This window comes from Thunnus thynnus, chromosome 12, assembly GCF_963924715.1.
Source record: "Thunnus thynnus chromosome 12, fThuThy2.1, whole genome shotgun sequence".
Taxonomy (NCBI): domain Eukaryota; kingdom Metazoa; phylum Chordata; class Actinopteri; order Scombriformes; family Scombridae; genus Thunnus; species Thunnus thynnus.
Genome location: NC_089528.1, coordinates 12,403,055 through 12,545,530, shown reverse-complemented (window position 1 = coordinate 12,545,530; position 142,476 = coordinate 12,403,055). Strand labels below are relative to the sequence as shown.

General features: G+C 40.1%; 10 protein-coding genes and 1 non-coding gene across 16 annotated transcripts in view; 3 read left to right on the top strand and 8 right to left on the bottom strand.

Annotated features, from left to right (window-relative positions):
• Nucleotides 1–862, bottom strand: part of metap1d (methionyl aminopeptidase type 1D (mitochondrial)) — a 7,204-nt gene extending 6,342 nt beyond the window's left edge. The window contains exon 1 of the mRNA XM_067605538.1: nt 758–862. Within this exon, the coding sequence (XP_067461639.1) occupies nt 758–800 (43 nt within the window). The 5' untranslated portion in view covers nt 801–862. The remainder of the gene's footprint in view (nt 1–757) is intronic.
• A 42,293-nt stretch (nt 863–43,155) lies between these two features.
• On the top strand, nt 43,156–53,268 carry LOC137194021 (electrogenic aspartate/glutamate antiporter SLC25A12, mitochondrial-like). 2 transcript variants are annotated; one of them, XM_067605530.1, is made up of 18 exons: nt 43,156–43,241; nt 44,009–44,062; nt 45,489–45,634; nt 46,157–46,272; nt 46,867–47,006; nt 47,160–47,306; nt 48,168–48,306; nt 48,407–48,500; nt 48,585–48,669; nt 48,852–48,933; nt 49,062–49,220; nt 49,944–49,996; nt 50,124–50,204; nt 50,697–50,837; nt 51,083–51,221; nt 51,424–51,582; nt 51,671–51,761; nt 52,229–53,268. In XM_067605530.1, exons 1-18 carry the CDS (start codon nt 43,230–43,232, stop codon nt 52,440–52,442), a joined length of 2,052 nt encoding a protein of 683 aa, XP_067461631.1. In that variant the 5' UTR covers nt 43,156–43,229; the 3' UTR covers nt 52,443–53,268. The 2 variants fall into 2 exon arrangements, with proteins under 2 accessions (XP_067461631.1, XP_067461632.1); XM_067605531.1 differs by lacking the exon at nt 43,156–43,241 and adding an exon at nt 43,262–43,619.
• Nucleotides 44,583–44,655, top strand: trnan-auu (transfer RNA asparagine (anticodon AUU)). Its single transcript has one exon. It is a non-coding gene; the product is annotated as a tRNA-Asn (tRNA).
• Nucleotides 53,214–61,259, bottom strand: LOC137194022 (dynein, cytoplasmic 1, intermediate chain 2a-like). 4 transcript variants are annotated; one of them, XM_067605533.1, is made up of 17 exons: nt 61,100–61,259; nt 59,390–59,498; nt 59,170–59,302; nt 58,598–58,733; nt 58,045–58,107; nt 57,706–57,833; nt 57,500–57,589; nt 56,942–57,104; nt 56,760–56,859; nt 56,500–56,625; nt 56,225–56,371; nt 55,926–56,039; nt 55,695–55,828; nt 55,374–55,518; nt 55,143–55,283; nt 54,822–54,947; nt 53,214–54,660 (listed from the first exon to the last, which is right to left on the bottom strand). In XM_067605533.1, the coding sequence occupies exons 2-17, from the start codon at nt 59,495–59,497 to the stop codon at nt 54,559–54,561; spliced, it is 1,956 nt and encodes a 651-aa protein (XP_067461634.1). In that variant the 5' UTR covers nt 59,498; nt 61,100–61,259; the 3' UTR covers nt 53,214–54,558. The 4 variants fall into 4 exon arrangements, with proteins under 4 accessions (XP_067461634.1, XP_067461635.1, XP_067461636.1 ...); XM_067605534.1 differs by having other exon boundaries at nt 58,598–58,682; XM_067605535.1 differs by lacking the exon at nt 58,045–58,107.
• Nucleotides 61,260–64,136: 2,877 nt separating this feature from the next.
• and3 (actinodin3) lies at nt 64,137–66,542 on the bottom strand. Its single transcript, XM_067605537.1, has 5 exons — nt 66,489–66,542; nt 65,902–65,965; nt 65,607–65,651; nt 65,199–65,347; nt 64,137–65,036 (listed from the first exon to the last, which is right to left on the bottom strand). The coding sequence occupies exons 1-5, from the start codon at nt 66,498–66,500 to the stop codon at nt 64,356–64,358; spliced, it is 951 nt and encodes a 316-aa protein (XP_067461638.1). The 5' UTR covers nt 66,501–66,542; the 3' UTR covers nt 64,137–64,355.
• A 3,775-nt stretch (nt 66,543–70,317) lies between these two features.
• Nucleotides 70,318–81,369, top strand: pcyt1aa (phosphate cytidylyltransferase 1A, choline a). Of its 2 annotated transcripts, XM_067605528.1 has the most exons (10): nt 70,318–70,690; nt 70,770–70,795; nt 73,237–73,350; nt 73,838–73,937; nt 74,144–74,260; nt 74,825–74,976; nt 75,231–75,309; nt 76,764–76,906; nt 77,105–77,293; nt 78,402–81,369. In XM_067605528.1, exons 3-10 carry the CDS (start codon nt 73,237–73,239, stop codon nt 78,618–78,620), a joined length of 1,113 nt encoding a protein of 370 aa, XP_067461629.1. In that variant the 5' UTR covers nt 70,318–70,690; nt 70,770–70,795; the 3' UTR covers nt 78,621–81,369. The 2 variants fall into 2 exon arrangements, with proteins under 2 accessions (XP_067461629.1, XP_067461628.1); XM_067605527.1 differs by lacking the exon at nt 70,770–70,795 and having other exon boundaries at nt 70,319–70,690.
• LOC137194020 (AP-2 complex subunit mu-A-like) lies at nt 81,132–94,367 on the bottom strand. The gene is made up of 13 exons (XM_067605529.1): nt 94,180–94,367; nt 92,604–92,725; nt 87,516–87,781; nt 87,040–87,122; nt 86,074–86,079; nt 85,753–85,888; nt 84,895–85,039; nt 84,551–84,568; nt 83,866–83,985; nt 83,626–83,761; nt 83,413–83,510; nt 83,111–83,222; nt 81,132–82,386 (listed from the first exon to the last, which is right to left on the bottom strand). Exons 2-13 carry the CDS (start codon nt 92,675–92,677, stop codon nt 82,252–82,254), a joined length of 1,329 nt encoding a protein of 442 aa, XP_067461630.1. The 5' UTR covers nt 92,678–92,725; nt 94,180–94,367; the 3' UTR covers nt 81,132–82,251.
• Nucleotides 94,368–95,132: 765 nt separating this feature from the next.
• Nucleotides 95,133–111,295, bottom strand: LOC137194017 (segment polarity protein dishevelled homolog DVL-3-like). The gene is made up of 15 exons (XM_067605526.1): nt 110,723–111,295; nt 108,659–108,728; nt 105,061–105,176; nt 104,116–104,228; nt 103,439–103,574; nt 102,614–102,704; nt 102,374–102,443; nt 101,950–102,089; nt 101,166–101,242; nt 100,907–100,974; nt 100,626–100,775; nt 98,854–98,985; nt 98,299–98,466; nt 97,890–98,093; nt 95,133–96,439 (listed from the first exon to the last, which is right to left on the bottom strand). The coding sequence occupies exons 1-15, from the start codon at nt 110,881–110,883 to the stop codon at nt 96,081–96,083; spliced, it is 2,055 nt and encodes a 684-aa protein (XP_067461627.1). The 5' UTR covers nt 110,884–111,295; the 3' UTR covers nt 95,133–96,080.
• A 2,313-nt stretch (nt 111,296–113,608) lies between these two features.
• copb2 (COPI coat complex subunit beta 2) lies at nt 113,609–122,037 on the bottom strand. Its single transcript, XM_067605525.1, has 22 exons — nt 121,890–122,037; nt 121,326–121,463; nt 120,544–120,630; nt 120,047–120,173; nt 119,741–119,889; nt 119,441–119,587; nt 118,877–118,976; nt 118,610–118,752; nt 118,134–118,333; nt 117,926–118,036; nt 117,678–117,766; nt 117,479–117,585; nt 117,182–117,325; nt 116,855–116,985; nt 116,393–116,600; nt 116,113–116,223; nt 115,762–115,976; nt 115,520–115,658; nt 115,075–115,212; nt 114,805–114,882; nt 114,458–114,619; nt 113,609–114,094 (listed from the first exon to the last, which is right to left on the bottom strand). The coding sequence occupies exons 1-22, from the start codon at nt 121,890–121,892 to the stop codon at nt 113,999–114,001; spliced, it is 2,823 nt and encodes a 940-aa protein (XP_067461626.1). The 5' UTR covers nt 121,893–122,037; the 3' UTR covers nt 113,609–113,998.
• Nucleotides 122,038–123,059: 1,022 nt separating this feature from the next.
• Nucleotides 123,060–141,934, bottom strand: nmnat3 (nicotinamide nucleotide adenylyltransferase 3). Its single transcript, XM_067604714.1, has 9 exons — nt 141,828–141,934; nt 140,131–140,275; nt 138,309–138,492; nt 136,502–136,587; nt 134,005–134,417; nt 125,711–125,816; nt 125,041–125,219; nt 123,972–124,073; nt 123,060–123,783 (listed from the first exon to the last, which is right to left on the bottom strand). The coding sequence occupies exons 2-9, from the start codon at nt 140,240–140,242 to the stop codon at nt 123,730–123,732; spliced, it is 1,236 nt and encodes a 411-aa protein (XP_067460815.1). The 5' UTR covers nt 140,243–140,275; nt 141,828–141,934; the 3' UTR covers nt 123,060–123,729.
• Nucleotides 127,834–131,589, bottom strand: rbp1.1 (retinol binding protein 1, cellular, tandem duplicate 1). The gene is made up of 4 exons (XM_067605524.1): nt 131,419–131,589; nt 130,793–130,971; nt 129,933–130,034; nt 127,834–128,485 (listed from the first exon to the last, which is right to left on the bottom strand). The coding sequence occupies exons 1-4, from the start codon at nt 131,489–131,491 to the stop codon at nt 128,435–128,437; spliced, it is 405 nt and encodes a 134-aa protein (XP_067461625.1). The 5' UTR covers nt 131,492–131,589; the 3' UTR covers nt 127,834–128,434.
• Nucleotides 141,935–142,476: the final 542 nt, after the last annotated feature.

Here is a 142,476-nt window from a genome sequence, read left to right as displayed (position 1 = left end):
TTTTTTTTGACACTGTCATAAAGATGCCAATTAAATGATATTTTAGCTTGAGGTCATTGTTAGAGATAGTGTATGAAAACAGGGAGGACAAAACAAAAAAAATAGAGACACCTCTCAATATAATGTATTCCAGTAAATCACAACCTTTTAATATGATCTAAAAAATAAACATATGATAGAATTTCTACATTTCAGACAATGTCAACAAAAACTGAACATTATAATTCTTTTGAAGGCAGAATTTATGGCAGATCAGATGGATTGCATTGAATATCAACAGATTGCATAGTTGTGCCTAATTAAGTAGCGACAACTTAGTGTATGTATATAATTTTATCCGTATCAAGAGGTATTATTGTTATTTAGTAGAAGTAAGTTAGTAGAAGTATTGTAGTACAAGATTTAAGCGTTTTTAATAAGTGAAGTGCACAGCTGACTCATGTGAACTTGTGGAAAGCTAACTGTGTGTGTGAGTGTATTTTGGGGGCAGACTGACACCATCTCCACTCATTTTAAAGTCCATTTAGTTCATAAACTCCCCCCGGCATGGACAGGTGAACTCAATGACAACATAAGTTAACAGTAACTAGCAAGTCAACCTTTGCTGACATGAACATCGCCACTTTACTTCCACATGTCACCGCTGCTGTCATGTTTTAATGCATGTGGTAAATAAATAATTGTTTTTTTTACGTTACGCGAGGAGCAACTGTTTATGCTAGCTCTCTCTCGGGGGAGCCTGTAAATGAAAAGGTACCTGATGTCCTGGATACAAGTCCTGCAGAACAAGGAGCCGCCATCAATATCTGTTAGTCACGTGGTGCGGAAGCATGCGTCTTTTTTCTTTGTTCTTCTTCTTCTAATGAATTTCCGGCAGATTGTACACTGAACAGCGTAATGCTGCCCTCCACAGAAAGGGGATAGCTATTTATCCTATATTTTTGAATACAGGCTAGTTGCATGGAGATATCTTAAGATTGCTCTACCAATAGGTTGAAAATTCATTTCAGATGCAAAAAACAACTCCCTGAATAACTGTGGCCTTTCACTTCTGTATTTATTACATGATAACATAACATGTTGGACTGTTTCCAAATCTCCATACTGACACAGACCGTCTGGATGTTTGCCTATGACTTTCAAGTAGCTGGCTAGACCACAATGCCCTGGTCTCAGCCTAGCTAGAACAACATCCTCCCTTCTTCCAGAGTTTATCATCCACCTCTTACTTTTAACAGATGACTGCAGAGAGAAATTTGCCTACCCCTTCTTTCTTCTGTCCACTCTTTTTGTGACTGAAGCTCTAATTTTTCTTTACAAAAGCCAAAGCATTCACATTTTCCCAACTGAACAATAGTTTCCCTTAAGGGGATTCCTTAGCCAATTTGTCAGAGATTTAATTTCCCTCAAACCCTGAGTGCCTAGGTAGCCTATCCACAAAAAGCCCACATGGCAGTCTATATTCATGATCCTAAACAAGCAGTCCTGGGCCCTTGATGTCCCATCTCTCAAAGCCAACAAGGCAGCTGCAGAATCCGAGCAGATGATACTTTTAGGGGGTTTGACCAGGTCTACCCACCATATAGTCCATAAAATTGCCAGTAGCAGTATTATCAGATATGTGGATGCTCTGCTGGATCTGAAGATTAGCCACATACATCTCAAACCCAGTTAGATCCATCAGTAAAATCTATACTCTTTCTTAAATTGATTTTAATACTTGTAAACATGACTACATGGAAGATTTCTATTCTGATCAAGCAAAGATGTACCTCAGGTTCATGGAGAAACTGGCAAGGAACAGGAGACCAGACAGACCCAATCACACTGTCTTGCTCAAGCCCAATGTTTATTGCAAGCTGTTTTATGAGGTGAAGGAAATCTGACTACCTCTCCTTACCTATAAACTCCCAAACATCCTTCAAAAGATGTTTTGCTGTAGAGCTATATTTAAGGCCACTAAACATAACCCAATAGTGATGCCCCAGTTTGTTGGAAGCATGCTTACCCTTCAAAACATCTTTATTTACAACAGAGGGTGAACAAGAGTCATATAAAACCAGTAACAAATAAATAAATAAATATTTAAACTATTGAAAGTCTTCTTTCATATCTTCTTCACATCTTTGATTAAAGTTGCCATACTGAGATAAATAAATTGATGAAAGCAAGGTTTAGAGCCAGACCATTTAGATTTGTGGATATGAAAATTAAATTAAAATAATTATTATATAGGCAGAGGTAATGTCTAGCTACTTTCCATTCAAATAGTTATAACTTCACATCGAATACACATCTAATACCAGTTTTCATTTTGATACAATTCTGTATATTTCCCAAATAAATTTGTATAAACACAGTGAAAAAACAAATGAAAATATCTGAATATCTATCTGAATTACAAAACACACAAACATAATCTATGTTTAGACTAAATCTTTCCAAAATTTCTTTTACAGGGTGAATGCAATGTACCAAAACCCCGAAGGATAACTTTATTACTAATGCAATATTTATACACAACTATTCTTTTGTTCAATTTTAATGACATTATGAGTTATGGAGGCCTTTTGTACATCACAATCGAATCTGGCTTGCTTTCACTTTTCTCAAAGATCACAGGAACAGCCGTAGCTTTTTTTCCCCTCTCTGTCAAGCACTGACAACTTCTTTAAGCAACATGCCCATCCTGGCTCTGGGTGGGATTCTGGGCAATTTGGTCACTAAATTTGTTAGGAGACTCCTGGAGCCTTTCCTGCACAGGGGGAGAGAGAGAGGGTGACAGAGATGATGAGAACACTTCATTCTTTGTCAGACCCTTTGACCAAAATCCACCTTATTCAACAACCAGCACCATGTACATCAGATCAGATAAGCACATAAGGACTACGTTACCTTTGAGGTGGGCTACGTCCCACTATGCAGTCTTGATGAGTGAAGGAAATGGGCAGAACATAACCAACCTGTTGTATTCTCAGTCTCACACCATTCAACAGAAGGCTACAAAGAATAGTATCGACAGGTATTTAAAAGGGCTGTATTCATTTATTTATGGAACTAGTACAGCTCAGGTGGAGTGTTTTTGACATGCAGATTTCTACACTGAAAATATGAATAAAACCCAATATAAATTGTAGTAATATAATTTTGACTCAAGTAGGGGGACCAGCATGTGTCTGCAACCAGTGGTGTGGCACAAAGCTCTGACTAGGACCCTTGCATATGCATCCTCACTGGGGTCCCATCCCAATTTTACTACATGCAATGCATTATGCCTGTAAACACATAACTGAACCAACAAGTAAACACATGCTTCTGTAGTGATGATTATTACTACAAAGAGTACATCTTTCTGATAAGGCACTCTTTATAAAGGGTTTATACCTTGTAAAATGGCTTTAATTGATTAATAAACAAAAAAAGCATTAACTGATGCTGTAAATGAGGTTCAAGGCTTGTGTACATTTGTTGTTTTCAAGTGGCTTCCCTTCTTTACTTTATTATATTTATGTTATATTTAGCATATATACACTATATTCCAATGCATATATGTAATCTAAATGCAATGACAATTATTCTCTTTTACTCATACAATTGTTACATGTTACCAATATTGTAAAATATGTTCTGCATCGAAGGAATACAGACATGAATTAGTAAGTAAACGATGATAATACACGTTACTAATAATAAAATAGCAACACCAACAGCACCCTAACAAAAGAAAACAAAATACAATTAAAATAAATAAATAAATAGTTTCTGCTTCTCAACAACACGACTCCCCACCACCCCAGACAAACAATGATCCACTCTCTCTGGATCATTCATTAGGGTCATCCTCCGGATCCATTAGATTATCAATATCAAAATATTTAAGATAGGAAATAAAGGGGCTCCATACTTCTTCAAAAGCTTTGTATTTACCTTTTGCAACAAATGTCCTTGGTTTACTAATATTCTTCCATTGTAAGGCAATGAGACATTTTGTGAAACACACATACCTATAAATTTGTATTCCTTTTGTTTCAAGCGTATGTTGCATGAGTGTAACTGCAAAATGAATGTCTTTATTTTGAGAGGAAGCTAAACCTTGAGGATATCTTATGGTTCACCTCTTTCCAGAATTCCCTTATCTCCTTACACTCCCACACACAGCGAAACAATGTTCCTTTCAGTTCATTACATTTAATGCAAGTATCATTATTGAATCGGTGTAGTTTAGCTGGAGTGATGTAGGTGTACATTAGCCGGTTATATTATGGCAGTTTTAACCATGTTTTCATTGTTCGCTGCTGAGCATCCCTACATGCCTCCATCCAGTCGCTCATTGAAATATCCTCTTTAAATCCTCTCTCCAAGCCTCTGTCTAATCTAGGCTCTGAGGATTCCTGTGAACCCGATTCAAGCATAGAGTATAGTAACAAAATCAAGCCCTTACCATAGCAATCTCTTGTTACTTCTTTTTCCAAGGAGGAAAGAGGAGGCATTCTGAGAGAGTGGTACTGAGAGGATGACATAAAGCCTCTTACTTGTAAGTATTTGAAGAAGTGTTTTCTAGGGATATCATATTTAATTACTAGTTCTTCAAATGACATAAGTTTATCATTCATGTATAGATCTTCAGTTTTTCTAACCCCTTTACCGGTCCATGAGGTAGTTATCCATTTACTGGGTTTTTTTGTATCTGTCTCATTCTGTGACATAATGGAAGACTTAGAGTTGTTAATCGTAACCTGATATCAGATATGGTTGTATGTCTCCTTACTGCTATTGCAAATGGTTCTATAGCAATGATAAAGAGGAGAGGAGACAACAGGCACCCCTGACAGCAAACCCTAAAGACTGGGAATGGCTTTGATACCACATTGTTGGACAAAACTTTAGCCATTGGGTTACTATAGTGTAAAGATACCCATTTGCAGAAATTCTTGGCCAAATCTGGTTACCTGACATGCCAGATGGTTTGTTACACAGAACCATCTGAGAAGTTGCCCTTGAAAACAGTTTGGAAAAGGGCAGGCACACAAAATACTTGGCAGGTGATTGGAAGAACCATCTGTCTATCACCGTCTACCACTATCTTACCTTTGCAAGGCAACTGGATTCACAAGATCAACTGAGACCTGAACCATGACAGAATCTGCTACTCTGATCACCTATTGTCAGACCACCACTGACCTTGTCAAACCACTGATTCCTTGGACTTCTGATATTTTAATTCTTCTATTTGAAATTTTTATCCAATTAGCAGTGAAAAGTGTCCCCTAGAAATCAGCCACTGCTTATAAAAATAACACAACAAACTAAAATGACTGTTTCAGAACTGTCTCTGTTTTCTCTGTAATAGATTTGAATTTTCTCTATAATTTTCTTTTGCACAAAATTTGGCCGTGACTGATATATTAAATACATCTGATAAAGTACGTTTTTACAGTCAAACAACAGCAAAATACTGCATACACATACATCATACAATAATGTGGGTGTGTGTGTGTGAGAGAGAGCTCTGTGTAGCTTATAAGAAAATGAATGAATATTTCACAGCACTAGTTGCAGCATATGAATATTACTGAAACATTTTCATGACAAGTTTGACAAATAACGTGTCATATTTTAACAGCTAAGAGATCTGGACAGTTCAAGTGCACACTCAACACAGTATGAGTGCGCTGTTGTTTCTTTGAGTGAAACTTCCCACAATGCTCACAGGTGTAAGGCTTTTCTCCAGTGTGAGTGTGCTGATGAATCTTTAAACTTCCAGACTGGGTGAAACTCTTCCCACACTGGTCACAGGTGTAAAGCTTTTCTCCAGTGTGAGAGTGCTGATGAAGTTTCAGACACACTGAGAAAGAGAAGCTCTTCTGACACTGGTCAGAGTGATGTAGTTTCTCCACAGTGTCGGCACGCTGATGCAGATTTATTTGTCCTCCCATGAAACTCTCCCCACCCTCATTGTGAGGTCCAGATACTTTTTCCCCCAACTGTTTCTATTATGCAAAAAGAGAGGAGGAGACAGACACAAGAGTGTAAGAGGATATCAAATAGTAGAGCTCACTAATAACACAAGAACAGGTGTCCTGATACATGAAAAATTGACGATGTAGAGGTAAAGAAGGTATTTCCTTTGCCAAGTGAATAGTTTTCACACATGTGAGTGCAGTATACCATGGTCACTTACCAAAGCAACAGGGTGACACTGTGTTTAAATCATCCTGTATGTGTTGAAATGTGCTTGTTGTCAGTTTAACTCTTGGTTAGGTTAGTTTCACCTGTAAGTTAACTGGTAACACAGCCTAAAGCATCAGGGCTGTTGCTATGGTTACAGACAATTTAGCCTTGAGCAGTGCAGTGACAACAATGCACTGCTAGAAATGATTGTCAACCACGGACAAACTCATATTATGATCACTGATAAGTGGTCATTAGTGAGAAAAGACACATGCAACTATAAACAGAAACACACATTCATTTTGAATTCAACAGTGTTTCACAAGTGAGTATCAGGAACACTGACAACAGGACCAGCTACAATTTATAAAATGTAGCTGGTCATTTGACTTGACCAAATAACAGAAGTTTTCACAGAGTAGTTGTAAGTATATCTGTCAGTCAGTGTCCAGCAGCCACAGTTTGTTTGTCTTGATTAAATTTCCTTGTTGATCCTCTAACCTGCAGACCATCAACCACAACACAGCTGGACAAAGTATGTTTGTTCTTGCCGTTTCTGTGCTGATGTAGTTTAATAGACTCCTGCAGGTGAACTGCGTCTTCACGGAGTTGCAGGTTTGACAAATACTAAATTAAAAAAAGCTTTGAAAATAAACGCGAAACATTCGAGTCATGCGCAGTTTTAATTTGAGTTACACTGATAAACGAAATAATGTCTGCAGTTATCAAATGTGTTTCAATAAATGATGTAAAAATCTAGCGTTTCGCAGACTCGAGTGTTTCGTGGTTTATTTTTCAAAGGCTTTTGGATACCAGTTTTTATTTTTGGATCGGAATAAATCGTCGTTGCCGTGAAAACGTAAGCTTATCTGTCAAACCTGCAACTCCGTGAAGACGCAGCTCACCTGCAGGAGTCTATTAAACCACATCTTTTGTTGTATAATGGACACTGTACTGTACAAAACACTCAACACAGAACACTTCATGAGGAGGAAGACTGGGCAAATTATCTAAAATTAAAAACCAGATTTTTATCTATTTGAGTGTCCTACACCATATGGGGTTACACACAAGACTACACTGTGTAGTCTTGTGTGTAACCCCATATGTGTAGTCTGCAAGATGTCCACACAATGAATCAAAATGTACAGTTCCACAAATTAGAAAACTGTACATTCAAAGTGCATCCAATTTACATGACAGTAATGTCCTATTATAATGAAGACAGTGCTCTCTGTCTTAATTACCACACATTTTCTATAAACATTCCACATATCTACATTAAAGGATAGGTTCACAATCTTTCAAGTCTATGTTAATGCAATACTGAAACAGGTTTTTCTCTGTCATCATTCCTCCTGTTCATATTGGACATTTAAAGATTGCTTCCTAATGAGTCTACAGCCCTCCTTCTGCACAAAAATGTATTCAAAAGTTTATCTGAAGCTAATGTGAAGCTTTAGCTATTCTCATTAGTCATGTCAAGTGGATATTTTCCCAATTTAAAGTCTTTTTAGTACAAAATTCCATGTAATTGTTAAGATCCTTAGTAAAATGTCTGGTATTCTCTACTGCAGAGAGCAGCCATAAGACTGGACCAATATGTTGGCGGCTGAGATGCATCCCACAGCCCAGAATGTGGCATCCACATATGTATGAGCCCGTTCTCGAGAGCCCGGTGCATCTTGCACAGACACTAAAGTCTACCTTGTGCGTTGGTATCAGACGCCAAGGGGTGTGACAAAGTGTCGGTATTTGATGCCCAGGGATGAGAACATGTTGGTTTTGTGATAGGAAACTGTTCACTTGGTAAACTCTACTTGAGTTGCCAAGATGAAGCCAATGCTGAAGTGCCAAAAACTGCAGTTCCTCAAATGGCCACTTAATGTTGGATCCAAAAGCGAGTCAATCCAAAACGGCAACCTCCGAGGCTGAAAAATTAAGCCAATGCCAAAGTGCCAAAAACCTGCATTCTATCTAATGGCCATCAGGGGGTGAGTCCACTGGCTGCAAAAAGAAGTCCGATTGTATGGAAGTCTATGAGAAAATGACCCTACTTCTCTCTTGATTTATTAACTCAGTAAACTGTTTCCTAATGAGTTTATGACGACAACGTTACTTACATAATGTAACCATGGCGTTTACAAGTGGCTGCTATTTCACAGTGTGTTTTCAGTTCACTAAAGTTAATTGTAACAATTTGGTCGCATTAAAAAAAGTCTTGGTCAGCATTTGGTTGTAATAAAAGACCCACCAATGAGTTGAATGATCAGTTTTTCTGGTGAGTACATTTTGTCTTAACTCTTTGCTAATATTCGCCAGCGAGAATTAATATTAGCATATAGCATTATCACTGTTAACCATAGATTGTAAATGCTAAGCAAGCTAACAGGTAGCACCACCCTCTTCTCCAAATATGATCACTTCTGGCTCCAAAAATCAAACATGGCGACGGCCAAATCCAAGATGGCGATGGTCAAATCGCTACACTCGAGGCTTCAAAACAGCAGTTGGCAAACCAATGGGTGACGTCACAGTGACTACGTCCATGGTCTATGGTCAATCCCCATAGACCCCCATGTTAAAATACTCAACTTTACAGCAGAAAATAAACATGTTTACAGCCTGGTACAAACATGGTTTTGGTCTCTATAGCTAATTTCCACTTTCACGACAACTGTACGGAGAGTGATTTTTTTTATAACTCACTCGTTTAAATTTTATTAAGCTGTAAAGTTATGCTTTAATTAAGGACATGGCCACTTTGAGTGACAGGTCGCTAGCTGCTAAATGGCTTGTTTCAGCAACAGACTGCATTCGGCCCACCTCAGCTCCATCTCTTTGCCCATTTTGGGAGTTCGTTGGAGTCAGGCACTGCCAAGATGCCGACTCCAAGATGCCGCCCAATTTGAGCTTCAAAATCACTCTTCAGAAACCAATGGGTGACATCACAGTGACTTCACGGGAAAAGACACTTGGTTGGAAGCAGAAGCGAACAGTCTCCTACAGCAAAAGCAACTTTTTGACTTTTTGCCATTATTATTAAAACAAATATTTTACCAAGATTTATATTTTTATGTCAAAACTTGCCAATTCACATACCAAAAAAAATCTTTAACCAATGGGATGAAATTATTACTGTAATAAATTTATTTGGGGAGAAAGAAAACCTTGTATAAAACTTAACCAATCACTGTAAGCAACAATTCAGTAGCAAAGTGGAAATAAATGGAAATTCAAAAACTGGGTAAATATTGGAAGATGTATATATCTGCTATAATTACTATTAAGGACATTAGTAAAATTGAAAATACAGGGAATTTAACCATACTTTGAACAACACTTTTAAAAAATGGGCAAGTGAAGGCTTGATACGGTATAATCAGATAGTTACAGATAAAGGAATAGCGACTTTTCAGGATTTAACAAAACTATATAACCTACCAAAATCCCACTTTTATAAATACTTACAAATGAGAAGTTACCTTGTAAAAGAAATTAGGACTAAATAAAACAGTGACGGAGATACTACACCCTTTAATAGCTTGTATGATAAGTATATCTAATAGAGCACAAAAGAACACAAAAATTATACTAGGTCAGATTTACTGCATTATGGAAGAAGAATATAAAAGTCAAAGGAATCACCAGTTGGGAGAAGGAGCAGAATTTAATGATATCACCAGAAATATGGAAGGATATGAGCAATAATACACGGAAAACCACAAGCTCATTCATTTGGAGAGAGTACTCTTGGAAAATTCAACTACAACTAGGTGTTCTTTAAAACACCTGTTATTCAATCAAAGTATTCCAGGGAGGTAACACTAAGTTGTTGGCGAAGATGCAGGGAGGTAGAAGCCAACCACACCCATATGTTCTTTTCAATGCACACTCCATTTTGGGAACACCAAAGTCGCTCTCTCAGCAGACTAATAAGTATCTAATTTTAAGAGCAGCACCACTTAAGCAGATGACATAAAACTAGTTGAAACCAGAGGCAACACAACTAAGCAATTGGGAGGACACAATTAGCGAAATTTGTGAAATGGAGATAATAAATCACAGAATTAGGAATCTAGCTAAACTGTTTGATGTGAGATGGAAGAGGGTATATAAAACAAATATTACACAAAAATAAAAACTGTATGCCGTAAAATACTCCCTGAGCCGCACATATTATCTACTATATAAATCAGGGTCCAAAAGTCTGAGACCACTTTCCCATTGGGAAAATGATTATTTGGTGGAGCTGTTAACTCATCTGAAATGTGACCCTGACTACACACTGCTTTACAAAAGCCAAAAAGGTTGGAAACCACTGGTTTAATCTTTAACAATGTGTTGTTTTTCCCTCTGAAATGTAGTGGAGTGGATTTATAAAGTAGCATCAAATGGAAATACTCAAGTAAAGTACAAGTACCTCAAAATTGCACTTAAGTACTGTACTTGAGTAAACCTTCCACCACTGTCTAACAATAAAGTTATAATATTGGAGCAAGTGAGCTTTTAAAGGTAGGTAAAAATGAACTGTGATAGAACTGAATATTTGAAACATACCTTAGCTTAAAACCCCTACCCCTAACCTGGTTACCACCTATGTTGGGTCTGAGTTAAATATTTAGAGCTTTGACTGCAAATGATAAGAAAGAGTGATTTTGAAGCGGATATTAGATTTTAAAGACTTTTATTGAATGACTTTTTCCATTTTCGTACTCATGAAACCATTTGGCTTTTGGGGGGCAATTTAAAGTGTTCAATTGATGAATTGTTGTGAGGAAAAGTTGGAGGAAACCGGAGAACCCTGAGTAAACCCATTCCACCTCAGTGGTAAAGTACAAGTACCTCAAAATTGCACTTAAGTACTGTACTTGAGTAAACCTTCCACCACTGTCTAACAATAAAGTTATAATATTGGAGCAAGTGAGCTTTTAAAGGTAGGTAAAAATGAACTGTGATAGCACTGAATATTTGAAACATACCTTAGCTTAAAACCCCTACCCCTAACCTGTCTACCACCTATGTAGGGTCTGAGTTAAATATTTAGAGCTTTGACTGCAAATGATAAGAAAAGAGTGATTTTGAAGCGGATATTAGATTTTAAAGACTTTTATTGAATGACTTTTTCCATTTTTGTACTCATGAAACCATTTGGCTTTTGGGGGTCAATTTAAAGTGTTCAATTGATGAATTGTTGTGAGGCAAAGTTGGAGGAAACCGGAGAACCCTGAGTAAACCCATTCCACCTCAGTGGACAACACACAGACCCAGAAAGGCTCAGGACCAGGACTTGAACCCTCGCCTTTCAGCTGTGAGGAAACATTGAGGTAACTGTGAGAGCTCAAGTCCCGCCCCACATGGAGGTAACCTGGATGTGAGGAAGTAAAGATGGCCTCTTATACTGTGGCAGGCAGGAAATGGAAGAAGCCAAATGGGCATGCCAGAGGGGAGTCTGCCTTTTTGAATCCAGTTAACTTAAATAACTTTGGGACTTTAAGTTTTGTTATTTTTCTTGCTTTGACAGTTAGTTTGGTTGTAAATGGTTTCTTGATTGAAATCTTTGCTGATATTAAGGTTAATTTGTGAGTTAATTGTTTGTTCCTGCCCCCCCACCCCCCACCCCCTTGCAGTCTCTGTAGGCTAGCCTGTGTGTATAAACCCTCCTTTTGTGTCATTTGTCAGGTCAGTTATGTTGAATTCAAGTTGGGTCACTGTCTGTTTAGTTGACCTCAATTTGAGTTAAATGGCCCTAGTTTTTGAAATTCCTTCTCTCTAGTTTTCCTGTTTTTGTATTTTGAAAAAATTCGTTAAGTTGAAATTAAGAAAGGCTCAGGACCAGGACTTGAACCCTCGCCTTTCAGCTGTGAGGAAACATTGAGGTAACTGTGAGAGCTCAAGTCCCGCCCCACATGGAGGTAACCTGGATGTGAGGAAGTAAAGATGGCCTCTTATACTGTGGCAGGCAGGAAATGGAAGAAGCCAAATGGGCATGCCAGAGGGGAGTCTGCCTTTTTGAATCCAGTTAACTTAAATAACTTTGGGACTTTAAGTTTTGTTATTTTTCTTGCTTTGACAGTTAGTTTGGTTGTAAATGGTTTCTTGATTGAAATCTTTGCTGATATTAAGGTTAATTTGTGAGTTAATTGTTTGTTCCTGCCCCCCCACCCCCCACCCCCTTGCAGTCTCTGTAGGCTAGCCTGTGTGTATAAACCCTCCTTTTGTGTCATTTGTCAGGTCAGTTATGTTGAATTCAAGTTGGGTCACTGTCTGTTTAGTTGACCTCAATTTGAGTTAAATGGCCCTAGTTTTTGAAATTCCTTTTCTCTAGTTTTCCTGTTTTTGTATTTTGAAAAAATTCGTTAAGTTGAAATTAAGTTGTAAGCTAACTACCATTTTTTGCTTTACACACTTGGCTTTCTTGAGCCTTACTGCTTGTTCCCTGACACCACCACCTAAATAACCCCAGCACTAGTTTTAAGTCTGAAGGAGGGACCCTCAGATTTAGAACCACTGACCACCCCTAAAATGACCCTGAGAGCTCCATAGAGCTGAAACTCTTTACTAACCACCCCCCTAAATAACCCCAAACCTGGGTGCCCGTCTGAAGGGCTTGGAGATGGCTTTTCCCAACGCGGAGAAGAACCTGGAGACGGCGCACCGTTTCTTCGCCATAAGGTGGTGGCGGAATTGGTAGGTGATGATTTTTTCACTGACTGGCCCCTGTAAAGTGAGAGAAACCAGCACATTCGTTGCACAGCCCCAACCCTTCATCAGGTGTTTGAACACCGCCTTGTCGAGTTCTTCAAACGTTTCTGGGGTTATTGTTATTTCCTCTCCCTCGACCTCGGCCCATATCCTCTGGAAGAGACGCTGGATGATGACCTCTGGCTGTGTCGTGGTCCTGTTCACCTCGGCCTTGTTGTACAGCCGAGAAACCAGCTTCTCCACGAGGAATAGGACTGCTAACTTCTTTCTCTCCACCAGTGCTGTGTCTTCCTTTGAAGATCGGGATCGTGTCTCCCTGTGTTTAGAGGCTGGCGCTGCATTAGGTATTAAAGATGCGTGCTCCTGCTCTGCATTGACCTCTGCCGACTGTGTCTGTGACACTGACACAGGGTCTTGAAGAGCCAGTGTGATTATTTTGGAGTGGGAGGCAGCCTGGGTTTTCTGCCACCAGTTGATCAGAGCCAGGAAACAGCGGACTTTCTTCTGTACATCCTTATACATGGCAGCATCGAACTTAGGAACAGCCACTGCCTTCCTCCTGATGGCTTCTGGAATGATATCTGGCATCATATTCCCATATTTGATGTAGCAGTAGATCATTTCGGTGAGTTCTTTGCTGATCTCCACTACATTGGTGCCAGAAAGCGTTTTATACCTTGGAAAGACGCAAAGCTCCTTCCCGCCTTCGTCTTTCTGTTTGTCCTCATCCTCCACCATTAACACATCTTCGATAGCCGGGAAGAGAACCTCCATCGACTGGCTGCTTTCAGCTTCAGACTGCTGATGGAATTTGCTCTTCAGTTGCGCCACAAGGCGATGTATCGACGCTTTGATGAGGAGCTTGGCAAAAAAGTTCTTTATAACGCTGCCCACTCCTTCCAGAGACACTCTGCCCTTCTGTTTGGATTCTGGAGTTGAAGTCTCGACCTCACTGGCGATGATTTTAGCAATGTCTATTGACACAACCTCAATGTCAGAAGAGGTCTCAGACTGCAGCAGCTGGTACTCCGAATCTGATACATCCTGCAAAAGAGGCTGTGTGATATCACTAACAGCTTTCTCAATAATCCCCTGGACTTCTTTAGCTGTTTCAGCCACAAATGGGTCTTGTAGGGGATCCTCCTCAGGGGTTTGTGGCTCCTCCCCCTCTGACTGACAGCTGTCATTGTCTTCTTTGACCTCCAGATACTGCGATGCCAGATCCTGGGAGGCAGTCTGGCTCGCTGTCTGCCGACGTGCTCGGGATGTGCACTTTTTCATCTTGCCGCATCTGGCCACAAACGTTTTCAGCATTTTGGAGGCATGCTTGATCATGTTGTTCAACCTGATGGGGGGAGTGATGTGTTTGCTAAATCCAGGCTCAGTGGCGTTATGAGCAGAGAGGGCAGAGCTGATGCTTTTTGTGATCTCTTTAGCGAGCAGGTTTGTCAGGCGTTCAGAGCTGATACACTGACACTGGTCCGGGTTCTTTATGTCCAGAGCCTCACCGAAGCTCTGAGCCAGTGTGTCGCCCAGTTTTACCTGAACTTGCTCCTCGGAAATGTTGACACATGTGTTTTTCAGAGAAGCCAAAGAGAAGTTTGTCACTGCTTGTATAATGTCCAACAACAGCTCAGCTAACAAGATTTTGGTGGCGTTGTCAGGACATCCAATTTTCAGCAGAGTCCACTGGTCCTCCGTCATCCTATCAACAAAGGTTTGGATTGGCGGGCGTAAAATTTCAACTGTGACGTTCTGCATCTCCTCTGAGCATGAGCTTCCTGTTCTATTCATGGTGATTGTGATGATGTGTTATCTTCGACGCTCGATGCTTGATGCTTGATGCTTAATGTTTAATGCGTTCTATGTACTGCACTGGGCTAAGTTTTCACGTACTAATACACGGCGAGTAGATAGATTAATTGGTCGATTCATCCGGTATTCACTAATTCAGAATTTACTATAAAGCTTTGATCCACTGGATCAAAATAGATCAGTGGCTTTGACCTTTGATCTATCTAAACATCAAAGCCACTGATCTGAATGACCTAGAACGTGATGTCACAGATCAAGGGAGCCACCTGTTCCGTAAACCCTGCCCCAAAGCAGCAATTGTTGCACAGCAACCGTTGCTAGGCGCCGCCAGCACCCTTTGGCAGGCTGTGTTGTAGCCTTTAGTGTCTTTTTAATGTCTGAAATTATTTTCAAAATGCAGACATTTTGGGAAGTAAATATTTTTTCTGTTTAATCTTCATATTGCATCATAAATGTGATTCTGGTAATGATCCACAAATAAATTAATAAATTAATTACAAGTAAAAGTCCTGCATGAAAAATCTTACTACTGGTTTGGTCCCTCTGACTGATATATTATTATATATGACATCATTACATTATCAATACTGAAGCATCATTGTGTAAACAGCATGCTACTGTTGTAGCTGCTGGAGGTGGAGCTAGTTTAAACTAATTTATATACAGTTAGCTAGTTTTGTTCAGTGGTTCCCAACCTAGGGGTCGGGCCCCTCTAAAGATAAATCTGAGGGGTCGTGAGATGACTAATGGAAGAGAAAAGAAGAAAAGACAAACCTCTGATACACAAATCTGTTTTCAGTTTTGGACTTTTCTCTAATCTTAGATTTTTGGTGAAATGTTGGATCATTTGAATATTTATTGAAATTAAACCACATGAAAAGTTTAGAGGAGCTCTTAACAACTCACAGACAGCTGAAATGTGACCTTGACTACACCCTGCTTTTTATAAGATGTCAAAAGTCAAAAAGGTTGGAAACCACCAGTTTCATCTTTATCTATTTCATCTTTGTATTTTAAAAGCTTGTTTTATTATCCATTATGTCAAATCTTCATCTGAAAAGTAACTAAAGCTGTCAAATTAAAGTATTTGAGTAGAAAGTACAATATTTCCATTGGAAATGTAGTGGAGTGGAAGCTTGTAAAGTAGAATCAAATGGAAATGCTCAAGTAAAGTACAAGAACCTCAAAATTATACTTAAGTACAATACTTGAGTAAATTCAATTCACTTTCCAACACTGAAATCACAGACTTTTGTATGAAATATCACAGAAACAATCTGTGTCACATGTTGCTCATTGTGACCCACACAGAATGTGTTCACATTTTTGGTTTGTGTATTTGTAAAGTTAACTTTAATTTGGGTATTAGACTTCTGTTTATCCATTTTAAATGGATCTGTGTTGTATTAGCAATCTAGTTGTGAAATTTTCTTTAATTTTCTTCAAGCTACAGCAGCAAATACACAGCAGTTAAACACACACACATTGGTGGAAGAATTACTCAGATCCTTTACTTAAAATTAGCAATACCAGAGTTTAAAAGCACTCCATAACAAGTATTACAAGTATTGTCACGTAGTATTAAAAGTATTCATTGTGCCATAAAATGTGTCCTGTGATTGATACTATATTATTTTATGACATGATTAAATTGTTGATACTCATGCATCAATGTGTATGCAGCATTTTACTGTTGTTTTACTGTAATAACGTACTTTATCAGATGTATTTAAAAGTCACAGTTTTTTGTGTATTTTGTGCAAAAGAAAATTATGGAGAAAATTCGAGTCAATTGCAGAGAAAATGGAAACAGAGTTCTTAAACAGTCATTTTAGTTTGTTGTGTTGTTTTTATAAGCAGTGGCCGACTTCCAGAGGACACTTCACATCTATTTGAATAAAAACTTCAAATAGAAGAATTAAAATATCAGAAGTCCAAGTAATCAGTGGTTTGACAAGGTCAGTGGTGGTCTGACAGTAGGTGATCAGATTATCAGATTCTTTCATAGTTCAGGTCTCAGTTGCGTTAATTAACCCTGCAAACTGAAGAAATAGAAGGTTGTGTGGTGAGATGTCGAGCTCTAGTGGTTTTAAGTAGGTACAGCATGTGTGCTCTTCAACTGCTTTACTTTACAGTAGTTTGATGTTCAAAAATGAAGCAGAGTTTCAAGATGTTTTTCAGTTTGTGCTGCAGTAATAAGAAAGATGGTTGCAGGGAGCATTTCAGTATAATGGACTTTACTGTACAAAACATCCAACATAGAACATTTCATGAGGAGGAAGTCTAGGCAAATTATCCAAAATTAAAAGTCAGATTTTTATTTGTTTATTTGAGTGTCCTGCACCATATGGGGTTACAACACACTAGACCACATCGATAGCCAAGATGGCCACATGATAAATCACAATGTACAGTTCCACAAATTAGAAAACTTTAAAGCATTCAATTTACATGGCAGTAATGTGCTATTATGATTGCTACAGTGCTCTCTGTCTTAGTTGCCACGCATTTTCTATAAATTTCGTCAAAACAAAAATCTCCACATTAGAGGACAAGTTCACAATCTTTCAGGTCTTTGTTAAAGCAATAGTCAGGCCCCAAATGAACACTGAAACAGGCTTTTCTCACTGTAATCATTCCTCCTGTTCATTCTGGACATTAAAAGACCACTTCTTACTGAGCTTACAATATAAGTGATGGAACAAACTCCACAGTCCTCCTCCTGTGCAACAATGTATTCAAAAGAATATCTGAAGCTAGAAAAGGGGCGGTGTGTTTGCCAACTAATATTGACTTTCTAGCTATCTTCTGGTAGCGTTAAGCCAACCTGCATATCCAGCTATATCTTTATAATGATAATAATTGCCTGACGTCTTTGACCCATAGACATCAGTTTTGTATCTCCCCTGGTGATGTTCTCACAGGCCTTCACTGCAGCCACCTTCAGCTCTAGCTTGTTGTGGGCTCTCTCTGCCTTTAGTCTGGTCTTCAGCAAGTGGAATGCAGCTCAATTGGATTGAGATCAGGTGATTGTCTCACTGACTGACTTCACCCTGAAAAGCTCTTTGGTTGCTTTGGCCGTATGACCGTTGTCTTGCTGAGTGATGAAATGTAGTCCAGTGAGTGTTGATGCATTTGGCTGAATATGAGCACACAGAATGCTCGTGTATCTGACTGCATTCATCCTGTTGGTTCTGTCAGCAGTGAAATCATCAAAAAATTTCAGTGTGCAGTGTCTCAGATTTTAATTTCATCAGTTCAAGGAACTTTGTTCCAGACCTCTACTGGTTTCTTTTTGTGAACTACAGCCTGCCTCTCTGTTTTTGTCACTTAGCAGGGGGTTTGCATCTTGTGGTGAATGCTTTTAGGCTCTGGTCATGAAGTCTTCTCTTGATCGTTGACAAAGAAACATACATCCTGGAGAGCATTCTTAACTTTATCTTTAATTTATCTTGCTGCTGCTCAGGACTGATGTCCTTCGATTCAAAAATCTCCCTGTAGAGTCTAAGAGCCAAAGACTTTTTACAACACTTAATCATCAGTATCATCTATATAATAAACTTTTTTTTTTTGCTTCATTCACTTGTCTCTCCTGATTGAACTACCTCTATAATTTCTCTCTGATAGACTTGTGCTTTTTTCCCCCAACCTCATTATTATATTCTTCACTTGCATGGGCACCTCTGTACTCCGCATATATACAGACAACTCCACCACAACTTCAATGGCAACTCTCAACTCTCCATCAACGTGTGAGCTCTTTTGTACACAAACTAAAGTTGAAACGACACACCGCTGCCCAACAAACATTTAGTAGCCAAGTGTCCATTTACATTTGACCTCTAAACTTTAGGCATTTTGTGATAAAAGGGCTATATCTGCCACACAGTTCTTTCAATATTAATGTAAACCTACTCAAACTAAAGCTGAGAGAAGCTTGGCGCTTTATTGCAGTGTACATTATTCAATTTCAAATTTAGTGTGCTGAAGCACAGAGCCTGTGGAGAAAAAACTGTGTAACTGTCTGGACTGTACAGTATATAACTCCTCCTCTTTTTCTTTTCCATTCAATTTATCTCTATCCCCCAATTCAATCATTACTGACTAATACTAGTATTGATCATAATGAGATGTCCATATGAGATCTCAACAGTGTTTGTTGTCACTGATAAGATGGTGACTTACTATATCTCCACTACCTGCACTACAGCACTAGCCATGACTCATATTATGTAACTTTAAAAACCAAGGTAATGTCCTCTGTTGTCAGGATCTGCCAAGCTATAAGACTAAAAGCTGTCCCATCCATTTCTTCATACTGCACATTTACAATATGATGAACAACCATCATGCTTTGTGTAATCATGTTGGCAGCCTACAAAAACTAATATCATGTTAATTTTTGGGATATTCCATAACTATAGAGGTAATAATTAGAACGCAGTGTGTTTGCAACTAAAGTCCCATAAATTTCAATATTAAATATAAATTGCTTTTCAAAAGCCAAAAAGGTTGGAAACCACTCGTTTGATCTTTAACAATGTGTTGTTTTCCCTCTGAAATGTAGTGGAGCGGATTTATAAAGTAGCATCAAATGGAAATACTCAAGTAAAGTACAAGTACCTCAAAATTGCACTTAAGTACAGTACTTGAGTAAACCTTCCACTGTCTAACAATAAAGTTGTAATATTGGAGCAAGTGAGCTTTTAAAGGTAGGTAAAAATGAACTGTGATAGAACTGAATATTTGAAACATACCTTAGCTTAAAACCCCTACCCCTAACCTGTCTACCACCTATGTAGGATCTGAGTTAAATATTTAGAGCTTTGACTGCAAATGATAAGAGTGATTTTGAAGCGGATATAAGATTTTAAAGACTTTTATTGAATGACTTTTTCCATTTTCGTACTCATGAAACCAATTGGCTTTTGGGGGGCAATTTAAAGTGTTCAATTGATGAATTGTTGTGAGGAAAAGTTGGAGGAAACTGGAGAACCCTGAGTAAACCCATTCCACCTCAGTGGTAAAGTACAAGTACCTCAAAATTGCACTTAAGTACTGTACTTGAGTAAACCTTCCACCACTGTCTAACAATAAAGTTATAATATTGGAGCAAGTGAGCTTTTAAAGGTAGGTAAAAATGAACTGTGATAGAACTGAATATTTGAAACATACCTTAGCTTAAAACCCCTACCCCTAACCTGTCTACCACCTATGTAGGATCTGAGTTAAATATTTAGAGCTTTGACTGCAAATGATAAGAAAAGAGTGATTTTGAAGCGGATATTAGATTTTAAAGACTTTTATTGAATGACTTTTTCCATTTTCGTACTCACGAAACCATTTGGCTTTTGGGGGGCAATTTAAAGTGTTCAATTGATAAATTGTTGTGAGGAAAAGTTGGAGGAAACCGGAGAACCCTGAGTAAACCCATTCCACCTCAGTGGTAAAGTACAAGTACCTCAAAATTGCACTTAAGTACTGTACTTGAGTAAACCTTCCACCACTGTCTAACAATAAAGTTATAATATTGGAGCAAGTGAGCTTTTAAAGGTAGGTAAAAATGAACTGTGATAGCACTGAATATTTGAAACATACCTTAGCTTAAAACCCCTACCCCTAACCTGTCTACCACCTATGTAGGATCTGAGTTAAATATTTAGAGCTTTGCCTGCAAATGATAAGAAAGAGTGATTTTGAAGCAGATATTAGATTTTAAAGACTTTTATTGAATGACTTTTTCCAATTTCATACTCATTAAACCAATTGGCTTTTGGGGGTCAATTTAAAGTGTTCAATTGATGAATTGTTGTGAGGAAAAGTTGGAGGAAACCGGAGAACCCTGAGTAAACCCATTCCACCTCAGTGAACAACACACAGACCCAGAAAGGCTCAGGACCAGGACTTGAACCCTCGCCTTTCAGCTGTGAGGAAACATTGAGGTAACTGTGAGAGCTCAAGTCCCGCCCCACATGGAGGTAACCTGGATGTGAGGAAGTAAAGATGGCCTCTTATACTGTGGCAGGCAGGAAATGGAAGAAGCCAAATGGGCATGCCAGAGGGGAGTCTGCCTTTTTGAATCCAGTTAACTTAAATTACTTTGGGACTTTAAGTTTTGTTATTTTTCTTGCTTTGACAGTTAGTTTGGTTGTAAATGGTTTCTTGATTGAAATCTTTGCTGATATTAAGGTTAATTTGTGAGTTAATTGTTTGTTCCTGCCCCCCCACCCCCCACCCCCCACCCCCCACCCCCTTACAGTCTCTGTAGGCTAGCCTGTGTATATAAACCCTCCTTTTGTGTCATTTGTCAGGTCAGTTATGTTGAATTCAAGTTGGGTCGCTGTCTGTTTAGTTGACCTCAATTTGAGTTAAATGGCCCTAGTTTTTGAAATTCCTTTTCTCTAGTTTTCCTGTTTTTGTATTTTGAAAAAAATTGTTAAGTTAAAATTAAGTTGTAAGCTAACTACCATTTTTTGCTTTACACACTTGGCTTTCTTGAGCCTTACTGCTTGTTCCCTGACACCACCACCTAAATAACCCCAGCACTAGTTTTAAGTCTGAAGGAGGGACCCTCAGATTTAGAACCACTGACCACCCCTAAAATGACCCTGAGAGCTCCATAGAGCTGAAACTCTTTACTAACCACCCCCCTAAATAACCCCAAACCTGGGTGCCCGTCTGAAGGGCTTGGAGATGGCTTTTCCCAACGCGGAGAAGAACCTGGAGACGGCGCACCGTTTCTTCGCCATAAGGTGGTGGCGGAATTGGTAGGTGATGATTTTTTCACTGACTGGCCCCTGTAAAGTGAGAGAAACCAGCACATTCGTTGCACAGCCCCAACCCTTCATCAGGTGTTTGAACACCGCCTTGTCGAGTTCTTCAAACGTTTCTGGGGTTATTGTTATTTCCTCTCCCCCAACCTCGGCCCATATCCTCTGGAAGAGACGCTGGATGATGACCTCTGGCTGTGTCGTGGTCCAGTTCACCTCGGCCTTGTTGTACAGCCGAGAAACCAGCTTCTCCACGAGGAATAGGACTGCTAACTTCTTTCTCTCCACCAGTGCTGTGTCTTCCTTTGAAGATCGGGATCGTGTCTCCCTGTGTTTAGAGGCTGGCGCTGCATTAGGTATTAAAGATGCGTGCTCCTGCTCTGCATTGACCTCTGCCGACTGTGTCTGTGACACTGACACAGGGTCTTGAAGAGCCAGTGTGATTATTTTGGAGTGGGAGGCAGCCTGGGTTTTCTGCCACCAGTTGATCAGAGCCAGGAAACAGCGGACTTTCTTCTGTACATCCTTATACATGGCAGCATCGAACTTAGGAACAGCCACTGCCTTCCTCCTGATGGCTTCTGGAATGATATCTGGCATCATATTCCCATATTTGATGTAGCAGTAGATCATTTCGGTGAGTTCTTTGCTGATCTCCACTACATTGGTGCCAGAAAGCGTTTTATACCTGGGAAAGACGCAAAGCTCCTTCCCGCCTTCGTCTTTCTGTTTGTCCTCATCCTCCACCATTAACACATCTTCGATAGCCGGGAAGAGAACCTCCATCGACTGGCTGCTTTCAGCTTCAGACTGCTGATGGAATTTGCTCTTCAGTTGCGCCACAAGGCGATGTATCGACGCTTTGATGAGGAGCTTGGCAAAAAAGTTCTTTATAACGCTGCCCACTCCTTCCAGAGACACTCTGCCCTTCTGTTTGGATTCTGGAGTTGAAGTCTCGACCTCACTGGCGATGATTTTAGCAATGTCTATTGACACAACCTCAATGTCAGAAGAGGTCTCAGACTGCAGCAGCTGGTACTCCGAATCTGATACATCCTGCAAAAGAGGCTGTGTGATATCACTAACAGCTTTCTCAATAATCCCCTGGACTTCTTTAGCTGTTTCAGCCACAAATGGGTCTTGTAGGGGATCCTCCTCAGGGGTTTGTGGCTCCTCCCCCTCTGACTGACAGCTGTCATTGTCTTCTTTGACCTCCAGATACTGCGATGCCAGATCCTGGGAGGCAGTCTGGCTCGCTGTCTGCCGACGTGCTCGGGATGTGCACTTTTTCATCTTGCCGCATCTGGCCACAAACGTTTTCAGCATTTTGGAGGCATGCTTGATCATGTTGTTCAACCTGATGGGGGGAGTGATGTGTTTGCTAAATCCAGGCTCAGTGGCGTTATGAGCAGAGAGGGCAGAGCTGATGCTTTTTGTGATCTCTTTAGCGAGCAGGTTTGTCAGGCGTTCAGAGCTGATACACTGACACTGGTCTGGGTTCTTTATGTCCAGAGCCTCACCGAAGCTCTGAGCCAGTGTGTCGCCCAGTTTTACCTGAACTTGCTCCTCGGAAATGTTGACACATGTGTTTTTCAGAGAAGCCAAAGAGAAGTTTGTCACTGCTTGTATAATGTCCAACAGCAGCTCAGCTAACAAGATTTTGGTGGCGTTGTCAGGACATCCAATTTTCAGCAGAGTCCACTGGTCCTCCGTCATCCTATCAACAAAGGTTTGGATTGGCGGGCGTAAAATTTCAACTGTGACGTTCTGCATCTCCTCTGAGCACGAGCTTCCTGTTCTATTCATGGTGATTGTGATGATGTGTTATCTTCGACGCTCGATGCTTGATGCTTGATGCTTAATGCTTAATGCGTCCTATGTACTGCACTGGGCTAAGTTTTCACGTACTAATACACGGCGAGTAGATAGATTAATTGGTCGATTCATCCGGTATTCACTAATTCAGAATTTACTATAAAGCTTTGATCCACTGGATCAAAATAGATCAGTGGCTTTGACCTTTGATCTATCTAAACATCAAAGCCACTGATCTGAATGACCTAGAACGTGATGTCACAGATCAAGGGAGCCACCTGTTCCGTAAACCCCGCCCCAAAGCAGCAATTGTTGCACAGCAACCGTTGCTAGGCGCCACCAGCACCCTTTGGCAGGCTGTGTTGTAGCCTTTAGTGTCTTTTTAATGTCTGAAATTATTTTCAAAATGCAGACATTTTGGGAAGTAAATATTTTTTCTGTTTAATCTTCATATTGCATCATAAATGTGATTCTGGTAATGATCCACAAATAAATTAGGGTTTTTTGTTGAATCACACAGTGGTGGAAGAATTAGCCTATTCAGATCCCTTACTTAAGTGAAACTACTAATAAAACAATGTAAAAAATACTCCATTACAAGTAAAAGTCCTGCATGAAAAATCTTACTACTGGTTTGGTCCCTCTGACTGATATATTATTATATATGACATCATTACATTATCAATACTGAAGCATCATTGTGTAAACAGCATGCTACTGTTGTAGCTGCTGGAGGTGGAGCTAGTTTAAGTTTAAACTAATTTATATACAGTTAGCTAGTTTTGTTCAGTGGTTCCCAACCTAGGGGTCGGGCCCCTCTAAAGATAAATCTGAGGGGTCGTGAGATGATTAATGGAAGAGAAAAGAAGAAAAGACAAACCTCTGATACACAAATCTGTTTTCAGTTTTGGACTTTTCTCTAATCTTAGATTTTTGGTGAAATGTTGGATCATTTGAATATTTATTGAAATTAAACCACATGAAAAGTTTAGAGGAGCTGTTAACAACTCACAGACAGCTGAAATGTGACCTTGACTACACCCTGCTTTTTATAAGATGTCAAAAGTCAAAAAGGTTGGAAACCACCAGTTTCATCTTTATCTATTTCATCTTTGTATTTTAAAAGCTTGTTTTCTTATCCATTATGTCAAATCTTCATCTGAAAAGTAACTAAAGCTGTCAAATTAAAGTATTTGAGTAGAAAGTACAATATTTCCATTGGAAATGTAGTGGAGTAGAAGCTTGTAAAGTAGAATCAAATGGAAATGCTCAAGTAAAGTACAAGAACCTCAAAATTATACTTAAGTACAATACTTGAGTAAATTCAATTCACTTTCCAACACTGAAATCACAGACTTTTGTATGAAATATCACAGAAACAATCTGTGTCACATGTTGCTCATTGTGACCCACACAGAATGTGTTCACATTTTTGGTTTGTGTATTTGTAAAGTTAACTTTAATTTTGGTATTAGACTTCTGTTTATCCATTTTAAATGGATCTGTGTTGTATTAGCAATCTAGCTGTGAAATTTTCTTTAATTTTCTTCAAGCTACAGCAGCAAATACACAGCAGTTAAACACACACACATTGGTGGAAGAATTACTCAGATCCTTTACTTAAAATTAGCAATACCAGAGTTTAAAAGCACTCCATTACAAGTATTACAAGTATTGTCACGTAGTATTAAAAGTATTCATTGTGCCATAAAATGTGTCCTGTGATTGATACTATATTATTTTATGACATGATTAAATTGTTGATACTCATGCATCAATGTGTATGCAGCATTTTACTGTTGTTTTACTGTAATAACGTACTTTATCAGATGTATTTAAAAGTCACAGTTTTTTGTGTATTTTGTGCAAAAGAAAATTATGGAGAAAATTCAAGTCAATTGCAGAGAAAATGGAAACAGAGTTCTTAAACAGTCATTTTATTTTGTTGTGTTGTTTTTATAAGCAGTGGCCGATTTCCAGAGGACACTTTTCACATCTATTTGAATAAAAACTTCAAATAGAAGAATTAAAATATCAGAAGTCCAAGTAATCAGTGGTTTGACAAGGTCAGTGGTGGTCTGACAGTAGGTGATCAGATTATCAGATTCTTTCATCGTTCAGGTCTCAGTTGAGTTAATTAACCCTGCAAACTGAAGAAATAGAAGGTTGTGTGGTGAGATGTCGAGCTCTAGTGGTTTTAAGTAGGTACAGCATGTGTGCTCTTCAACTGCTTTACTTTACAGTAGTTTGATGTTTCAAAAATGAAGCAGAGTTTCAAGATGTTTTTCTGTTTGTGCTGCAGTAATAAGAAAGATGGTTGCAGGGAGCATTTCAGTATAATGGACTTTACTGTACAAAACATCCAACATAGAACATTTCATGAGAAGGAAGTCTGGGCAAATTATCCAAAATTAAAAGTCAGATTTTTATTTGTTTATTTGAGTGTCCTGCAGCATATGGGGTTACAACACACTAGACCACATCGATAACCAAGATGGCCACATGATAAATCACAATGTACAGTTCCACAAATTAGAAAACTTTAAAGCATTCAATTTACATGGCAGTAATGTGCTATTATGATTGCTACAGTGCTCTCTGTCTTAGTTGCCACGCATTTTCTATAAATTTCGTCAAAACAAAAATCTCCACATTAGAGGACAAGTTCACAATCTTTCAGGTCTTTGTTAAAGCAATAGTCAGGCCCCAAATGAACACTGAAACAGGCTTTTCTCACTGTAATCATTCCTCCTGTTCATTCTGGACATTAAAAGACCACTTCTTACTGAGCTTATAATATAAGTGATGGAACAAACTCCACAGTCCTCCTCCTGTGCAACAATGTATTCAAAAGAATATCTGAAGCTAGAAAAGGGGCGGTGTGTTTGCCAACTAATATTGACTTTCTAGCTATCTTCTGGTAGCGTTAAGCCAACCTGCATATCCAGCTATATCTTTATAATGATAATAATTGCCTGACGTCTTTGACCCATAGACATCAGCTTTGTATCTCCCTTGGTGATGTTCTCACAGGCCTTCACTGCAGCCACCTTCAGCTCTAGCTTGTTGTGGGCTCTCTCTGCCTTTAGTCTGGTCTTCAGCAAGTGGAATGCAGCTCAATTGGATTGAGATCAGGTGATTGTCTCACTGACTGACTTCACCCTGAAAAGCTCTTTGGTTGCTTTGGCCGTATGACCGTTGTCTTGCTGAGTGATGAAATGTAGTCCAGTGAGTGTTGATGCATTTGGCTGAATATGAGCACACAGAATGCTCGTGTATCTGACTGCATTCATCCTGTTGGTTCTGTCAGCAGTGAAATCATCAAAAAATTTCAGTGTGCAGTGTCTCAGATTTTAATTTCATCAGTTCAAGGAACTTTGTTCCAGACCTCTACTGGTTTCTTTTTGTGAACTACAGCCTGCCTCTCTGTTTTTGTCACTTAGCAGGGGGTTTGCATCTTGTGGTGAATGCTTTTAGGCTCTGGTCATGAAGTCTTCTCTTGATCGTTGACAAAGAAACATACATCCTGGAGAGCATTCTTAACTTTATCTTTAATTTATCTTGCTGCTGCTCAGGACTGATGTCCTTCGATTCAAAAATCTCCCTGTAGAGTCTAAGAGCCAAAGACTTTTTACAACACTTAATCATCAGTATCATCTATATAATAAACTTTTTTTTTTTGCTTCATTCACTTGTCTCTCCTGATTGAACTACCTCTATAATTTCTCTCTGATAGACTTGTGCTTTTTTCCCCCAACCTCATTATTATATTCTTCACTTGCATGGGCACCTCTGTACTCCGCATATATACAGACAACTCCACCACAACTTCAATGGCAACTCTCAACTCTCCATCAACGTGTGAGCTCTTTTGTACACAAACTAAAGTTGAAACGACACACCGCTGCCCAACAAACATTTAGTAGCCAAGTGTCCATTTACATTTGACCTCTAAACTTTAGGCATTTTGTGATAAAAGGGCTATATCTGCCACACAGTTCTTTCAATATTAATGTAAACCTACTCAAACTAAAGCTGAGAGAAGCTTGGCGCTTTATTGCAGTGTACATTATTCAATTTCAAATTTAGTGTGCTGAAGCACAGAGCCTGTGGAGAAAAAACTGTGTAACTGTCTGGACTGTACAGTATATAACTCCTCCTCTTTTTCTTTTCCATTCAATTTATCTCTATCCCCCAATTCAATCATTACTGACTAATACTAGTATTGATCATAATGAGATGTCCATATGAGATCTCAACAGTGTTTGTTGTCACTGATAAGATGGTGACTTACTATATCTCCACTACCTGCACTACAGCACTAGCCATGACTCATATTATGTAACTTTAAAAACCAAGGTAATGTCCTCTGTTGTCAGGATCTGCCAAGCTATAAGACTAAAAGCTGTCCCATCCATTTCTTCATACTGCACATTTACAATATGATGAACAACCATCATGCTTTGTGTAATCATGTTGGCAGCCTACAAAAACTAATATCATGTTAATTTTTGGGATATTCCATAACTATAGAGGTAATAATTAGAACGCAGTGTGTTTGCAACTAAAGTCCCATAAATTTCAATATTAAATATAAATTGCTTTTCAAAAGCCAAAAAGGTTGGAAACCACTCGTTTGATCTTTAACAATGTGTTGTTTTCCCTCTGAAATGTAGTGGAGCGGATTTATAAAGTAGCATCAAATGGAAATACTCAAGTAAAGTACAAGTACCTCAAAATTGCACTTAAGTACAGTACTTGAGTAAACCTTCCACTGTCTAACAATAAAGTTGTAATATTGGAGCAAGTGAGCTTTTAAAGGTAGGTAAAAATGAACTGTGATAGAACTGAATATTTGAAACATACCTTAGCTTAAAACCCCTACCCCTAACCTGTCTACCACCTATGTAGGATCTGAGTTAAATATTTAGAGCTTTGACTGCAAATGATAAGAGTGATTTTGAAGCGGATATAAGATTTTAAAGACTTTTATTGAATGACTTTTTCCATTTTCGTACTCATGAAACCAATTGGCTTTTGGGGGGCAATTTAAAGTGTTCAATTGATGAATTGTTGTGAGGAAAAGTTGGAGGAAACTGGAGAACCCTGAGTAAACCCATTCCACCTCAGTGGTAAAGTACAAGTACCTCAAAATTGCACTTAAGTACTGTACTTGAGTAAACCTTCCACCACTGTCTAACAATAAAGTTATAATATTGGAGCAAGTGAGCTTTTAAAGGTAGGTAAAAATGAACTGTGATAGAACTGAATATTTGAAACATACCTTAGCTTAAAACCCCTACCCCTAACCTGTCTACCACCTATGTAGGATCTGAGTTAAATATTTAGAGCTTTGACTGCAAATGATAAGAAAAGAGTGATTTTGAAGCGGATATTAGATTTTAAAGACTTTTATTGAATGACTTTTTCCATTTTCGTACTCACGAAACCATTTGGCTTTTGGGGGGCAATTTAAAGTGTTCAATTGATAAATTGTTGTGAGGAAAAGTTGGAGGAAACCGGAGAACCCTGAGTAAACCCATTCCACCTCAGTGGTAAAGTACAAGTACCTCAAAATTGCACTTAAGTACTGTACTTGAGTAAACCTTCCACCACTGTCTAACAATAAAGTTATAATATTGGAGCAAGTGAGCTTTTAAAGGTAGGTAAAAATGAACTGTGATAGCACTGAATATTTGAAACATACCTTAGCTTAAAACCCCTACCCCTAACCTGTCTACCACCTATGTAGGATCTGAGTTAAATATTTAGAGCTTTGCCTGCAAATGATAAGAAAGAGTGATTTTGAAGCAGATATTAGATTTTAAAGACTTTTATTGAATGACTTTTTCCAATTTCATACTCATTAAACCAATTGGCTTTTGGGGGTCAATTTAAAGTGTTCAATTGATGAATTGTTGTGAGGAAAAGTTGGAGGAAACCGGAGAACCCTGAGTAAACCCATTCCACCTCAGTGAACAACACACAGACCCAGAAAGGCTCAGGACCAGGACTTGAACCCTCGCCTTTCAGCTGTGAGGAAACATTGAGGTAACTGTGAGAGCTCAAGTCCCGCCCCACATGGAGGTAACCTGGATGTGAGGAAGTAAAGATGGCCTCTTATACTGTGGCAGGCAGGAAATGGAAGAAGCCAAATGGGCATGCCAGAGGGGAGTCTGCCTTTTTGAATCCAGTTAACTTAAATTACTTTGGGACTTTAAGTTTTGTTATTTTTCTTGCTTTGACAGTTAGTTTGGTTGTAAATGGTTTCTTGATTGAAATCTTTGCTGATATTAAGGTTAATTTGTGAGTTAATTGTTTGTTCCTGCCCCCCCACCCCCCACCCCCTTGCAGTCTCTGTAGGCTAGCCTGTGTGTATAAACCCTCCTTTTGTGTCATTTGTCAGGTCAGTTATGTTGAATTCAAGTTGGGTCGCTGTCTGTTTAGTTGACCTCAATTTGAGTTAAATGGCCCTAGTTTTTGAAATTCCTTTTCTCTAGTTTTCCTGTTTTTGTATTTTGAAAAAATTCGTTAAGTTGAAATTAAGAAAGGCTCAGGACCAGGACTTGAACCCTCGCCTTTCAGCTGTGAGGAAACATTGAGGTAACTGTGAGAGCTCAAGTCCCGCCCCACATGGAGGTAACCTGGATGTGAGGAAGTAAAGATGGCCTCTTATTCTGTGGCAGGCAGGAAATGGAAGAAGCCAAATGGGCATGCCAGAGGGGAGTCTGCCTTTTTGAATCCAGTTAACTTAAATTACTTTGGGACTTTAAGTTTTGTTATTTTTCTTGCTTTGACAGTTAGTTTGGTTGTAAATGGTTTCTTGATTGAAATGTTTGCTGATATTAAGGTTAATTTGTGAGTTAATTGTTTGTTCCTGCCCCCCCACCCCCCACCCCCCACCCCCTTACAGTCTCTGTAGGCTAGCCTGTGTATATAAACCCTCCTTTTGTGTCATTTGTCAGGTCAGTTATGTTGAATTCAAGTTGGGTCGCTGTCTGTTTAGTTGACCTCAATTTGAGTTAAATGGCCCTAGTTTTTGAAATTCCTTTTCTCTAGTTTTCCTGTTTTTGTATTTTGAAAAAAATTGTTAAGTTAAAATTAAGTTGTAAGCTAACTACCATTTTTTGCTTTACACACTTGGCTTTCTTGAGCCTTACTGCTTGTTCCCTGACACCACCACCTAAATAACCCCAGCACTAGTTTTAAGTCTGAAGGAGGGACCCTCAGATTTAGAACCACTGACCACCCCTAAAATGACCCTGAGAGCTCCATAGAGCTGAAACTCTTTACTAACCACCCCCCTAAATAACCCCAAACCTGGGTGCCCGTCTGAAGGGCTTGGAGATGGCTTTTCCCAACGCGGAGAAGAACCTGGAGACAGCGCACCGTTTCTTCGCCATAAGGTGGTGGCGGAATTGGTAGGTGATGATTTTTTCACTGACTGGCCCCTGTAAAGTGAGAGAAACCAGCACATTCGTTGCACAGCCCCAACCCTTCATCAGGTGTTTGAACACCGCCTTGTCGAGTTCTTCAAACGTTTCTGGGGTTATTGTTATTTCCTCTCCCCCAACCTCGGCCCATATCCTCTGGAAGAGACGCTGGATGATGACCTCTGGCTGTGTCGTGGTCCAGTTCACCTCGGCCTTGTTGTACAGCCGAGAAACCAGCTTCTCCACGAGGAATAGGACTGCTAACTTCTTTCTCTCCACCAGTGCTGTGTCTTCCTTTGAAGATCGGGATCGTGTCTCCCTGTGTTTAGAGGCTGGCGCTGCATTAGGTATTAAAGATGCGTGCTCCTGCTCTGCATTGACCTCTGCCGACTGTGTCTGTGACACTGACACAGGGTCTTGAAGAGCCAGTGTGATTATTTTGGAGTGGGAGGCAGCCTGGGTTTTCTGCCACCAGTTGATCAGAGCCAGGAAACAGCGGACTTTCTTCTGTACATCCTTATACATGGCAGCATCGAACTTAGGAACAGCCACTGCCTTCCTCCTGATGGCTTCTGGAATGATATCTGGCATCATATTCCCATATTTGATGTAGCAGTAGATCATTTCGGTGAGTTCTTTGCTGATCTCCACTACATTGGTGCCAGAAAGCGTTTTATACCTGGGAAAGACGCAAAGCTCCTTCCCGCCTTCGTCTTTCTGTTTGTCCTCATCCTCCACCATTAACACATCTTCGATAGCCGGGAAGAGAACCTCCATCGACTGGCTGCTTTCAGCTTCAGACTGCTGATGGAATTTGCTCTTCAGTTGCGCCACAAGGCGATGTATCGACGCTTTGATGAGGAGCTTGGCAAAAAAGTTCTTTATAACGCTGCCCACTCCTTCCAGAGACACTCTGCCCTTCTGTTTGGATTCTGGAGTTGAAGTCTCGACCTCACTGGCGATGATTTTAGCAATGTCTATTGACACAACCTCAATGTCAGAAGAGGTCTCAGACTGCAGCAGCTGGTACTCCGAATCTGATACATCCTGCAAAAGAGGCTGTGTGATATCACTAACAGCTTTCTCAATAATCCCCTGGACTTCTTTAGCTGTTTCAGCCACAAATGGGTCTTGTAGGGGATCCTCCTCAGGGGTTTGTGGCTCCTCCCCCTCTGACTGACAGCTGTCATTGTCTTCTTTGACCTCCAGATACTGCGATGCCAGATCCTGGGAGGCAGTCTGGCTCGCTGTCTGCCGACGTGCTCGGGATGTGCACTTTTTCATCTTGCCGCATCTGGCCACAAACGTTTTCAGCATTTTGGAGGCATGCTTGATCATGTTGTTCAACCTGATGGGGGGAGTGATGTGTTTGCTAAATCCAGGCTCAGTGGCGTTATGAGCAGAGAGGGCAGAGCTGATGCTTTTTGTGATCTCTTTAGCGAGCAGGTTTGTCAGGCGTTCAGAGCTGATACACTGACACTGGTCTGGGTTCTTTATGTCTAGAGCCTCACCGAAGCTCTGAGCCAGTGTGTCGCCCAGTTTTACCTGAACTTGCTCCTCGGAAATGTTGACACATGTGTTTTTCAGAGAAGCCAAAGAGAAGTTTGTCACTGCTTGTATAATGTCCAACAGCAGCTCAGCTAACAAGATTTTGGTGGCGTTGTCAGGACATCCAATTTTCAGCAGAGTCCACTGGTCCTCCGTCATCCTATCAACAAAGGTTTGGATTGGCGGGCGTAAAATTTCAACTGTGACGTTCTGCATCTCCTCTGAGCACGAGCTTCCTGTTCTATTCATGGTGATTGTGATGATGTGTTATCTTCGACGCTCGATGCTTGATGCTTGATGCTTAATGTTTAATGCGTCCTATGTACTGCACTGGGCTAAGTTTTCACGTACTAATACACGGCGAGTAGATAGATTAATTGGTCGATTCATCCGGTATTCACTAATTCAGAATTTACTATAAAGCTTTGATCCACTGGATCAAAATAGATCAGTGGCTTTGACCTTTGATCTATCTAAACATCAAAGCCACTGATCTGAATGACCTAGAACGTGATGTCACAGATCAAGGGAGCCACCTGTTCCGTAAACCCCGCCCCAAAGCAGCAATTGTTGCACAGCAACCGTTGCTAGGCGCCACCAGCACCCTTTGGCAGGCTGTGTTGTAGCCTTTAGTGTCTTTTTAATGTCTGAAATTATTTTCAAAATGCAGACATTTTGGGAAGTAAATATTTTTTCTGTTTAATCTTCATATTGCATCATAAATGTGATTCTGGTAATGATCCACAAATAAATTAGGGTTTTTTGTTGAATCACACAGTGGTGGAAGAATTAGCCTATTCAGATCCCTTACTTAAGTGAAACTACTAATAAAACAATGTAAAAAATACTCCATTACAAGTAAAAGTCCTGCATGAAAAATCTTACTACTGGTTTGGTCCCTCTGACTGATATATTATTATATATGACATCATTACATTATCAATACTGAAGCATCATTGTGTAAACAGCATGCTACTGTTGTAGCTGCTGGAGGTGGAGCTAGTTTAAGTTTAAACTAATTTATATACAGTTAGCTAGTTTTGTTCAGTGGTTCCCAACCTAGGGGTCGGGCCCCTCTAAAGATAAATCTGAGGGGTCGTGAGATGATTAATGGAAGAGAAAAGAAGAAAAGACAAACCTCTGATACACAAATCTGTTTTCAGTTTTGGACTTTTCTCTAATCTTAGATTTTTGGTGAAATGTTGGATCATTTGAATATTTATTGAAATTAAACCACATGAAAAGTTTAGAGGAGCTGTTAACAACTCACAGACAGCTGAAATGTGACCTTGACTACACCCTGCTTTTTATAAGATGTCAAAAGTCAAAAAGGTTGGAAACCACCAGTTTCATCTTTATCTATTTCATCTTTGTATTTTAAAAGCTTGTTTTCTTATCCATTATGTCAAATCTTCATCTGAAAAGTAACTAAAGCTGTCAAATTAAAGTATTTGAGTAGAAAGTACAATATTTCCATTGGAAATGTAGTGGAGTAGAAGCTTGTAAAGTAGAATCAAATGGAAATGCTCAAGTAAAGTACAAGAACCTCAAAATTATACTTAAGTACAATACTTGAGTAAATTCAATTCACTTTCCAACACTGAAATCACAGACTTTTGTATGAAATATCACAGAAACAATCTGTGTCACATGTTGCTCATTGTGACCCACACAGAATGTGTTCACATTTTTGGTTTGTGTATTTGTAAAGTTAACTTTAATTTTGGTATTAGACTTCTGTTTATCCATTTTAAATGGATCTGTGTTGTATTAGCAATCTAGCTGTGAAATTTTCTTTAATTTTCTTCAAGCTACAGCAGCAAATACACAGCAGTTAAACACACACACATTGGTGGAAGAATTACTCAGATCCTTTACTTAAAATTAGCAATACCAGAGTTTAAAAGCACTCCATTACAAGTATTACAAGTATTGTCACGTAGTATTAAAAGTATTCATTGTGCCATAAAATGTGTCCTGTGATTGATACTATATTATTTTATGACATGATTAAATTGTTGATACTCATGCATCAATGTGTATGCAGCATTTTACTGTTGTTTTACTGTAATAACGTACTTTATCAGATGTATTTAAAAGTCACAGTTTTTTGTGTATTTTGTGCAAAAGAAAATTATGGAGAAAATTCAAGTCAATTGCAGAGAAAATGGAAACAGAGTTCTTAAACAGTCATTTTATTTTGTTGTGTTGTTTTTATAAGCAGTGGCCGATTTCCAGAGGACACTTCTCACATCTATTTGAATAAAAACTTCAAATAGAAGAATTAAAATATCAGAAGTCCAAGTAATCAGTGGTTTGACAAGGTCAGTGGTGGTCTGACAGTAGGTGATCAGATTATCAGATTCTTTCATCGTTCAGGTCTCAGTTGAGTTAATTAACCCTGCAAACTGAAGAAATAGAAGGTTGTGTGGTGAGATGTCGAGCTCTAGTGGTTTTAAGTAGGTACAGCATGTGTGCTCTTCAACTGCTTTACTTTACAGTAGTTTGATGTTTCAAAAATGAAGCAGAGTTTCAAGATGTTTTTCTGTTTGTGCTGCAGTAATAAGAAAGATGGTTGCAGGGAGCATTTCAGTATAATGGACTTTACTGTACAAAACATCCAACATAGAACATTTCATGAGAAGGAAGTCTGGGCAAATTATCCAAAATTAAAAGTCAGATTTTTATTTGTTTATTTGAGTGTCCTGCAGCATATGGGGTTACAACACACTAGACCACATCGATAACCAAGATGGCCACATGATAAATCACAATGTACAGTTCCACAAATTAGAAAACTTTAAAGCATTCAATTTACATGGCAGTAATGTGCTATTATGATTGCTACAGTGCTCTCTGTCTTAGTTGCCACGCATTTTCTATAAATTTCGTCAAAACAAAAATCTCCACATTAGAGGACAAGTTCACAATCTTTCAGGTCTTTGTTAAAGCAATAGTCAGGCCCCAAATGAACACTGAAACAGGCTTTTCTCACTGTAATCATTCCTCCTGTTCATTCTGGACATTAAAAGACCACTTCTTACTGAGCTTACAATATAAGTGATGGAACAAACTCCACAGTCCTCCTCCTGTGCAACAATGTATTCAAAAGAATATCTGAAGCTAGAAAAGGGGCGGTGTGTTTGCCAACTAATATTGACTTTCTAGCTATCTTCTGGTAGCGTTAAGCCAACCTGCATATCCAGCTATATCTTTATAATGATAATAATTGCCTGACGTCTTTGACCCATAGACATCAGTTTTGTATCTCCCCTGGTGATGTTCTCACAGGCCTTCACTGCAGCCACCTTCAGCTCTAGCTTGTTGTGGGCTCTCTCTGCCTTTAGTCTGGTCTTCAGCAAGTGGAATGCAGCTCAATTGGATTGAGATCAGGTGATTGTCTCACTGACTGACTTCACCCTGAAAAGCTCTTTGGTTGCTTTGGCCGTATGACCGTTGTCTTGCTGAGTGATGAAATGTAGTCCAGTGAGTGTTGATGCATTTGGCTGAATATGAGCACACAGAATGCTCGTGTATCTGACTGCATTCATCCTGTTGGTTCTGTCAGCAGTGAAATCATCAAAAAATTTCAGTGTGCAGTGTCTCAGATTTTAATTTCATCAGTTCAAGGAACTTTGTTCCAGACTTCTACTGGTTTCTTTTTGTGAACTACAGCCTGCCTTTCTGTTTTTGACACTTAGCAGGGGGTTTGCATCTTGTGGTGAATGCTTTTAGGCTCTGGTCATGAAGTCTTCTCTTGATCGTTGACAAAGAAACATACATTCTGGAGTGCATTCTTAACTTTATCTTTAATTTATCTTGCTGCTGCTCAGGACTGATGTCCTTCGATTCAAAAATCTCCCTGTAGAGTCTAAGAGCCAAAGACTTTTTACAACACTTAATCATCAGTATCATCTATATAATAAACTTTTTTTTTTGCTTCATTCACTTGTCTCTCCTGATTGAACTACCTCTATAATTTCTCTATAGACTTGTGCTTTTTTCCCCAACCTCATTATTATATTCTTCACTTGCATGGGCACCTCTTTACTCCGCATATTGACAGACAACTCCACCACAACTTCAATGGCAACTCTCAACTCTCAATCAACGTGTGAGCTCTTTTGTACACAAACTAAAGTTGAAACGACACACCGCTGCCCAACAAACAAGTGTCCATTTACATTTGACCCCTAAACTTCAGGCATTTTGTGATAAAAGGGCTATATCTGCCACACAGTTCTTTCGATATTAATGTAAACCTACTCAAACTAAAGCTGAGAGAAGCTTGGCGCTTTATTGCAGTGTACATTATTCAATTTCAAATTGAGTGTGCTGAAGCACAGAGCCTGTGGAGAAAAAACTGTGTAACTGTCTGGACTGTACAGTATATAACTCCTCTTCTTTTTCTTTTCCATTCAATTTATCTCTATCCCCCAATTCAATCATTACTGACTAATACTAGTATTGATCCTGGTGAGATGTCCATATGAGATCTCAACAGTGTTTGTTGTCACTGATAAGATGGTGACTTACTATATCTCCACTACTTGCACTACAGCACTAGCCATGACTCATATTATGTAACTTTAAAAACCAAGGTAATGTCCTCTGTTGTCAGGATCTGCCAAGCTATAAGACTAAAAGCTGTCCCATCCATTTCTTCATACTGCACATTTACAGTATGATGAACAACCATCATGCTTTGTGTAATCATGTTGGCAGCCTACAAAAACTAATATCGTGTTAATTTTTGGGATATTCCATAACTATAGAGGTAATAATTAGAACGCAGTGTGTTTGCAACTAAAGTCCCATAAATTGCAATATTCAAAAGATGTGAATCAATTCAAGGAAATATAGTTTAAGCTGTGTAACTGCAAATACATGAATCATGAGTGTTTTCCACAATTCAGTAATTCTATTTATTGATCAATACAAAAGTCTTTCTGTAACATGTAGATTTTTTTCATTTATTTTTTATTCCTCACCCCATTTTCAAAACACAAAGTAGGCTAAATGTAGCCAATATAGTTACTCTTAAGTTATTTGAAAGAACCAAATAAATGTTTTTTTTATATTGTATTTGTTGTTGCTGTTTCCAAGTATTATTATTATTATTATTCGGGGTCTCCCTCTTAATCGCGGTTGCTCCCAGCCTTATACTTCCGGAAGCCAACGTGCGCGTCAATGCGGCACGTGTTTTACGCGCACGCCAACCGAGTCTGGTGCACGTCACGCATTCCGTTGTAGAATGTTATGACGTGTACATAAATGGCTTTGATGTGTCATCTTACCAGACACTATTGTTGTTAGTATAGTTCATTAGTTAATTCCATCAGGATTCAAGATTATGCTTGATGTTGTCTGGGCTGTACTGAATATTCTCATCCAAGAATATAATATAAGCCAGTTTTTTTAACCCCACATTTTAGATAGGATTTAATTTGCAACATGCCTTTCTTTGCAATGGGTTTCATTTTTGGCACCTTAGTCTGTAAAACTGTGAGGACACTCTTCAAGCCATACTTCGCTGAGGAGGAGAGTGATGGAGTTAGACATGAAGAAACCACTATTGGTCCCTCTGACCAAGATCTAGCTGATTCAACAGGCAGGATCATATCAGATACACCAGATAAGATAGGCACCACTGCTGTTTCACACACTGCAGCAAGAAGGGAAGAGAACAGTGCTACAGTGTCCCATGTTGGGAAGCACTGTGACACCAAAGGGAATCAGTATAGACACAGACCAAGAAAAGATTGGTACAGTGATCCATGCAAGTATATATGCAGGTTTCCCAACCATTATAATAACTGCTGGATGAATGCAACTCTACAAGCTACATTGAATTTGAAAGTGGTGCAGGAGAAATTAACACACCAAACCCCAGAATCTACACAATCATCAACAATCACACCAAAATTTGCAGAGCTTTTTCTAACAGCCCTCCAAAACCCAGGAAGACATTTCAGTCCAGCAGAAATCTGTGAGGTTTTGACAGAGTTATCAAGTGAAGTAATGTCGTTGACCATGTTGCACAATAATGACTCTCTGGATTTAATAAATCCTTTATTGTGCTGGTTTGATCAATGTGGGATTCAAACCACTTATCAGGTAACAGATGTTATCAGGTGTGAAAATTGTAACTTCACTACATCTACCACCTCAAACCAGGGTAGCATTTATTTTTTGCCACCACCACATAAATTCGAGTCCATTTACTCTCTTTTCAAACGTGCTAACCAAGACTGCCAAGATAAATGTACAGCATGTGGTTCCACAACAGAGAGACAACAAATATGGACACGCCCTGACATTTTAGTCCTTTATTTACCTCGAGTAACCCCCAGAGGATATGTGCTTAGAGAACCTGTGACTCCATCTGAATTGATAGAAATCCCTCTGGATGAAAACAGAACACAGACATACAAGCTTTCTTCTATTATTAGCCACAGAGGACATGACTCATACACTGGACACCTTTGGTCATATTTGTTCTCCGATCATATTACTATCAAGGCCGATGATTGTAATATATCATTCACAACAGGAGGCAGACCAGCTGACGTATTTGAAAATGGGATAATATACATGTATGAAATGTAGCTATCTCAGAGAAGATTTACTGAAGCTAGAGTCCCACGACTCTAGCTTGAATGAAGACTCTACGGATGAATGAAGAAAAGGCCAAAACCTGGACAGAACCATAGCAACTTGGATGAATGAAGAAAAGGCCAAAACGTGGACAGAACCATAGCAATCTCAGAGAAGATCTACTGAAGCTAGAGTCCCATGGCTCAATCTGGATGAATGAAGAAAAGGCCAAAACGTGGATAGAACCATAGCAACTTGGATGAATGAAGAAAAGGCCAAAACGTGGACAGAACCATAGCAATCTCAGAGAAGATTTACTGAAGCTAGAGTCCCACGACTCAGTCTGGATGAATGAAGAAAAGGCCAAAATGTGGACAGAACCATGGCAACTTTTTGTATTTCTCAGTCTCACACCATGACACAGAAAACTTTCTCTCTTTTTGCTCCCCCCTTTTTGTTCTCTCCGTATCTATGTGGGTTTTCTCCGGGTACTCCGGTTTCTCCCACAAAGTAAAATACATGCAGATTCGTGACACTAAATTTCCTGTAGATATAAATAAAGCATACAAAAAATAAGTAAATATGGGGAGGGAGCGGACAATCAAATGTCTGTCCAAGATATTTGTATATATTAATAATAATGTGAAAGTAAAGGAAATGCGCTGGACCATTCAGCTATCAACTTCAGGACCTGAAGTGTTTGCTAAAGCCTTTTTTCTATCTCTTCTCTTGTGTGGCACACAGTATACTGGAGCAAGAGACTGAAAATAGTGTTGCCTTTCCTATTCATTCAATCAAAAATCAGTTTTGAATCATGAATTGATTCTGAATCAAATTGGCACCCAAGTATCGAAATAGTATTGAATCAGGAAATAAACATCATTCTGGACCTACAAAATAAACACTGTCATTTGTCACAAACTTTATTTTTCATCTTTTTGTTCCATCTTTGTATAAAATTTAAATCCCCATGGACACTTTCATGTCAAATCATGATTTTTTTCACTTAAGTGCACAACACTCTAAAGATGCATGACTGTGTGCACCAACTGTGTACGCTGCACAATTTGTTCACCACTTTGCCACCTTTGTCTCAAAAAATCCAGGGAAACCCCCGATTGGTGAACATAATCTGATGTACTAATCATCAACACATGAACCTTTCACTGAATAATGATCCCCTTTTTTCAGTCCTGATCTATTTTTAGACCGTTTATTATTTTTCTGGACCTTGAGCCATTTCTTAAAAATGTAAATATGTAATACACTTTGTGAAAGCAGTTTTTTCTGTTATTGCCTTTCCACACAGCTCCATGGTCAAATCTTTAAGTGTAATTACACTCGTACATACTGTTTATCACATTCATTTTTAAGACGTCAGCATCACTAATGTCACAGAATCTGATGATTAAAAGATTTTTTGGAGAATCCTGCAGTCTCTGGTTTTGTTAAAAAGGAACTAATTGGAAAATGAGGGATTACTAGTCAGTATGATATGTGACTTTACTTGAGGTGCACAAAAAGAGTAACTAATCTTTAAGCATCAGTAATTATTTTTTAATTTGATTTATTGATTGGGACAGTGTGCAGTTTTAAACATTAAAGATGCACTGCACTGGAGTTAGCTCAAAGCTAATTTGCATCCATAGTTCCCCACAATCAAAACATACAACAACACAACAACAAACAGTACAAAGCAAAAAAACAAAAAAAAAAACCCCAAAAACAAAACAAAACAAAAAACAAAAAAATCCAACAAAAAAAACCCACACAGAACACACCATACAAATCACAAAATACAAAGCTACACACAATAGCACATCACACACACACCCACAATGTCAATTAAAAATTAATAATGTAAACTAGACTCAGTTGTCACACAGCTGATTCATCTTAAGTTGATGTTTTAATTTGGCCTTGAATGTATTGATTGAACTACAGGTATATCATCAGGTAGGGCATTCCACTGAGTTGTGGCTTTCAAATGGAAAGCTGACTGTCCAAATGCAGTGTGACGAAATGGTATAATACAATCTTGTGTAGAGGATATTCTGGAAGATCTAATAGAATTTACTGAGCGATAGTACACATAGTGGAGGAGGAGCCAAACCATTTAAAATTTTATAAACTAGGCACAAATTTGAGAATAATCTAAAATTGTCAAAGCTCAGTAAATTGTATTTCTCCAGTACCCTCCAGTGATGGAAATGCATTGGCCTTTTGTTAAGAGTTTTTAGAGTTTGTTAATATAAGGGCTCAAAAGGTTTTATGGCTGTTTCTCCAGCCTGCCCCCAACATGTGATGCAATAAGACATATGGGAGAGAATCATAGCATGCATAAATATCGTGGCTGTGTCCAAAGAGAGACAGAGACTGTCTAAAATTTGCTAAGTTGTACTTTATGGTTCTAACCGATTTTTGACATGTTTCTTAAAGTTCAAATTTGGATCCAATGTCACATCAAGATATTTAAAATCAGTGACTATGTCAATTCTTTCACCTTTGATGAAAATATCAGCATTAGGAGGTTGTACCACAGTTTTAGAGAAAAACATACTTTTTGTGTTGTTTACATTTAGACTCAGACGTGAACCATTATCATTTCATGTCTGGTTCAGAGTTAATCAGGAACTACTGATGAAGATAGTGTCAGTATGATTAATTCACAGATATTTATCTTCACTTACTGATTCATTAATATGGTAACACCCATTCTGTAAAGTCTCTAGTAATTCATCATTATCTAATATACTAACATTGACTGTAACATTGGTCCTGATAACACAACAAAATGCTGAATTTCAGATAAGGGGAGACTTACTGTGAGTGTCCTTTTGTTCCTGTAAGTCATTTATTTAAGTTGCAACCACATTATGCTTTAATTCTTGCTTCTATAGTTATGAAATATTCCACAGGTATTAATTATACACAAATGTTTTTTTAGGCTGCCAATGTGATTACACAAAGCATGATGGTTGTTCTGTAAAGGTGCAGTATGAAGAAATGAATGGGACAGCTTTAAGTCTTATAGCTCAGTGGCTCCTGACTCCAACTTCAACACCCCAGTCTTCTCTTTGAAACCAGTCAGACCCTTGAATTCCTCTATAAAGGACATTTCCTCTTGCAACAGATGGCATTACCTCGATTGTTAAACAAAGTTGCATAATACGAGCAATGGCTGGTGCTGTAGTGCAGGTAGTGAAGATACTAGGTCACCGTACTAGGTCACCGTCTTATCAGTGACAACAAACACTGTTGATATCTCATATTGACACCTCACCAAGGTCACTGAGATAAGCTACAAGAACTTATCTCTCTTATTAAACAAAAAGTGAAAACATTTCTGAGAACAAAAATAGACATTTGCAACATTTAGGCTAGGATATTGAAACATAGTCAGTATTCATTGAATGGAGCATTTTCAAATCATCATTTTGAAAGTCAACAATGGGCTTACAGTATATGGCTTTTGGCAGAATGTGATCTATGTTGTCTGTCTATAAAATGTCCTGTTAATTCAGTCCATGTTCAGGGTCAGTAGCAGCAGCAGTAGTCGTACTAATAGCAGGATCGGTAGCAGCAGTAATAGTACTAGCCCAGTAGCAGTGCAGTGGTACCAATAGTACCTGTAATCACCTGTATAGTCATTCCTTGTTGTGTTATTATTCTGTGTAAGTACACTGAGAGCCACTAAACTGGAGTCAACTTCCTTGTATGTGTAAACATACTTCGCCAATAAAGATGACTCTGATTCTGATAGTAGCAGCAGTAGTAGTAACATTAGTAGTAGTTATGGTAGTAGAGAGAAGGTCATCATGCCCTCTATGTATTTCCTTGTGTTTGTAGTAGCAGTTGTAGGCTAGTAGTAGTGCTAATAGTAGCAGTAGTGGATGGAGAAGAGGTGGGAAGACAATTTATAGGATCCATACTAAAGTTTAGGAATAGTAATTTCCTCCTCATGCAAGATAAGCACATTATTACGTCAGCTTCAACTTTTCACATGATTGCAGGGAAACTGAAAAATCTATGTGGTGTCTGTTGACTCAACTGGTTATTTGTGTGTGTGTGTGTGTGTGTCTGTGTGTGTGAGAGAGAGAGAGAGAGAGAGAGAGAGAGAGAGAGAGAGAGAGAGAGAGAGAGAGAGAGAGAGAGAGACGCACGTGCACGTGTGTGCCAGTTGCCCCCATCACAACAAAACATTTAATATTGTTACTGTGAAGTACTATAATTAAAAGAAAAAGATTGAATAGGTGATGACTACTTGTATCGACTTGTATATTATCTGAAATGCCGCGCTGTTTCCTGACTCATACACGTCTGAGAGCGCGTGAGCTGCGCCCTGCTCGCTCACTGTATGTGACGTCAAACCAGCATGGCGGTCAAGGTGACTTCGGCATCGCTCCCGTAGCGATTTTCAAACCTTTACTTTATCATTTTTGCATGTCCTCTGCTCGTTTTCTTGTGTGGCCACTGTCAGAGCTAGTGTTTGCGGTGCTGTGCGGGGAGGGTGTCGGCGGATGCGGTGACAGTGAGCCCGTAGCATCACTGCGCCAGTCTGCGCTGGCCTTGATGAGACATCTGCAACCTCGGAAGTTAGCGAGATAATGCTAACCAGCTGCCGGGACGACTAATAGTGCCTTGATAAAATCACTAACGCTTAACTGAACTCGTGTCTTTTCACAGCAGTCGACTGTTTGTTAATTTGCTCTCGACCTTTCGCATTTTCCCCCGCAGATTTAAAGCTTAACGTGTCATTGCAACGGTGTGTGTCCTCTTCATCTGAGTAGTTTGTGCTTGCTAGCTGGTTAGCCAGATGTAGTTTGAGCTGGTGTCGAGGTTAGACTTTTTGGCTGGTCGACTGTTTAGCTCGCTGTGTAACTTGCTTAACATGATGTTAATGTCGGGGTGTTTTTAGTCTCAGCTTTAGTCTGTGTTTGTCGCAGCGGGTTGAGTTTCTCCTTCACAGCAGTGGTCGTTTCAAGGAGACTTCAACCCAAAGCAGCTTGCTTGTTTTGCTTTATGTTGTGCCCAGTATACCGCCCTGCAAAAACTAGCTTTAATCAGCAGCTTTCTTTACAAATAAAAACACACATTTGCATTGTCAAAACATTGTCATGAATTTCTGTTATTGTGTGTTTTTTTTCCTTTTAGGTGCAATCTACCAAACGTGGGGACCCAACTGAGCTGAAAGCAATCTTCCAGAAGGTAAAGTTTGCACAGATTTCATCCTAACAAAACGGTCTGAAATGCTCCTTTGTTCAACGTCAGGGTATGCATATATATAGTAATCCATCAGTCTATCAGATTGATTTAACTCTGCATGAAGAAAACAACTCATGCGACTCAGGACTGTTTTCACTTGGTCAATGAGCTTGTAAAGTTGTGTCATGGGGATTAAATGATATTATTGGCTACAGTTAAAGGTTCAGCAGAGACTGCTGTTATTACATTAAAGCAAAGTAACTGTAAAATAATAGCTTGTCAGTGATCATCTTCATCTGGTAGACTAACATTGGTTTTTTTCTGACAGAAGTGGAAGCTTAAACATAATTGCTTGTTGAATAAGCAGCAGCTGTAGTAGTGAGTAGTGTGCTTGTGTTGGTTCAGCACTGCAAGATAAGTAAGTGTTCCTTAATATCTGTTGTCCTCGGTCCTGGTCTGACATTATTGTATGTTGAGGGAATGTGTCGGACAGTTTTGCAGGCAGAGGATGATCTCTTTCAGAGCCTGGATAGCTCACTCGGTAGAGCGTCAGACTATTAATATGAGGGTCCAGGGTTCAAGTCCCTGTTCAGGTGAAGTTGTCAGTTTTTGTTTCACTATCAAGCGCAGCACAACCAAGGACCTGCATGTCCTTGATGTTTATGGTCCAGAGTGCCCTGTCACGCCAGTGCTCATGTTATGTATAAAGGAGTCAGAGTAAAAGCCATTGCATGACAGAGGATACAAAGGCACACTGATCTATTTATGACCATGAGATGTCATGGGTGACTACAGTAAGAGGTTAACCTGTGAATGTGTGTGACCCAAAGATAGATGTGTGGATCAGCAGTTGTCAGTGTGCTGGTAAACGTAGGTCAAATAGTTAACAGGCTCAAGCCGTAACATGAGTGCATGTGTGCATGCTCATGTGTGATTCAATGTGGGCCGGTGTAAGTCTGACATGTCATGCTACAGCTGCAAAGTCGAGGACCTTAGTTGCGAAGGTGTTGCGTGAATCACTAGAGCCAATGATAGAGCTGCCATTAATCTTTATAAATCTGTATAATCTGTTAAAAAGTTAGAGTAGCATTAAAAGAGATCCTGCACCTATAATGTTCACAGCTTGTGTTCAACTAGTAACAAAACAGCTACAGTATCCAGTGTAGTACTGCTCAGCTGTTGTCATGCTCCACGCTCATACCCCTGAACGCTGACCGAACAGGTCGTTCCGTAGGGCACTGTGAGGATCAACAAAGCTGTTGACAAGCACTGTTGGATCTATAAATTGGATTATAAAACACCTGATTTTTTTTAGCTTGTTTATTTGTGTATATGGAGTAATTCTTTAGTCACGGTTGGTTAAGAGAAAAGAAGTTAGCATCTGTGAAAGTATCCATCCTGATATGTTATTTTCTGTTTCTCCCCTCAGTATGCCAGTGCAGTGGACAAGGATGGAGAGCGGTTCATGACCCCAGGAGACTTTGTCCAGAAGTATCTAGGACTACACACACAGATCCACCACAACCCTAAAACTGTACAGCTTATCGCTGCTGTGGCTGACACAACAAAGGACGGGTACACAAACACACAGACACACTGTTTATCATCTCTTACTGACAAGTTATTGAGCTATGTCTGATCAGAACTTGCCAAAATAACCACTTACAGATAAGATAAACCTCCTAATGACTCTCAGTGCTGATCCTGTTTGTGTATGTAGTTATATATGCTCAAATTACATACACACAAACTCTGAACATTTGGTCTGTTCAGGAAAATTGACTGAGTGACAAATTTTCCCAGAGATGAAAGAAAGGAAAAATGTTTCAGTCAACCATATGTAATCTCATTTACTGACTCCTTTCAGTTCACAAGAGGACATTGTATATTAAATGTTTGCATATGGCTTTTATATCAGAGGTTAAAAAGAACAGAAGTAAAAATATGAAGGATAGAGAAAATATGTGTTTTTGGTAAACTGGTCCTCTTAAGCAATGTTTTATGACCTGCTCTTGGCTTCTCTCCGAAGTCTTTGAAATGTTTAACAATTGTTCTTTTTTTTCCTCTCTTACACCACATAAACACCCACAATGGCAGGCTGATCTCGTTCCAGGAGTTTCTTGCATTTGAGTCAGTGTTGTGTGCACCCGACACTCTCTTCATAGTTGCCTTCCAGCTGTTTGACAAGAGTGGAACTGGAGCCATTTCCTTCGGTATGAACCACTGCGTTTCCTGTATGCGTGCATTTGAACATATGATTTCAATTGATACAAAAAGAACATTACGCTGTACACTGTGTGAAAGATTTTCAGCACTACATTTCTGAAGGGTTCGTGTGCCACGTCATCAGACCAATTTACATGTTTTCCCACAGTGCACTGTGGAGAAAGAATTTCCTAACGTAACCAGATTACTCCTTAAACTAAGTAATTACACATGGATGGACTTAACACAATCGCTCTCATACACTGTTCCTTCTTTCCTTCCAACTTCTACTTACTTTCTTATGTCACACAAAGCTTTATGTTATGTCATTGGAATGATTTGACCAAATTATTATTTAATAAGAAGATTGATCACTTATTGTGTTTTTTTTGTGTGTTTTTTTTAGCTTTATTGTCGTTAACAGGCAGTTAACATTACAAAACAAAATCACCTTGAGATTTGGCTTCACTTGACATACATGCACATATAGATGAAATAACACTGTACAGAAATAGAACATGCACACATCTACTTATACATATACCTACAAAAATTATATGTGTTGTTTTTGGGTTTTTTTTAAATGTGTATTTGTGTTGCAGAGAATGTGCGGGACATTTTCAGCCAGACCACAGTGCACCACCACATTCCCTTCAACTGGGACTGCGAGTTCATCCGTCTGCACTTTGGGCACGACCGCAAGAAACGCATCAACTACCTCGAGTTCACCCAGTTCCTGCAGGTATGCTGATTACACTGATTACACATCAGTTTTTTTTTTAATAGTCTCTCGCTTTCACTCTTTCTCTCCACCTCCTTCTCAGATAGAGACACGCACTCAAAGTTTTACTTTGACTATATTTACACTCGGCCTTGTGGTGTCATGTTATTTTAGGAGCTGCAGTTGGAGCACGCACGGCAGGCATTTGCTCAGAAGGACAAAGGGAAGAATGGTGTCATCTCCGCCATGGACTTCAGTGACATTATGGCCACCATCAGGCACCACATGCTTACACCTTTTGTGGAGGAGAACCTTGTCTCAGTGAGTGTGTGTGTGTGCGTGTGTGCGTGCATGCATGGAGAGCTTACTGACACTCTAGTGATTTGTACAATTTTACATTATGGCAACAGATAACATTCAGTTCTGATTTACAGGAGAGTTTTACTCGGTTTTTAGTAGCAAATATATGTAAATATTCCAACGCTAACACGTTCAAGAAAAGTTTTATTTTGCCCCTGAAATATGAAAAACAATACTTATGTTTTGATCACTGACAATTAGAAGTATAATCCACTCTTTTATGAATCCTCATCCGTGTCGCATCTGGGGTTATTAGCCTTAAACAACAATATCGCTCACTTTCAACCTGGTGCATTACTTATTTGCATAATCTTTTAAGCTCTGCTCGGGCTCCTCAGTGTTTTCTTATGATAGGTGTTTCTATACGTTCCCACTATAATCTCTGACATTTCTTGACGGGGCTAAATATGGTGGTCAAGTCCTGTCCTTATTTACATCATATAAAGCGGAAAAAATTGCTAATATTTGCTTTGTAGGAATGAATAGGTTTGTTTTTTCGTGCACATTACATTTTTTGAAACATACTGTATGTTTAGTGTAATTTTCAAGTAGAGCTAAATAATTAAGGCACAAGCCCAGGCTATGATAAAAAATGGCAATACAATATGACAATATGTTAAATATGTTAAAGGAGGAAAGTTACTCCTCAACACAAGGGCCAAAGGAAAGAAATAAAACAAGGTTACATTTACATATGGCAGTATTGAGTAATATTTGTAACTGTACATCTTGGTGTTCTCATAAAGAGTTTAATATAAAAAAAACAAAAGCTTATTTAGAGACAGACAGTTACCTGACATGCACTTCCTTTCCTCTTACCAGGCTGCAGGTGGCAGCACCTCCCACATGGTCAGCTTCTCCTACTTCAATGCCTTCAACTCCCTCCTCAACAACATGGAGTTGATCCGCAAGATCTACAGCACACTGGCTGGCACACGGAAGGACACACTCGTGACCAAAGGTGCACAGATTGTTACATTACTGTCATGTTGCCTTTCAGCTATGCTGTTCACATGAGTCGAGTGGTTTTTATTCACCGTCTCTCTTATCTCTCTCTGCAGAAGAGTTTGTTCATGCTGCCAACAAGTTTGGTCAGATCACTCCCATGGAAATTGACATCCTGTACCAGTTATCTGGCCTGCACTCCCCCTCTGGGTAAACACCCACTCTGCTACTTAATAATATATAATATATATCACAATTTACGCATATAACAAGCATGTTTATAATGTGTATTAGGCGTCTGAACCTCGCTGACATCGAGAGAATAGCTCCATTAGAGGAAGGATGTCTGCCCTACCACCTGGTTGAAACTCAGAAACAGGTAAGAAGTTTGCATTTGTTCACAAATAAGTAACATTGCTGACAAAATCAGATCAGCAGTAAGCTGTCAATCTCAAAAATATCTTCTAAGTCAGAGCTGCTTATTTACAACTGAATATTCATCCTCTTTAATAATTTTCCTTATGTAAATGCACCGTGGTCTAATTTGTGATTCCCCTTCAGGCCCATGGGGACGTTTCCAGGCCTGTGTGGCTCCAAATTGCAGAGTCCGCATACAGGTTCACCTTGGGCTCCATCGCTGGAGGTGAGTAAAGGGCTTCTCTGTTACACTGTGGCTAGAGACGGATAACGATCTTGCTAGACACACAAGAGCATCTACTATATCCGTTGGAATGGAAAGTATTTAATCTGACTTTGCACGTGTTTGCATAGCCACGGGAGCGACGGCAGTGTACCCCATTGACTTGGTGAAGACTCGTATGCAGAACCAGAGGTCCACAGGATCCTTTGTCGGAGAGCTAATGTACAAGAACAGCTTTGACTGTGCTAAGAAGGTGCTTCGCTACGAGGGCGTCTTTGGCTTCTACAGAGGTAGGCCATGTTCTTTTGCTCTAATGAAAAGGGCGTCAGAGATTTGTATTTTAAAATGAAACCCTTTTTTTGACTTCTGAATTAAAATGTCTACTTGTTCTTAAAGTGATGTAACATCCGTCTTTGTCTAATAATAGCAGAATTATATTTACAGATACTATTGTTATCAGTATGTATGTTTGTTCTGTACTTTGTTCTCTCAAGCTCTTCATCTTTAATATCCTTTGTAGGGCTGCAACTGACGATTATTTTTTATTACTGATTAATCAATTAATCGTTTGGTCTATAAAACATCTCAAAATGGTGAAAAATGGCGTTCACAATTTCCAAAAGTCCCAGTGGGTGTTTTCAGATTGTTTGTTTTGTCCGAAACCCCAAAAATGTTCAGTTTAATATAATGGAAGACCCGGAAATACAGCAAATCCTTACATTTGAGAACCTGGAACCATCAAATATTTGGCACTTTTGATTAGACATTTACTTAAACAATGACTCGATTATCAAATTAGTTGAGCATTAATTTTCTGTCAATCAACTAATTGATTATTTGCAGCTCTGATCTTTTGTATAAAAAACACATTGATCTTCATCTTCATGTTTTTGGCCTAATTTTTACTCCATCTTCTTATTTCCTTTTGATTTCTCCCTCGTTGCTCCTCTTTGCCCACTATTACAAACGAAATGTGATTCTCCTGTCACTCAATCCCCCATAATGCCTTGCAGGTTTGGTTCCTCAGCTTATAGGTGTGGCACCTGAGAAGGCTATCAAACTCACAGTGAGTTCCTCCTCCTCCACACACATTACTCCACTCCACGTCACACATGATAACATAATTTACACACTGTACTGATAGTGATCAAATTGTATGTAATCTCATGCCCGCCTGCCTCTGTGTCCCACAGGTCAATGACCTCATAAGAGACAAGTTCACTGACAAAGACGACACTATTCCTTTATATGCTGAGATTCTGGCTGGTGGCTGTGTAAGTACCAGGGCCCGATACCTTCTGTGTTCCCCCTCCATCTCTGTGTGAATGCATAAATGAAGTGGCTCATAACCTTTCAAATGCCAGATAAGAAAGAAATGCAGATAAGTGTGTGCCCTCTGAGATAATGAAGTAGTCCATGCATGCACTATCATTTGTTGTAATTACAAACTTACATTACTAGGCTACTGCAGTGCTAAATTGCATCCAGAGCTAAAATGTCAATGTCCAATGCAATATGTTTTTTTTTCTGTTTTTGTTTTCGATAGCATTGTTCATCCATACACACATTGGCCCAGCACATTGGCCGTCCGAGGAAATGGCAAAGTAAATGATTGATCAGGATTTAATATTTCCTATTAATACTTTCTGATAATTTTAATGAGCACGACTTGTCTCCCATCCCTCAGCTACGTAGATGTGAAATGCAGGAGCAGTGATGATTCATATAAATGTGTAAACAAGTTCTTATTCTGCCCGTTTATCCAGGCCGGAGGCTCTCAGGTGATCTTTACCAACCCTCTGGAGATTGTAAAGATTCGCCTGCAGGTGGCAGGCGAGATCACCACTGGACCTCGAGTCAGTGCACTCAGTGTGGTCCGTGATCTGGGTTTCTTTGGACTCTACAAGGTAATGTGTCTTTGAATGTAACACAGTCTCCTTGCAGATTGGCCCATGAAAGATACATTAGTAGTTAGGTGCTATTCAGAAAGCTTTTTTTTTTTCCCACACAGTGTGAAAAAGATCCATATTTAATTTATTGACGCTCATTTTGTCCGTGGCTTTTATACACACTATGTCTTGGCCTCACTCTTTCATAGTCTACTCCCAAGCACAGTCTCATACATCTGTCTGTTCTTTGTGTGTCTGTTTAGGGTGCTAAAGCATGTTTCCTGAGAGACATCCCCTTCTCAGCCATCTATTTCCCCGTGTACGCTCACACCAAGGCCCAACTAGCTGACGAGCAAGGCAGGGTGGGGCCTCTGCAGCTTCTCACTGCTGGAGCAATTGCAGGTAACCTCAGATTTATGACCCGGAACAGCAGCTACCGTCAGCGGTCATGCGGAATAGCTACAAACTAGCTGTGCGTGCTGTCCATTTGGGATCATAGCTATTTTAAATATTCATAACTTTCTATCTCCTTCCCTACAAGCTTGACATACCATTGTTCACAGCGAGTAACTGAGTCTGAATTTCTTTAAACTCTGTTTTCCAGGTATCCCTGCGGCCTCCCTTGTGACACCTGCTGATGTCATCAAGACACGTCTGCAAGTAGCCGCAAGGGCAGGACAGACCACTTACACGGGAGTCATTGATTGCTTCAGGAAGATTATGAGAGAGGAGGGGTTCAGGGCTTTGTGGAAGGGAGCCGGAGGTACGTGTGCACTACTGAATGTGCACAACTGATACACTCTGATTATATTTGCATTTAATCCATATTGGATTGTCTCTCTTCTCTCCAGCTCGTATGTGCCGGTCTTCTCCTCAGTTTGGTGTGACTCTGGTGACTTATGAGCTCTTGCAGAGGTGGTTCTATGTCGACTTTGGGGGACAGTAAGTTCATTTTCTTTTTGTTAAAAAAAAGATGTAGAGCTGCAACAATTAGTTGATCGACAAAAAAATTAATCAGCAACTATTTTGATAATTGAATAATCGTTAAAAGGTCCCATCCAGACATGTTTTAAGATGCATATAAAATATTCTACTTGATAATAATTTGTGTCTAACATTGTTTTACCACAAAAAAAGACCAGAATTTGCTCCCCACTATTTGTGACATCACAAATCCTGCTCATAGGCAGACAAATTGAAAGATTAAAAGTCATTAGGATTCATCCTCTGGACACTAGATATCTGTACCAAATTTAATGGCAGTTCATTGAAAAGTTGTTGAGATATTTCAGTCTGGACTGACCAACCAGTCTCTGTCATCCCTACAGCTAACATTGCTAAAAAAAAAAAAAAAGCCAGTCCTTTTACTTTATGTTTGTTTAATGGTCACTCCTGTCCTCTCTCTGCAGTCGTCCAAAAGGATCTGAGCCCACAACCAAGTCTCGCATCTCGGAGCTTCCCCCCATTAATGCAGACCACGTCGGAGGCTACCGTCTGGCTGCAGCTACCTTCGCTGGGGTGGAGAACAAGTTTGGCCTCCACCTTCCCAAATTCAAATCCTCTGGTGTGGTTTCCATACATCACCCAGAGCCAGCCACCGTCACACCCGCTCAGGCCCCATAGAGGTCTGAATATTCATATCATTTTGCCATCCCTCTCCTCCTGCACCAGGAGCCAGACACTTAGATAGATACACAAACAAACACACACATGGTTAAAACACACTCCACAAATAGGGGCCATTAACGTAGGAACAAACAACACCAGCCCGTTACTCTCTCCAGGGTGAAGGTGTGCTGCAGCGGTCCCCGGCCAGTCGCGGAGGCGGAGAGCTGGCTGCAGCTGTGGATGTAAAGGCGCAGACAGCAACGGGACCAGAGCACTGACTGTGTTGTATCTTCAGTGGCTGTACGCTCCTGGCCTCTCCATCCTTTATGTTCTCCTCTCCAACAATTGTATAAAACGGAGCCTGGGGCACTCCTTCTCTGTCTCTCATGAGTAGCTGGTTTGATTTTTATTCTGTTTTCTGTCTGATACTCAGTGTGAGTAGGACTTCTCTTATTGGATAGCAGGCGTAGAAAATATTGTGGTCAGCATGGTGTGTGGGGCTTCACTCTTGATTGGTCCTCATACAGGAGACTACTGTACATATTGTATAACTGCACTGTGACAGCACACTAATAAGAAGCAGTTAAGAAAATGTTACTAGACAAATGTCCGTAACATTCAGTCAGCATCATTATACAGTAACTGTAATGTTATGGTAATGTGGGGCCTTTGGTCCTGGTCTCTGAGAATCACTCTTACTGATGTACAGAACTTTTCAATTAAGTGTTTTCTTGATGAAAGACGAATCATGAGCAGAGAATTAGGTATTAATAAATTAAATGTATCTCAATTCAGTCATTGTATTTTATTGAAATAAATCATCCATATGGTTTTAATTTTACCAATATGACTTGAGTTTTATTCCAATGGGAAAGTGCAACCGTCATGTGTATCAAGAACAGTAACAATTAGTCAGAATACAGTACAATTAGTCTATGCAGAATACTGATCTTTGTCATGATATATCTAATATGGTTGCTACAGTGCATTTTTAGCTTAAACATGTTAGAGAGAAAGAGTTTGAAGCAGAATCTTAAGCCTGGTGAGGTTGGAATGCTGCATCTGTGTGGATGGAATGAAAAGTTAAATGGAAAAGAAAAAAAAAAAATCAATCAATTTTCTGTTGTAAAAATTAACTTCCAACCTCTGCTTTACACCATAATATTGAAAGTTCATTTAGATCCTCTCAGGAGAAGTAAGGAAACTGTTTTCTACTACTCACAACACAGGTACAGAGTATGAAACAATAACCTTTGGTACAGAAAAAGACTTCTAAATTGTACTAGTGTCAATAAATTCAAGGCAAGAAATCAGGTTTTGCCGAGTAAAAAGCTTGTAGTGCTAATTTTAGGACTGTACTCCTCAGGTTTTCAGTACAAAGCAGCATTTTTTAAACAATACACAAAATATTTAAATAAGTGCAACCACCAGAATAAATATTAAATATTGTAGTGGTTAAAATGTAAGAGTGACACACTTCTGCACAGGCCAGAGTGAATGTGCAAGCACATAAGCTGTTCTAGTTGTTGAGTGCTGCTGAGGATGAAGAGGGTCTGATAGTGATATGCTCGCGTTTTGTTTCTCCACACTGCTCAAACACTTTGTCAGCCATGTGCACAAGCGTGTCCGGAAAATATTAAAACATGTAAAAACACTCAAATGGTAATAAAAAGGTGTGAGTACAAAGAATTGCATATTTAAAAAAAGGGCTGAGTCGGTTGAGGCCTTAGGAGAAGAGCAGTTTATGAAGCCCTGAGGATGTTATCAAAGAGCTAGAATTTCGATTTGACAGACACTTCTATGCTGAAAATCACCTCCCAGTATGTTTCTCTCAGTTGTGCTGTCTGAACTAGTACTGCTACACATCACATTCATTGTCCTACAAATGCAATCTAAAACTCTAAAGACACATTTAAAAAATATCTCCAAACCTGTCTAAAACTGTCTATTCTATCTATTCTAGCTCTGCACATCTCCTCAGGCCAATTCATGTTCTATTAGGTGGAAAAGGGAAGCTGTGAGCCAGAGAGAGGAGAGCTCAGCTCCTCCGGCAGTGTTGTGTAGTGTGCTATAGGTGTGTAGTGTACTTGAGAGGAATTTATGAGACGTTGTAAGTGTGGGGTTTGTAACATCAAGCGTTGGCGAGTTCTTCAGCCTCGTCTCGGTTCTCATTGATCTCAGCCAGAGTCCTGACGAAGCGCGTCCATTCATCAGCCTTGGGCACGCAGATTTGCTGCAAGAAAGATGGACAGCAAATCAGACAAAGCACAACAACATGTCAAACAAGGAGGAGAGATGAGAAAGACTCACTGGCTGTTAAATTTTTCTTTTAGTAAATAACATAATAATATAAAAATAACCAAAGAATCACGGTAAGAAGGGATGACGACTCACCTCCCCTACATCGTAGACCTGCACCTGTCCCTCCGAGTCTCCAGTGGCAATTTCTTTACCAGAGTGAGACCATCTCACACGGTTCAGTGCTGGAGCCCCGTCCACATACACACTGGCAGTGGGAACCTAAAAAAAAAAACCACACATCAGCTTACAAACAAGCAACTTCATGGTTGCTCAGCGTCCTGTGATCCAAATGAAAGTAAACCACGTTTCCAAACAGCTCATGGCTCGGAAAATCATATTCAGCTCATAGTATTGTCATGATTTACTCCGTATTTATAGGTTCAGAGTTTCAGAGATTTTCATGTGTGTGCATACTTCAGTATCAGTGTTGAGGTTCCACAGGTCCAGGCGTCCAGCTAGATCCACACAAGCAAACAGGGCAGGGTGTGTTGGAGACCACATCGCATCATAGACGTAGTCACAACTATCCTCAAACGAGTACAATGGACGAGTACTCTGTACACAGGCACAGGGAGAAGGAGAGAGTTGTTAAGGAAGAATAATAAATAATCTAATAGTTTGTTTGTGTGACTGTAAGCGTCTCACCTTTGTGCTCCAGAGTTTGACGGTCCAATCAAAAGAGGAGGAGATAAAGAGATGAGAGAAGTCAACAGGTCCTCCAGCACTGTGACAGCTCAGGCCCGTCACCGGACCGTGGTGGCCCTCAAACACCTCAGTGATGCCCGCCTTACTGTAACACACAAATATAACTGTGATGATGTGTACTAAATACCTTCTTTCCACCAAAACTCACTCCTTGATCGCCCCCCCAAAAAAGTTTTAGAATTTAACAGTCTTAATGTTGACAAAATCTGTCATCAAGAAGACATCTGTTACTCATGAGGACAAAGGTCACAGAGCACTCACCTGCCATGGCGGCAGGCAGTGTAGACAGAGCCGTCCTCGCTCCCTACTACAAAGTTGTTCACGTCACCCAGAGGAAAGGCCATGGAGGTGACGGCCACCGCCTTGCTCTGTTTGAACACCAGCTCCAGACTGTCCTGCAGGTAAAAACCACACGCAGCAGTACACTGATCAGACTCAGACTCTCGGACAAACAGCTGATAGTAATGACGGCGTGTTTGTTAGTCAACGTACCTGCGGCTGGGAGAGCATGTCGAGGCTCCAGGAGCACATTTTACCATCAGTGGAGATGCTGATCAGGTTGTTAGCGTTCTGGGTCCCTACCACGTTCACACAGTAGACTGGGTGCTGAACACAACAGAGCACAGTTAAGAGTCACTCAAACTACACATGCTTAAAAAGAAACATTAGCCAGAAGTAGAGATGCAGACAAAAGCAAAGACAAAAAAACCCCACAGTTGTATTGATCACTTTGGAACAACTTAAATGAAGTAGTTTGTGTGTATGTGTGTGTATGAGCTCCAGTGCATTACTGTGTGTGCAGCTGCAGACAAGGGAGTCCTCTGGACAGGGGTGCGCTTGTTGCTCCTGTTGTCCCATAGGACAATCTGTCCGGAGTACGTCCCACCCACCACCAGGTTGGGGTGAAACTTTGCAAATCCAGCGGACATCACCTCTGACTGGAGGAAGAAAATAATACGATTTAAATACATCTGCTTCTGCCTTCATATTTAGTCTTATAAAGCTAAAGGATTTTTTTGAAGGATGTCTTTAATTCAGTTTCTTGAAGTGGAATTACAACTCTTACCTGGCAGTGAAAGATGTACTCAGGTGTGCCCTTCTTATACTTCATGTTCCAGACCAGTGCCACTCCATCAGGCTCATGGGGAGCGTCCTCATTGTTGTTATATGAGGCCACCAGCAGCTCTGGATACTGAGAGAACATAACAGCTGTTATTATAGATGCAGAGGACAAGCATCATTCAAGAGTCATGCATGAGTCAACGAGGTATTCAAAGTTCATCAGTCAGTTACTGAATATAAAGCTACTCAATAAACACAACGTACCTGAGGGGACCAGTCCAGACATGTGACCACTCTGTTTTTAGTCCAACGTTCCTCTGCAAACTGTCTGTTTAGAACCAGCTTAGCGCCTGCCTGTATGTCACTGGAAGGGGCCGAAAAAAAGGAGAATCAATTCTGCCTATTCTATTTACAGCAATAACTCTTTTTTTTTTTATGTGCCTCACCCCTCCTTATCCTCGAGGTCTCTCCCACTGTAGTCGAAGCAGACGTCCACCTGCTCAGCCAGAGCTCTCTCCACAATTCTGCTGCCTCGCTCGAAAAACGACAAGAACTCCTCAGAGTGCAAGACCTGCAGCTTCTCTTCTTCAGTCAGCTCTTTTGGAGTGTCTACACATGGACAATTAAATAAATTAGATATCAGTAGAAGAAGAATACTAAAAGAAGGTTTTTTTTGCCAACAGTTTCTTAGCATAACAATAGTTTGAGTGTGTTGCTTAAAAGTTTGTTAAGACTGGTAACACATGACTTGATGGTTTTCCAGTTTGCTGTGATATTGTAATACTGAATTCTTAGATAGAAATTAACTGCTTTTTAATTAACTATTTTTTTTTCCATCAATCAGCATTGAAGAGACACAGATTGACCTTAAGTTGACTGCCTGCAGCAAACGTTGGTATAATGCACATAATTTCAAATTGACAACCAGCTCACATTTAATAATAAGTAATAAGTAATAAAATAATATAATATTATAATTACATATTAGAAACTTCTGTCCTTACCCTCCTCCTGCTGTTCACCCTGTTCCTCTTTCTCCTCCTGGTTGTCCTCTGCTGGTGGGGGAGCAGTTATCTCTTCATCCTCTTCCTCTTCTGTAACACACACACACACACACACACACACACACACACACACACACACAGATTTTAGTTTGTTTTGACTCAAATTTGATGCCATGTTGGTAAAAAGTGAGAGGAAGAATGTTTACCTGCTTTTTGATCGGTTTGTGCCAGTGCCTCAGTGGGTGTCTGGGTTTCTTTGGAGTAGGACACCATTTCCTTTGGGACAAACTCCACCTGGGTCACTTTGGACATTCCCAACCTCACAGCTCCACGCCTACACATACACATACACGCCATCATGGAAATAAGCACACGCACAGGTTTGCAGTATGAAGCAGAACTGAATGCAAATTTGAGATGTAGAGACATAAATGATGTACACACATATCATTAACACTCAGACATGTTTAGACAAGTTTTAAGATGAAACCACAAAAACTAATTAAAGCTGGACGGCAAGCTAAAGGAGAGAGGAGGAGCAGTACCCCATCAGCTCAGAGTCGGAGTGGAGTTGCAGAGTAGAGGGGTCAGGATCCCAATGCAATGTCCTTACACAGCCAAACCACCAGATGGTGTTAGCAACAGAGAGAGAGAGAGAGAGAGAGGACAGAAAGAAAGAGAGTGTGGAGGAAAAAAGAACAGGGATGGAAAACAGGCGGATGAAACCAAACACAGAAAAAGACAGGCAAAAGCCGTACAAGAGAGTTAAAGATGGAGAAGACATGGGAGAGAAGAAGAACGGAGTGCATGTTAATTGAGAAGACATCAGCGTGCCGGTGAAAAGGCAAAGAGGAGACAGGTCAGAATTGATCAAGTATATTTACATGTTAATACACACACGCACGCGCACACACACACACACACACACACACACATACATACACACATACCACATACACACACACTCAGCATGCAGGTTCAACTGTACATCACATAAAAATGACCTAAACCAACACGTCCTCTCACTCTGTCTCTCTCTCACACACACACACACACACACACACAAACACACACACACACACACACACACACACAGACCTGGGTCCCGCGTTTCCGTCCCCAGAATCTTGGCTTCCTGCATCGCTGCCCACTGATTTGTTGGAGGGAGACATGGGGGCGGGGACTAGGTAGTGAAACAGACACGTATCTTCTGTTACTACCCTGAGGGGTTGAGCTGTGAGTGCGTGTGTTTGTAAGTGCAAGAGTCGATGGGTGGGTGGGTGAGTGAGTGAGGGAGGGAGTGAGTGAGTGAGAGAGTGAGAGAGTGAGGGAAGTATGGAAGAAGTGTGTGAGTGAGTGAGTGCATGAGTATGAGTTTGCATGCAGTAAGGAGGATAAAACGACAAAAAGGACAGACAAAGGGGGAGAGAAGAGAGAATGAACATAAATGACAGGCAGGTTTAGGTGTCATGCACACAATGGTCAGGTCAAATGTTCAGATACTGTGCGAAGGGGGAAAAAAAGACAGCGGCTGTGAAACTAAGCAAGACCACAAAGTTAGAAGACACTTTTATAAACACTGCAAACCAATCAAGCAAATAATCAGAAGTGATGGGAGACAAGTGGGGGTGGAAGATAAAAACGGAAGCATGCTGGCCGTGCATGTATACCGTGGGGTATGTCTGGGGTGATGCCGACACTCTGCAGCAGCGCCTCCGCCTCCCTCCTCTTTCTCTCCAGGTCAGAGTCTTCATGGCCACCAGCAGACCCACCTCCAGCCTCCACTCCGCGCTTTGAGTCTCCCTACAGAGTGCAAGACAAGCTAAAGACAAAGCAGTAGCCTGGCAGGTTCTTTAGTGACAAAATGAAATTATTGTTCCTGCCACTTACATCCTTCTTTTTCTTCTCTTCTTCTTTTCGCTTTTTCTCCTCTCGAATCTGAGCAATCCGTTGTTTCTTCCTCTCCAGCTCAGCCTTCAGCTCGCTCTTGTCAGACATACTGCAGGAAGAAGAGAATTTGTTACAGGACAGTGAGGAGAAATAAAAAAAACTGACCTCTGAAACTGAAAACTAACCTGCTCAGTAAATGTTCCTTGTTATTAATTTCAGTTCATTCATCTGTTTTATTCAAAAGATGCTCTGAGTGTAAATACTAGGATTATTGGGCAGAGAGACAGTAAACTATTGATGATGATGATGATTATTATTATTTTTATTATATTGCCCTAATTCAACTGTGAGTTCATGTGAACATTGTGGTCAATGTACAACCAACACTAATGTATAAATCAGTCTTGAGTACGGAGACCCTTTTAGGCCAAGGTCATCTCATTGCAAATGCTTTAAAACTACACTGCAAGTCAATTTGTGTGCAGTTTTGCTGCTTTTCTTTGTCATATATGATAATAAACTTAATATCTTTGGGTTTTGGACTGCTAATTGTATAAAACAAGGAAGATGCCACCTTAGGCTCTGCCTCTTGGAAATTACAATGGGCATTTTTTTCTTTTTTAAACTATTATGAACAAAACCACTGATCCAGAAAGCAATCAATAGATTAATTCTTAGTTGCAGTTATAGTCTACTTGTTGCACTTTTATCTGTAACATGTAGAAACACCTTAATTTCCATTAAGGCTTTTTCCATTTCTTTCCCCCGGTCATTTTTAAGCATGTAAGAAGGAAGTTTTCTTCTTCCTTATTTTTAGCTTGTTTTCTTCAAGGCCAAGTTGCTTAACACTTCAACAGGCTGGGTACTTGAGTGGAAAAAATCTGCTTTTTTCAGTATGCAAGCTAGACATACTATATCCAGACCTCTGATGTTGGGTGCAGCATTGCAGTGAGGCACGGTAGCCCTGGGCCTGTCACACTGGAAACATGTGAACACCACACAGCTATTGACAACAATGTTCTCTTTATCTGCTTTCTCCATAGTTTCAAGGCTAACCAATGACTGAGATGGTGTGTTATTCCACAAATATCCAGACTTAATATATAGGCTTCGCACTTATGACTCTGATCTGGTTCCCTTCAAATCTAAATGTATACAGAAAATAAGTATTCATACTTTATTAACCTGCCTCTTATATTAGAAGTCAGAGTAACGGAGTAGCGTTATAAATAATGTCGTAGTCGTGTCAGCATTTACATACAACAGCTATTAACTGGTCATATTCATGTCCTAAACATGGATGTGTTACGGTCCTGACAGTAGCCCGCTGAACGTCTGTCGTGGCGGTCGACAATAACACTTGGACAACATCACTCCACCCACTGTCATAACAACCGCAGATAAAAATTGAAATAGCTATCGTGTCAATATCCCCACAATATGAAAATGTACTCCATCTCGATTATTTGGAGTACGCTTTATCCCACGAAGGTTTTCCGCCGGGTCCATAACATGTTTTAATCTAATTAACGGAAACACTGTCAGCACAAGCAGCTAGGTTAGCATGCTAATCTCCATGGCAGCCGCTGGGCCTACCGTTACCGCAGCGACTAACGGTAGCATCGCGAACCAACGGCCGAGCTGTTGGCTGCTTTACAGCCTCCAAACATGTTTTAAAAGTAACACAGTCATGAGGGTATGATTAAATACCTGACGACGGATGTTAAATTCAAATAGACCGGTAACAGTACTGCCCAGTTTCGTTTGCGTCAAGTCTGAAGAGAAGTGATGGTGGTGAAGACTGATGATGCTGGAAGCTGGAGGCAGGACAGACTCCGCCGCGCTCTTCTTCGCCGGCTTTTCTTCTTCCTCTTCTTCTTCTTCTTCTTCTTTGGATTAAGCAGACTAGATGCCAAAATGGCGTTTTGCTGCCCTCCACTATTTGTTATTGATGTTCCTTTTGACAATTATTTATATTTTGTTGTATAGTCCAATACTGTGCAAACATTCTAGCAGTTTCTTCATTTTCTTGCGTAATTCTTGAGTAATTCTTGCAATAGATGAGGATTTGTCTCCACACTCACATTTGCCATCCGGGTGTTTCCCAATCAGAGCCAGCCCACTCCTAAGCCCACAATGCCCAAGCCTCAAACTGGTTATGATAACTGAATCTTTCTTTTGCACGCAAAATTGCTTTTTCCACTGTTTTCTGCATTGTAAAGTAAGACCTCCCCTTCTTCTCTTTTTCCCATGTATTCTGCCACATTTCCTTGACTGCCTTGTTTATGACTGAAGTGTACTCTGACAGTCCATATTGTAGGGTAATATTTACTCTATCATTATGAGCAGCAGGTACCCAAATAAAACCCTCCTCACACCCTGCCTTGTGAATTCTGTATGTTTGATAAGTCTCTGTTGATATATCAGTTCTGGATTTGGATTTAAGTTTCTCTTGTTGTAGGTAAAGCTGTTGTTGAATCACTGCATATGACTGGGTTGTCTGGTTTGTCCTCTACCCACCAAAGTGCCCATAATACTGCCAGTATCTCTGCTGTAAATACTAACATTTGAGTTTCTCCAAATGCCACTTTCCCACTCTGTATAAAATCTTTAAATATGAACTCCATTCTTTTTGCAGATGAGCCTTAACTTCCTTGACTAAATTCCCTGATTTCTTTCTTTTGTTATTTTAGTATGCATAGATCAACTTCAGGTTCTGGGAGTAGTCATGATGGTACAACTGACCAACAGACTAGAGGACATACATTAATATTAATGATACCAATTTCCTCCGCTTTAGATTTTAGCTTATTTCCAAAGTTTGCTTTTGCTTTTCTCACTCCTCCCTGGAATTCCCAATGTTGATCTAGCAGGCATTTTGTTGGAAATATTTCACCATGTCCTTTTATTTTCATCAAGTATTTCAATCCAAGTTTATATTATATTGTAGTAAATACATTAAATATATAAGTAAGAATATTTTTATATGAAAAATATTCAATTTCAACAAGCCTAATAGCAAAGTTGTAAGAAATAAAGTAGAAGTACAGAAGTATTACCAGCAAAATGTATAAAGTATCAACTCACTGCAGAATGGCCCATTCCAGAGATTAATATTAATGTACAGTCTATTATACTGCTGAATTATTGATGTAGTAACATATAAGCAGCTTTTTGATGTTATACTTCGTTAATGTGGAACCAATTTTAGCTACTTTATATAATGTTAGGTTGTTCAGTTAACATTGCATCATAATTTATTAACTTATCACATGTACATAAGAAACGACTTACTATAGCTGTCAAATAAGATGCTCAAAACTGCAGAGATGACAGTGGACTTCAGGAGGAGTCCCCATCACTGCCCCGCCTCACCATAATCAACAGCACTGTGTCGACTGTGGAAACCTTCAGGTTTCTGGGTTCTACATTCTCCCAGGACCTGAAGTGGGAGTCCAACATCAACACAGTCATCAAAAAGACCAAGCAGAGGATATACTTCCTGCACCAGCTCAGGAAGTACATCCTGCCTCAGGAGCTGCTGATCCAGTTTTACACTGCAGTCATAGAGTCTGTTCTCTGCACTACCATCACTGTCTGGTTTGGGTCGGCCACCAAACAGGACAGGAACAGACTACAAGGGACAATCAGGTCTGCAGAAAAGATTATTGGAACTGGCCTGCCCATCATCCAGGACCTGTACACCTCTAGAGTCAGGAAACGGGCAGAGAAAATCACAGCAGACCCCTCACACCCTGGACATAACCTGTTCCAACTTCTCCTCTCTGGTAGGCGCTACAGAACACAAACACCAAAACCACCAGACACAGGAACAGTTTCTTCCTCCTCGCCGTCACACTTATAAACAGTTAACTGACTGTGGCACTGTGCAGTAACCCTGGGACACTATAATACCCACTGCACCTACAAATTATAATATTTATTTTAGTTTAAAATACAAAGTGTGCAATACATTCATGTCTTGAACAGGTTGTATATACTGTACATAACCACCTACGAAGTAAGTCACTTTTTTCCCATTTAATATTCATCTCAGCACTCTGTGCACTTTTCTAGAAACAGTTTCAGCTGTATATAGTCATTCCTTGTGTATCTTTCTGAAGATTGTTGTGTAGTGTGTAAGTACATTGAGAGCCACTAAACCAGAGTCAAATTTCTTATATGCATAAACATACTTGGACAATAAAGAGGATTCTGATTCTGATTCTGAAATAAATGTACAATTTGCATCTGACTGATGGTGGGGAGTCAGTCAGAACTGAAAAAGCCTTTTGGATGAGAGGCAAAAAGTCTTCTACAAAAAGTCCAAGTTGTTCTTGACTCAACCCTTTTGGATATGCCTAGTAACTAAGTTTTTGGTCTGCATTGTAATAATTTTATAGACATACTGCAAGACATTAAATAGCTAGTATTTAATTAAAACCACAGGGTGCCCCAAATGCTCTCCACTTAATTATCAAATACAATGATGTAGCCCTCTTTCTATCATTGTTGTTATAAGGAGAGAAATCTAAGGTTCTGTTTGCTATTAACAGAATTAGTAGGCTATAAAGAAATTAATCAACTTGAGAAAATCAAATGGTAACAGGAAATTAGGCTTTTCCTTTTTCTGTTTTCAAACATAATGCAAATGCAACAGAACAAAACACCATAATGAAATATAAAATGACACATTTATTACCATTTATCAATTTTAATTCTTTTTTAATCCATACAAAAGCTTGTGCATAGTTTAGTATGAATACACACATTGTCATTTGTAATTTGGAAAAACAATGAGCATAAAAGTGTTGCTTACATTTTGGTCCTGTAAAATATTTAATGATTTGCATGATTTGAATTTTACTCTTTGTTTTTGAATGTGGATTTGCTTTGTTTGGTCTTGTGATTTAATTTTGTGGTCTTGTCCTGCATAGCTGGCTACAATTTCTTAAGCACTTTGTTTTTACTCCTGTTCAGGAGCTGGATCGGCATAACGAGAGGGGTCATAAAGGTCACGCGTGAAATCATAAGGGTCAAAGTAAGGGTACAGGGATTTCTCTGTGGCTTCTGTTGCCGTGGCGACACTTTCCTCAACTTTTGCTACTTCCTCTTTCACCACTTTCTCTTCAGCAGGTGCCTCTGGTGCCAATGTTTCCTGGATAGGGCGTGGAGGATGGTCAATGAGGCAGTCAGGGTCCCAGTATGGGTCGCAGTCATACTCCATACCTTTACTAACAACAGCAGGAGGTGGTGGAGGTGGAACAGTCTTTTTGGGAGCAGGAGGGGCTGGGGGTGGTTGGGGAGGAGCAGTAGCTTTTATCTCCTCCTCTGTTTTGGGCCTGCAGGCGGGGTTGACTCGTGGGTCGCACAGTACTGGAACAGCCCCTGTTGGCAGGTAGACAATCTGAGGTTTGCACAGTGGGTCCTTGGGGTTACACAGATAGATCCTCTGAGCATGCTCCAGAGGATCTGGTGTAGGAGCAGGGGTGGTGGGAGGTGGAGGGGGCATGGTGGTAGTAGTTGGAGCAGCGGTGCTTGTCAGTACACCAAGGACATTTTGGTAACTGGAGGCATCTGGGCCATAGGTCAACTCCAAGTAACGCATCTGCTGATACAGCATCCTGATTCTGTCAATCTCATATATCTGTTAGAGAAAAACAGAAACATATTAGAGAGGAGACAATTTTTTTTTTTGCCAAATAGTGTCTTATAGGACCAGAGAAAAACTACAAAGGATGTGACATGGCCGATTTTAAAACTCATAACATAATACATGCATACAGTAGATAAACCACAGTGGACTTACTCCTTCAATGTGCCCAATGCTGTTGTAGAAGCGGTAGTAGGACTGAAAATCAGGATTGTTTCGGTGCCACTTTGGGTCAATGTTTCTCTTAGGTCGAGAGTTAGTCAAGAAATCATGAGCTTGAGTTGAGTCAATGCTAAGTGAATTTCCTGTGGAAGAACATGGAGGCAGGAATTATATTGAAAATATGTCTTTCAGAAATGGCTGCACTTTGTCTCACTACTACTTTTTTGACATTTACTGCAGTAAAGCTACTAGTCAGGCCTTAAATGATAATTTAATATAGATTTCATTTGTAGCAAGGCACAAAAATATTTCCAGATACAACATAACTTTGTTAATTACTGTCACTTTTTGCCTTACAGCCAAATAAGATTACAATAGTCATGAAAGTGGAAGACCACATACCTCCAGGATTCTTCACTTTCATCAGAGATGTTGCGTTTAGCAAACCTGGAGGGAGGCAGAGAAAATATTAGGCACACTCTGCAAATAACACTTCACTCTGTAAAGCAACACAGCAACTAAAATAGGTATTCAAGTCATTGCTGTGTATTAATGTTTCCTTGTTTATATATTCAATGTTAAAAACAACTAACTGATGGGCACAATATTTCACATTCAGTTACTGGTATGGTTTAACTCCCTGATAATGGTTAGATGAAAGATGAATAATTTCATGCATTTTACTTATCAAACGGACCTGGCATTAACATCAGGCAGCACATCGCCCTCAACAAGGACACCTGGGAAATCATCCTTGACATCTGCAATTGCAATAGCATACAAAACCCCCAGTTATTTAGCAATCTGTCCTACTTCCCCACTGTTATTTACAAAAGCCAGTGAAATGAGCACAAAAACAAACAAACAAAAAGTCAGGAAAAATGCAGGAAAACTGCAGGATTCACACTCCTATGAAATCCTATTTGGGACTGACAGTCTATTACTCAACAGTGAGCTTTTGCTTATCATATTTTTATTTTCCTGCAGTATTAACACTGAACCTTTCTACTAGACCATGCCTATTTCTTCAATTACAGTAGCTATCTGGTTTATGCAGATTTATTTTCTAGTTCTAATTTCTTTGCTGTGACATTTGCAGATCATCCTTTAAAGAGTTATCAGAAGATTCTGGCAAATCACGGGCATTTTCTGCACATTTAAAAAAATAAAATACAAACATTGCAATTATGTTCTAAAAGAAACTAAATAGACTAACCAAAGGTTGCCATATATCAATGACTCTACTTTTAAACTTGACTCCAAAAGAAAACTGAACCTGCTCACCTGCTGTTGCATCTCTCCAGTCCTGGTCTCATCTGCAACAAAACATAACTGTTCATAAATACTGCTATTAATACTGGGGCCTCTCCTTTGGCCACGGAGCTACAAGTAGGCCTAACTCCACCCCTCATGCATTTTCTGTTGAGACGTGGAAGAGCTCATTAGCACACTGAGAATGAACCAGCAGTAAAAGACCAACTTCAAACAAGATGTGACTCCTTGTAAAGCCACAAGAAACAGCCCTGTAACAGCAGGGCACCCACTGGGTGCCCAAGCAGTCCAGTTTTTTAGCTGTTCCTGTAGGTTTGTAGTCTTTGGTGAAGCTATTTGTGGAGGTAGACTTCATGCTAATTCCAATTAAAACAGTACATTAGTAAGTTTTCCTAAATCTATAGCTGCCAAACATTGACTTAACAGTTTGTTTTATGCCCCAAACATGAAAAATATTGCGACATGCAATGTCCTACTGTAGACTGATTCTTGACAAAACATGCCTGGCAGGCAAAAATTAACCCTCTGTCCCAAAACAGCTGGTCTTGGCCACTCAAAAAATAGAGGGGAAGCAGAGTCAACTGCTGTTTACGTCCCCAAGAAATATGCAGGAATTATGGGCTAGCTTGTCCCAACACCAAGTCAATCTGACACAGCCTGGGAATTGTTGTTTAGAGACTTCAAAAAGTCACTGGTTTCCACATAGTCTTCATTTTTCTGAATGTCTAGATAGCAGAAATACACATAAAACGTAAGAGGATGACAGCTGATCACTCAGCTCCTTCAGGCATCTGTGAAATATTCATGTAACCCATTGGAGTTAAATGGGGTTTTGCATGTGTGTTTGGTTTGTCTGCCGTGCTGACAGAGAAATATTTAAATATAAATGAGTTTTGCATTAGCTGAATTAGGCCCAAACGCTCCATCAGCTAGGTAAGGAACTTTTTTCAGGTGCTTTTTTTTAAACATACTGTGTTCATTTAGACAGCTACTTTCTTCATTTTCATTTTTGTCAGTGCCTCTCCACCTGCTCGGTGTATGTCATTTCAACAGTGGAGCAAATTCTATCCTTCAAACCAGCAGGTAAGGCTGCGATCAAAGAGTACAAGAAGGAGACAGGGAGTCTAAAGCGGTTCGGCCAGGTGGCTAATGGTGAACATCATTCTGTAATTGCTCTGTGCAGATGACAAAAATGGAAGGTTAACAGTACCTGTTACACTTAAATAATATACATTTATTGTACCTGTACGCTGAGGCAAACAGCCCCACACTTCAAATGTCTCTGTTTCACAGAAGGTGTAAGTTGGGTGATGAAACATAGATAATGCCCTCAGGAATCAGACATTATTTTTCATTTTGCAGGTTTGTCAGAGTGACACATGTACTGTATGTTATTTTCAAATACTGATAATGTTTAATAATTTACACAAAAACAAATTTAGAGCCATCAGTTGAGGACTTGTTGCAAATTGATAAAGGGAATCAAGATGAGCCTTTTGGCAGCTTGACAGTGAGTTGAATAGACATATTCCCTAAATGGAGGCTATGTGTGACAACAGGCACTACAGAATACACAGAATATATCTATGAAAATACCTTTAAAACACTACAGTACAGTAATTATTAAAATGGATTGTTTTACAATGAAAAAAATGTCTAATGTCTCAATATCATCTATCTGGGTGACGTTAAACACTTCTTAATGGCAGTGAATCATCTTTGTTACTTTTATTGTTCTTTTATTGTTCAAGTCAAACTTACTATTGGAGATCATAGAATAGTTTCATTACTGCAATGTACAGCAGCTTTCATTGCACAACTTTACCACCACCTTCAGGGTATCAATTATCGTAACGTGTGCCCCTCTGATCTTCAAGTGAAATTATACCTTGTCCTGGAGCTCTCTGCAGGACACATGAGGATCAGCTCCAGACTAATGTTTCAAGCTCTGTACCTCTCATTTCATGGCTATGTTGCCTCTGTGTTCTCTTCCTTCAGCAGTGATATACTCACTAACTCCTCAAACCATGTCCATTCAGTACCTGACTCAGTACCTACTCAGTATTTTAGATGCACATGAATTGGCTTTTGGGTAAATATAATTCATACATTTGTAGGAGGGGCAACTTATTTCTTTTCACCAATGTCATTCAGCCCACATACAGCTATATGATGGCCCATGAGTGATCAAGATCTGGCTGTCAGAACAGGACCATGTACGGGCCATGATATAGCTTATTAGCTGGTTGTATTACCACAGTTGGCCCTGAGTTGATCTACATATTTATATATATATAGCTCTGGTACACTCTCCATATTTGGTCCAGATTAAAGTTGCCTCAACTATGGAGATATTTACGCAAAACGTTTTATATATATATGACATGTCATAGCAGGAAATCACAGATGTAAATATTCAGGGTCCAGGTATTGTGCACGGTGTCATTGACACTGGGACACTTGAATAGAACAGACTCATCCGTACTGTTATTAGTAACACCTGTACTTTTCCTGCTCTGACAAGTCAAAATGTCTGCCGTGAAAAGGTGTATTCAAATCAATCAATCAAACTTTATTTGTATAATAGTTTTCATACAGGTTAGTGCAGTTCAAAGTGCTTCACAGATGACTGACAAGCTGATAATAAGACAGAACAAGTGCAGACCGTAAAATCAAACACGCGAGAAATAAAAATAATGAAAATGTAATAAAATAAAACAGATTTAAAAGCTATAATAGTAATAATAGTAAAATAGAGTGAAATAAAAGCTAGACTAAAAACTAGATAAAATAGATTAAAAGACATAACAAAGACAAATACAATATATATAAAAAATATATAAAATAAAATGATAGATAGCATAAAATAAAATATACATTTTACAACATGAATACAATAAAATAAGTGAATAAAATAAAGTAAATAATGTCTATAAATTATTCTTAATCAAAAGCAAGACTAAAGAGGTTCTGTAGGTTTTCAACACTTCCAGCTGCTCTCTAAAAACAATTAAATACTCTAAAACAGTTTTACTTGGGACTTAATATAATTATTTGGTATTTGAACGTTAATGCATAAAGGCCACTGATCATCTCCAAAAAGTTCAAAGTTCTTTGTTGGTCACGTACACAAAGCAGACAATACTATGATGTTGAATGATAAATAAGGTGCAGTGAAATGCACTTTAAACCCTCCTAGATTAGTTTATAACTGGTAAGATTAAAGAATAAAAGATAAAAATAGTAATGAAAATAAAAAGATGAAAAAGATCATTACAAATAAACAAACATTAATACTGATAGTAAAAAGAGACAATGAATAGTAATATGAAGGTGCAAACAGATAATGTAAACAAGTGTTAATGGAAAGTGAATAGATGAATAGGTGATGTAAAACAGTTCAGGGATTAGCAGCATGATTGTCTTATGTTTAGAGTTCAAAGTGCAGTGTGTGACTTATTCATTGCTGTTCAATATTCTGCCTGCATGAGGAGGAAAAGCTTCTCCTCAGCCTCTCTGTCTGTGCCTTCCGGCTGCAGAGGCGTCTTCTCGAACTCAGCAGCCTGAACTTATGCTTGTGAGGGTCTGTGGGCTATAAAAGGGTTTATAGATATGGATACTCCATAAATATATAAAGTAAAATATGACATATATATATATGTGTGTGTGTGTGTGTGTGTGTGTGTATATGTATGTATGTATGTATGTATGTGTGTGTGTGTGTGACCACCTTTGTTTCATTTGTGGAAAGCATGGTGCATGTAATTGCAGCGTCTTCATGCCATACACAGTATGTCCACTGGGTGGCAGCACAGCCAGGAGGAGGAGACGTCTGACTCGTTATGTCAGTTCCTTTAAGGATGTCGAAGTTTTTGTAGTTCCTGTGCTGTTGACCTGTCAGCGTTGTAGTACGAGCTGTCACTGCTGATAATTTGTCTGTCCTCCTTCTGGCAGTCGCAGTTTTCCGCCGGTAGCACAGCGAGTACCGGGACTGTCGGACGCTCAGGGCTGTTTGTACTTACTGTTGTTTGCTGCTATCAGCTAGCCAGCGAGCTAACGGCTAAAGGAAGCTAACGAGCCAGTCAACCTGACAGCTAGCTGGCCAGCTAGTAGTCGACGGACGGCAGCTAGGTTGCAGTTAGCTAGCTAGCCTTCTGAGAGGCGAGGAAGCCGCCCACTCCTGCAAAGCCGCACTCCGGACAAAACAGTGAACGGTAAGAGAGCAGAAACATAAAACAGCTGTCTAATATTAGCTAACCATCGGTTTTGATTGATTTTTTTTTTTTTTGCCAGAAGCGAAGGCGTCCAGCAAGCCAAGGGTAGGACAGTTAAGTTAAGCTGCAGTGACTAACCAGTGTCACCAGTATAACTCCTCTGTCAGCTGGTTTTAACTCACTGGTTTCACTTCTGTCTGAAATCCTGGTTAAATACGGTCAGCATGTCACGTTTTGACTTTTCAATTAGAGGTCTATGTTAAAATAAGACAGAAAAAAGACGTCGGGAACATTGTGTGAAAGTCCACTTGAAGCCTGTGGTTTCCACACTGAGGTCCGGGGACCATCAGGAGGCCGGGACAGTATTCAAGCAAAATGAACATTTGAATGCTTTATGTTACTTTTACTGTTAGCACAATGACATAATATAATAATGGCTGTTTTAACGAGTCTCCATGTCCACACAGTTATACCCAATACTACAAATATATAGCATATACTTTAACTTAAGTATTATTGAAATGATTAGTGAATTAATTAATTGGTTGATAAACTGAGAATTAATTAGAAACTTGATACTTGATTGATCGTTTGAGTGATTTATCAAGTAAATGTCAAACATTCAGTGGTACAAACGTGAAGACTTTCTGTTTGTTTTATTTTATTGTAAACTGAGTATCTTTGGGTTTTGAACTGTTGGTTGCACAAAAGAAGCAATGTGAAGATGTCACCTTGAGCTCTGGGAAACTGTGATTTTCCACTATTTTGTGGAATGTTTTAGATATAATCATTGAATGATAATGAAAATGATTGTTATCTGCAGCCTACATACTGGTATCCAAATCTTATTCTTATTTCCTAGAAGACATGGGGTTACAAGGTCTATCATGAAATGAATCTCTGATACTATGTATCTGGCTAAGCAAGACTTGACACTGTGCTTTTGTTATTTTCTTATTATAGCAACCAACCGGTATGATGACATGTGCCATTCATGTAAATCTTCTCTGTCAGTGTGTGGGAGCCCTGCAGGGCTTCTCACACTCAGTGCTCAGCTGTTGCCAAGAGAAAGAGGCTTGTGCAAGTGCTCAGTGCTGGATCAGGTAGCTGTCACCACCGGGGCCGTGTAGTGCTACGTCTATCACAAATTGTTGTACCGAGTCACACTTTCACAACTGACACAGCAGTACAGTCCAGCCAAGGATTATGGAGATTTAATTGTAAGTTAAACAAGCAGCGAGGATAATGAGTCAGATAGGCCAGACATTTCAAAATTACAAGCCCTCCCTTTAATGACCTGCGGCTTAATTTTTGGTGGCGTGGTGGAATGTGAGGAATGGGGCAGAGCCTCAACCCACAACATGGGAACCCTTGTGATAGGATATCAGTGCTAGTTTCTATCGTTGCACTAAATTCTGAGAGACAGGAGGGACGTCATATCGTCATTGTGGATGAGACTTTTGAAAGTGTTGCCAACCGTTTTGATAAAGTGATGTGATGTTAAGATTCAAAGACTGTTTTAGGTCTCAGTTTTGTTTTACCAGGATTCACAGGACAGTTAAAGACTCCACCAAAAACGGATCACTGAACTTAGACTTGTCCAGGTTTATTTTCTTCTGCCTATTTACTAAAAACCAGCATTTGACTTTATGATAAAGCTGAAATGAGAAGTCAATTAATCAATAGTTACTTTTACATTTCAAGCAAAACAGTCTTGGGTTAGAGTTTATCCAAGGTGAGACCTTGCTGCTTTTCTCTGTTTTATATCATTGTAAAGTGAATATCTTTGTGGGTTTGGACTATTGGTTGGATAAAACGGCATCTGAAGATGTTACATTGGCCTCTAGGAAACTGTTTCCTGGTGTTTTATGGACCAAATGATTAACTGAGAGAATAAACAGCAGATTAATCAATGATGAAAATAATTAGTTAGTTGCAGCCTTACAAACACGTGCAGGTTTTGTCTTTAATATACTGGGTCGAGGAGTTTGTATTGCTTTAAAGTTCCCTCTCTAAAAAGTGCCAGTGTGTGCAGTGAGTCACTGGAAAGCCATCCAGCTGGCTGTTATGTACATAACAAAGTCAGCTGAAGTCAATCAGCATCTAATATGAAAAGTGCGCCCACTTGTGGCCGACTGCTGACCCTGCTGTCGCAGGCTGGATCTCATTATGTCTAATGTGACTCGGTCTCAATGACAGCAGAGCAGGAAATATGAAGTGAAGGCTGGACGTGGTTTAATTTTTTGTATGTTTAGGAACAAAATGTTTCATGTTGAAACAGGTGGTATTTGCTTCATTTTCAGCTGACCTTTATGCTGTATGTGTGCCAGTGAGAGCCATTCTATTTTTTCTCCAAGATTTGCTGTGGTTCATTGAGTTCATACTGTGTTCTCGCTCTGTTACTGGGTCAAAGTTGGCTTAAGATGTGTCATATGCATACAGTGTCTGGATCTGTATCTCCCATTTTTAAATTATATTAGAAGACGGCCAAGTGGTGTGTGTTTTATGCAATGTTTTAATAGCGTTTGTCATGTCCTTTGACTCAGATGGAGGCCCAGAGCTCCAGCGGGCCGCTTCTGTCCAGAAAAAGGAGAAGAGAGGGCTCCAACGGGGAGACCGAGGAGGGAGAGAGGCTTGGGAAAATCCCCAGATGCACCGTGGTGAGTCAGCTGGACAGTTCAAATGTCTTTGAAGTGAATGTTTGGCTAGCTGTTTCTAGGTTGTGTGCATGTGCAAGCCACTCTGGCTGCTTAAATATGCATGTATGTACAAGAATATAACAAGATTTTTATTTCATGTATATTCTCTACAGGGATCTGGAATCACTTACAACACACAGAGCATTAAGAAATTCAGAGTTTAGAAATATTTTAGATTTTGCACTGTGCTTAAAGAAATAGATGTCACAAGCCGTTAAATGACAGTAGTAACACTCATGATTTCCACATCAGGTTTTTTCTGTAACAGTCCAGGAAAGATTGTTACAAATTGAGAGAGATATAATTTAACTTTTTCCTACCATGAATGAGAAAAGGATTTATGATGATATACAGCAATGCTTTCGTGTGAATTGATGAAAAAAAAAAAAAAACTTCCTTGATCATGTCTTCATTACATCCTCTGATTCTGTTGGTGTGGGTCTACTAGGGATTGAAGCACCCTGCACCTTTCGCAGATGAGCTTGTGCCAGCTGATGGTCAACCCTACGCGAGAGTCAGCATGGATGAGGCCAAGAGGGGAACACCACGTGAGTTGGATTCTTTCACTCTCAGTTAACGTCTTCTTTTTGTAATTTTTCAGTCTGTCTGCCGCCTCTTACACACATTCTCCTCTCTTTTTTTCCCTTATATCAGAGCATCTAGGCTGTTCATACACATGGAAAAACACTCTATTCAGAATAAATCCTTGATCCCTCCTTGTCTTGTCTTTTTTTTTTTTTTTCTCTCCGTTCAGCTGACAGACCAGTGCGGGTGTACGCAGATGGTATCTTTGACGTTTTCCACTCAGGTCACGCCAGAGCACTTATGCAGGCTAAATGCCTCTTTCCAAATACACACCTCATTGTTGGAGGTAAGTCTATTTTCTGTGTGTTCATGAAGGCTTTCACAGCAGCAAACCTCTCTCAGCTGCATATTTTGAAAGGGTAAAACTCTAAAAACAGGAAGACAAGTGAGGTGCTATGAAGGTGCTATCAGACTCAAAATAGATCCTTGCTTGTGTTGTATCAACTCTCAGATGTACGTCACTTTGGATAAAATCGTCTGCTGAATGAATTGTAACAAGATAAATTCGGGCATCTTGTAAAAGTTAGAGAGAGTTGATATAATAGTGCAAGACAAGGAAAGTTAGCTGTAAGATGTTGTTAGATAGCAGCACACTGAAATAATGTTAAACCTTGGAGACACAAGCATGATTGTTGGTCACATGATTTCCCACAGCTGAAGTAACATAAATCCAAACAACAGCACAACATAAAGTGATTTCAGTGTCCACTGCTTTCCCTTCCTCAATCAGTTAAACATGTTTCTGTGTTAACACTTAATGATTGATTTATCTTGCTTCTTTTTAAAGAATTGAATTCATAGCTTCGCATTTTAAATAATAATTTCTGTGAATATTTCTTACCGTTCAAAGTGTGCAGTGATGACCTGACCCACAAGTACAAGGGCTTCACGGTGATGAACGAGGACGAGCGTTACGATGCCATCAGACATTGCCGCTACGTGGATGAAGTGGTGCGGAACGCTCCCTGGACATTAACGCCAGAGTTCCTCGCAAAACATCGCGTGAGTGGACGAGACACGTCACACAACTGAGTGAAAAGAAAAGCACCCGTAATTAGAGACACACACTCTGTTCATTCATTAAAATCCTGGAGTTTATTATAAATATATCATGTTTTTAGTGAACTGATCTAAGAATGAGTCACCATCCCTGATCCTCTGTAACCTTTTCCCTGCTGTTCTTGTGTGTTTTTGTTTTTGTATAATTTGTAGATCTGAATCTACTTTGTTGATGTATGTTATAATGACCTCTCCAGATTGACTTTGTGGCCCATGACGACATCCCGTACTCCTCAGCGGGCAGCGATGACGTGTACAAGCACATCAAGGAAGCTGGTGGGTACCAAAGCAACCAAGAGTGGTAGTGTGGTACACAAGTAATTACAGGATGCACTTCAGTTTTTACTACTGCTTCCCATGCACAGATGGTACTATATAGTATGCTGGAATTACACATTTAAATGAATGTTATTGTAATCCGGATATGTTCTCAAATGTATCTGCAAAGAAACCATCTGGATTTTACATAAGATGAAATCAAACTTTATTGATCCCAGGAGGGAATTTTAGCATTGAAGCAGCACAAGAGACCAGAGAGGGAGACAGGAACAGGGTCCAGGTAAATGGAGAGAGATAAAAAAAAAAAGATAAATGCTATAAACAGTATATTTTTTCCAGAACAAAGTCAGGAAAAAGGCGGCACGCCATAGCAAACAGAAGAATAGAATCACTTCATCATTGTTTTTTAGGTGAGGTTTTTCTTTTCTTTTTGCTGCCGCCTTTTTTGCAGACTTCTCCAGACTTTTGTCTGGAGCATATAGACTTTTTTTTTTTTAAAGCCAGAGCAGAGACCCAACTGAATTTCAGTGCAGAAGAAACACACCTGTTTCCTGTTATGAGCTAATACACTAGATATTACCATAACCAGTGTGCAGAAATGAATGTGCAAAACCAATAGCGCAGTTTTTCTTAAACCCAGATCAAAGTAGTATACAGTATGTGGAATACAGTGGAGTACAGTGGAATAGATATTAATATTGTTTATAGATGAGCATTTATATGTACATACTGTAGAACTGTTTTGTAGCTAATGATAAAGACTATAATTTTCTATTTATGCACACCAAGGAGACTTGTGGATTGACTGTATATAAATATGGATGACACATCTCCACTTCCCACCGCTATGCAAAAGTGAAGCCAAAAAGAGCCAGAGTCTGCGCAGTAGTCAGTCAGCGGGATGACGGCTCGTAGGACACGCCCTCTCAGTCGTCCCGCTCAGAGCTGTCATAGCTGTCAATCATGACATCAGAGCCCCCCTTTTTATATCATCAAATAACTAATTAAAACAAACTTATGAGAAAAATGAGCGCTTGGACAAACATCAGTGTGATAAGAACTACCTAAAATGACAGAAACCATCTTTGGGGAAAATCTATTTGATGTATACTTTTATTAGTTTGGCTCATGTCCGAACTGCTAATGTGGAGGGGGCAGGACTTATGACCTATACTGCAGCCAGCCACCAGTTGGCGATCAAGACGTTTGGCTTCACTTTTGGGGAGCCGTCATGACGTCCATATTTATACGCAGTCAATGGTGGATACCGGTAGAGAGTATCCCAGTTGTATTTGTTACCAGGAAATAGATTCAGAAACGGGGTACAAATGCTAATTTCAAGTCATCACCTAAGTGCAACTTCGCCTCAGACTGATGCAGATGGAGAAAATTGTAACTGGTGACCTCTGACCTCTTTGTCTTCTTGTCTTGACCCTTGCTGTGTTTGACAGGTATGTTTGCTCCCACCCAGCGGACAGAGGGCATCTCCACCTCTGACATCATCACACGCATTGTCCGTGACTACGATGTGTACGTCAGACGCAACCTGCAGAGAGGATACACAGCCAAGGAGCTGAACGTCAGCTTCATCAATGTATGAAACCTTCAGCTTTGGTTGAAATGTGTCTGTGTTGAATAAAAAGTAAAGAAGGAAGTTGATGTGACGGAGACAGAGCTTTTTTTGTGAAGTCAGTTGTTTGTGTTTGAAGTTATTCATGTTTAATATGTGGTAGTTAGAGACATCCCCCTTAACTTATTTTCTCCTCACCTTTACCGTGTCAACTCTCATCAGGAGAAGAAGTACCACCTGCAGGAGCGCGTGGACAAGGTAAAGAGGAAGGTCCGTGACGTGGAGGAGAAGAGCAAGGAGTTTGTCCAGAAGGTGGAGGAGAAGAGCATTGACCTCATTCAGAAATGGGAGGAGAAATCCAGGGAGTTCATCGGCAACTTCTTGCAGATGTTTGGACCTGAGGGAGCTCTGGTGAGGATCTTGGTTTTGAAGAAGAACACATTCTGTAGTTACCAGGAGACAGGTTGCAGTGCGAAAGGAGGTGCTTTATAAGTTGACATGCAATTCTGGGAGGTGCCATTATCACAAAAAATTAACACAAAAGTAAAGAACTGGTGATGAGACATTCTAGGTGACAGAAATAAAGACAAAAAGTCTGCAGAACAGGGAAAACTAAAATGAAACGATGCGCTTGTTAACTACAAATCTAGCAGGATTTACATTACTGCTGATTATTTTTAAATACATACTGAAGGCTTTTAGGTTGACAAATATGTTTTTCCAAGATTTCATTCATTTGTTTGAGTCAGCTCATATCATCTAGCAGAAACTTAAAATTCTCTTCAGGTGGGTAATGTATCACAGGAAATATTTGTCATTTAAAATAGTCAATCCTGTGATTTTTAGTGTGGTGCTCTCACAAAACTGGGGGAATTGCAAAAACATATATGTGAAAATGAGCAAGATCCGTGCAGCGGAAAATCCCGACTAAGATCCAAAAACGCTGGATCCTACATTTTTCATAATGCAACAGCATGTTAGTGTCCCAATAAATGACCACATCTTTTAAACTGCATGCCTCCATTTTCAATGCAGGATGTTATAAATGTGTAGTCTTAAAGCCCAAACTGAAATAACCCTGATGATGTCATCAAACTCATGACTAGTAAAAGTATCAAATCTGGGTTAGTTCCCCTTTAACAATCCCTGCTCTCTATTGTCTCTGTGGTGCATTTAAGTACTTCTTAGAATGTCCGGCATCTGAGATTTGAAGCTGCCAAACTATATTTCATGCAAAATCAAACAAATAAAGACAGGAATCACATTTGTAGTAATTAAATTTAGTTGTTCCCTGACGCACTTGAACTCACCAAGAAGCAAGAATTGTCTTGCCTGCATTCTTACACTACAAATACACAACTTAAACTTAAAAAAAAACTAAGCCAACTGCATTGTAAACGTGCTGCTTTATGTATTAAGCAAGCCTCAAGTCTGCAGGTTTTTTCTGTACATTCGGTGAACGTTCATCATCCTGGTTTTATCATCAGTCGATGTAACAAATGTCGTCTCTCCTCCACAGAAACACATGCTGAAGGAAGGGAAGGGCCGCATGCTGCAGGCCATCAGCCCCAGGCAGAGCCCCAACAGCAGCCCCACCCGCGAGGAGCGCTCCCCCTCCCCGACTTTCCGTCTCCCCTTCTTCACCAAGACCTCCCCGTCTCCCTCACCTCTGCCCCACCACAGCGGGGCCCGCGGATACCTCATCAGCGAGGACGACGACGAAGACGACGAAAACTAGAAAGCGTCTGAATCCTTGGCTCAAATGGGCTGCAGTCACTGCTACCAGTTAACTGAGCTGTCAAGTAGCGTGGTTTTCATCGAGCTCCTGCTTCCATTAAATGTCTTTTTTTTGATGATGATTTTACTTTGACATTTAGCACTTCAGTGTCATGTTAACTGTAACATTCAGTTTCTTCACAGCTCTTGTTTTAACAGCCAATTTGTCCTTTTTTTCTTTTTGTGTAACGGTCAGTAAAAGTTACCATTAGTCACCCTGAGTTCTTTGAAAGTTAGCCTCATTTATCTGCGTCACTTTTGATGTTGAGTTTATTAGTCGCTCACTGTCACTCACTCTTAGGAATATTTGCAGGTGTTACACTCGGTGCACTCTTCCATCTATGGTGGTATTCTTAAGGTTGGCGTTGTGGTGCAATAGGAGTTTGTGTTTCTGGTCTTTTGTCATGGCTTTAGCGGGAAGGCTCGCAGGTTTTTTGGTCACACATTTGGTGTTCGGTGTTGGAAACGTGAGCCGGAAACCTCATGGAGACACTGTTGAATATCTCCAGGGGAAGTTTTTCAGAGCGGGTCAGAAAACTGGAGGAAATGATCCACTCATGTGGCGGGGCAGTTTATATTCTGCTCATGCTAACGTGAAGTCAACCTGGCTCTCTTTCTGCTCTCAACTGAAATCCAGATGTGCTTGATTTTTAAGTAACAGGGAAACATCTATCTGGGAATAATAGTGTTAAATGTCGAGAAAACAGCCCCCCACCCCCCCACCCCCCCACCCCCCAAAAAAGTCTGTCTGCCTGCATTGGGGCTACGCGCGTCTGTGTGTATGTGCATGTGAAGTTTGTGTATGCGAGCTCATACGTCGGCATGTTGGAAATGTCTTCTGTGAACATTCTCCATCTATTGACAGATCTGGGTTCAGCTTGACTTTGTGCACATAATAAAAGAAATTAGCTTTTTAAAATTTGTCTGCTGACAAGAATCAGTCTTTGGAAGACTAGTTTCAAACTGGACGCCTTTCAGCGGCGTAAGAGGAAGTCTTGCAAAGATGAAAATGTTAATGTAGAAATACTTATTTTTGTAGATCTCATTGTTCCTTTCTTTATCGTCTGTCTGTACAGAGAATGATCTTAGTCGTCCCTGTTTAGAAGTGCTTTGAGTCTGAGCAGAGAATCAACACGAGCAAGGCTGCACTGTTTTTGTTTTTTTGTTTTTTTTGTGTGTGTGTGATGGAGATCTGGGCCTGTGGATGACCTAAAACTTAAATCTGATATACATGTGATAAAAGAAAATATCAGGTTCTCATATATCTAATAACATCTGAGAACTGTCTAACTGCCCGACTTTTTGTAAGAAATCACATTTTTGGGGAGTCACAAGCACAAACGGGTGCCTAAATAAGGCCCTTGCATCTCAATGGTGGCAAACATACAGGGCAAAACACACACAAGTTTAAGGTTTTTAACCAAATCCTGCAGAAATCTACAAGGACTTTCACAAAAGTGAACACAGTCTGCATCTGTTTAGAGATGTATTTCAATGGACTCCACATTAACATTTATGTAGCTACCTCCTGCTTGCTTAAACTGATTCTGTTTCCTAAGATGAGCACAAAGTATGAGCATTATTTTTCCTTTCTGAACAGAGCCATTGTTCCAGCACTGAATCAACATGACTTGGTCAAATATTTGAGATTTTCCGGCCTCGGTTTGTTGTCCTGCATCTCCAGTGATAAAAGCATGTGTTGTGTTCTCCTATATAACCGACAGTGAAACATCACAGGTGATCTGAAGATGTAATACAATACTGTTAAATGACTCTAATATAAATGTTGTCAGATGTCTGTGTGATCTGTTCTAGGCTTGGTTTCCCAAAAGCAGGTGTGGTTTGCTGCAGCAACTAAACTGCTTTCTGTTAGTGGTAAAAATCCGATTTGAACTTGAGGAGATAACTGGAAACACTGAAAAGGATTCCCCCAGTTAGAAAAATCCCACTTTTGGTATTAAAACTTCAAAATCAGTAGAATTTGATGAGGAAATTCAGCCTAGATTTTTGGTGCTAAGCTACTTTTGGGAAGCCTCGCCTTGATTCTTGTGGAATCTGTTCCTTAAATCAGTGTGAACTTCTCAGTAAGAACACGACCACGTTGAGAGCTCGAGTGGCAAGCCAATAACAAGCCACTATTAAGATACAAATGTAAATGTTTTTAACAGCAAATGTTTTAATTAATCATGTATTATTTTACTGTTAGGGGTCATTTTTAAGTCCTGGATGTAGAGGTCAGTAAGAGCAAGACAAGAAAAATGTATTAAACATGTTGGCCAAAGCATTTCTTGACCTTCATTTGTCTGTGTGTGTGTGTTTGACCCAACCATTATCACCCAGAATCCATTGTTCCTACATGAACCCGTCCCTTGTTTCAGAAAATATCAAGAGGAAACAGAGATACAAAAGAATTTACACAAGCTATGATAATAATATGAGTCAAATGAAAACACACAGAGACACGGTAGGCGTGTTTGGTTACATAGTCAGATTTTATTGGACAGAACGGTCACCAGGGCTACAAACATGAAGAAGCAGACAGTGACAAAGCGAACACCAGGGGGAGACCTCACTTCACCTCACCTCACCGCAAACACACATTTCCCAGGGCCTGATATCCCAAAAGTGTCTTTGTATTAAAGTAAATGCTACACTGAAAGACAGTGTGATAAAAGTTGATCTTAGCGCTTCAGACACTTTCAGGAAATGTTTTTAAAAAAAAAAAAAAAAGAGATCACCACTAGCTTATCAGGATGATGGTCAAACCTCAAGACTGTCTGGAATGCTCTCCGATGTTTAATTTTGACCATCATCACTGAATGCTGGTAGAAATAAGTCATGGAAAAGCAGCAGGGGGAAAGAAACAGTACAAAAACAGCTCAGTCATTGTCTAGTAATTCTATTCTCTTTGAAAGTAATTTTACTTTCTCATCCTGCTGAGTGACAAAGAGAAAGTATTTGATATCCAAATGACCATTCCTGAAAACACAGATCAAATATCAATCAGCCCACAATACAGAATCAGACAATTTGAAGGGTAAACTCTACTGAGACGGAGGTTCATATACAAAGAACTATATCAAGATTCATCAGCTACAAATCATCTTACTGGGGATAATTTTTAGGACATATGGGACTTCTAAAGTAACTGGAGAATCGATAGCAGAACAATAACACTGAATAAACACAACAGAGCACCCCTTAAAGACACAAAAGGTGTCTCCGCCTGGTCCTCTCCCCCCTGGTCCCCCCCTGCATCGCTCGTCTCTTTCTTTTTGGACACCAGTTGGTTTACAGGTTTACTCATCACTACGAGATATATACGATACAATGGTTCACATTTTTGCATATATCTGTGCATTATACCATATTTACTTTTTTTTTAACGATGTAAATTCAATCTCCAACACCTAATTAGGAAGGGGTGAGGGTGGTGGTAGGAGGGAGGAGGGGGGAGGGGGGGGGATGTAGTATGAGAGAAGCTATAAGGATTGAAGGGAGGAGAGACAGAAGGAACGGGGGAAGAAGAAAAAAATCGTAACGGGATAGATGGGAGGAAAAGTGGTCAGGTCGCTGCCTGGCGGGGGTTAACTTTAGCAGCGTGTTTCGTAGATGCCGGAGCGGCCGATGTACCGCACCCATTTGATGACATCGTGGTCACTGTAGTTGAGCTTGGACTCAAACACCTTCAAGTAGCGCACCTTCAGACCAGAGGGAGCGAAAGGGACCTGCAGAGCAGAGATGAGAAAGGTTAAGACGTGTCAGAGCATGCTGGGAGATGTGGGCCGCACATGTCACTGAGCAGGAAGTTTGTGTGTGTGTGTTTGTGTGTTTGTGTGTGTGTGTAACAGGTATTCCTCATGTTGTGGGGACTTGCCTCCCTTATGAGGACAAAACTCAAGTCCTCTTCATGTAGATCATTAATTTTAGGGTGAAGATTTGGTTTAAGTTAAGGTTAGTTTAGGGTTATATTAAGGTCAGGGTAAAGGTTAGGCATGTGGTGGTTTAGGATAAGTTTCCAGGAAATGAATGTAAGTCAATGTAATGTCCTCTGAAGTGACGGAAATACGACTCTCTGCGTGTGTGCGTGCGTGCGTGTGTGAGGCAACAGTGAGCGGGTTGTGATTTGCATGACTGATACTGGGATCACATTTAATCCATAGTCCATCTGTGTGGCTGCCAACTCTGTACAAAGTTCTTGTCAGCTCTGCATTTCGCCTACAGATGGGTGTCATATTTAAATCAGGCAGAAACGTGGGCAGGAAACTTTCTGGCAACTGACTTTTGTTTGAACTAATTATACAGAATGCTGAAAATAGATTCTAATCAACCCAATGTTTCTTTTCAACAATGAAGCAGGGACAAACTCTCACAGGATTGGAAGTTAATTTCAATCTTAGATAGCGTCACACCAGCCTGTGAGTGTGAACGTGTGTGTTTGTGCATTCTGACCTCAAAGTTCATAGAGATGGGAGGCCTGGCCCATTTCTTCTTGTCGTTGGTCGGCAGCAGCTCAATCTCAGCACTGATCTGAGACTCCTTCATCCCAGCCATGCGTTTGATCCTAAACACACACACACAAACAGAAATATGTTATGCGATATTGCACTTTGAGTCAAAAAGAAAATTACTAGGAGAGTTTACAAGAGAGAGGAGTATGTGTGTGTGAGGTCAAACACCAAAGAGAAGTGGTTAATCATTAACCTGACAGAGAACATAAAGGAGGAATTTGGTTGTATATCATTCATACTCACTTCCATACGATGGCGTTCTCACTGGCCTTGTACTTGGCTTTTCCCTTCATACAAATCACCTGTACTCCGCTGGTGTTGAGGGGCGTTGGGATGCGCACCTGAGGAGTTGATAATAAAGATGTGCAAAACTTTTAATGTGTGTTTTAAGTAGAATACAGGCTCACACAAGCTTTTATCGCATTTATCACCAGCTTGACTTTAATAAGAGCTCACCTCGATCTTCTGGGCCAGCAACGATGGTTTGAAGTTGGACTTGATGACCACCTTTACCTCCAGTTTAGTGCGGCCGACCTCCCTGACGAGAGGAATAACCCGGAATGGCAGGATGATGTCCTTAGTGGTGCGATACCTGCAAGCAGGCAGAGGAGAACAACGGTTCACATAATTTAATAAAAGCAGAAGTAATTTTAAAAAATGAACTTTAAAAAGATTTAAAAACATCCATCAACTGACCTCATGAGCTCATACTCTCCATCAGGGGGGATGAAGCTGATGCTACGCTCCGAGTCGAACTTACTGAGGCGCACACACTGGTGGAAGGTGCAGTCATCAATGGCTATCGACTGTTTCCCACTGTCATGAGAGAATGCAACAGACACAGACAAGAGAGATGAAATAATATCACTCATTTATTATAAACAATTCTATCTAATAATTATGATACTCAGTTTACAAGAGATAAAACTACTACTCTCCCTCAATGTTCATAATTAAAAACATCAATATATGAGTACAAAAAAGGGACAGGAGTGCTAGTATAGAGACATAATAACTTTGTGCTGAGGTTAATGACGCTATTCTGCAATAAAACAAATCACAATCCCTGTTAGGTGTTGGGGTCAAGGGTTAAAAGTCAAGCAGGTAGGTGTGGGGTCATAAAACAAACCAACCATTCTACCAAAGAGGGAAACAACCACCAGGCAGAAGAAGAGTTAACAAGGTGTGTTTGGTTTGTATTGAGTGTGAGGGGAGCAACAGTGCATGAGATGTACAGACTCACAAAAATCTATCTTTGACTATTCGATGTGCTTAGACAAGACAAGACAAGTGTGTGTGTGTGTGTGTGTGTGTGTGTGTGTGTGTGTGTGTATGTGTGTGTTGGGGTGGCAGAGGGTGAGGACACTTATCAGTACAGTACCTTCCTCCCCCTAAATCACTGAGGTACAGCACATAGAAAAGAAAGAGAGGGAAAGAAAGGAGAGATGCATCCAAAGGAAAGAAAAATTAAAAATAAATTGTAAAGCCTGTCTTGTTGTAAACAACAACAAGACAACACTCATCACACAGACACGGGACTAACGGACAAGGTGGTCTCTTCCAATTTAACTACAAACTCCAAGATGGAAATATGAAAAACAGCCTCAAGAGACTGAAATGCAAAAATTAGCTAAATGATATTCAGCCGTGCTCGTCACAATAGGATTGATTTCACATATTTAACGTGCTGTTTGCTGATCGCTCCTTGTCGAGTCACTCACTCACCTCTTCCCAGCATCGTCAGACGCTCCTCCCTTGCCCTGCTTGTCGATGACAATCTTGTCGTTCATGCCAAATTTGCACTCGGGCATTCCGCTCAGGTAGCTCTTCATCACTACTCGGCCCGACACGTGGGCGCTCAGGACTTGGCCTGGACGAGACGGGAAGAACAAACGGTTTAGTTTATGAGTCCAAAACCGGCCGGGCCGATGTTGCGGTCTAATTCTACTCAACACACACTCCACATTTTCTTTCAATTTCAAGCATTGATGTTATCAAAACACAAGATTGGAATTTGGTTTTTGTTCATACAAGTAGTAATACTAACAACTCAACCTTTTTTTTTATTGGTAATATTTTTAAGTTAAGTTAAAAAGGCCAATACTTGGAATTATTATGAACTGAATTTGCAATTTTCCAATCTGCAAATGATGAACTATTATGAGCCATTTCCTACAGCTGAAACTAAACTCTCTGCAACTCCATCTGCATAAGAACAGCTACTAAACCGACCTCAAGGTGAGATTTAACTGCTGTTTCCAAGATCGAGAAATAAATTACAACCTCAACCTTTAAGCCAACATCAACAAGTCAGGAAGATTGTTTCATAAAACTGAAAGCTCCTAAAAAGGACGTTGTAATCTCTGGCTATTAATTAGAAGACATAAATTGGTGACGACGGTGTCGGACTACTAGCATTAAGTATTAATGACTCCAGCTCCACATCTAACAAATAAATTAGGAAGAAGAGAGGGGAAAAATATAAAGTTGTCAAATATTTCTCACTGTCCTGAATGACATAATTTTACTAAATCGTCCATGTCAGCATTCACAGCCCAGTTTAGTGAGGTTACACGAACAGACCTTGTGGTGACATGAGCAGGTTGACGCTCTCCAGTACATCCAGGAAGAGTTCATTGCGGCGATACTTGATGCCCTCACGACGCCAGCCGATCTGTCCCGTCACCTGGCTGGTGATCTGGGACTGCTCTTCTTTTGTCTGGAGGGACAGAGAGAGAAGCCTTAGAACAACAGACAAAAGGAGACACACTGACAAAAGAAAAACAGCAATGAAAGAAGATCTTTGCCGCTACATGTGGAAGGTGGAAGATAAATATGACGAGGTTACATATACAAGGGTAAAATGAATTTCCTGAGCTAAAATTCAAGCATGTTGTTTCTTACCTGGTGCTGAATTAGGAGGAATCCAAGATCACAGATGATGGAGGATTAAGAGAAAAACAGAAAAATAAAAGTGAACTTCTAAGCAATTTTTAGGTCATCGCACAATCAGCAAATACTATTTCATACATAAACCAGGGACATAACAACCTAGTTAATTTTGCAATATTATGTGAGTATTTATATTTTCTTACACAACATATAGTACACATGTAGACTAAAGGAAATCAAATTTATTTCAATTTAGATGTTTGTCAGCTAAACAACTCTGTATTATCAAAACATACCCTGCATCACAGCTTTACTTTGACGCTTTCCTTTAATATTTTGGTGTCTATCAGTAATTCGTAGAATGTCCATGAAGAGGCGAGTGTTGCTCTGACTCACTGTCATTAAATCACACCGCCAGTTACTGGCTGTCTGTGTTGTGCAGCGCTATGCAGAATAACGAAATAAGCTCCCGTGTAATGGTGAATGCATTTGACAGTTGGTGCTCACAGTGTGAAGTGTTACAATAAACAAAGGAATGGAAACAGATCAGGTTATGTATTATTGATGTCATCCTATAAACATGTTTTGATCCACTTAAACCAACCAAATCCCCGTAAAACAACTTGTTTATTACATGACATGTGTGAAATGTTACTCCTATTTAGTCCATCCTCATTGATATGCAGTAAATGGGACGAACATAAATAAATGAATAAAACTCTCAGTGTAACACAATACAATTCAACAGCACCATAAACTGCAGCCTCCAACATGACCATGAAGTCGAATCAACACTTCTCTAACGGTTTCAACAAAAAACGAACGTGATCAGCTTCATGAACATAGGATTTATTGCAGGGCTGTTGTTTTAGCTGAGTGTACCTAATAAAATGGCAACATATTGTTCATTCTTTTTGTTCTTTAAACACAACTGAATGTAATTATTACTAGATGTGAGGCTACACTGGTGTCACTGACCTGTCCCTTAATACCCTGCTGGGTGATGAAGGTCTTCAGAGCTCCGGTCTCTGAGTTCTGGGGATAGCCAAAGTCCAGGATCTCTGTATGAACAAACACAAACAGATAACTGTCGGTAAGAGATAAGATGGGTAAGAGGAAAAAAAAAAAAAAAAAACTAGGACATGTGGCAATGGAAAGAACAAATGTTGACCAGGTGGCATTACATTAACACACAAACCCTCTGTTTGATGTGGGATAATGACGTCTGCATTGGATCCATTCATACCACTTTGTTGTCACAATTAATCCATGGTCATCACTGCTACTATAGTTCCATAAACATCACAGCTTAAACAAGGAAGAATAGCTGATATAATATTGCTTAAGAGATCATTTTTGCTCTCTTATGAAACATTAATGCAACCTAGATCCAGATCTGCCAAATTCTCCATTGGACAACCTGATTGATTTCACACATCACATTATCTTCCTACCATCTAGCAGCTCGTAGATGAGCACAAAGTTGTTCTTGATGTTCTCCTCGCTGATCTTGCCGAAGTAGGCCGTCATGACGTCGCACATCTTGTAAAGGAACTCGAACACCATGGCGGCGTTGACATTCTGCTTGGTGACTGCTGCCAACCAGATGTTGGAGCGCTTGACATGGAAGAAGCTGGTGCGGGCAATGTTAGTCACTGGGGATCGAACCTGCTGCCGCGCGTGGATCACGTTCACGCGGAACGCATCTACTGCGTTACGCCTGGAGTGGGGAGGGAGGGAGGGAGGGAGGGAGGAGGACGAGACGAAGGAGGAAAAACAAGAAAGAGACACATTTATGTTATGAGAATTGTTCCAGGCTTTCACATAACAGTGAGGCTGCTGCTGACACTATCCCACCCTGTGACGTCCAAACAGTTTGATATCCAGTTCTGCAAATAAATAACGTCTTCAGACCTCAACGATATATATTCACCCATCTCACATGAATCAGTAATGTTCAAACCAAATGAAAAAGGACACCATGAGATGTTGCACTTTAGTTGGTGAGAAAAAAGGAGGAGTGTTGTTTTGTGTAAATGGTGATAATTACCAGGAGGGAGAGACAAGGCTCTGAGGGTTTAGACAATAACGTCAGAATTAACTGGACTCCATGGGAACATAAAACTGTTTTACCCATGCACGGTCCAAATCTGATATTTAGTTGGACCATTTTTTTATTTGAAACAGTTAAAGTCAGATTACATTTGATTTCATTGAGACAAAGTATACATTAGCCTAACACCAAGATCTTTTGCCCCGGTTAATGTGCATTTATAAATAACAGGGCTTAGTGCGGAGGATGCGGCATGTTCTGACAGGAATACTAAATCCTACTGAGAAACCCATGAGAGCATCTACAGCTCTATTTCCACACAAACTGGAGACCTAACTGATATTTAGATTAACGCCTACCTTGTTAAGACGTAGGACTTTAAGACTAAAAGCCGACACAATATGAGCTGCGAGTATCTACTTTTAAAATGTAATGCCTTCTATTTTTGGATATTACCATGCAGATAAATGAACGAGAGATGCACAGCACACCTGACAGCCTCCTTGATATTACTATATGTTGTAAGATACAATGTCTACAAAACACCAAAATCTGTTTGTCTTCTGTGTTTTGTATGTTTGGAAATTTAGTGTGTAGGATTTCTGAATTGGTGTTGAGGGCAAAGGGACGTCCTGGAGGCTGTCATGATGTAAATGTCTTTTCCATTAAAGGACGGGTTCACAATTTTTTAAAATCTGTCTTAGTCAGGAGCCCAAATGAACATTGAAATAGGGTTTTTTTCTTGCCATAATCATTTCTCCTGTTCATAATGGACATTAAAAGATCCCTTCATAATGCATTTACAATGTAAGTGATGGAGGCCACAATTCTCAAGCCTCCTCTTGTACAAAAAGTATTTAAAAGTTTATCTGAAGCCAAAATGAAGCTTTAGCCAAATGAGTCAAATCAAATAGATATCTCTCAACATTACAGTCTTTTTAGTGCCTAAGTTCCTCTTTTTGTTGCTATACTTCCACCACAGGTCAACAGGGAAACACTATCCGAGTAAACACATAGAGGGAATTTGATGCAAAAAAGATGTAAATGTTCAGATATCCACTTAATATGACTAACTCAGACTGCTGAAGCCTCATATAAGCTTCAGATCAACTTTTAAGTGAATTTTTGCACAAAATGACAGTGTGGACACACTGTGGATTTTGGCATCCATCACTTACATTGAAAGCACATTTGAAGGCCTCTTTCACTGTTCACATGGTTGTTTTAAGACACTTGAAAATTTGTGAAACCATCCTTTAGAAGATGCTGCTTTATCACAACTATCACTACATCAGAAGTATTTGCACCTTAACCAAGATGTTTTCTTCGAAGCAGAACGACATTTAAGATTTGAATGAAAACAATAAAACTTTACCCTCGACTAAAATCATAGTTAACACCAGTGTATGTAACTTAATTCAAGGCCCACTTCTACTAATGACATCCTCTAAAGACAAAAAAACCAAAAAAAAAACCTAAACCATTTCTCAATTTCTGTGCGAAAAAAATCAGGGTAGAAACAAAGGATGCGAGGGCTAAATTAACCATCATATCCCATGCTCAGACTACATGCTTAGGCGCCGGTAGAGCTGTTTGTGAGCAACAATATTCACTGAAGAGCCTCTGGTAAAGGCAGACCAATTGTTTTTTTTTAGTTGACTCCTATACTTCGGTATCTGGTGGCTTATTTAATATCATGACAGGTGACTCATGCTTATAGGAAGTTTACTGTGGAATCGATGGGCATGCAGTTTAGGATTGGGGGAGTTAATTAACTGGTGGCCATGAGAGGGAAGGGACATGCTTGTTAGGTTGGAGCATCTCTTACCTATTCCTACAGGGGCCAAGATGGACAGATGGAGGAAAATGGTGATACAGAGGATAGAGAGGAAAAGAGGATGAAGTAAAAGAAGAGGAGAGAGACAAAAATGCACAAGAGACATTTTCGTGCATCATGTACACAGACAGAGTGAGTAACATGGTGTTTATTATGACGCCATCATTGTAACTGAATCTGGAGCAGTTTAGCAGCATTATATTGCTCTTTAAATCCATGTTGTGCGCTATAGTCACAGCAGCATAGCAAATGCATATTAATTCATTTGTAAATACATTCAACGGCTTCATTATTTCAAGTGGACTCGGTTCCGTTTCAGCTGCAGCTAAAAGCTTTCCGTTGCATTACAAAACACAACATTATAATACATACACTGCAGGCATGAGAGCAACATAATGTGTCTGGTTTAATCTGCACCATGGCAGCGATAAGGAGGATCACCGTAAGTAAACTGATGCTGGTGACGTCAACAAAAACGCAGAGATGAGTGCGGAAGAACAAAACGTATGGATTTCTGTACAGGGGTTTGACTTTCTGCTGGACAGTATATGAAAACTAGTTGCAGTTTTAATGATAGTGACTGTTTTCCTCTGTTTACAACATTTAATTAGGAAAATGGAAGGTAGTTATTAAGGCATGAATTCAATTCCTGTTTCACTGCATGGGATTATTTTCTGTGCATTTTCTGTGCTGTTTTGTAGAACCTACTGTGCAGTGTCTGAGAAGGCGAGCAGCTGTGTCTGTGATACTGCTTGACAATGGAGGAGCGACGACTGAAAATAAAGCCGCCACAATTACATTACAGATTGCTGCGTTTGAACAGGACAAAAAGGAGGGAGGGGCCCTTGTACATTTCTGTTTGTCATTCCAACAACACAAACTCAAACGTGCAGACCCTGCATTCACTTATTTCAAACTGATTATTCGATGGTATCACTAAACAGCTCTAAAACCTTGCATACACTTTTCTGTTTCTCCCCTTTCCTATTGTCTTGCCAGAGCCGCCGACTCTCCAACTAAACAAATATTTAAAAATGCTTTAAGAGTGCACAAAAAAAAAACAACTTTCTGTCCTCACAAAACCGAAACTATGAGAGCACAAGGACATCACTTATCACTTTCTGTACAGCCAAACCCACCTGTGTAAACCTACAATGCACTGGACTGGTGTCACTTCTATCAAGAAGTCGACTCTCACAGAACGTGACTGGTTTTACACAAAACAGAATATGATAATCGGGTGCCATCAGACAGACTGAAATCTCAGTTTTGAGTGAATTACATCAACAGTGTGTCAGAAACAAACACATCTGGAAGGAAGACAAAGAACAAATACAATTCAGATCTTCAGATAATGTATTTTATGTTTCTGGGCATGTACCGTGTTCCTGTCCATATCAGGCTCAGATTTCTGTTGGGCAGAATGTGAGTGAATGAATGAATCCAGTGTAGTGATGAAGGAAGACTTGTGTGTGATGGCTTTCTGTCTAAACTAAAGTTATTCCAACAGCCATGTTTGTACATTTGCTTGCTCCCCATTTTATGAAAATGTTATATTTGAAATCTGCCAGCTATAAATGTGCAGTGCTGGCTGCTTCATGTGCTTTAAATGTGCCTGATTTACATGATTTATGTGTGTTATGTGCTTGTAAAGCTATATAGTCAACTTTTAAAAGTACAGTCTGTTGTTCTAAAGTTATGATTATAATGTCACCTTTATTTACTTGCTTTATCATGTATAATTGTGAATGTTTTTCATAATATTGTTTTTTGTTTACACTGTATCTTGCTGGATGTGCTTCAGTGTTGTTGTCTGCTTATAGTGTCTTTCTTTACCTCATTTGTTTTAACTTTTAATAATCAACCTACCCAGAGATGGCTGATGAAAACTAGCGAGCTGGCTTAATCTGCCACATTTACATCATAATGTTGTCATCCAATGTGCACTGTCCCTATTAAATTAGAAATGATATTATAAATGTACACAAAATATGCAGTTTGTCAGCATTCAGATTAAGATATCTTATCACCGACATGCCACTGCGATATGCATGGAACTAAGACGTGGTTGTCAATGGAGAGAAGAACGATGCTTGTTATCAGTACCTCTTTTACATATGGTAATAATTACTTACTTTTGACTTGTATCAACACTGAGGTCTGTTTGGAAGAGCTTTTCACACAGCTGCACATAGTCCTTTAAAAAGAAGGTGTGGTTTGATAAGCTCAAGTGAGCCGGATCATTACCTCATACAGCAGGGAAAATAGTGATTAATAAGGTGATTGTTTTCCTGAATGTGCTTGAATTATAGTCACTCAAATAAATTTTGTCCTTTGTTTATTAGGAGAATCTTTGCATGGCCATTTTATTTCTTATTACTCAAATGTATGTCTTTTATATAAAAAGGGACAAACTGTAATCTGAAAGTAAGTAACATGTTCTGAGTGTAATCCTTTTTTTTTTTAAACACATTTTACAAGGTTACAACAAAACAACAGGCAAATGTGAACTTCTTAGCAAGGAAGAGCGACATAATCCATAATCCTTCAGGATCAACCCCGGTTTGTCCTTGCCAGCGCTCAATCAGGACCTTTTCACTTACATGTAGTTTCCCCCCCCCCCAAACTTATGAAGCTACATGTGAGACGTACCCTATGTCATCTCGGTAGACCCGGGAGATGAGGACCTCCCCCTTGTGGTTGTAGATGAACAGTCCTCCAATCATTGTGGCTGCTTCTCAGACCCAACCGGCCATGGTGAAACCAAACCCCGCCTGAGGAGAGACAGGAATGGAGTGAGAAAGAGAGAGATGGCAGGAAGGAAATAGGGAAAGGAGAGTGGGGTGATAGAGAAGTGAAAGCAGTGAGAAGTGAGAGAGTGACCACAAGTACAGGGAGACGTTTGTCCCTCACATCCGCCTTTTTCTGTCTCCTTCTCCCTCTCTAACACACACAGACAGAAACCACTCTATTGCCAGTTGGATATATCCTGCAGCTGCACCACTGTGGTGACTCATTCTTGTTACATGCAAATGGCACACACACATTAAAGATCACTCCAATACAGTTTAAACAGAGCCCACTCTTGCAGGTCTCACCCCAGTCAATTCCTTGTTTTCTTTCCAAACTAAGATTAACAGCAGATTAGCAGCCACTAGTTTGCAGCAGGATGCCACCAGGTAGTCAGCTACAAATCTGTTGCCTTTTACTACCAGATGCAGTCTGAATATAATTACACTAAACATTGAATCCAAAGTAGAATAAAAGCTTAAAGACACCACACTTCATCTAGAGGCAGTGCAGGTGTGAGATAGCTGACTTGCTTATGACTATAAGGAAATCATAGTTTGTCTTTACTCATGAATGAAGCTTCTGGAAACCAAGGGATGAAGGACATGCTTGGCATTCCTCTAATTTCAAGCTAAGACAGAGGCCAGACAACTAAAACACACGGTGCGGGAGGAAGGACACAACACAATCATATGCTTGTTTTACTGAAATATATCCCCATCGGGTCAGTGCCGGGTTTGTAAACGATTAAACCGAGACCTGAGCGGGTTTAATCGCCCTTTTATTGGCCCAAGTCAAGATGTCTGCTCACTCGGGCCGTTTTCCAAACGTTCATCAATTTTTCATATTTTCTCAGTTATTATTCGACCGTCGAGGGACACGACGGCTCGAAATGTCTTGTTTTAAATATTCTTAAGTGGCTACCACATAGATGGGAGGATTGACCTTCAGCTAGGATCAAAGTGATGGAGGAGAATAGACCGAGAGAGGTAGCTAGCTAATTTAGCTTACGATAGCAGGCTAGCTGGCGGTGTAAAGTTAGAGCGAACCAGCGTCGATCCGTGCGGGATTTTAAATGGACTTCCGGTACACTGGATATCAAGCCGTTGGACGACCATTTACCTCGCAATATTAATAAGTATAATCAATTTATAAACGAGCATTGTTAAATTTCAGCGCTGACTCTCTCCAATAACGTTTAATCGTTTACAGTCTGCAGAATTAGCATGCTGTATGCTCTCATTTCGAAGGAAAAAAATCGCCTCATATCCGTTTCCACAGTAGTTACCGCCGCGAGCTTGACGTGTGTTAGCGGAGCGGCAGCTAACAGTGCTAATATTAGCATCGCCCACGAATGAAACTGTTTCACCGGCTACCCGCAACCGTTACCGGGGCTACAACGAGAAACATTTCGCCGTGTCGACTGCAGTGAACTCACCCTAGTTCTCTCACGGACGCCACCAGACTCTCGCTCCCCGCGTCAGCCTCAGATGTAAGCTTGTGGATCCAGCAGGTTCCCAGTTCACACACTCGCACAGCCGCTAATTCCGCTCCTTCCTCCCGGTCCTCTGATAGCTGTCAGCTGACCCGCCGTCCTTACGCACAACCGTCCACTGTGACAGGAAAAGGCGCGGCTGCAGCGATGTGTAAACCGCACCCAGGCCTTGTTATGATAAGCTACGTATGCCACTGCTCGATTATTATTTGTTTCATGGTAGTATATTAATGATTGTGGGTGTGAAATGTATACGGCAGCACGTTGTCCCAGTGTCCTTTTTTTTTTTTTAAAAAAGACTTGGGACTATGTTGGCAAGTGTCCAACTTGCTTAACTACATATTCTTGAGTAACACTGTTGTAAATCCTTACTAGCTGCAGAGAAGGGTTGCTGATCTGCACACTCAGCTTCAATGAATGGGAAACAGCAAACACATTTTCCTGGATCTGTCCTTTAAACAAATGGTTATGTGGGTGGCCTTGTTTTATTCTATCCTGCAGAGTCCATCTGATTCAACTCTACTTTTTTTGTGTGTGTCCAACCTGAATCATATCACCTCTCTACAGGAATTTTTCTCTCATCCCAACCACAGGGGACATTTTGCATAGGGTCATTCAGTTCTGAGGCAAATCTAAATGTACACAGGCTGATCTCTCGCACACACCCACAGACCACACACACACATCTGCGCACCAGACTGCCTAACCTTCACATTCCTGCTCTCGGACAGCTTTTAAAATGCAAATATGACCTCAGGTACCATGAAAAAAAACAACATACTGGGTCACAAATTTCAAACATATGCATTCACACACACACACACACACACACACACACACACACACACACACACACACACACACACACACACAGAAAAACACAACACAGAGCAAAGTTAAGTCATAAAACTATATTTATAAATAAAAAGACATTTTTCCTTGATAAAAGAGTAGTGTGAAAGACATGGTAAGAATTTTTTTTTCCACTATACATTATCACAAGACAGAGACTGAAAATGCTCTGGTTAACAGATGAAAACGCAGTTATGTAGTGTAAAAATGACTCTTGAAGCTGGATGTTTAGCGTTGTAAAATGAAACTAGTTGTGACCAACTACGTATATAATAAAACAAATGCATTCTTACAGTAAGAAGGACTGTGATTCTCTTGCACTACATACAGTTTTTTCCATTTCTTTCTCTCTTAAGTCAAGCAAACGTTTAAAAAGTCTGAATAAGGTTAACAGTTAGTGTTCATTTCAGCTTTCTTTCAGGGTTTTTTTTTTTCTTGTTAGAGGTCAGCAAGTGGGAATTGTAAGAACCAGAAGGAGGGAAGAGGGTTTTTTCTCGCTCAGTTTTTTGGACGTGGACAGGGGTGGGGGAGGACAGAGAATGTTAGATAAGGAAAGCAGAGAGGAGGGAAGAGTGAAGAGAAGAACAAATGAAAAACATCCATGTAGAAAAGCGCTGAGTCATCTCCCCCAGCTGTCTGTTTCCACCGTCTCCCTCCCTTCTCTTGCTCTTTTGTCCTCACACAAACTCTTCCCCACCGAGGAGCGGAAACTGAGAAAGGCGCTTTGGTTCCATCTTGAGCGAAGGGGTTTCTTCACTGAAGAAAGTATGGCCACTACTACTAGGAAGAAAAGCACAAGAGAGGAGGGACATTTTCTCTCAGCATACAAAACAGGATTGGTTCCATTTCTGCTTTTAGGAAGTGGACTCGAGGCCTTGGGTTACAGCTTTTGCAATCTTCACTTCCTTCCGTCCTGTCATGCCATCCTTCTCAGCCCTGTAACGACATGAGAAAGCCCAATCTGCTACTCTTTGATCGGCCTATAACATGCGTCACATCACATCAACGAAGAACTCTCCGGCGTTGCCCACTGCCATTCGCAGGGACTGCCGTGAAGCAGTGAGCTCGGGGGGCACAGAGACGAGCTCCCTGCCTGGTGGGGCGCCGGGGGCAGCTGTAGACAGATGTGGGGGTTGGGGGGGCAGGCCAGGGGGGCCGTAAACGAGGCCTGGCCCGTAGGCTATTAATTGGGAGTTGACACTGCGGTGGCTGACAGAGCTACGGACGCTTCGCTCACTAGGGGGAGCTACCGAGCGCTCGCTTGGAGCTCGGTGGCTCCTGATCTCTGCGTCGCTGCCGCTGCCGCCAGATTTCCGACCCTCGTTCTTGCTGCAGTTAGAACCGCTGCTTCCTGTGGACAGAATAGAGCAAACCGTGATTATTAACCATGTATGATGTACAAACATTTTTACATACACCATTTACTTAATCTGAGTCATCAACATGAGCCACTGACTCCCATCCCAGTGAAGTGAGGCAGGCAGAGCTGACCCACTTTGTGGAAGACTCTCAGGAGAGCTGCATGACTAATGCAGACATGGTCATGGAGCATTCGCTGCCTCTCACAGTCCAAACAGCTTAGCTATTACCGAAAGCAATTACATGTTTTCATTTGATTACCGCAAAAAGCCTTCTTGTTTCTGAGGCACGTTCCACAGACTGATAAATTTAAACTATAACAGTTTATATGATTAAAAGGCATTTCCTGACATCTGGAAAATGTACTTGCCATCAAACCCACACACAGATAAAAAGAAGACACAATTTATCATCTTTGTGTCTATTAGAGGGCTAGATATTAGCATAAAGCTTGGGAAAACTTGAGCCTTAAAAACAACCCTGACACTGTCTTATTCATATGTTGTATCTTGCTAGCTTGTAAATTATTCAGCCAAATGTTCACGTTATGGCAGTGTGCAACAGCAGTGTGCAAATCAGGACAAGATGTCTGAGATGTTATGTGCAGTCAGTGGGCTCAGCTGTTCTCCATTGCGTAAGCAAACTGCTCTGAAACCACAATGTCTGTTTTTCTATTTCTACATGTTAAATAACATGTAAATGAGGCAGCTTTAGAGCTGTTTGGAAGGAATTTTTTTTCTTCACTTTCGACAGAGCCAAGGTATTTCTTTCAAGACTTTGAGGAAAGCTTAAGTAAACATGTACTGGACTCTTTTCTGTATTGAAAGAGCAGACATTAAACTCGTCAACCTTCTCATGTGACTCTGGATTAAGACAGCAAACAGGAAACAAAATCTACTTCTAAGAGCAAGTATTACAAGAGGAGTTCAAGATTTTGTTTTTGTACTCCCTCTGTGCAAAGTGCTTTTTAAAGTGATACTTTAGCCAAACTCTGTTACTGCCGGCCTGAAAAGTGGTTGTAAACAGTCTGCAGTTTGATCCCCCACAAAGAAACAGCTGTAGTTCGCATTGATTCATGTCAGTTTCAATGACTATGGTGGTGACAACTTTTCACCACTTCCATGTCAATATCACCCTCTTAGCTATGTTCTGCTAAAACTGTGTTTTTCAACACAATGAGCTCATAGATGAACAGAGGAGAAGTGGAACATGCAGCAGTTTGAGAAGTTTCTATGGATATTTTGATACTTCCCATCCAATCGATTGTAAGTGAATTCAAGCTGATCAATTCCTCACGAAGGAGCATAACGACAAACTGTATACAGCAAAATTTCAAGCCTGCAGAGTTGAGTGTTCTATACTCAAAAGACAGATCCTACTGACTGGTCTTCAACATGTTTCGAATACTCTGATGATGTATACAGACTTCAGACTGGACTCACCACTGTGCTGGCTTCCTGCACTGCCAGCGCCTGGTCCACCGGGGAAGGGCTGTGACAGGTCGTAAGGATGAGGAATGGGGAACTGGTAGGGCAGAGCCATGGGCCAGGGGGCTGCCCCTGGGTGTGGCAGAGGGGGCAGAGTGTCGTGATCTGAGGCTCCCCCACTGGAACCATCATGGTCGTGGAGAGACAAGTGGGTCATGTCTGAGGGAGACAGAGGAAGAAAACCGATTTAGGCGTCTACATTTACACCCAATGTAGGATTAATAAAGTTTGTCTTGTGTTACTCTACAGTAGTTGCAGAAAACACAAATACAACTACACCGACATACTTTGGAGATACTTGCGTTTACTGATACTGACATTCCAAGCAGATTTTATCTAATCAAAGACTTCAGTGTTCACTTACTGCCGCAGAGGTCTCCAAAAACATAGTAGCACTGTTCAGAGAAGGTGATCTTGTTGACGGTGTGTCGGATGTAGCCGGCCTTCAGCAGGTTGCTGGCGTATTTTCGGGCTTCACGGCGATCTGAGAACCCTTCAACATGATGGAAGAGCCAGTCCACCACATCAGAACCTGAGGACACAAAGACACACACATTTTATTGTGAATCTTACAGTTTTGCTTTCACATTCTAAGACTAATTCATGATATAGAAAAAAACGGGGATTTGAATAATCTATATTTAGATGTGACATTTATTTGTTCACAGCTTAAGAAATACTATTGCTGTGAGGTGCAACTCGGAACAATAAAGGAATACTACATTCATGGATTATTTGACATTTTATCTAAGAGGCTTTATTTCATCACTTTAGCAACATTACTGAAACACTGACGGTCACAATCTATAAACTGAACTGAGCATATAAGAAAAAGAGATTAATAGGTGTGCATAGTGATGAAGGAAATAACTTTTAAATAATAAATGCCGGATCATGAGGTCTGCTATAAAAGACTTACCGATAAAAGCATTAGCAATGGTGATCTTGAGCCACATCCTGTCTCGAACCTCCAGACCTGACTCTGGGCAGGCCATGGCCTTAGCAACTGTTGCCATGTCGCTGTGGATGGAGAGGTGGAAGTCATCGAATCCTTGGAGAAATCAGAGGACACATGTTCAAATTAACATGGGATCTGTTTCAAATTTACACACATATATGAAATATGTAGATGCCTTTGTTTCCTACTTGTTAACTGGACACCTACAAAAATAAATGTTGGTCTGTTTTAAGAATTTGCCTCGAATAATATTTGGTTTCCTGTGGTCTGGACTGTAATTTGATCACAAATCAGACTGGATTAAGCTTGATCTTTGTTTGACTTGGACTAAAAATGAGCCGGGTCTTGACAAAACCCCAACAACAGCCTGAGAATAATGAATCTAACGTCCTCCCTAGAACACCATTACAGACTCCGATATTATCTAACTTTGATTTTTGTTGCATTCCAAGATGAGAAATTTTGTGATTAAGTGTTGTAATTTACTTTTTGGTGCACCCACTTTTCCCTTGACCTGCCTCATCAACTTCCACTTCACTCAGTGATTTCATTCATTTCACATAATGTCTCGAGACAGTCCCCAATAAAAGGGCGTGAAAATCTGTTAGGAACATTGTGGATGTGACAGCTTGATGTATATTTTCATTACTTTTTTGTGTCCAAAAAAGTTGTTTCCCATACATCGTCTAGTTCAAACACTTCTCACAAACATTACTATGGTTCCTTTTTTTGCTTTACAACTTCTTGATGGGTATAAATATACACATAAAGTGGATTTCCCTCTGGTCTTTCAGAGTTGCTGTTGTTGTCAGCCCACATCAAACAATAGTCACACCCTTTGTTTGGCTGCATTCACTGCATTATGTAGTGTTAAGTGTTGAATCTATTTTGTGTGCAACAGATTTCTCTCTGTATGATTGAGAAGACTAGTGCAAAAAAAGTGAGTACAGAAAGAGGAACTGATTTTCAGGGGCCGACACGAACTGAACTCAGAACTCAGAATGGTTTCTTCTTTTTAACTTCACTGTAGCTCCGTTGAAAATAACTTCTGGCATCGATACAGTTGGCCAATTCTCCAAAGCATTTAAAATAAATTACCATTAAACTGACCCAAAAATGCAAGGTACACCAGCATTAACTTTTTTTTGTTTTACCAGTGTTGAACTGATTTAGATTTTTAAAGGATGTGATGAAGTGAAATTTATGTTCTGTAAGAGAGAGGAAATCTGAAAATATGTGAATCAATTCAATATTGGCCAAGAAAAGTGTTTCAAGAGGAACGAATCTTCCACCGAAAGAAAGACAAACACTTCGCAGTCCTTCCAAAGATTACAGGGAGAAGATGAAAGTAGTGAGTTATGGCTCCGTTTTGACAAGTGTTATTGAGCAGATGGAAGCTAGATGTGAGGCTGAACACAGTAAAAGCTGGAACAGAGACTAGTCGCTGGAATGCAGTGAGAGGGCAAGGCAACTCTCAGCACAAAGATTTACTAACACATCTTGGGAGGATACTGATATTACTGCATTTTTGGAGGGCGGGGAGGGAATCCAAAGTGGTTGAGAGCCGAATGTTGAAAAAAGTGATATTGCAGTCCATTGCACGATGAAAAAGCACTATGTATGTAGAGTGAAGGCTGCATTACGTAAAGCTGCCTCCAGATTTGGATAATAAGCCGTAACAAGCAGCTGCGGGGGGGGGGGGGGGGGGGGGGGGGGGGGGGGGGCTGACTCACGTTCAGTCTCGGGGATAGAGCTGCTGATGGAGGAGCTGGTGGAGGTGACGGTGCTCATGGAAGGGCTCATGCCATACGCAGGGTATACCCCGGTCATAGCCGCGGTATGAGACACCCACGCGGCTGGATCAATGGGCCGGATTGGCTCACCTGCATGATGAAAGGTAGAGTAGGAAGTTAGTGTTTATGATCTTACAGTAAAATTTTGAGCCAGAGAGACGTGCACCAAAACAGAAGACCTTGTGTATCATTGTTGAAATGATACAAAAAAAACCACTCACTCCTAGGCAGAGCAAAGCAGCTCCGTGGGTTCGGGTCCCAGCACTTGGCCACAGTCAGAGTAATGGGGCTGGTAATAAACACAGAGACAAAGTTTACACACAGACAGTTAAAACTGACCTAAAACACACAGGATGTCTCATCTTCAACTTTACTAGGATTCTGTTATGTCTTTGCTTTGCACCTGTGTTTTATGGAAGAATATTTCTATTTATTGCCGTTACAGAAGATGCTTTAGTGTATTGCCTGTTTGCTACTCACCCTGGCTTGTGCACTATGTCCCTCAGTACTCGAACCGCATCATCATTGCTCATGTTCTCAAAGTTGATGTCGTTCACCTACAGGGGGATAATAAAAAAAAAATTAAATTAAAATTATGACAATAAAGAACGAACCTAATGCTAAATCGTTTCCTGTATAAAACTTTCACAGTCTCAATGTCGCTCCAATAAATCCCCATTGCACTAATGGGACTGGCAGTGTTTCAACGTGGCATGCAATATTAGATTTTAGGGGTGGGTATTTAAGAAAGAATGAAAATGGAAATCACATTAGAGCCACAAACACAGCTGACTGTCCAATAAACTAGTCACCCTATAACACCATGTGACGCTAGAAGGTTATAATGTGATTGAGATAACATGGCGAGAATGGGAATAAGCTGGAAAAAATGAACAGATTAAAAAAAAAAATGTTTCAAAATAATCTTAAAATCACCTGTTGAGTAATTATATACTGCTGCATGCAATTGTGCCATTTCAGAAACAGTTCAGAAATATGTTTTTTTTTTTTTTTTAATCCTTAACACATGCCTTTTTGTTTAGAAAAACCTTTGATTGCTCTCACATTACTAAGTTCTTACACACACACACACACACACACACACACAAACACACACACACACACACACACACACACACACTTTCCTGGTCCAAGTCCCAGATATGCACTGACACACATTTTTTTCATCCTCTGTGCGTGAGTGTATGCGTTTCCCGTTCTCTCTCTCTCTCTCTCTTGGTTAAAGACTCATGCAGACACACACCTGCAACAGCATGTCTCCAGGCTCTATGCGTCCATCTGCAGCCACAGCTCCTCCCTTCATGATAGAGCCGATGTAGATTCCTCCATCTCCCCTCTCATTACTCTGACCCACAATACTGATGCCCAAGAAGTTGTACTTCTCTGTGAGGTGGAGACGAGCACACAATATGCATTCAACAGAGCATTAGTAGTTAAGTGAGTTAGGACAGAAAAGACTGTAATGGCCTGCATCAATAAGCAACAAATCACACATTTGTGTACTTTCCTCTCTTATGAAAGGATTTTTTTTTAACTCCAACATTATTCAGTTAAGTGGCTCAGTAAGTGACTGTATGGAGACTTTATTCAGAAAATCAGGAGGCTCTGTTTATCCCAAAATCAAATTTCACTCACTGTAAAAATTTCCACAAGGCTGAGTCACTTACCCATGTTGAGGGTGACGGTGATGATGTTCAGAGACATGGTGGAGTCTGTGATGCTGCTGAATGACGACGACTGGGTGGAAAAATGATGAAAAATGGGATTAAACAAAGAACTGTGATGAGAAAAATCTCACACAAAAAGTCACAAACTTTTAGTAAAACTTTAATATTATTATAAAACTTTAAAAAAAAGTCTGTGGCTGATTTCCAGTCCTGTGTGCACAAGTGTGTGTGTGGTCTCACCCTGTCCATGTTGGAGGCCTTGGGTTTCCGTCGGCGACGGCGGTGTCGTCTCATTAGACGAGAAGAGCTCTGTTCAGTGGAGCTACTAAACCTGAACAAAAGAAGACAGAAAATCATGACTTTTTAGAAATGATGCATACACATGGACATGCTCTTGCATATGAGCTACTAACATAATATTTGTTGCCATATGATTGTATAACTAAGGAAATTATACCATACTGTATATAACTTTGCTTGTGAATCAAGTTAACAAACCATGACAAATCATAAAGTGAATAAAAACACCTGGACAGAGACAGAAGCTATTTGTCCCTGAGTAATTTATCCCACCATCAAATTCAAACCTCTCCGTTACCTACTTAATAAGAAACACTTTAACCACTGAAACCATAATGAAAGCGATGCCTGCCAGGAGTCAGGACTAACGGTTTATAAAACAGCATCCACTTCATTGCGAAGCTATGACCTGAGTTATAAATCATCAGCTGGCACCAGTATGTAGACATTTTGCTGAAGATGAAGCTTGATAAAGCTTTGATCTAGAACTATCGGTGCTGCAAATAAAGGGGAAAAAAAAAAACATCCTGAAAGATGCCTAAAGACTGAGAACAGCAGTGTCTGTTGAGTGGGTTGCAGATATTTCTACGACTCCTGGAGGGGAACCAAGGGGGTAACTGCAAAAACCACCAGACAATTAGACTGTACTAATCTCTGCCAAACCCCCATCAACTGTGATTCCAGATGCATTCCTCAAGCCAAATGTCTTTTCTCATTGGGAACCGCATTTATGAACAAGCTGAACGGCTATGCAGAGCATCTGACCTGCTGGTTGCGTCGTCATCCTCTGAATCAAAGCAAGAAGTGGACTCCAGCTCACTGCTCATGAAGGACGAGCAGCTGTCGTACTCGGCGCCTCCACGTCCCATTGCCCGTGATGAGTAACCGTTCTGCCTTCCACCTGTGGCCGGGACAGCATAAGAATGGCACATATATACACAACAAGTGAGAATTTACCGTTTATTAAAAAAAGATAAAAGCTCAAAGAAATTACACAAATGAGAGATGGCTACTTTAGGTTTTCAGATACAAAAAAAGCACAAATTTACATCAACTAGAACTGTGTATATATATATAAATTACTTCATATCATACCTGTTCCTCATTGATCTGTGTCTAATTAATACATGGGTGTTATAATTATGTGACACTTTTCATTGTTACTCAAGCCTCTGCACATATAGCTTGCGTACAGATTCATAGAATCTGATAGCAGCAGAGAGGAGGGCTGCATCCCTTTAGTCATTGTGTATACACTACTAGATCACATTTATGCCATTCTGGGACACTCATTGCGAGGCACGCGTAAAAAAAACCACCAGATGCCGGTCATCAACTGCCAGATGAATGGAATTTAAGTTGTGAAAATTGTGGAAATAAAGCTGATACGTACTCTACCATGAAAACAAAAACAAACACATATAAGCAAACAGCTTTCTGACCGTGGTCATTAGCGTGTTTCCGTCGCGGCCTCTCCCTCTCTCTCCTCTGCGACACCATGGAGCCAGTCTCTGTGTCGTTGTCCAAACTGTCCCGACCGCTCGCTGCTTTCCCACTTCAGACAGAGACGGTGCACAGAAGTAAGACGATATGGACAATCTGGTTTTACCATTGATTACATTGCATCATTATCAGGGCACTGAAGTTCATTTAACAGCCACTAAAACAAATGTTTATGTCAAGTGCTTCTTGTTAATCGCATTACAAACTGTTTCCAGTAAACTGCCTTCTCTGGTATAATACAGCTGAGGTTGGTCAAATATTTAGAGAGATGAGAACTCCAGCAACACTTGTAGTATGAAGAACAGCTTTATTAGTTGACCGACGCGTTTTGGCTTGTGGCCTTCATCAGGGTCACGAGCCTGATGAAGGCCACGAGCTGAAACAAGCTGAAACTCATCTCTCTAGACTTCTTTTCCTTCTCTGTGCACCTTGGAAGTAGGTGAAGTTGTGCCAGAGACCGTTACTCTGCGTTGGTCAAATATTTGGCAAGAATTGTAATTGTTGTGTTGGATGACTTATTTCTGTCTGGTGAGAATTTCATTTTCATTACTATCATGTATCTTCTACACACTTTGCAACAAAAGAGTTTAAGATCTAAAAGGATGATCAACAGAAAGAATGAGTAACAGAAATGAACCGTCCAAAAAAGGTAGATGTTTTTCCTCCTAGACAGTCACAAGGTGTCATTCTTTTTCCATTCAATTTGCCATTTCCCATGTTACTACGGTTATTAGGAAACACAGAAGGACTCATTCAAGACACATGCACAGAACACAAAGTACACATGGCATGTCTCTCTTTCACGCACACACCCCCAGAGTCAAACATTGCGCAAAACATTTCTCCTGCGCACGAAAACACAAAACACATGCACATATACTGACTGGTAGGAAGGTGGTCTGGAGTCTCCGATGCCCCCGGTCCTCTCCAAAGGGGGTGCCTGCTCTAAACTGTCTGCCACTGAGCCTGCGTCTGTGTGGGCTCCGTCTCCAGAGACCAGCTATTAACAGACAGAGAGTCAGGTCAGTCGGGGGGGGGGACAAGACAAACACTCACACAAAAGAATACACAGAAGAAGTGGGCAGCAGATCCACGTCAAAGCTCTGCTATGTTTATATTACACCACGTTCAAGAGCTGTATGGTATATCTTGTTATACTGGCACTGCCGTATGGACTTGTAACAGAATATGACAAATTGTAATTTCAGTGTATAAATAAAACTATGGCAAGAGGAAGAGGCAAACCAGCTGCTCTATCTAAAAACAGGAAAAATTAGCTGCTGTTCAGATTGCAGTGTCTCGTTAAATTTAAAAATGTAGTTGTCTTCTACTAATTTCCAGCTGACAAAAGGCAGCTGATTCAAGAGTTGAGAAATAGAGATGCTGTGCCAGGACTTGTGGTTTGTCTACCTGACAGCATTACTTGCATAAGTTACCAAAGCGTGGGAAAAAGTGGGATCCGATGGACCATGACTGTGTTTTCAGGAGAAATGATATGACTGGTAATCTTTGCCATTAGCCCATTCTTCCATTTAATTTTCCATCATTTGCTTTTTAACTCCTAACACATTCCAGGGAGCATTAGTCCTGCGTGCTCAAGATCCTCCTTTTTTTTTTTTTTTTTAAATTCTGTCGTGTGTCTCGAGTTGTGCCGAATTTGGATCTTGTCCACATTAAAAATGAAGCATGTATGATTTGCACGCAAAAACAAGTTTAAAACAACATGAGATCAGTGTGAAACTGTGTTCACTATTAGCACGCAATGGTTGGTCGAGAAGCTAGAATACGCTAGCTCTTTATGTCATAGCTGGGCTATTTATGACTATGTACATCTAACTGTATCTGTTAGATGACACAGTATAAAAATAGAAATGTTTCAACTTGAGTACAGTGCAAAGAATCTTCATTTTCACTTCATGTTTGCAGCACATCTAGAATCACATTTGAAGTTAATCACTTTGTATGTTTGGTTATTTTGTACACAAGGGGTGCAACTAACAATTATTTTTTATTAATGATTAATAATTTGGTCTATAAAAAAAGTGAAAATCCATCACAATTTCCCGATCCAAGCAAATTCCAAAACCCAAAAGATATTCAGTTTACTGTAATGTACATCATGGAGAAGGAATAGGTAAAACCTCACATTTGATAAGCTGGAACCATCAAATGTTTGGCATTTTTGCATGAGAAGGTTAAGATTTTTTTTTTTGTCAAACAACTAATAGATAAGATATATTATCAGCTCGAACATAGAGTGTTAAAACCTAATGCTATGAGGGCTGGACAGGTAAAAAGAGTAATGAAATAATAGTGATGCTTGTTGTGCCACTTATTTTGTTTATCCTTTTATCCAGTTCATACCATATATGTTGTGTATCTTTTATCTGCAGTTTACAGGGAGTCTGTTCAGCGTGCACAAAGCAGAAACATATATTTTGATTTTTACAGTGGGCCAGCTGAGGTTCACTAAGATAAGCTACAAAAAATAATTTTAGACAAACATGTTTGTCAGATGACTATAAAATATAGCAGGCCAGACTGTGTGAGCTGGCCTGTTGTGATGATGTGATGTGGTGATAGCAGGCCAGACCCTCGGACCCCTGAGAACAATCAGTCAGGTTATTGAAACAACAGATGAACAGTGGAGACAAACAAATGGACACACTGCAACAGAAATAACATTTCATTGTACATGGAACATTTCAACAACCCCCAAGAGATAACAAACATATTCACGCACACGCACACACACATACACACACACACGAAGAGAGGAATTGGTTTTGAACCGCAGCCAACCAGACCTCCACAGAGTTTAATGAAAATGACCACAACAGAGGGACGTATCAGGACGAGCACTCTGGATTACACACTCAGACGTCTAGAGATAACACTGTGTTGATGACTCTCAAATAAAAGCTATAATCATAACCACGCTGTGCGAACTTAACCAGATGCATCAGCTCTTCACATCAAGACACAGAACACTCTTTCTCTCAACTTTATTCTCTCCTCCCTGTGAGATTCAATCTTCTTGTTAGATGCCATGCAGTGAGGCTCTTTGTTATAGAGTATTTTCCTCCTATCCTGTGATTTCACTTGCTCTTAATCCAATTTCAATGTAGAGAAGAGAGGAAGGGAGGCTGTGCACCGGCACCAGATGTCTCTTGCATTGTGGCGACAGGAGAATTATTGCTCAGAGCCTCTTTGTGAGATACCACATGCAAGTACCTGTTATGTACAGACAGGCGACAAATTGAAGGAAAAACCAACATTAAGTGTCTTAGTAAGGTGTTGGGCAACCATGTGCTCCCAGAACAGCTTCAGAACACCTTGGCATTGATTCTACAAGTCTCTGAACTCTGCTGGAGGGATGAACACTATTCTTCCAAAAGATATTCCCTCATTTGGTGTTTTGATGATGGTGATGGATGTCTAACACACAGTATAACAGAGCCAGTGGAGCCCTTCACTGTAGGGGTCAATCAATCAGGGCTGTACAGTTCTCTTGGTGGTGTTGAGAATATGGTGAGGATGATTCATCTGACCATATCACTTTTTTCCACATCTCTGTAGACCAGTGCATATGGTTTTTGCACCACTGAACTCTCAAATATGCATTCATCTTTGTAATGAGGGGTTTTTGCATTGCAACCCTACTATAATATTCCTCTCTATGTAATTGTCGACGGACTGTTCTTGCTGACACAGTCTGATCATGTCCTGCATTGACATTCTCAGTCACCTGAGGAAGAGTTGCTCTTCTGTTTTTCCTTACATATCGCACTAATGTGCTGTCAACCACAATTTCCGACCCCATTTACTGATGTCTTTCCTATAGATCTAAATGCAGATGTCACTTTAGTCACTGTTCCTATTGAAACACCAGCCAGCTGAGCAGTCTTTATGACTGAAGCTCCTGCCAACTATCACTTAAATCTTTTCTTCTTGCCATCTTGATACGAAATCAGAATCAACTGGGCCTGCTCAGCTTTTTTATTCCTGCCACCGATCATGACTGGATGTTAACTACTTAATTGTACCATGCAGTACACCTGTGTGGAAGCATCTGCATTTGTTATGTTTCTAAACTCATTTATTCAGGTTTTTCCTTTAATTTGTCACCTGTCTGTATGTGTTGACTAGCATGTGTGAGGATATGAGATTGCTGGGAAAACTAATGCAGCTCAATATCTTAAAAGAGCTTAAAAGCACAAGTACACAGAGAAATAGCGGGTTGTTTGTGTGTATGCCTTGCTCCTAGGATCATCATGTGTTAATGATATTATCACGCAGATGCATAAGGCTTCTCCCTAGAGACAGAGTATGGCTGTGATCACTGGCCAACAGATGGGAATCATTGTTATACATGCATGCACAGTTGCAACACCGCCACTTAACCACACAGACAAGCCGATGGCAATAAAAAAAAATAAACAAACCAAAAAATTTTTACTCCAGGATGTATTTTGAACCTACCCATGACACCACACGTCCATTAAAGCAGGGCAGCTTTGCGTTGTCGTCAGATATTTCCTCCTTTACCACCCTGTAAAGAGAACAAAGCCTTGTTTCAGTAAACCTCTACCGACACAAAAGCACTCTCAAGGCAATAAAACATGAGGCTGCATTTGAAGGCAATGGAGATGGGCAACACTTCCATCAACCAGGACAGACACTGACAAATGGGACAACCAATGCCGATTTAATAGCGGCCTTACTGCACTATTGTTACACACTGCCAGCCACAGATTTACTGCCTTAAAACATTGCCTATAGAAGACAGCAATTGCCGATTCTTGTCTGATGACAGCATTTCAACAAATCCCTAAGTGTTCCTGCAAAGATACAACAGGTCCTTGATGGTCTCTAGGTGATATCTGCATTAAATAGATGGCTAATCTAAAATGTGACCACAGTAGAGAAACAACATATCTAAGGAAAACCAAGAAAAGACAACAGCAACAGTGCTATCTGGCCTTTTTTTTAACATTCTAGATCAGTCAATCAAGATTTTACAGTTTTACACATTTAGACCCAATAACACTGTTCCACAAAATCCCAGAGTCAGAATATTAGGGGGGAAAAGCCAACTTTGCTATCATTGTCATGTATTGTTATCTCTTAATCTTTTTAATGCTATGTGGTGAAGCCAAAGATAATTCTCCACAAAGTGAACAATTAAGTTCTTAACTAACTGCATATCAGAGGATATCAGCATAGACCTGGAAAACCAGTCAAAAGACAGCAACTTTGAGATTAGCTTCTGCATTATGTATTAACAATCCTTGCTGACTGTCTATCCATCCAATGCTTATAAAAAGGGAAGTTCTTGGATCTGAAAGTGACATGTGAGGATTTCCTAGGCCAACAAAGCTCAGCTGTACTCAATTCAACCAAGTGAATTCCAAGCAATTATCAATCAATCAATCAATCAAGCAACAGATTGCTCCAAGGCAAGAATCAGATGATACCTACACCTTGTCATACAGACGAGGGGACAACTCAGTCCTAACTTGCATTTAGCAAGTGCCTCAGACTCCTGCTGCTGACAGGATTAGTTCCTTTTAAAGGAGAAGGAATAGTGGTGCTCACTGAGAATTTCTTTTAGAGTCTTGATAAACACGAACACCAGTTTCTATTCCTGTCTGACAGGTTGCTCAATCTACAGCAACACAGCTTTGAGTAAAGGTTTCAATACTTTATTTACAGAGTATCCCTCCACTCCTCACAACATGAATAGCTGTGGGTCCTTTCAAAACATGCCTGTCCCACTTTCAAATGTGCAGAAGTTGTTGCCCCACCCTCGTTTGAGTTTAGCCAAAAACAACAGGGGGAAACCTGGCTGAAGTGTTTAAAAATAGAACATTTCCCCCTTTTTACTCTGCAGAAGAGACACTGTCCGGAGGAACATAAAATGTCTACTTTTCCAGCCATGTTTTAACACAAAAGGACCATAAAGCTGCCAGAGTGATGAACAGGGCATTCCTGTGTCCAACTCTGCATTCCTCAGGCTAATAGACAACAACAGCAGGGGCCTGCTGGACTCACTGACTTCAACTGAAACTGCCCGTTTACACTCTGGCATTATCCTGTTAGCACAAGCTTTCTATACATCTGGCAGCTCCTGACAGTTAATAACTGCTTATTATCGGTGTTGTCAACTAGTCCTGTTTATATGTTATCTGAAACAAGCTAAATTGTCATTCAGGACTTTCGCTAGTGTTCATGAAACTGCCAAATACCAAACTTGGTCAGACAAAGTCAAGGCACAAGACGTATAAGCTAGCCACAGAAGCAATGTAAACAAACGGGGTCGGGACGCTAAACAGACCTGCTAACGCCGCTAGCAGCTAACAAAGGAACTGCAATGCAAGTAGCTAGCTGGTGATCGACAGCCAGGTAACGCTAAAAAAACTGATGACAAGCCAGCTGGCTGAGATAGCAACTAAGTTAGCGTAAATCTAGCTACTCTAACGCTGAGAAAACACAGGAATGATACGCTGAATCCGTGTTAAACGCAATAAACCCGTTAACAGTTACCCGAAGTCATCGTCCATAGATTTGAAGAAGAATTTGTAATTTGGCTTCTTGAGGACGTTTTTGAAGTCTGCCAGAGTGACTTTGTCCGCCGGCACAGACAGTTTAACCAGATATGGTGTCTCCTGGTCGTCGAGGTGGTAGATAATTTTGGTCTCCCCCATCTCGGACTGTGGCTAAGGCGAGGCAGGCAGGGTGCATCAAGCCGAGGGCCTGGCAGGCTCCCTCTCGGGCCCCGACTCCCCGTGGCGCTGGCGGCGGCTGTGCCGTGGTCCTCCCGGCTCTCCCTGGCTGACCGACTCGCTGCGTAGCCCTGGTTCTCGTCTCTACGCCAGCTCGCTAACGTTGCGCCTGCCTTTCAATTCAAAACTGCACCTTGCTCCTCCACAAAAGGTCCGAACACTGAAGCGCGTTAGTTCCCGTTTGTATTAAACTTCCGATACGCTTTAAAATGATTTAAAAACAGTTGGAAAATGCAGGAAAGATCAGCAATCTTGGAAGCGTCGGTTTTCCCTTCTCGCAAGCTGCCAAGCTCGGTAGTTGCACACGAAACTGCACAAAATCGTCCAAGCCTGTCTCAAAGAGGCGCCATCTACAGGAGAGGAGGAGAGCTGCGGCTCTGCTTTCCTGCTGCAGTGAGTCACCAGAGGCGGACATACATACAAGGGCATGAAGCCCCTGCAGGCCAGAGGGCCACCTTCATTTGGCACAGAATATTAAATGAAGTTTCATTAGCACCTAAATAAAGAAACAGCAATAATTCCATCCATCCATTTTCTGCCACTTATCCAGGACCGGGTCACAGTGGCATTAGACTGAGTTATGAAACCAGACATATTTCTCCCCTGCAACGCCCTCCAGCTCCTCCTGGAGGATCCTAAGGCGTTCCCAGGCCAGGAGAGATATGTATTCTCTCCAGCGTGTTCTGGGTCTGTCCCAGGGTCTCCTACCTGTTGGACGTGCCTTGAACAGCTCTAGAGGGAGATTTCCAGGAGGCATCCTAACCAGGTGCCCGAACCACCTCAGCTGGCTCCTTCCAATGCGGAGGATCAACGGCTCTACTCCGAGCTCCCCCAAGTAATTGCTTATTTTAAAGTAAAAACGTTGCACTTGTGGTGATGTTTGAGAGAAAGTCACCTGGCCACCAAAATCATCCTTTTTGTCTAAAACCACTTACAATCACAGGAAGGCTACAGCCTGATTCAGCATGCACTGGGAAAAAGAAACTACATTCAATGTTTGAGGGATTTGGGATGAGAGTATTTCATTTGATACATTTCTTACAAGTAAATAAGTATGTAATTAATATAACATCTTTGATTTACTTCATAAAATATTTTAGCAGTAACAAACAAGTAAATTATAAACATCCTCATCTGCATTTCAAGCAGCTCTGTAATGAAACTGAGGCCCTCCAGTACTGTTTTCACTTATTATGCCAGAATAGACCTCAGGGCTGTGTGTGTGTGTATACAGACAGTGTTTAATTGATTTCATCTTCCTCACACTTCTCTGTTATTTTGCACCTGCTTGGGGCTGGATAAAGTACACCTTAACCATTTTTATTAGTATATTAGTATTTTTGATGAACCACAGTTCCACTCAACTTCAACTTGAGCAGCCGTCTTAATTCCCTGTAGTATTTTTAACCACTTTTGTCATCAAGACTGTTTTCCCATCAGCAAACAACAGCAGATAATTTATGAGTTACTATATCACTCACATTTTGCAGCTTATTTTTGATATTTGAACAACAATTACATAATAACCAATTAATTCTGTCAGGGAGCCAGCATGCACAATATCAGAGCCATGACACTGGATCTACTGCAGTACCTTATTAGGTACACCTGTTATTTGTAAAATAGGTATTACCTGTATGTGTTATCTATCATATTCCAAATCTGTTAAAACCACAGCCAGTAGCAGAATATAACATCTTTATATTGGATTTTATCCTCTGGGAATGGATTTGTTTTCACACACAAATGTAGTACTGCTAACCTTCGGGGTTCTTTGTGGTCTGAAATCATTAAGTTTCCTTATAGTGTTTAATTTGAATCACAAAGAAGTTGGCCTGATCACAAGTACAACGGGCCAAATCATCATATCCTCTAGAAGATGATGACTTGTCAAACAGGTGTAACTAATGACATTAATAACAGGCACACTTATATGCAATTGAGCCACTATTAATGTCATTAATTATACCTGTTTCCCTGCTATAAGTCGACATGTCTGCAGTGATAAAGACCTGTTAGCAGCTTCTCCTTTGCTCCAACGATAGACAGATAATTCAAGATTCATTTATTACCATTTAACAACACAAGGTTGCATATAACAAAATGTAGTTTGTAGTCTCTTTACGCTCCTCACAAAAACATAAATTATATAAATGGATTAATATATAATAAGTCATAAAAATAAAACTTTTTTAATATTAGAGTGCAGAGGATGAATTGAGGAGTGTCACAGCCTGAGGAAAGAAGCTGCTCTGTAGTCTGGTGGTGTGACGGCAGATACTTCTGTATCTCTTTCCAGACGGCAGCAGAGTGAACAGTCTGTGGCTGGGCTGAATATTGTCTTTTAATATCCTTCGAGCTCTGTGCAGGCATAATGGTTCATTGAAGTAATAATTACTTGCTAAATGATCATTTTGGTTGCTTGATTGTACTCTTGGGATGATCAAAGTACATTTGATCTGGTTATGCTTTTTCTGCCAACTACAAAACTTATAATCTTGTTTTTTTATGCTGTTTTATGCAGTTTTCTTATACTCCTACAATATTTATATTTCATCATGTTCTGCCCTAAAGTGCTATTATAAAGATTCTGGATCCGACTGTAAAACTTGGTTTAATCATTAGTAAGGAATATGCTTAAGTCAAATTTGAATATATACAGCAACCGCAATTTATTGGACTGAATGAATTTTGATTTGCCAGTACAGACAACACAAAGCAAACAGGAAATATAACATAATGCTCAATGCAGTTAGTGAAAGGCTGTCAAACGATCAATAAATGGTGTACAAAATGGAGAGTCTGAAATAGACATGACATGTCTTTTCTTCTGAGAATAAAACATTACTGATATAATCATCATCATCATCATCATCATCTACTCAAATCCTGCCACTGCAGTAGGCGGACATGACAATATAATATTTTTACGTACAAATACAAAAAAAAAAAAAAAGGTGGGCAAGGGGTGTTTGGTCTCTCTTTCTGTTTTTAAATAAGCTCTGATGAGTGCTGGGGATCAGAGTGGTAGAAAGTCTCAATCATCTAGAAAGTCATCATCCAGGTTAACGTCTGTGCTGTCGATGTCATCCAGCTCCATGTTGTCCAGGTCCACTTCCAGCTCGTCCAAACACTACACACACGGAGACACACAAAGGAGTGAGCACGCTTATTCTTTACAAGTAGAATGACTATTCTATGTCTCAATCTATAATTTATGTTTAAATCATATTTTTTAAATGTTATTTTATGTGAACCACTTGTATTTGTATCGTATTAAATATTGGAGTGAAACCTCCAATTGAGAAAACCTCCTTCAGGTCATTTAAACAATTTAAATGAATAATATTTGATTAATTGTTAATTCATTCTGATTGAGAAACAGAGCCCAATGTATGTTATGATCAGTAAGAATCTCATCATATATTATGTTTTGTGTTGAGAAATAAAAAACTATAATCAAAACGATAAAAAACATGAGGAAGACAAGTCTCACCTTATCTTTTTCTGACTGTGTTTCCTCCTCTTCCTCTACCTCCTCCTCCTCCTCTTCCTCCTGTGGAGTAGGAGCTGCAGGTTCAGGCTGTGAAGGCACAAAAGCTGCAGGTGCAGCTTCAGGAGCTGCAGCCACTGAGGTGGACTCCTCGCTATCCTGTGTCTGCCGAACAGAATCAGCCAGATAATGAATATTTGAATGCAAATGAGAATTAGTTCATTTAGCTTTTATCGACTCCTTTTCTCTATTCTTAAACAAATTATGGCATGACTGTAAATGATATGTAATCAATTATGTGTGTACAACTATTAGATGTCAACAGAAAATGTTGGATACTGTAGACAAACCTTGGTGACAAGAGGAAGGAAAGTTTCTTTGGGCTCGTATCCCTGAGCCTCCTCAAGAATATTCCTGTCTTCATTGAGCTGAAAAAAAAAAGTTAGTGAGTTTGTTAAAATACAGGAGAGAAGACAGAAATATTGTTATTTTAGGATGGCCTTCCAGTATTTTACTATATAAAAAAAGGAATCATTGGTTAAAGTGTAAAATTATTCTCTAGAAACAACAGAACTGTCCTATTTGTCTATTTCAAACATCTCACTGCAACTGCAACTCACCGTGACAAGAGGATAATCTTTGGCAGGCCTGGTGTTGCCCAAGCAGGTCTCTCTGAGGAAATACTCAGCTGCAAAGGCTTCCTTCAGCCCGGGGAACAGATTCTCATACTCTGTAGGGTCTGCTAAGGACTCAGCCGCCTACAATGAAAATAGGTCATGTTCAAGAACAACACTCAGATGTCCACACTCCAACAAAAGAAATCTTCAGATGAGAGATTTTTATTCTCTTTTTAAAAAGGCAAAATCTACAATTGATGAACTTTCTGTCCAAACCATTTGAGTTGGGGTAAAATTCTGATCTTATAAATCTAAATAGTATCTATAACTACATACATTGATTGTTTTTCCAAAAGTGGCCAAAAACTAGAATTCATACTAAGGTCAAATTCTTTCCTGTAGCAATGTTGTTTCTATAGTTAATAACAACCCCGACAGCAGAACTGACCTTCTGGTTGACTTTGGCCAGGTTTTCCCTCCACAGTTTGACCACACGGGACACCTGGCTGGGCAGGTAGGTGCGAGCCAGGAAAGCAGCTTCAGGTAGTCTGTTAGTTCTGATCAGCAGCTCCAGACACTGATCCAGTCTGTGGGAAAAAAGACAATACGGAGAACAGTTACACTGGCAACCACATATTCAATTTACACACCAATGTCACCACTTTTCAGTCTCATACATCTGGTACTTACTTTCCCTGCAGGAAGTAGGTCATGAAGGCCACATTGTTCTTTCCATCCCTCTCTGCCCCCTCAGCCAGCTTGCCAACCATAGTAGCATTGCCAGAGGCTGTGGCGAGGAGGAGCAGGCCACCGTAATCCTGCGCGTGGTGCAGGCACTCCTGGGCCAAGCCAAATTGGCACTTACTGATAGCTAGCTCTGCTAACTGCTTCCACTTCTGCTCCGACTGCAAGGGTGAGAAAGACAGCAATGGATTAATTATTTTGAGAAAAAGGTGCTTGTGTTCATTTCTAGTGTGAAAAATGAGAACTATAGTGCAAAAAAGGGAAATGAAGGAGTTGAGAACAGAAGCAACATCTTACCTCTGCCTCCACAGCCAGCTGGTAGGCGATCTTCAGCTCTCCCAGCTGCAACGCCAGCTCAAACCTGTGTTCAGGGTCTGTGGACACGGCCAACGCCTGCTGCTTGAAACCCTGAGGAGGCAAGGAAACAAAACATGATATGAGCACAAAGTGTGTATTCCTTTTGGCTTTTTTAACTCTGTGAATATCTTAACAAAATACTGTATGTATTTACATCTCCTCAGTCACTGAAAATATGCCTCTTAAATTTGAAACAATCCATTAAGTGCTATTTCCTGACCTGTTTCTCCAGGAAATGGGCCACCCTGGTCCGCTGCTCTTTAGGAATTGTGGGAAGCACCTTGTCGGCCATTCCGAAGTCCCTCCTCATTACCGCAGTCTGGTACTCCAAGACGGAGACCAGCAGGGAGTAGCTGACAATGTTGAGCTCCTTGTCTCCCAGGTACAGACGGTCATCTTTGGGTATGTAACCCAGCAGGTACATTGTTCTGCACGGAGAGACGGCAGTAAATCATAAAGATGCAGCATCCTTCACAGCAATCAAATGCACTTTCAAAACTTAGCTGCTGTTTTTTTAAACTTTGTATGCAACTGTCAACAGTTAAATATATTTTTCTTACAAGAATAAAGTTTACAAGTTCTCTAGATATATGCAATGAGCAAACTTAAGTGGGTAAGAGATAACAATTTACTTGAACAACTAAGTCTCCTTTAAATTCAAGCCAAAACTCTATATTCTTACCTGTCCAGGTGAGCAATAGTGACAATCTCTCCTCCTACATAGTAGTTGAGTCTGTTGACAGAGCTGGTGTAGATGAAACAGTCTCCGACCCAGAGTCCAGTTTTCACGATTTCCTGGATCTCTCCCTGGACCTGAATAGAGATTAAATCAACAGTAAAGTATCTATGTGAAGTATTGGTTTATAGCACTATGTTAGACTTATGTTGTGCTATGATGAGTGTCAGAATTTGGAGACCTAACTTGAAGAGTATTTTCATGATTGTATGACTACTGTATTAAATACACTGACAGCAAGGGACATGTATACATCCATAGCCAGACACCCACCTCGAATGCATCCTCAATACCATCCTCTGTCACTCCTTCATTGTTCTCTTGGGAGGCAGCTACTTTTTCTGCCATGTAACGCAGAATGAAGAAGGACTCCTCTGTAGCGATGCAGACCAGCTCACCAGAGTCTGACCAGAAGATCTGGGGGTAGAGGTGAAGGTGAGGATCAGACAGAAAAGTGAGTGACTATGTTACAGTAGCAAAACAACACCTGGCAAGATTAAGTAACCAGACACACAAATTTCAAAATGTGTGGAATGGAAGACCTAAATATGAAAAGTAAGTCAATCTTACATGTTTTGGCTGGATCTCAATGCGGCGGATCAGTTCTGTGTTCTCCCAGTCATAAAATGCCAAGCCATTCACTGACCTCACCCCGAGCAAGAAACCTCCATTGATCCCTGCAGAGAACAATGGGAACACGTCCAGTGAGGAAGACAGTGAGAGCAACTTCCAAAACCAGAAGTCTGCTATAAAGCAATGTTCTTATTACCTTCAGCTCCAAAGTCAGGCTTAAAAGATTTCTTTTCTTTGAAATTCTTGAAGATTTTGACGATACTGTTGCTTTCTCTGATGGCATATCTGTTATAAACAAGAAAGTGTAGCAGTTATTCAATTAGTAGGAGGTAAATTTTAGTCAATCTCATGGCACTGTAAGAATTATAATTGAACGTTGCTCAACACAGAACAGATTTTGTGAACTATTACTAAACTAAACCTCTCTTCAAACTGAATACTTACTCAGACGAGTCGTGTGCCCAAACAAACTCCTGCGCTGAGCCAAAGCTCTTGTTCCTCAGAGCCATCGCGGTGTAGATGATATACTCTCCATCTCCGCACACCACAACAAACCTAGTGAGCACAAATACACATAAATGAGACAGAGCTCCTCTAATGGAAAATAGCAGTGTGGTAATGAGTCAAACATGTGTGGTGAGAGTATGCGGACCTTCCGTTCGGGTTATGCTGGATGGTTTGGGGGTAAATCTCACAGCTGCCCATGTCTTTTACAGCCAGTGGGAGCCTCTCTCCGTCCTTGATCTCGGCGTCACCCATTGCCTTCAAGTTGGCCTGCTGTATTTCGCTGTGTTTGGCCCAAATGATTTTCCCATTGGTGTCCATAGACATGGCCGGTTCCTCACGACCCACCTAAAGAGCAGAGAGAAGCAGGAAGGAGAGGTGAGGGAGAGAATGACAAGAGATCGTAGTGCCTGATTGGTCATGCCATGTTTTATATTTGTCATCTTTACACCTTTTGTAGATTAAATGCTAAATTACTTTTTTTCATGTCACCTGCAAAGTTTTTAAAAAAGTTTTTATAAATTACTGTCATTAGTCTTGACATGACACTTTTCGTAGTGAGAGGGAAGTATGAATTTTATCCTCATAATCAAATCTGATGAGAATTATTCTGCCTTTACTCACTTTGATAATGATGCTGCCTTCATCGTAGCCCAGCGCTACATTGTTGGAGCCCCTGAGGCCACACACACACCACACTCGCTCCATGCCATAGTTCAGTGTGCTTTCCAGGCGGTAAGTGCTAGAGTGCCAAATACGCACCGTACCTACAGAGGGAGAAAGTATTGTTACACAAAGCAAAGTTTAGTGAGGCTATATGAGAGATCTAGTGTGGGAATGTTTTTTTTTTTATTATTTGGGGAGGAAAGGACAAGTGATATTCTTGCTCACCATCCTCTGATCCAGTGATAATGATTGGCAGCTCTGGGTGGAAGCTGACACAGGAGACGTTCTGGGCGTGGCCCTCCAGAGTCTGAACACAGGTCTTGTTCTGCAGTGCAAAGAGGAACAGAGTTGGAGCAGTTTAATTATGTGGACATATGAATGTTTGCTAAAGGATGAACACAGAGAAGAAGCACAGAACAATGAGGAACAAACATCCATAATCTTTGGCTTTTCATCTAAACATAGTGTAACAAAATTCTACAACATGGATTTTTATATGGTTCTTCTTCAGAGCCATATAAAATTTGACTCAATTTATTTGACTCAATTATCTCTGAGTAATTAGTAGAATATCTGATTTTTTCAGGGAACTGAAGTCAAAATGTTGGGGCAAGAGGGAGAGATAGATAGATACTAGACCATCCTTCAGCTGGAAGTGAAGTCTGTGCCCTGCTTAAGGGCCTATTATTTCCATGGTCAGTGCTCTGTGACTGACCCTGATCTCCCTGTAAGGGATGTGAATGAAAAGAACACACAGACTTTCAGAAATGTAACAATAAGGTCTCTAACCTGGTAGTCCCAGATCTTGACCTGGCGGTCATCAGCCCCTGATATAAGGTAGGGCTTGTCTCCTCCACTGTAGTAGTCGATACAATTGACTCCTTTCTCGTGACCCTCCAAAGTGAAATTGGGAGACGAAGAGCCGAGCTGCCAAACCTGAAACAACACAAAGACATTATTTCATTATAAATGTGTAAGGAATGAATGAGCTTAATCTATCTATTTCGACGAAGCTGAAGTACAGAAACTGAGCGTCTGGTAAAATTAGCAGCAATAGAAGTGACAGCAGCAACAGGAAGAAGTTCCCACCTTGATTGTCCTGTCCAGGGAGGCACTGGCAAACTGATTATTGTCCTTGGGGTTGATGACAATCTGCATGACGTAGTGAGTGTGACCCTCAAACACCTGACTGCACGACCACTTCTTATCCCAGTCCCATAGCTTGATCAACATGTCATCTGCACAGACACAGAAACACATTCATGCATGTGTGCATACAGTAATAAATGTTCCTTTTGAGGACACTGGTGTATAGACACATTTGAGTGTTTAGTGATCAGTGAATCAGGAGCCTAGTGTCCAACCAATCATGACTTCAAGGCTTTACTAGCGTACCGCTGCTGGTGAGGATGTAGGGCTGGGTTGGGTGAACAGCGATGCAGCGGATGTAGTCGGAGTGGGCCTCAAACATGTGGACCCGCTCCAAGGTGTTGTAGTTGAAAACACGGATCTGCATGTCATCCTGTGCAGAGGGAGAAAAGAAATGTTCAAATATGTGTACAATTTACAGCCTAATCTTTTAGAAGAATAAGTAAATAAAGAGAAAAATTCAAAAACATTATAAAATATGCAGCTGGTATCAGTTATTTGAGTCCAACATATGAAGAAAAATATGTAGCAAGACAAATCCTTCAATGCTTGTAAAGCCTGAAAGCAAACAGTGTGACCACTGCTTAATATTTTACTGCACATGGCCAAATAATAGTAAAACTACACTAAATAAAACTACTTTGAGCTTACATTCTCATTTTGTTTCCAGTTTTGAGACTGCTGGTATTATAAGTGACTACTCTAAGAGTCCTGATCAACACAAACAGATAGATGTTACTCACCGCTCCTGTGATGACCCAGTTCTTCCTGGCCACAAATTTAGAGGCTCTGACAGGGAGGTCACACACCTCAAAGGTCTTAACCAGGGTCTGGAAAAAAGAACATTATTGGCCAGGTTAAAGTTGATCTATTTTCCGCATCATCACTGCTTCAGTGTGTTGGTTTTTCTTTTATACATTTAAACTGACACATTCAAATATGTACAGTGCTGTGTAAAAGTTTCAGGCACTTTATATGTTGAGCTTCTTATCCATAACGCAATATCATCAGGGAGGCATCTGATCGGTCCCAAATTTATTGTGCAGCATGACAACAAGCCCAAACATACAGCCAGAGTCATAAAGAGCTATCTTCATTGACAAGAAGAACAAGGAGTCCTGCAACAAATTATATGGCTCCGACAAAGCCCTGATCTCAACATCATCAAGTCTATCTGGGATTATATGAAGAGACGGAAGCAACTGAGACGTCTAAATCCACAGAAGAACTGTGGCAAAGTATCCAAGATGCTTGGAACAACCGACCTGCCAAGTACCTTGAAAAATGTGTGCAAGTGTACCTAAGAGAGCTGGTGCTGTTTTAAAGGCACCAAATATTGATTTGATTTAGGTTTCTTTTCTTTACTGCACTTTGAATAAGGTTAATTGACAAATAAAAACTATTCATAGCATTACTTTTGAAAGCATCCAAACTTAACTTTTAGTGCCTAAAACTTTTTGCACAGTAACGTTACTGTATAATTCAACATAGCATGTGAATTATACCCAGTGATCAGTGATCATACCTGTGTTTCGTGGTTCCACACACAGACACTGCCGTTGTACAGGCTGGCCAGCATCCATGGTTCAGTGGGATGAAGGTCCACACTCTTCACTCGGTCAGACCTGGCTGTCAGCCTCCGCTTAATGTCCAGCCTCAGAGGCTGAAAAGATGGAGGATATCAATGTCATATCTTACGCTGTTTAAACTTTCAGTGAGTGGCTTTAATTCAGCGTTAATTATGTGCTAAAAACCTCTGTAACGTTGGCAGAAACGTTAGGTCTGTTCGTCTTGCCAAAGTAATCATTTTCATGGTGACATTGAGTGAGAAATATGGTTTCAGTAATCCATAACTTATATATCCTATAATAATTCATTCGACAACATAAATATGGCGAACAACCAAGGTTAGAAATGTTAATTTCCGTTAGCTACGAGATCTAATGCTAACTCAAGCTAGTTAGCCGCTAAGCTATTTACAAGAGAGCATTATTTGAGACATCCACTGCGCTTTATAACATAAATTAGGAGATTCAGCGGACATGTTCGGAATCAAAATGTACTCGGAACTATATAGAATGTTTCTTACCATGTTTTATCACCGTGTTGTCGCAATAAGATCAGATAACTGTGGTGTAAGCAGCGGTAATCGGGGTCCAAATGTTGCGATTTCGGTGAACAGTGCACTGACGTGGAACTTCCTGAAGCTCAGTCTCGCGTGAGTTGCGTGCTGGAAATGATGACGTGACATGAAGGTCAGCTGTGACTGCCACCGAGACAAAAACATCTGCTCATCTGTCTGGCAAATAGGTATGCCATTATACCAAGATACTTTCATATACTGTCAATGAGGAGAAAATGGAAAAAGTCAAAGTTAAAAGAGAAGGAGATGAATAGACATAGACTGGAATAACTGTGATTTTCTTCATGTTATATGTTCTGAACGTTGTAGCACTTTAAGATTCACTGCAAATGAAGAGTGCATTACAAATTAAATGCATTATTATTATTATTATTATTATTATTATTATTATTATTATTATTATTATTATTATTATTATTATTATTATTATTATTATTATTATGTTTGGCAGATGCTTATTCATCTGGGCTATTCTCTTTTTCAGGGATTTATTGAGCAGTGAATTGTTCTTAGAGCTTTGATGGAAGGCACACATTACAATGCATCATGACATGACTTTATATTGCCATTATACCTAACTGAAAATAAACGGCTGCACTTATTCAAATCTAACATCAGTGAGTGAAATTAATTCAATTCCTAACACTACAGAGGTATTTGAGCAGGATGCCATGTCTCCTTTCTATGCCTCTTTTTAGGCTTAGACTCATTTTCTTATTATAACACACTCTGTGTTCTTCACAAATCAGTTCATCTTGCTGCAATGAGGAAAGGGTTTTTAAAATAAGTTGGGTTGTTAATAAAGAGTAAAAGAATAAGGTTGGTATAACATAACCAATAGAAAACCGAGAGTGACCTCTGATCTCTGAGTGACACACACAAACATTTATAGGACCGTTTATTATATTATTATAACCCAAATGTGCAGCATCAATGCAGAATTGGCTTGATTACAAACTGCTGTTTTTCACCTCTTACAACAAGTAACAGCATTTGTAGACCCTAGAGAGTGAAGAGAAGAGGGATGGAATGACTAAAATGTACCTAACCTACCAGCAATATTTCAAACATGCACTCTCAGAGTATCCTGCACAGTTATAGAATAATGACAAACAATTTGCACATGGTATGGATTTATTTAAAAAAATAAAACAAAAACACCCAACAAGGATTAAATGTGTTGATTCATTAACTGATCTAAAATGTATTCTTGTACAAGTACAAGTAGTAGTATCAGATGCATCAACTTTTGCAGACAGAAAGTTACACATCACTCAAATATCTTGAATTGTAGTAGATAAACTAGGGGCTAGATTTTTGCTCATTCATGTAATATGAGCAGAGATTAGAGGTGTCTTAACTGAGGCTTAGATCTATTTATGTAGTGTTATATTATTATATCACATCTCACCTTAAAGGATATTACCATATATTTCCAGCAGATGGCGATCTTAATCTTTGGTTGATTAAATACACAACTTTAGTAACAAAAATATGTTGTTTTTTTTACCATGTGAATTATATTGCAAAGTGAAAATTATACTCCTCTAAAAGTCAGTTGATTTTGTGAAGTATGGAAATTTGTGACTACACACACATGTGGTCACTAAACCATTAAAAAATGCATTTGTTTTTTTAGCCGCTACCTTGTGCAACAGAATATTGTCCTTATATTGCTGTTAGACATATTAGTGATAGGTTTGTCTATATTTATACACAACATGTTATATTCTCTGAAAAGCACCTTTATTCTTTATGCTCATAACTTTGGGAAAACAGGAACATATTATTCTTTTCTCTTGAACACCTGAAGACAAACCACATCTTCACACGTCAGCTCCTGTGTGTAGAGAGGAAGTGATTCTGTTAATATTATTAATAAGAGGGATAATCACTGAATTTACAGTGTTAAAACTGTCCATACAGTACATGACAGTCACATAATGATCCTGCACATTTCTATTTTATCTATTAACTCAAATTCTGGTTCAAATCTTTCACAAAAACTCAAAAGTACTGTGAACCCACCAAGTAGAGTTTGTCCCCTTCAATCCAGTGTTTCCAGCCACGGTTGGCCTTCTCTCCTTTCTGGGTACACACCAGCTTGTCCCCCTCCCAGGTCACCAGACTCTACAATACAACATATAGTACATTCATTAAACAATATACTTGTATTTTTTATTAGCCCCTTAAACAGCTTGTTCTCACCTATTTCATGACTGCTTTTATCTCTCATCAGCTCCCTTTTTCCTACATATTAATATGTCATTACTGCAGCTGTGAATGAAATCAGCTCTTAGTGTAAACTAATCATATGTGCTCTTTTTGTTCAAACAAAAATTATCAGTAAGAGTACAGTATTTGTCATCTCCCCCATTGCTTGATCAAACATTGGCTCAGATACCCAGGCGGTGGCCTGATAGTTAATTATTTTGTACAAGTACTTTATGAGAATAGCTTTCTCTAGGTGGAGGTGAGTCTAATATTCACTCACCTTTTAGCTCTGTTTTTGTTCTCCACTGACTCATTAGCTCTTTAGCAGCTAAATGCTTCACTATATTCACCAGCTAGTCACTAACTTTGTCTGTCGTTTGGTGCTGGTCAGGTAGAGCACCATGGGTTTTTTTGAGGTTTTTTTTAAACTGAAATCAGCTGCCTGTGGTTGAAAATGCTGCTATGAGAGTGGTGAGAGTGAACCAAAACAGTAAAGCTGTGGGCAGTAAAACCAAAACACTGAGCTGAAAAATGCTATCAAGTGCTGTAAAATTGAAGGGAGCTGGAGTCGGGCAATACTTCTTTGCGCATTCACATGTTTCACATAGTAGAAGACAAGTATCCATTGTTAACATAAAAATATTGATTAGGCGAGAGGTTCTTTAATTTCTGACCATCTACACAATACTGTTAGTTGCTTTAGTCAGTTTTTAGCATTAATGTGAGAGACACACACACCTACACACAAACTGCTGTCATAACCATATTTAAATACTCTTTTTCCATTGTTACAAGCAACAAGAAAAATGGGAAATGTTGACTCATCAGACAAACTATTAGTGCCACTTCTTGGACTCCATATATTTGAGGTCTAGTCTACTACCTTGATGTTTCTGTTGTCTAGTCCCTTGGTGTACTCATCAAACTCCACCCCTACAGTGAAAGAGAGCTCATAATTCCTGAAGGTGCTCAGTGTTTTGAACTCAAACTTGTCTCCATCTTGGACAACCACTTTGGTCTGAGATAGGGAGATTGCGATTTTCCGTGTTGCAAAGTCAATATCTAGGGAAAGAAACAGAAAGACTTGATTATACAATGTTTTCAGAACAGTCGGGTCAGAGTGCATAAATAATATTTTAACAGGAATTGATCATTTAATGTGGAGAGATCAACTGATTTCTATGTTTAGTCTTGGAGTATACTTTTTTTCTGGAAATTTTTGTCCATGACTGAAAAAATATGTGGTTGACTATAGCATGATTTCAAAATCAGAATCATTTTTGTATTTGTGATGATGGTTGTTGAAAACTCAATAATCTGCAGTAAAATTGGTGCTTTTATGAATCAATTTTTGCTTTAGCTTGAAAGCAGACAAACAGTAACAGAATGACAGGAACACTTTTCACAGAAAGATTGAGAGAGCATGAAATTGGATGATTTTTTTTTTACTCGTGCAGCTTGTCCAACACATCTCTTCACAACGTAACATTATGAACACATAACTAAGACATCAAAGTCAAAAATTAAACCCACTCAAATAAAATATTTCTTACTCAGTGTTTTCAAATAATCCTCAAATTTGTCATTAGTTTCCAATATCCATTTCCCACTGAAGTCTGCAGGCATGGTGGCAGCTGGTGACACTGTGGTCTGTAGACTTTAGACAGTGTAAGGAGGGGGAAGGTGCAGGGTGTCCTCCTGCTCTTATATGAGTCAGGGGCATGAGGGCGGAGAACTATTGATAAGTGAGTTTATAGGTTAAAGGGGATTGGCAGGGGCAGTTGTTTTGGAGGGGGAGGGAACGGACTCAACCTTTTCTTTCAGTCTTTGCACGGTCATCGGGGGAGGTTACTAAGGGCATAAGTGCACATGCCCACACCCACACACACACACACACACACACTCATGCACGTACACGCAACACCGTTCACTCTTTCTCTCACATGCATCTATACACACAGACACATGCAGAAACTATAGTGCCTGTGTGAACTTTGCCATGATGGTCAGTGTACAATGTACAGACAGGGGAAGCTATTTTGTAACATCTACCAGCACAGTCTGCTCTGTTTGATTTCTTCTGTGGCAAACTCAAATACTAAACCCGAATAAACTAAACGTCAACGAAACTTGAAGGTTAATAAAGTTCAACTTTTCTTGTAGTAAAAATACAAACAAATTGATATGCAATTTCTCAATTTTGTGTTCTAAATAAATGTTAAAGACAGATAAGTGAATTAAAGATTCCCTCCAGACATGTTTAAAGACATATAAATGATTTGACATATAAATTGACAAATCTAAAATCTATAAACATGCAAATATTTTTAGTTTAAAGTTAGAGATTTTCATCATATCCAACCCAGTTTTATTATGCTATTTATCACTAGCATTTCCTCTGCTATAGCCATTAAATGTGCTTTCACTCATTAGTTAAATCTCTATATAGTAGTTTGCATTGTCCCTGGCAAGGTTCACCATACCCACACTGGATTTAAATGGCATGCACATGCACAAGGGATTCACAGAACCCTTGTTTCTGTTCAGAACACATTTCCTGCCCCCGGTGATCAATACATGGGTCATTTCTGATGGAACTGTGCAAGTTGTATTACTGACTTGTATCACTGAAACATTCTTGTGAAAGCGTTATCACCAGTAAAGTGGACACTGGGTACAAGATGTCTCCTCCTTCACTTAAAAGTCCATTCAGTATGTGCACTTCACATTTCCTCATTACATTTGTTTTCATATTGGACCACGACTGGCTTGCAAAATTGTTGCAATGTCACAAAATAACACTAAATAACTTGGAGGTACATGCCTTAAACCCAGATTTAAGGTGAGCACAGAGAAATTTCCCCCCTCCCTACTGTATATGAATATGAAAACAGCCTTGTAGTGTCAAATTCTACACATACATCATTCTGAACGGTGAAGGTTAGGCAGCACCAATGAGCAAAACACATATTTGAGCAGACTTGAAAATTAAGCAATGACTAAAAGCTTCTTGAGAGTGTTGAGCTGTTCGTCTGTTGATAGTCCGTTTTATTGAGAATAAATGCAAATGCTGATTTTACTCTGGCGTCACACTCTGTTTCGGCCCCTTCCTGAGAGCATAATTTTTTGGACCAGCCAAAGCGAGAGCAGGGAGAGATCAATAACAACCCCCTGGGGAACCATAAATAAACAGAGCCTGCAGGTAGACGCTGGGATGGTGGCAGGGAGTGAATGCACAAGAAGCAGCAGGAGGTAGAAAAGCAAGGCGAGCAGCAGCAGCAGCAGCAAAGAATGAGCAAGTGAGTTGGACTGCTTCTATAGACTGCCCAATTGGTGATGGCAATGCACAAAGTGAGCCGACAGATTAGCTGATTCGGAGCACAGCGTGGCTCGAGTTCTCTGGCTGAAGCTCCGCGGGCTTCTCTTCACTCACTCTAATTCTCAAGTAGAGAGGCCCTCAAAGGCCTTGTGCATGTCTGGAGAAGCATTTTCAGATAAAAGGAACTTCTAACAGTAAGTCTATTGGCCTGTGAAATATCAATTAGTTTCAATGGTCTGTCTGGTTGTATGATAGGATGCTGACCTGCCATACAAAACATTCACTTTTCCAGTGAGTCTGTTCAACAAAATGCAGATACAGTATATAGTTTAACTACTCAGGAAAAGACAAATGACATTATTGAGCACTGTTTCCTTTATTGATTGATTCATTTTACTATCAATGGCACAGTCCCAAAGGAGTGGGAGGGATATATATACACACACACACATTGTATCTGATATCTAAGCATCAGTAGCAAAGATGTTTACAGCCCTCAACCACACTCTTCATCCTTTTCCTTTCTGTATATCAATCCACATTTAGAGAACTTAGAAGAGATGAACTGTTTAACTTTCTGTTCTCTTCACTGCATCTATAACCTTCCCCCCACCCGGACTCTCAGTGTGGCTCACCATCGTTAGATCAGCTACACCTAGCAGTATGCAATGCCTCCAACACATCTAAACATGTTAATCAAAGGAGCACCCACCCTGAGACAGATACACAGTGTTACATTTTGGGATATAACGTAATAGAAACGCTGCCACGCCCCTTTGAATTGGCTTTGGCAGAGAAGGCAACCGTCCTGATGGATGTATAGTAAATCTGTGTTTGGTGAAAATAACATTTATAATAGAAAAGCATGTGGGTAGATGCACAGATGTAGGGATTTGTCTGGTGTCTCTCTGTGAGCCAGTGTCAGCTGGGGTAACCGTCTCGTTCAACAAGAGGCAGCTTAGGACTTCTTGAAGACCTGCTTGGAAACAGCTCCTGCAGCTCTCAGCTCCTGCAAACAAAATACAATTTGAAGTTTTTAGATTACTCAAGAAAGAAACAGGAATGACCAAGAGGTGAATGGCAACTATACAATATATTGTACATTTTTAATTGATTCTATATGTTAACAGAATTAATGAGAATCATTTTCATTATTGATTGATCATAAGCCCTGCTCCTTTCCCTCAATGCTGCAATCACGGCTGAGTTAAGATGACCTGAAAACAATCTTGTTGACTAAAGACTTAGCAACAGTAACTATGGGCAGGGCGGGCCGAGGATGGATCAAGGATGCACAAACATTGAATGAGCAGTCCTCCAAATAATTCAGGACATTCTTAATCATTTCTAATCCAGTTCTACAGTTTGTTGTTCTCCTGAGTAAACCACGAATCTACAAATTATAAACTTTTCATGGCCATGTTTTCAGATTTGTGACAACATATATTACAGATGATCCAATGGGTTGTAAAATGCGTTATTTAGCTTAAGAAGTAGGACAATTTCCTCAGTGCACAAAGGAAAACTGAAATATTCAAAAGCACCAACATTGGAGATGCATGGTTTTCACTGGACAATCGCCTTGCAATACATTTTCTGCCACCAGAGGCCACTGCTGCTCTACATTCAAACGCTCCACTGGCTCTGGGGAACTTCTTACTAATAACCAATTTCATGGCTGCTGATTGAAAACATCTGTTGGCATCACTTAAACCAAATAATTTGGCAGATTATTTTTGCTTCGCTTTGATAGCAGTAATCACACAGAGGGAAATCTGATAATGCTGAGCTAATGAAAATGGTAATGGGCTAGTCATTACTTTAAAGTCTTTTCAGATGCTAATGCTTTCATTACAGGCCACACTGGGCCACACTATGAATTTCACAGTGGAGATGTAAAAAAAAAAAAAAAAAAAAAAAAAAGTTATTGAAGTCCCTCTAACAGAAATTAGATTCGGAAAGTCAAGATAATAACATGGCTGAGGCTGATGTTGATATGCACTGGATGACTGGAAGTCTCAGTTCACGATGACAGAGAGAAAATGCCAAATAAATGAGTTGCAGAAAATTAATGGCTTTTCATTTCACAATATATAAATAACTTTTTATCTCGCATCGTCCATCAGTCTCTCCGTTTGATCTGGAGGGAACTCTTGAGGATCAAAATATGTGTTTCCCTTTGAAACTCTACCTTTAGAAGCTGTTCCTTATGTGGAAACAATAGGACTTATTTACCTGTAAATGAGTTACATCCATATACATGTAACGTACTTATCCTGTGTGCATGTGTGCCTCACAGAGCTGAATGTTACCTCTGCTGGAGCTGGTGGGCTAATTCACACTAGAGTCACACATATGCAGTGCACATATAGAGCTGAGAGGCATTTTTTGGATATGGGTCAAAGTGTCCAAATTGCGTACATTAATATTCATGGCAGGAACTGATGTTTTCTTACCAGATGAAGCTCATCTCCGTCCACCCAGTGGGTCCAGCCTCTTCCTTCAATCTCTCCCTTCTGCACACACACCAGCTTGTCTCCCTCCCAGGTGATGGTGGTCTGGGGGTCACAGGTCAGGGAGAGAAACATGAATGTTATTATAATACATTATACATTTATTTAATGCTATGGATGGATGTTTCCTATCATATCTCATAGATTTAAATGTATGTAATATACTGAGTTGAGAGGCTCAGTCCTCCTACACCCCTCTTAAAAATAATTAAAATAATTTCCGATAAAATCAGCACATACGGACGCATGTGACCTTCTCTCTCAGCCACTCTTTAAACAGCTTATAGCTTATCTATAATCAGCCTATCAGCATACAAAAAAAGGTTTTGTCTGGGGGAACAACAGATAATCTTTGATCCTATTCAGTATTCAGTGACAATCTGATTAAATAAATTTGACTGATTTCTTATTGCAACACTACAGTTCTTTTCCTGCAGGATCTGACACATCTGTCTTCATTAAATAACACCTACCTGTATAATCAAATCAGTTATTCCATAGACAAGGCTGTGAAAAAGTTTGAGGAAAGTTTTGTAAGTAGGTAGGTGTGAAGTTTGGTATAAAATGGCTGCATGACACCACACCATATGCTCATTACAGTCTGGAGGTATGCCACCAAGAAGTTTATACACACCAGGTTTTGCACCCACGGAAGATGTGTTAATGCCACAGGTGCCCACTCTCTCTGGATTGTAATGTAACTGTAGTATCTAAGTGGTTTAACAGGTTTTTCAAATGGGTAAAAAAATTGCATTGCAGCATATATACATTCATAAAACCTCCCGTTGGTCCGAATTGCTCACCATGCATTTCCTGTCATCCACCCCAGACAGATCCTCCTCAAACTCTTTGCCCACATAGAAGTCCATGTTGTAGTTTTTGAAAGTGCTGAGGGTCTTGATGATTATGTGGTCCCCATCGTGGACGATGTCCTTGTCGGGCTTCAACAAGGTGGCGATTTTCCTGATGGCAACGTTCACATCTGTGACAGGTCCCAGAGGGAAGATGGAAACATGAATAAGAAGAAGAGGACAATGAGGAGTTGGGAATTTTAGAGCAGTTTCATACACATAAATATATGTCCAGTTTTTAGAAATTGAAACTGTTAGATGCATCTGTACCTATACAAGTTTGATGACTTAAAAAAACAGTCTGGTATTCCTAACAATAACTAGTCTATAGTTATATATAGTATAGTCATTTCCATTTCCCTCATTATGGTGGAAAAACCATATGAGATACTGTGAACTGCATAATACCAGATGACTTCATGTACCACTGGTGGAATATTGCTTCTTTATGATTATTGGAGCATTATTTCCATTGTTTCATGATATCAAAACTATTATCAAAATCTTGATCAGTTTTGATATTTGTAATCTAAATCAGACATTTTCACCTTCTTCTTAAAAATATCCAACAAACTCACCGAGAGCCTTCAGGTACTCCTCGAAGTTATCATTGGAAATCATTTTCCAATATCCATTCAGATCAACGGGCATCTTGGCTGTTTCTTTGCTGGTGTTCCTACTTCCAGTGGATGAGGAGGTCCGCTGTGGATGGCTACTTGTGTCCGAGTGCAGAACCTGCCGTAAAAAGCCCCAATTTTAACCGAACTCGCTTTAATCCGATTACTTGCCGGGTTTCACTGCCTCCCACCTCGCTCACTCCATCCACCCTGTGTAACCCCACAATCCGCACCACGCTTTCCCTACACATTGTATACTGGGAACACATGGCCTGCATACATACAATACACTTGTGTGCTTTATCTTGCAGAATGCTTACTCTGCCTATGTGGGATTAGGATGAATATACTTCCTTTATTAATGGACAAGGCGCACTTCTATGTAATTCCACGTGTGGCAGATTTGGCCTGTTGCTCCTGTTGTATAAGATGAGGCCTTTTTTCAATTAACTTTATATCATGGGGTGTATATCATCATGCAGAACCAACATCAGCCTAATGGAATAAAACTCGCACAGAGATCTATTAAGGCATTGATCAGGCTGTGAATCAGGCTGAATGAAGAACACAGTGTGAGTAATATTCACGGTATAAAAGCAGAATCACCTGAGCTGAAAATGATCTCACAGCCAGGAACAATTAAATGTTGCACAATAGGCCTGCCACATCTTTTGTCTCGCCTAAATAACTCAATTAATTTGATCATCTCTCTTTCGGGCCAGCTGCAGCCAACACACTGTCTAAATCCTTTCTGACTGGAGCGCAGACAAAGACGCACACACACACACACACACACACACACACACACACACACACACACACACCAATCTTTCAAAGGATGCCAGTCAGTATCACAGTGGCGCTTTCAGCCATTGGCCTCAGTGAGAAAACACCTCCTGTAGCTGAGCAACTGTCAGGATTACTTTAAATCCTTTGGTGGAAAAAAAAACATACAGGCCTCGCAGACACACAGTGTGGATGATAATGGGGGGAACTGAATAGATCCGGAATGAAATGCTGCTGGGAGGCTGTTAGAGTGCAGAGATCCTCCCGATGATCTTCGTATGAGAGGAAATTAAAAACAGGAATTCAGGCCCTGGTCAAGGCCATCGCTACTGTACCTGTGGGGGTCATATCCTCTGTGTTTTTTTCAGAGAATTTGGGGGGTTTTAGTAACCTGGTACTGAGGCCCCCCAAGGCTTCATGTGGTTGAATAAAATATTGACATGGAAATCCGTGCGCATGGATTAATAAACCGAGCGCACTGGTTGGCAAACTGTGCGCACGGATTAATCTTCTGCTCTGGCCCGTCCTGCTCTTTGTGATCACCTATGCTGTGTTTTAATGCAGCCGAATTCACGCTTCAGTTGTCCTCATTTACATATTTTCGTCTTTCTGTTGTCAGATAGTGAGTGATAATGAAATTTGATGGCGGCTCATACATGCTGGGCTATGTTTACCAGCAGTCATACCAAGCTGCTGCTGCAGATAAAATCAGTTTATGATCACAACACAGCTGCTGTTATTGACAGCAGCTGGATTTCCATGTCAATGTTTTTTCCACCACATGTAACCTGGGGAAATTACATTTTAACAATTGGAAAATATCCAATATAATATAATCCCGGTAGCCTAGAGGTTAATATATAACTGCAAAGTCTCTGCTTCAGTTTACTTAAATACACATAAAAGTAAAACCCTAAATGTCTTCATTGATATTTGCTGCTTTAACTACATTTCACAACTGCTTTTATGACAAGATTTCTCCTTTGGGAGTGCTTTTTGACCTTTTTTTTTGTCTGCTTTCTGAAAAGATTTGATCAATTGTTTGTTCATAAGATTCAATTTTGTATTGCCTTAGTTCTTATACTCAATGTCAGACATCGTATGATTGTCTGTCTGTCTTGATAAAGGACTGTGAAAACACCAGGGACAATGGTGAAAATAAGTCCAAGACTTTATCATTCAACCCCTGACAAAGTCTGATATGTTGTATTTCTTGATATTATAATATCAATAAACCAAAGCCAAATATTTTGAGTCTGAAGATGGCAAAATCGTAGTAATGTGGTTTAGTCGTTTTAGACGCTTTGTTTTTAGTGTTCATTTCTAAAATTCTGGCTATGGCTCTGGTTTGTGATTTTATACAAGCAAGCAAAAAATACCAGTCAGACAAAAACGCTCCAAATATACAGGATTTTATTTCCATTCATCAGTGATGTGTAATGTGAAAAACTACATAAGATGGTAAACTTTCAAGAGACACATGTTCATTCATCTCAGACTGGCATAATGATGAGGCTCAGGATTTGCAACATGTCCTTGATTCAAAACATACCACAGAACTGTGCAGATGTCTCCTGCTTAAAACAAAACACATTTAAGCCAAACATGAGTTTCTTTGCAGATGTTTGCATCTGTATCACACTGCAGTCCAGTGGAAATAAACAGAGCTTCCAGTCATTGTAGAGAAGCACTGATCTGTGACTGAATTTCCACTTTAAGGGTTTCCATATTCAGCTGAATGCTGCAGCAGTCTGTCTGTCAGTCATCCAGACTCTTCGCTGGTTGTTGTGCCTGCTTGGTGAGCGGCCTCAGCACACCGCCCTTATTCTTCCTCTCGCTGTCCTCGGTGTAGAGGTTGTGCTGTTGAATATATTCTATCACAGAGTCTGGGATCAGGTATTTCACGCTCAGTCCCCGTCTCAGAGCCCGCCGCACCTCTGTGGCGCTCGTCTCATTCCTCACCCATTCCTTCACCTGATGAATGTTTTCTCTGTGGCGTGAAAGGGCGTCCGACTCATGTACGGCCCGCTCGGGCTGCAGACCCCCTCGACTGACGCAGACGAGGCCGAAATGCCCGGCCACCTCCTCCACGTGGTCATCCAGCCACAGGCCTGGGATCTTGAAGGTGTCGAGGAAATCTGCTCCACACAGGAGCTTCAGCTGGGGAGCGGGGCCTGAGAGAAGATGTGGTTTAATAGTCAGGCTTTATTCTAATATTTTTGAGAAAAGCATCAAAATACATATGAATAAGAGGCTACATGTAAATATGTTGTGATGTCGGATCTTTTGAAGCTGAGAGAAGTGTTGATATGCAGCGAGTGGCCGGAGCTACAGCTCGACATGATCTGATTTATTCTGAATATGAAAAATGTCCCATGAATAATATTTCTATTTGAGTTAGTTTATGATACCTGTTGATATAAATGCATCATAAAAATAACAAACAACTTGTCACAACCCTGAGTCCTTTTTATCATCAAAATGTATTCACAAATGACACACGTACACAATTTTCACATTTCTAGTGTTTCCTTCTCCACCAGACTCAAAATACGTTACCCAAAAATAATCATTCAGTCACTAGACTGTCCACTCCATCCTTGATATTTCAGTCTTCATTCTGTGCTTGTTTTCAGAGCAATTATGATGGCAAAGAGTGACATAATCCTCAAGTGGAGCTAGTTTTGAATACATGGAAACAGTCCAGTGGGCGTTTGCCAGCTGGCTAGTCCACAATCAAGCTTAAAAAAATAGGAATGCAATAAAAGTACACACACTGCCTACATGACTGAACTGTCTCCTCGGAGGAAGCCTTGACTTTTGAAGAGCAAATACAAAAGTGGAGGCAGTGGTGATGTGAATGGCAATGAAAAAGAAAAAGAATGAGTCTGGACGTGGCAAATAACAGAACATGACTAAAACTGACTTATTATTTCTAGAAATCACACCATTTAGATATTCATCGTGCTGAAGGCTAAAGCAAAGCATAACATCGCTGATTACTTGAGCTGTTCAACATCCATATGGCTCTACATTAAATGAGCTGAAAAGGAGAAAACTAACGAACAAACACAGGCATTTTTTTTTCTTCAACATGTCAATCATTGCAAACAAAATTCAGATTGTATCCACTTGATCTCAGTGAAGTGTTGTGCAGTGTTGTAAAGCAGCAAACAGATATCCCTGTAACTGATTTTGCTAAATCATAGATAATCCATGACAATGTTCCTGAATTCTGATTGGCTATCTTCTAGTTATGCAACAACCGTCATGCTCACAAATGTTATAGCTATGCATTTGTGAGTTCATCCGTCCTATGAGGGCACACAAACACACACACACACACAAGGTCTTAAAAGTTGCCTATTAAAACTATCCCTAATACTCCTTAACCACCGTTAGTCAGGACCACTGAGCACTATTAGGCTTCGACTTTGCACGTGTTAAGAACAGGCACATTATATAGGATTGATGCAAATCCTTGACCCTCACTCTGTTAGGGGGCTTGTTAAAGATGTGACAAAGCAATATGCTGAAGAAAAGACTTTACCAAGAACTGTGTGTTTTATATAGTTACAATGTCATCATTATACAGGCGCTAATCTCAAAAGAGTCTACAGCCATGTATTTATGTGAGGCTACATTTACACACAGCAAATGACAACGCTAACATGCTGATGTTGTTTACCATTTGCTAATTAGCACTAAACAGTACAGCACAGCTGAGGCTGATGACAATGTTATTAATCTAACAGGTAATTTGGTCATAAAAGTATTCTACAAATTGAAATTTTGACCTGATGATGATGATAGATGAAAAGTAAAACTGGTGACAGGGTGAGTTTGTGTGCACGAAATTTCATGGAAATCCATCAAAAATGACAGAAACCGGCTGCTGGTGCTACAGGAAAAGTGTAGCGATCCTCAAACTCATTAGGATTTATCCTCCAGGAGAACACGAATGTCTGTAGAAAATGTTGATAGTAATCCATCCAGTAGTTGTTGAAATATTTCAGTCTGGACCAAAGCGGTAGACCAAGCAACAGAACAACATTACCTTCCCTCCAGCTACGCCACTAGCCTGGCCAAAAATGTAATTAATGTCTATGTCTTAAATTTCTAACCACACTGGAACACAAAACGCAAAGAAGAATTAATTCACGGCGGATATTAAAACCAAATACTAAGGCCTGAAAAAAGTCAGGGGTCAAGGAGTTTCTCAGCTTATCGTAAGTTCCCAAGAGTGAGAAGTTCTTACTTGAGAGGAGAGTGGAGTTCCCACCGGAGTTGCTGTGAGTTCCTGTGCTCTGCTCATACTCCTTTAGAATACGCCCATAATGATACCTGTCCAAATACCAAAGGTGTGAGAGAAGAAAGAGAGTTTATTCCTTAAATGTTATATATGGTAATACACAGAAATATCCTTTCTCATTCTGATTGTCAGTATTTCTCACTTTATCTTCAGTTATTATCAGTAGCTGGTTGTTTTATTGCATTTACTCAGAAATACTACTTTTTTAAGTACTCATTCATTATTTAACTTGCTCGATTCATATGCTTAAGCCAACAGCATTTTGTGATTAAAACACAATGCCAATAATTCCTCATCAAACTGAAGTGACTTAGACAAAAAGACAGAGAAGAAAGCATGAGTTACAGAGGAACTTAGAAAAAAAGATGAATGAAAAACTTTACTGTTATGAAGTAAAGCCTCTTAAAGGTGTTCTACTAGATTTGTGTGTGTGTGTGTGTGTGTGTGTGTGTGTGTGTGTGTGTTTGTGTGTTGGGGAGTGAGATGACGTGTGACGTAGCCTGCTCACAGCCTCAGGACAACAGGCCACTTCATGCCTTGATCAGTACCCGTGTTGCGCAAACACGGCTTAGAGACGACCAGCTGTGGGGGGGGTGGGGGTGGGGGGGACACTCATAAGGGGATTTGTGTGTGAAATGGGGAGCAGGGAAGGAGGAGAGTGAATAATAAAGTGGAAGAATGATGCAAGTGGGAGAGACCCTTTTAAAATGTGCCCAAATCTTTTAGCATTTATGACTTACTATTTCACAACACACAGTATGGGGTGCAAATAGCGTATTTCTGTACAGTAAACTCAATACTCCGATATTCTTTCACATTCACATCACAGCTCCTCTGCCTGCCTCTCATCACCCATATTTATGTCCCGGACAACCTTTTACGACTACATCTCTCCCACTCGGCCAGTGAATTAAGCAGCCCGTGCCCCCAATTTCACCCCATGAAAAACCCAGACCTGACATCAGTCAAGTCTGGCAGCCCCGAAAAGACCACAACCTCGTAATTTAGGCTCAGGGAACATGGCAACACTGTGTTACACAAACAGTCGAGGTTGGCTTGACGCAGGACTGGCAGGAGCAGCGTAGAAGAGTACATCCCAGTGAATTGTACTGGTGCTGTAGTAAAACTACAAAAAAATTGGTTTTATATCCTCTTAAGTATGAAGGTGACGAGAAGAACCATAAAGAAGGCAATGAGTTACGCTGCAGTGGCCCTGTTGTTAGACTTAAAGAAATTTTTATCTTCCAGTACATTAAAAGATTGTCATTGACGGGGACAGTTTTGGTTATAGCAATTCAAGTTTCAGCTGCTGTTGAAACGGCAAGAGAAAGCCTTTATGTGTAACGCACAGTTACTCACAGCTCAGTAAAAAGAAATGAAGAAATGACTTTCTACAGTATATTACACTTTATATTAAGGTTGGAATCCATTTACTGGTTGCACATGAAAATTTAATCTCACAGTATCTGGTCACACAAAGCAAAAGCCTTTATTCAGTGAAATTTGATAAAAAGTAAATCTCCTCTCTGATTAATCACTGGAGTGCTGTGAATTATGGATGGACGAGGAATTACTGACTACAGTTATTATAAGCAACTTGTGTAATAGTGGATGTCATCATCAGTTGAGGTGCGTCGACAATAGATGACAGCAAAGGTTAAATTAATCCTACACTTTAATGCATGTTCTCTGAATAGTAACCTCTAACAAACAAAGCAGTTATAACTGTTTAACAACTGTTGCTGTTTTGTACCTCATAGTGACCACCGTCTCCGTCCAGTCTGGCTGCTGGCTCTCCCATTCGTCAACCGTGACCCAGTTGGAGCTCTGCAGCGCCAGCTTTGCCATAGCAATTCGGTGCTTAGCCAGTACCAGGCCTTGCTTTCCATAGCCGTCACTCACTGGAGACACGATGCCACCCACCACCTGGTACAGGCCTGAAGGGAGAGGAGATTAATACAGTTTTTCTGGGTCACGACAGCCAATACAGAATTGGAATATAAAGCAGCAGATACAGTGATCTCTAAGAGATAGTGATGTTAATACCATTAGTGCTTTGTCAGCTCTCAAATTGGAGAAGTGCTGCAAATGCTAAAATTGATCTTTTTAATATGGGGAAATGAAAGTGCTTGATAATGACATGAAGTTATCAAACTATGACATAACTTGTGGCTTATCGTTTAATTGATATTTAAGATTTTAGAAACTACTTTCAACTAATATTTTGAAAATTTCAGTTTTCCAATCCAGTAGCACATTGTGCTAATCATAGTGTTAAAAAGGGTAAATAACAGATTGATTTGCAACTGCAGCACAGACATTCATAACAGAAGGATGAAAACAGTTAATGTATGCAGCTTACAGTATTTTCTAATGGTTACACTCAAACTATTCAGCTGATTCCTTATAGGTAAGGGGTCAAAGGGAACCATAAGAGCCTTATTTATGTTCCTGCCCACTGAAATACTGCAGTGTGCATATACTCATAAAGCATCTTAGAATGAAGGAGCTGATTCATGACCAGTATAACACATTAAAACCATGTGACCAGGCTGGTATTCTTATTCTGATCAGCTTTAGGATGTAAATGGGCCTGAATTTATATAAGGAGACTGTGTCTGCTGACACTGCTGTTACATGGACTGTGTGGCAGCACATGTCAAGACACACAGCCGGGCCGAGGGTGACTGAGTTTTTTCTAAACCAGAAGAAAATAACACGGAGTTCATTGTAGGTCTCTGCAGCATCAGAAAGTTTAGCATGTTTGTACATTTGTGAACTTCAGAGAAAGTGAATGTTTCCTTTCTTTGTTATTCTTGTTTGTGACAATAGTTCAGTCATAGACTGGAGTGCTTTAATTTGCGATAATTGATTTTTTTAACACTAGGGGGCAGAGGACTGATCTGAAAAACAAAGCCCTGATATGTATTATAAAATTGTAATGGCTAATGTGTTAGCAATGAAATTCCTACTTTTCACATCCAGAAGACCAGAAGAAAACTAGTATTAATTTGGAGTTAAAGTAATATTCAATCTCCTTTTAGCTCCGTCTTATAATATAATACCTACATCTTTAGCTCGCTGGTTGTTAAGACTTTTTTCACCAGCTACTGTAGTTGCCACCTTTGTCTGTCATGTGGTGCCAGGCAGGTGATGTACAGAAGGTTGGAAAGAGGTTGTTTGCTGAAAAAAGTTGCCTGCTGTTGCTGAAAATTAGGTTGATAAGAACATATGAACTATGCAGTAAATTTTTGGCCCGTAAAATAAAAGAGTCTAAAAGAGTCTGAAAACGTCTTCAGAGCTGCAGAGTTGGATTATAATTCTCTGTAGCTTCATCCCTGTGAGAATCCTATTTCAAGATATACATTTGATCCACTGCATATATAATTGAGGAGCTTTATTTGACATCATCTTATCAGAACTTTTACAGGAACTGCTTCGACCCTGAAGGTTACTTGTGGAGTCAAATAGTGCATGCAAAACAGCACACATTTAGAAAGCAAATGCACATCTTTAGCACGCCACCTTTCTCATTTCATTTAGCCCTAAACCTAATTGTAAACTTTGGATCTGACCTGTGCTGTGCATGTGGTCTCTGGCCAGTTCAAACAGCCTCATGTGCTGGTTGGTGATGGGATTAAAGGAGCCACAGGCCAACAAGACTAGTGGAACCCGGCGGATGGCCATCCTAGTTTACCCCCAACACCGCAGTCAAAGAACCTTGGAGAAAAGGAGAGGGAGAAGTCATTAACTGTATTTATTGTCGGAGTCAGATGACGGGGCACAAAGCTGACAGCACTGAAGGAAGAGTTCTCCTCTTGAGTACTTTATATGAATATAGCTGAAAATCAGTTTGTAATCATAATTACCTAGAGCCATGTTGTAACATTTTGCAGAGGTTTGCTTATTTGTCATTTGTTGGGAGTTTTTATCCCAAAGCACTTCACACAACTTTAGTATAGGTGACCCCAGTGAGAGCCAAACCCATAACATATACATTCCCGCCCATTTATCATGAGGACAACCAGCGTACCTAAATACTGGCAAGAATAAATGTGTTGGCATTTTGCTGGAGTCAGACACTGGAGGAGGGGAGGAACTGCAGTGGCATTTTGTTTTAATGGGTATATGTGTGTGTAGATGGCCTAGAGAGAAATTAACACCAGACACATCATCATCTAATGGTACACATGAGTTGGAGAGATGGTTGCCTCAACCAGCCACTCTAACAGGTGTCGCTTTAAACTTCTAGTTGGTTAGTTAGTTACTAGGTTAGTTAAACAGTTTCCCTTGTTTATGACTAATCCAAGGATTTCCTACAGATTTTGTATGTTGGCCTTTGCTCATCTTCTCTGTCAGGCTAAAACTAAAAGTACTGCATTAAAAAAGTCCTTCAGGCTATTGCGTGTGCACAGATAACAAGTAAATGACAATGGCTGCAATGAAATAAGTGGCATCAATATCTTGGATAAGACAATAAACATCAAGACTGAGATTTCTCAATAGGCTGACCGCTATGAGGTCAACTGACTGAGATGTCTTTCACTATGACGTACAGACATTAGGTCTGGGATTAAATAAATAGTCTCCAAATAATGTCCTAATGTCAGAAACAAATTATTACTTAACAAATTATTCATTCATAAAATGAGATGCCTCACCGAAAGGCCAATGTTGAAACTTTTTCCTATGTGGAAGCTTATATATGCTACAATCTTCTTGGTTGTATTAACAGTACAAACATCTAAACTTTTCCCTCTTACAACCACCATCAGTTTTCTTCTCTATTCTTCACTCATTTCTACAATATTAACTGTAAAACGATGTATCTACATAATGCAGGTAACATCTCATTGTACTGAGCCAAGTTTTCAATATTGTTGCACTTGCACATTGCACATCCCAGTTTGTAGGAAGCTGGATAATTGCTGAAGGATGTGGGAGGCTGTGCAGACGACAGGTGCAGCCTCTGTGTGTCTTTTTATTGCTTGAGCCGACGAGACATTGAGTTGACGTCTTCTGACAGCTGTTAAACAGCGCAATTTAATTCAGAGGACAGCGTGACAATACCAACGACGTTCAGTAAACGTCAATAAATGTCTCCCTTGACATTGAGCAGGCAGCTAACATTACTTAGCTTGTCCGACCAAACTACGTCAAAGGGACGTTTACAGACTCGCATGAATCTGTAAAACTGAAAGGCAGTAACACTCAAAGGCTAATACAAAAATGTAAAATGCTTAAAAGTGAGAGTGATGAATAATTTGATTACCTTTTCTCTCATTGTTGCTACTTGGGTGCACGTGTCACACTTATTCCCCTCCGTGGATCTGAGGAGCTGCTGCTCGATGGTTCCGCAGAGAGAAAACCCGGCTGAAGTGCGACCCCTGGTGGAAGAAGATTGTCCTGAGCAAAGTGACGGAGCTCTCCGTGGTACTGAAGCACACTGTACAATTAACTGCCTGGTCTTTCTTTTTTTGTTTTTTAAATGATAATTTTATTATTTTTATAATATCAACAGAACCCATATCAGCCTACATTAAGGCCTAACAACATAACAGCAACAACAACAAAAAATCAACTCAAATCTGTCTAGAAAAGTCATGCTCCACCCCATATATGTTGTCTTAGAAGACTTTAGCCTTAAGTCCCATCTGTCTATACCACATCGTGGCAGTAGGAGGAGAGTCCTTTATCCATTTCAACAGAATGCATTTTCTTGCCAAAAGTAGCAGTTTATCATAAGCTGACCTTTACAGCGGCACCTTATCAAACACCTACATGCTCCTGGTAACCTTTCATTCCATTGTTGTTAACTGCTTGTCAGATGAAAAGGAGAAGCTTTGTCAAACACTAATTGACTGTCTGTAGTGCAACCAGCAACTGGTTACAAAAAGGTTGTGCTGCAAATGGCTTTTCAA

Excerpts from the sequence above, each read along its gene's own strand:
- LOC137194021 (XM_067605530.1), top strand. Across the intron at positions 44,063-45,488 it reads TGAAAGCAATCTTCCAGAAG|TATGCCAGTGCAGTGGACAA; the intron begins GTAAAGTTTGCA and ends TTCTCCCCTCAG. Across the intron at positions 51,583-51,670 it reads TTTGTGGAAGGGAGCCGGAG|CTCGTATGTGCCGGTCTTCT; the intron begins GTACGTGTGCAC and ends TCTTCTCTCCAG.
- pcyt1aa (XM_067605528.1), top strand. The coding sequence starts at position 73,237 with ATGGAGGCCCAGAGCTCCAGCGGGCCGCTTCTGTCCAGAAAAAGGAGA. Across the intron at positions 73,351-73,837 it reads AAATCCCCAGATGCACCGTG|GGATTGAAGCACCCTGCACC; the intron begins GTGAGTCAGCTG and ends TGGGTCTACTAG. Across the intron at positions 73,938-74,143 it reads GGCCAAGAGGGGAACACCAC|CTGACAGACCAGTGCGGGTG; the intron begins GTGAGTTGGATT and ends CTCTCCGTTCAG.
- copb2 (XM_067605525.1), bottom strand. Across the intron at positions 118,037-118,133 it reads CAGCATAACCCGAACGGAAG|GTTTGTTGTGGTGTGCGGAG; the intron begins GTCCGCATACTC and ends TGTGCTCACTAG. Across the intron at positions 114,620-114,804 it reads TCCTTCCTCTTGTCACCAAG|ACACAGGATAGCGAGGAGTC; the intron begins GTTTGTCTACAG and ends TCTGTTCGGCAG.
- rbp1.1 (XM_067605524.1), bottom strand. The coding sequence starts at position 131,491 with ATGCCCGTTGATCTGAATGGATATTGGAAAATGATTTCCAATGATAAC. Across the intron at positions 130,972-131,418 it reads GGAGTACCTGAAGGCTCTCG|ATGTGAACGTTGCCATCAGG; the intron begins GTGAGTTTGTTG and ends GACCTGTCACAG. Across the intron at positions 128,486-129,932 it reads ACGGAGATGAGCTTCATCTG|GAGCTGAGAGCTGCAGGAGC; the intron begins GTAAGAAAACAT and ends TTTTGTTTGCAG.
- and3 (XM_067605537.1), bottom strand. Across the intron at positions 65,652-65,901 it reads CTGCCTGATGTTAATGCCAG|GTTTGCTAAACGCAACATCT; the intron begins GTCCGTTTGATA and ends GCCTCCCTCCAG. Across the intron at positions 65,348-65,606 it reads GAAAGTGAAGAATCCTGGAG|GAAATTCACTTAGCATTGAC; the intron begins GTATGTGGTCTT and ends GTTCTTCCACAG.
- LOC137194020 (XM_067605529.1), bottom strand. The coding sequence starts at position 92,677 with ATGATTGGAGGACTGTTCATCTACAACCACAAGGGGGAGGTCCTCATC. Across the intron at positions 83,223-83,412 it reads GAGAACGCCATCGTATGGAA|GATCAAACGCATGGCTGGGA; the intron begins GTGAGTATGAAT and ends GTGTGTGTTTAG. Across the intron at positions 82,387-83,110 it reads CCATCTCTATGAACTTTGAG|GTCCCTTTCGCTCCCTCTGG; the intron begins GTCAGAATGCAC and ends TCTGCTCTGCAG.
- LOC137194022 (XM_067605533.1), bottom strand. The coding sequence starts at position 59,497 with ATGTCTGACAAGAGCGAGCTGAAGGCTGAGCTGGAGAGGAAGAAACAA. Across the intron at positions 55,829-55,925 it reads ACATGCTCTCCCAGCCGCAG|GACAGTCTGGAGCTGGTGTT; the intron begins GTACGTTGACTA and ends TTTTACCTGCAG. Across the intron at positions 55,519-55,694 it reads ACTGCCTGCCGCCATGGCAG|TAAGGCGGGCATCACTGAGG; the intron begins GTGAGTGCTCTG and ends TGTGTGTTACAG.
- LOC137194017 (XM_067605526.1), bottom strand. The coding sequence starts at position 110,883 with ATGGGGGAGACCAAAATTATCTACCACCTCGACGACCAGGAGACACCA. Across the intron at positions 105,177-108,658 it reads ATGGACGTGTGGTGTCATGG|CTGGTCTCTGGAGACGGAGC; the intron begins GTAGGTTCAAAA and ends GTCTGTTAATAG. Across the intron at positions 100,776-100,906 it reads CTGCTTTGCTCTGCCTAGGA|GTGAGCCAATCCGGCCCATT; the intron begins GTGAGTGGTTTT and ends TTCATCATGCAG.
- nmnat3 (XM_067604714.1), bottom strand. The coding sequence starts at position 140,242 with ATGGCCATCCGCCGGGTTCCACTAGTCTTGTTGGCCTGTGGCTCCTTT. Across the intron at positions 125,220-125,710 it reads GGATTATTTGAAAACACTGA|ATATTGACTTTGCAACACGG; the intron begins GTAAGAAATATT and ends TTCTTTCCCTAG. Across the intron at positions 123,784-123,971 it reads AAGGGGACAAACTCTACTTG|GAGCTGACGTGTGAAGATGT; the intron begins GTGGGTTCACAG and ends CTCTACACACAG.